The sequence below is a fragment of the Chlamydotis macqueenii genome, chromosome 4 (assembly GCF_036417535.1).
Source record: "Chlamydotis macqueenii isolate bChlMac1 chromosome 4, bChlMac1.mat, whole genome shotgun sequence".
In the NCBI taxonomy this organism is placed as follows: domain Eukaryota; kingdom Metazoa; phylum Chordata; class Aves; order Otidiformes; family Otididae; genus Chlamydotis; species Chlamydotis macqueenii.
In genome coordinates this window covers 68,010,938-68,119,482 of record NC_141559.1, presented here as the reverse complement: position 1 = coordinate 68,119,482, position 108,545 = coordinate 68,010,938, and the positions used below count along the sequence as shown (strand labels likewise).

Genomic DNA, 108,545 nt, shown 5'->3' with positions numbered 1-108,545 from the left:
GGATTTTGTGTGTGAAGAATGTTGATAAAAACATTCTGATGATACGAGTTGTTGTGAATGAGACCAAGGACACTGTCTGGCTTTCCAAGTCTCGTTAACGTGCAGATGCAGGAAGCTGGGCAAAAGACAGACAGAATAATTGATCCAAACTGGCCAAAGAGAGTATTCCATGCCATAAACGTCATGCTCAGTATATAAGTGGGGGTTGCCCATGGGAGGGGGCATCATTTTCAGTTATTCCTTTTCTTGTCGGGTATCCGTTTGGGCACCCTTGGCATTCTTTTCTTCTCTCTTGCTTGCTGGCATCGTTCCCTCTACCTTGCTAGCTTGCTCTCCCCCTTTTGCTTGCTGCTCGGTGTTGTTCCTGTGATCGCTGCTCAGGACGGGCTGCGTCGGTCATTCGGACATCGGGTGGTGAGAAATTGTACATTGTTCATTTTGTATATTTTGTATATATTAATATCCTTATATCCTGTTAGCTTTGTAGTTTTTAGTATTTTTAGTAAACTGTTTTTATCTCAACCCACGAGTTTTCCTTTCTTCCCAATTCCTCTCCCCTGTCCCACTAGGTAGGGGCAGGGTGAATAAGAAACTGTGTGGTGATCCGGGCTAAACCACCACAGAGAGCATCAAGAAAACTTGTCCTCCAGGGACCGCACCATCTTTTATCTGCGGTCCTTTGTGCCTTAGGGTGAGTGGGCTAAAACTAATCAAGATGCCTTCGAGCTTTATTCTTTGTGGCCAAAACTTTTACGTGATGTCAGTCCTCAGAGCTGCGGTCAGGTTCCTGAGACAGCTAAACCCTTAATTTCTCACATAGATGAGGAAGCAGTCCTTCAAACCGCAGCGCAGTAGGTGCTAAGGTTTTGAAAACCTGCTTTATAAGCATCCAAGGCAGGAACAGCTGGATGAAAAAACCTGGCCCGTACCCTGTGGTGAGCATTTGAAAATCCGTCTGCGTATCTATCATCTCTGTTATCTCAGAGGAAAATCCTCAGATAACAGGAAGATACATGAGATTTAGAGCTTAACTATAAAGGTTGTATCATGTAATTGATTTTTAAGTAGAGCTCGTGATTAAAGGTCTATTAGATAAAAAGCCTTTTTCATTAGTTGGAGTTAAGCTGGGCATACTGTTGCCTGAAGAGATTTGGAATCATAACTTCAACCTTTTCACGTCCCAAAAAGAAAAAGGTTGAGGTAGAAAACCTCTTATATTGCATTTAGTCTTCCTCTGGTTGTACCCTGAGCGTGTGTTCAGAGAGAGAAGGGTGCATGGAAGCGTGGGAGAGGAGCAGTGTGCCTTCCCTGCACCAGGGCTATGGAGAAAAGTGAAAAAAAAGTGAGAAAATGTACACCCTTTGCCAAGAACGCACTGGAGTGAATTCTGCCAACACCCCCAAATCCTCACCACCTCTCCCTCTTGTCAGCTCTACCCTTTAGCCTGACACCTGCCTGCTTTGCCCGCCTTTCTGTGGGTTCTGACATCCAAATCCTTCCCTGCTCTTCTCCACCACGCACTCTGCCTAGCTCTGCCCTCCCTCCTGCCGCCCGATGCCACCCTTCCTTTCGGGTCTGGCTTAGTTCTTTGGATTCTGCCAGCCTTCCCAATTAGCTAATGCTGCCCAGCAGCACGCACCAGCTACCCACGTACCCCACACCCTCCTTCTGCTCAGCTCCCCATCAGCACTGTTCCTCCCCGTTCTGACATCCACAGCTGCATCCCTCCTCATCCTTAATTCTCCTGTGGGATGTGAGGCTTAAGGGATTATGGGCTGTGTGAGTTCACAGCCTGAACCCTGAGCTATGAACTCTTCCAGGCTGGAGCCAGGCTAGTCCAGGCTCTGGGAGAGCAGGGAACTGGGGTTGTAGCTGGCAACCCCCTGAGGAATGTGTTGCTGTATTAGACACGAAACATAAAATTTGAAAGAATGTTTAGGATCCATAAAAATGGTGGGAAGCAGCACAATTGCTGTGTGCTGTAGTCTGCCATGTATTTGCTTAATTTCTTATTCCTGAGGGAAAATAAAAAAATGAAATGGACAATCTTACTCACATTCATTCTCAAACTTGGAAAACAACATGACATTTCACAGTAGACCTTTGATTCATGCCAGTTTAGGATATGATTTCAGTGAGGATTGCCTTCATTTGAATGGAAGATTTATCATGCAGTATATCACTTTAGGATGCCTTCAGAGAGCTGATGTTTTGTCAGCTACACATGTCTTGCGATTACATTCTGCTGGGCCCCCTTCTCGCGACTGTGATAGATCTGTGTGACAACTCATCAAGGAACTTAAAAATTATACTCATCACTTTTCATCTGAGGAAACCACTGGTAGTTGCAACAGATTTAACAGCTAAACAAAGATACAGAATGACAGGGATTACATGATGAATGTACTTGGAGCTTGTAGCTTCTTTTATGAGCTCCCCCCTACTCTGTTTTTCCATCATCTCTGTGTTTTATTTCTGCTCGCAAGCTTTGACGCTTGACATCCTGATAAATTGCCATGTCAGGAATGCTTGAAATTATAATGGGAAAGGCACATGTCTTTTTGACACTGGAACAAAAGGAGCATGACTTGGTTCTGATGCTGTTTGATAACAGATTGGGGAGCAATGGCCAACTACCCCCCCAGGTTTTGGTTCCACCTCCAGCACCTTACACTTCTCTGGTGACATAAAGGTCCTGAACAGCAGCTCCCAGGTTCTCTCAGTGGGAACTGCATGTAATGAGCTGTCTGATAGAGGACGTGACCATGTCAGCATGAGCATTTCAGTTTGTTAGAAAACAACTTATGACCTTAAATGAGTCCTGAAAACCTCTTGCACAAGTGTAGTTTCACCTTACAGAAAAAAAAATAAATAAGGATGCCCGTGTTTACCAAACTTGCACAAGCAGTTTGGTGTCTTTCCCCTCAGAAATGAGGGTGTGGCCATGGAGCATGTCCGTTCTCAACTGCTGGTAATTCCTTGCTTGTGAGGAATTTAATTGCTGACTACCACTACGGCTGTTTCTTGTGGTATACCAGTATCTTGTGGAGGCACATACGGGCTTCAACCAGGCTAGGTCCCACAGGCACAAAGTTGAGTCCTGGCTGACAGTCACCTGTGCACACAGTGCAAGTAGCCAGCAGCGGTATGTGGTGCAGCACCGAGCCTAGCCGGCTGCCTCACCTCGGGATGCAGTCATGGACACCTGGAGATTAGGACTGATAGATTCTTCATTCTCTCTTGTGGCTTATTTGTTTGATTTGATTTTGTTGTAGCCAATGCATTTATTCATCTCTTCTGAAAGCTAGGACCTGAGCTGGACTGCTTGGACAGAGGCAAGAGAGGCTGTAATATATAGTTTAAACAAGCTATTCATCCAATAAAGAGTACCTGTATGTCAGTAAGAACAAAACATTACAGAAATAATCAGCCAAGCCAAGTACACTCATGAAAGCTGGCACAGAAGCAAAAAGTCACTGATCTTGATAGTCAGTTGTTGTGGAAAAAAAAAAGATCAGTTTTCATCTCAGTTTGTGACCCCTCAGAAGTCCCCTCAGTGCAGGATAACTCTCCCATGCTTCCCACAAAGTGTAATCCTACCTTAGGAGCTTAGCTGCTGCAGTGACCTTCTTTTGTCTGCTTGCTCTGGAGTAAATTCTGTCTAACACGAGTAAAGAAGATTGGAAGAAGGTTATTTTTAATATCAGTATGAAATACTCTGTAGCACAACAAAATACAAGAAAGCAAGGCACCCGTTCATTATGTTTGCAGGGAGAATGACACCACCACCTACAACATCTTGCAGGAGGCACATAAACAACACACATCACAGGATTAACCTGACAGGGCTCCTTTGCTCCAGTTTCTATTATTAACTTTACACCTAGTGCAAGTCTCCTCAAATGAACTATATGCATATAACAATTTATTTTACACAGACTATACCTCAGCTGAAAATTCATTACCAGGATAGTAAGAGGCCAGGGTTTTATACGCCCTTCACAGAGATGTGCTGAGTATCTGATCCCTAGGTTTCTTACAGAGTGGGTAGAGAACAACTTTTATTGTAACCTTGTCCAGGCTTCTGGTCTAGGTGGTGAACTGTTCCTTCCCTCTCCTCGTGTTAAAATCCACACTTAAAAAAAAAAAGCAAACCACATTTCTGTCTCTCACCATCTCAAGCCCTCACTTTCTGCACAATGGTTGGGATGCCAGCCTGCTATCCACAAGCAAAACAGAAGTGCAGCTTCTCCCCTTTGCCACCTCACAGCTCCAGCTCCCTCCTCGGTCTTCTCAGGTTTGGCACAAAAGTGTTCATAACAAATGAGCAAAAAGACTGCAGCCCTGATGATAACATCCTCCAATCAAAATGCCCTTTTAACCTTTGCAATATAATGGATTTTTTTTTTTCCAGGGAGTATGTTTGCAGAGTTTTATGGAGGAGACTGGCTTTTTTCCCCTTCATGTTCTCATTAATTTATTGTTTCCTGTATTCTACCTCTCTGCTGATTAAAGTACGAGAGACAAAGAAAGGGAAAAGTATTTTGCTGTTGAAGCATACAAGACATAAAAGGAGAAGCTGACCTTTAACTCTGCTCCTTTGCCTTTTTGCACATCGAATGTCAAATTATTTTCTGTATTGAAAGTATTTTATGGCAAGACTAAGCATTTGAGAACAAGGAAACATTTATACTCTTGGAGGACACCTGAAGTTTGTTGCTTTAAAGTTAAACCATAGTCTTAAAATCTACCCTGAGTAAGAGGCAGGCAGCAGAGCAAGAATCAGCCTGGTGCTCCAAGAGCCGTTGTGTGCCTCTCGTTCTGCCCTGCTGCAGGCTACAGCTTCCCTCCCTTTATGCCCGAGTTCACAGTTGGGCTGATGAGTACAGCAGGGGCACATCCACATTGTCATACTGGTTTGCTCTTTGCTCATGTTTCCTGTCTCTGTCTGCATGTGTGTTAATTCAGATGTAGTCTCCAGATTGACACAGTTCAAGGGACAGTGAAGCTCAGGGTGCAGGTCGTTCACCTGAGCACGTCCCGCAGTCTGCACCCTTTGGATGGAGGCCCACACAGGCACAGAAAACAGAGACATTGCACACGTTATCTGTGTGAAACAAAGCCCAGCTTTCATCATCATACTTACTTATCGCCTGCTTTCATAGAAGGGACTGCAGCCTTTCTACGAAAGTCACGCACTCTTTGGTCTGCACTGCCTCTGGTGAGGAAGTGAATGATAAAGTGTTGTTTCATAAGCTCCTTGATTCACAGGGGGGTTTTAAGTCAGAGAAGACTGTTCTGATTATGTTGCATGTGGTGCACAACATACACGAAGCCATGAAGAGTCACATGCTAATTTCAACATCACGCTCGTCAGTTATGGCAGACTTCTGGAGAGAGGTGCCTACGTTTCAGATGACAGTAGATGTTTGGTTGGATTGTGAACTCTCTGAGTGGCTGTCTTCTCTCATTATTAAAGATTGAAATTTTAGCCTTCACCTGAGTTGTCTAGTTTCAGTTTCCAATTTCTTTTCTGCTCTTTTGAACAGGCTCTTGCCAGTGATGAACAATGTAGTGGCTCCGCAGTGCCAAGCAATACCGAAGAGTTAGGTGTGGTACCACTCGGTGGTGATACCAGTCTTCCAGTCTCACCTCTACATCTTGGCACAACACTGTTTGGTACCATTTGACCTTCATGAGATTCTTCTAGTCTTTTCCTTTGACAAACTAAAGCTGTTAAAATAGTGTAGCACCATTCTTAAAAAGAATCTTGCTAAGTAGAACTTTGATGCTTTTCTCCCCTTTTCTGAACTAAATATTAGAAAGAACCATGTTAAATAATGCATTTTAACACCCACCAGCACTGGTATTGCCTAGTCACTTGGTAAAAATAGTGCCTGTGGTTGAATGTTGTTGGCTTTCCCTGCCAACAAGCAGGGATAGTACAAGCTATACAGTGTAGAAAAAGAGAGTCCGTGCTTGGGGGAGGCAGTGGTCCAAAGCAGGCATGACAGATAAAAGATGGGGATTTCAGTGCCAATTCCAACTTGAAGGCAGTAGTATTCTCTACAGCATATAAAGCCTGCAAATCCTACACAGCTGCTAAGGTAGAAAAGGTCTTTTGGCAAATCTAGAAGCCATTGTTTGTTACTATAATGTTTTATCTATGAATCGGAACCTGACTCATATTGTGGCAGTCTTTCTGCTCTTTAATTCCCCAAACGTTGAGTTATAGACATTGGAAGAGCTGGAGGTCTAATAGACTGAGCTTAGTTTGCAAACTCCTGTTACCCTTCCTCTCACTAAATGGGCGCTTCCTTGAACTCCTCTGCATTTCATCCTGCCTATCTGAAGAGCCAGGCACTAAAAGACCTTACAGGACAATCAAGGGCAACTACCTGCCAGACAGATTGTTCCCATGAACTTAGGGACTTTTTTTTCTTTTTTTGTTATATTTAACTTTACAAGTCCAAATTATAATCTTTTTCACCATATTTTGGTAAAGCTTTCTCAGGGTTACCAGATCTCAGTTTCTGTTGCGCCTTGCTCATCCTAGCATTTTCTTCTATACAAGCTTAAATAGTTGCTTTTGCAGATCTGTAGTATTTGCCCTCTGCTATTTGTAGTAAGGAAAATAAATAAATTGCCAAATCATACTTCAGTTGTAGAAACAGTCATGATATAAAAAGCAATCCACAATATACTGCAGTAAAATATATTAGTTTCTGTATTCTGTATGAGCTGAGAGCTGATACAGTACAAGCATGGAATTAAAAATTGCACATTAGATATATTTTAAGCTTTCTTTCGCAGCTGTTTTATATTACCAAACATGAGCATTGCAGTGATTTTGTAGCTTGCAGAATATCTCAATACACAGAGCAAAACCCAGCAAAACATTCTAAAAAAGTGTGCGTAGCAATTCCACCCAAAAGCTGCCAAAGCAAGAGCAGAGAGATTACATGAAAAATATTTCCTGCCTGTGTGAAATCTGTAAAAATTCCCAGAAAGACTAGAAAACAAAGTCTGCCCTGGGATGGGAATACAGTTTACATTGAACCCAACAAGAGCAGATAGATATAGTGCGTGTAGCTGTCAGCCAAGTCTGAATTCTGGTATACATCAAACGTTATTAGTTTGTCCTTAGTGACACAGCATTCCACACTGAAAAGTCCTCCCAGTTGAATTTCCAGCCTAAGTTTGTGTATATTATAACCATTCCGATATTTATTTTCTGCAGTCACTTCGCAACATCTGAAAGACAGTAAAATAAATATCTTGACTTTTGATTTTGACAAAGATGTCAAATTGCTTTTTTAATATTGAAGTTTTTTTTCTGTGATAGAGGAGGGGAAATAGTATTTCTATAATTACATGATTAAAGATTTTAAGTATACATTTTCTCACTGATTTTAGAAAGGGGAAAAAAAATCTTCTAAGACATTTTTGCTGCTGAAGCAGGATTTGCAATACTACCAGGGACTGCTGTTCTATTTGTGAGCTAAGATTACTCTCAGTGAAATGGCTCAGCTCCCCGAGGTTCTGAAAATTCCCGTTATGCCTTTGCCAGATTCACAATAGTCTCGCATTTGTTATTTCACTAAAAAGAAAAAAAAAAAGCAAAAGCATGTGCATGGCTGAAATAAAAGCAAAAGCATGTGCATGGCTAAAATTCTTCAAAAGCACCTCTGTAGTGCACCGCTGTGCTGAAGAGCACTGAGGATCATTTACTGCTTAATCAGAAGCTGTGTGTCCCAACGCTTGGAACAAAAGACTGGGGGATGGACATTGTGAAGCTAAAACTTCCATGTGAACCTGGCTGTCCCCTTCTCTCTCACCTTAAGAAAAACACTGTGCTTGCTGCAGTTAGCTTTACCAGCTGGCAAAATGGTTGTAATAAAACTCGCCTTTTTTCAGAGCTTTCTGTCAGCATGTATTTTGGAAGTGCCTCTGGAGCTCTGTTTGAAGAATGACAGAATCATAGAATGGTTTGGGTTGGAAAGGACCTTTAAAGGTCATTTAGTCCAACCCCCCTGCAAGGAGCAGGGACATCTCCAACCAGATCAGGTTGCTCAGAGCCCCATCTAACTTGGCCTTGAATGTTTCCAGGGATGGGGCATCCACCACCTCTCTGGGCAACCTGTGCCAATGTTTTACTACCCTCATTGTAAATTTTTTTCCTCTTATTCACTCTGAATCTACCTCCCTCTATTTTAAAACCATTACCCTTGTCCTATTTAGCCCTGCTAAAGAGGCTCTCCCCTGTCTTTCCTGTAGGCCCCCTTGAGGTACTGGAAGACTGCTATAAGGTCTCCTCGGAGCCTCCTCTTCTCCAGGCTGAACAGCCCCAACTCTCTCAGCCTGTCCTCATAGGAGAGGTGCTCCAGCCCTCTGATCATCTTTGTGGCCCTCCTCTGGACCCTCTCCAAATGGTCCACATCCTTCTTTTGTTGGGGACTCCAGAACTGGACGCAGTACTCCAGGTGGGGTCTCACCAGAGTGGAGCAGAGGGGCTGAATCACCTCCCTCGACCTGCTGGCCATGCTTCTTGTGATCCGGCCCAGCATGCAGTTGGCTTTCTGGGCTGCAAGCACACATTCACAGCTCGTGTTGAGCTTGTTGTTTGCCAAGAGCATGGTATGGTACAGTACAGCGTCTTGGGAAATCAGACAGATGTATGCCATGTTTAGAAATGATTTGTCTGTTAAATGAGATCATAATTGGTTAAATTGCTGGGTAATTAAGGAATTTTTCCTCTTCTTAGATAAACAGACTTTTTATTGCAAGCAGTTCTCATCTTTCTAAACCAGTTCCAGGAAACCCTATAATGTCAGTCACTATTAGCATTTGGAATAGCATTAAGAGCTTTATACAAGCTCATATTAATCTGTCTGGGTTAACCTTTGTATCCAGGCTGCCTCAGTTGCTGTGTTTCAAATCTGCAGAATGTCAGTTCTTCTTGGTGGGCAGGAAGAGGTTTAGCACAGATTTAGCAATGCTTTGATCATAGTATGAAGTAATTTTAAACTTATTTGTGACCAAAAGCTTTTCTCTGGAGCATTTCAGTCTTATCAACTGAGTTGTTTGATCAGTTGGAGCAAACTTTTAGCCTCTCTCTTTTGCTCCAGAAGATGCATCAAAGACCAGATGAATGTTAAGACAGCTAGTAGTGTCAGGAATATTGTGTTTCATTTAGGCACTGGATCACAGAACTTCAGAAATACCATGTTGGCATAGAAACAGAGTAGGAAGGGGCCCAAGTTCCCTCTCCCAGGTGTGAAGACTGCCCAGAGCATCCTGAGGCACTTGCCCAGCTTGCACTCCAGCACCTCCCATGAAGGCAGATTCACTGTGTCCCTCAGGCAGTCTGGTCCAATGCTTAATTATGCTCATAATTAGAAATTTTTCTTAATATCTAACCTAAATATTCTTTGCTGCAAATTAGGTTCGTTTCTGCTCTTCCTTCCCTCAGTGGACATGGAGAGTAATTGATTGTCGTTGTTTTTATAACAGTGTTTGAAATACTGGAACATGTTACCATGTCCTTCCCCCAGTCTTCTGTTTTCTGGATCAAAGCCCAGTTCTTCAAAGCTGTCCTAAGAGGCACATTTTTGTTTCTGTCTTGTGACCTCTCTCCAGTTTGCATATGTCCATTAAAACATATAGTTCCCCTGCGTAAACGTGTGACCCCAGTTGAGGGTTCCCTTCCTCAGGAAAGCAACCTAATGACATCCCATACCATACACAGCCTCCTGTTCGTGCGCTGCTGAATCTGCCTTCTTGGTAAGAGCATCCCACCCCTGGTGCATACTCAGTGTGTGTGTCAGTCCTTGCAACATCCAGAATTTCCTATGCAGTACTGCTGCCCAGGCAAGTATTTCCTGGGGGTTTTGCATGCTTGATTTTTTCTCTCCTTTTCATTTTGCTTTATTTAATTTCATGTATTTCATTTAGGACTTTCCCAGTTTATAAAGATTATTTTGAATAATCCTGTCTCCAAAATGCTTGCTGCGTCTCTCAAATTGGCATCAGTAGCATATTTTGTAAGGACACTCTCCACTCCCTTATCTGTGTCATTGACAAAAGTATTGGAAGGTACAGAACTGGGTCCCAAAAGACCCCTCTTGAAATGCCTTCAGAGGTTGTCACTGGATCATTGATATCTAATCACCTTGTTGCATACAATGAAAAGATTGACACACCATCAGCTTTCTCGGTTGCATGCGGAGCAAGGTTAAGCATGGTTTTGTGGTAATAGCACAAAACTAGGAATCAGAGAGTTGGGGGGGGTCTCTGTTCATTTTCCCCCTAATTTTTAGTACATGTAGTAGAAAATTATTATAAACTCTCTTTTCATTGATTTTCTTGTCTGTAAAAGGGAAACGAAGATTCTTGTGAAGTGCATGGCTCCTCAGGGGGGAAGATGCTATTGAAGTGCAGGATGTAAGTGGTTGTGTGTCTGGCTTTGTCATCCATCACTCATGCTAGCTGAGACAAACGTTGCTGAACCAGTGAATCTGTAACAGTACAGAATCCAGGTTTGTACCGTGCTCTGGTCTTGTCAGGACCCCTTGCTTTGATTTCCTTTTCTAGATTCCGGCAGCAGGATGTGTGTTTGTGCTTGGCTGGCACCAGCGTTGTGTGAAATGTGGCTGGAAACAAATTCTGGTTACAATTCTCCATCTGCACCTGGCACAAACTTCTGCACTATTAGAATGTGCCATAGTCACCAGTGGAAATGGGGTGTGGGACAGGTCTGTGTTAACGGTTGCTGCTATGTGTTTGTAATTCATATTAAAACAGTGGACTTATTTGCTTTCTGTCTTTAAGCTTCTTGGCAATGATGCAAACCAGTTTTTTAAAACTTATTTGCAGCAAAAGGTTGTAGTAATACAACAGGCTGAAGCTGCAGCAAGATTTGGAATCGCAGAGGTAAACAAAAGTTGTGCCAAATAAAAATGCGCCAGAATGCCCGCTTAGTGCTGGGAACGGCACCGGGTAAGCGGCTGAGGCGGCCGAGCCGAGGGCTGACCCTGCAGCCTGGGGGACACACTGCTGTTCCAGGGATTTGCATTTTGGCCCCAAAGGGGATCCCAGACTCCATCCCAGGCTCCTGGACCGCTCCCACACAGCCTGCCAGACCCTGCCCGACTGCTTCCCCATGGCACCGGGGTGACCGTGATGCTGAGCCTTTTGGGGAGAAAAGAAGAAATGTAGATGATCCTGGAGGAATGGTAAAAAAAATGTTGGTGTTTAGGACTGGCTGCCTGCTTGCTATTTAAACATGCAGGGAGACATCTGATAAATATTTAAGTAGCACCAATTTATTTAGTCCTGTACATGTTTAACAAGATGAATGCTAAAGAGGCTAAATAGATTAAGATTTCTGAAATGATTGTGCCACATGTGTCTTTTTACTTCAGGCCTCTGTGTAGCAAGGATGTTTCCGCCAGTGGAACTGTCTCTTAAAATATTGATGAATCTTGTGCTTTGAAACCCCAACGAACATATTCTGCACCAAGGTAGCCGCCCTGAAGGTAGCAGTATTTTGTGCCAGTGCAATGCACCCATGATCTGTCTGTACCAACAAAACATCTTCAGGTCAGACCAGGCTGGGGATTTTGCACCTCTGCCCTGGCTGTCACCTTGAATATCTTTATCCTCACCTTGAAAGGCTTTGCTTTTGCATGAAGATGGTTTTAATGTTTACTATTGCCTTTGCACACATGTACACTGGTGTCACCCAACTCACAAGTAAATACATGTGTACATACATGAAATATGTGACCTTCGTGTAGTTCTGTCTTGGTCACATGTAGTGCGAATAAGTTTGAGTGTGAAGATTAGCTTGAGTACTTTATGTGACATACAAAGCCTCACTGAGTCTCACTTGATTAGTTCTCCTGTCCTGACCCTAATACAGAGGTAAAAATATTTAATGGCCTGTACTAAATTAAGTAACACCAGACTGTGACTCAAGTATGCATGACTAAATCTAGTTTAGTGATTCTTATGCTTGAAGTGTGTCGCCAGAAGAGAATGGCTTAGGTAAACACACCATGGGATCAGCTTGCAAAGGAAGAATCACTTTTGAATACTTGTTTATATCAGTCATAACCATGCAAGAGCCCTCTGGCAGTGCTGAGCCTTTTTTTCGGGTAGTAGAATACCCATTAGAAACAAAATCACAATGTTGGCATCATTGAGGCCTTCTTCGTATTTTGACTGAAAGAAAGCCTGCCTTCAGTGTGACACCATGCAGCTATCATGGCCATTGATATCAGGGCAGAAGACTCCAAATATATATTAGCCACCATTTCATGCTTTTATTTGCTTCTGCTGCAACAGCGGAGAAGCTCAGCTGAGATCAGAGTGTCGTGGTTGCAAACACAGTCTCGCGTTCTGCAGAGGTTCAACTTCACATGGGTCAGGATGGGACAAGGCCAGTGCAAGTCTTCTTAACACAGCAGACAAGGCTGAACTTCTGTTTCTCAGCTATGAACATCTCTCCAATACAGTTTCCCCTGGAGAATGGGGGCAGGGCTGCCTCTGCCCCATCACCAAAGCAGCCGCTGCCCCACGCAGCCAAAACCCTCACCGACCGCAGCAATTACCCTTCTTGTAGGCAAAGGAGGCAGTGGCTGCCTCTTGTAGAGTTTTTGCTGTCTCTGTCAGGCTTCTGCCTTCAGCAACTGCCTGTTTGCCCGTGTAGTAAGCCATGTAAAGGAGGGGAGAGTTTCCACGTGGTCTAGTGGATTCTCCTTTGAGCAGAACTGGAGCTATAAAAACCTTTAAAATGCTTTAGAAATTACCTTGTCATTTATGAGAAATACAGCTTATGCGTCCATATATATATATAACAAAATTTCATATTAAATGCATTTATCCTCATTCTGTCACCCACGCAAAGTTATTTTCACCATTAAAGTTATGCATGACAACTTGTTTATCCATTCTGAATGCACTGGACGGGAGCTAGTTTTCCATATCCAGAGCAGAACATACATCATCTCCAAATGTGCATATCATGTCTATTTGAGATGCTTGCTGGAGGATTTAATTCCTTTATCAATTCTGTTAGACAGCATTTCGGACAGGGACGGAGCTCTGGGTTCTGTACTGCGGTAAGATCTTCCATTGGTCTTACTAACACACAGTAAGGGCAACGCTGTTGAAGTGCTCTCAGCAACCAGCAAGGAAGGGACACTCTGCCAGTGAGACAATAAAAACGGGAGGCTACCAAAGCCACAGCATGATATTATTTGGGAGAGGTTTGCCAGGACAGCAGGAGTCCTGGTGCCTTGAAGGCTGGAGGCTGAAATGAAGACCAGAACACGCTATCGACTGGAGGAAGACCCAGGCCTTCAACTAAGTCCCTCCAGTTAATCTGTGGAGATCAAAGACAAGGCAAATGGGGTTTTCTTGTCCTCTGTAATTGGAAAAATATGCAGAGGAGTTATTTTATCTGGATTTCACAAAAGTTGGTTACTTTTACTTGCCAGAACATTACAGGAAGGTCTGAAGAAAGACTCCCTAGCGTGTGGCCCTGCTTTGAGAAGACACAGTTCTTCATGCTCCCGCCAGGTAAGGCTACTTGGGGCTTGCTCCACCACCAAACCACTGCAATTACTGGAGCCAAAAGGCAGTAGATAATATACTGGGACAGAAAAAAAACCTAGTTGCCTGTTGCCTTCTGTATTCATGATCGTTTTGCCCGAAATACAAACACTGTGATCTATTGCAAAGAGCCATTCGTAGGTGTGGAAGCAAAGGAAGAAGTCAGGATAAATTTGTGCTGCTGCTTTTGAGTGAATGTTTCAGTAGCATACAAATACTCACAATGCTTGGTCTCTTGCTGTGAATATCTTTTTTTCTTCCCTAGTCCTGGGGTGAATTGCAGTATGAGATACAGCCTTTAGAAAAACACTAATTAGTATTTCCAATCCACAGCATCTAGCTTGAGCCAGCTGTTCTTTTAGATTCATCTTCAGCACATGTCCATCTCTGAGATTTTATAAAAAAATTAGGCTGTGTGCCTACTTGTTTTCAGTAGCACACAAAGAGGACACATATTTTATGTGAATTTACCCTCCAGCAACTGAAGAGTTCAATATTTAAGCAAGTTATGCACTGGAAGCCCCCATCCATATAGTCACAGAACACGCTTCATAATGAGTGAGGGCAGGAGAGGAGAAGAAATCATCAAAACACAATTCCCAAATTGTCAATCTGCCTTTGTAACAGCTGCTGGGAGCTGTACGTATTCATCTGGGCTAGAGAGTTATTTTGAGCATTATTGTCAGGCTTTTCCTGGTACATTCTCCTCTGTTTCAGAAGTAACGGGTCATATTTACTAAGTTTATGTAAGTTATTTACACATCAGTTCTGCACATTTCTGTCATCCACCTACAGAAAATACCCAAATTCAAGAGCACGCTTGCCTATTCATTATGCGTAACTTCCCAAGTCTCAGATACACACTTCAGGCCATGCTTTCCTACATAAAATGATTTTCTTTTTTTTCCTCTTTACTAATTTACTCCTCCTTTTCCCTACAAATATATATAATTCATTCTGAATATTTTATGCAAAATGCAATACTAATGGGATTTGAGTCTTGCTGATAAGGATTCAGGTTCCGTAACTGGTATTCATACAAAACTTAGTCTCTAGGTTTCAAAATAGATGCAATTCAGAGTGCAAAGCCGCTTAAAGGCACAGAAATAACAATGTTTAAAAGGAAAAAAAAAAAGAGGGAATTAGTATAACTTATGCAATTCCCCAGGAATTCTTCCTGAGCAGGAAGAATTTCTTCTTCCCCAAGAAAATGACAATGCTGAAACCTCTCCCATTACCTGTTTGGAAGAAAAAAGAAAATGTCCATTCTCAAGCTGGCAGCTGGGTCACGCTGCGTTAGAGTCTTGTTTTCAGTGTTCCTGGTGTTCACAGCCCAGTCTGTAGCCAGCTTAAAGGGGGAAGATGACATACTTACTCCTTTGGTCTGGAGCAACATACACCCTGAAGGCATATATTAAAAAAAAAACAACCTTATTTTAATTTCTAGTTGCACAGAAACAGAGATTTTATTTTTTATCCTAGATCATTCTCTCAATATTTTCTGAGTGTACCTAGTTATACTATGCCATGAGGGAAAAAAAAAAAAGATTTTAACTATCTGGCATCTCATCCTCTATGGCCGTTTCTTTCTCTCTACCTGCAATTCGGTTGACTGGAGAAAGTCGAGTTTTATTTGCACTCACGTGATACTTCCACTCAGTGTGACAATCCCTATCATATTGTGCCCTCATCACTCAACATCGCTCTATTGTTTATGAAGGGTGAATATTGCCTTCCTTATGGCATTCATTGGTCAGGGAGAGCTCCTTTGTGCTTCCAAAATCAAGGGCACCCTTTCTTTTTGTGTTCCACACAACATCTTTTCGTACAAGGGGACCAGACCCTCCAAGCCTATTCATGGTAATAGCCAAAGCAAAAGTAAGGACATCTCGAAGAAAAGATCATTCAGTGAGGCAGTGTCAACACCACTGCCATGCTGGGCTACCCTTTGCTCACCAGCGCCTGTTGTAAAGAAGATCCACATGAAGGAATGTCTCGTATCCAAAAACCATCAGCCCAGTGCTCCATCTTTACCTTTCCCAAGCATTGCATCTAAGAGCCAGAGATTGTACAGCCTTTGGCAGTGCAGGACTACGGCTCCTGTTACTCGAAGGAACCCAAGAGTCAACTATGACTGCAGAGTGACACTGAAATCACCCATAGGGCAACGGTAGCTTGCAAACAGAAAAGTTACCTGGCAGAAAATTGTACATCTAGATGCAAAGAGTCTGAATTTTTCAGAACAGAATTTGTACAAAAACGCTGGGAATTGACTGAACTTCTTGTCAAAAAGATATGCTTGTTTTCTGAATAACTTGCCTTGTAGTTTGTTTGTTTCTTTTTTTTTTTTAATAGAAACCTCAGAGGGAATAGTGATCCTGCTAGAAACTCTCAGATATTGATCAAAAGAATTTCTGGTGACAATAGTGTTTGGTATTTCTGAGTTGGATATGAAACAACAACTGGACAGAGCAGCACACAAACTGGGGAAATTTCTCCCTGGAATCCTTCACAGATATCAGATTGCAGTCTCTCCCTTGTTGAAAATCTGTGGGAATTTGATGAACTACCTCTTGCTTGTGTGTGCGCAGGCACCTTCCTTGACCATTAGAGCTATCAGGGATATTACAGGGTTTGGGAATGTCCTGGTTTTGGCAGGGATGGAGTTAATTTTTCCTCTCAGTAGCTGGTATGTTTTGGATTTTGTGTGTGAAGAATGTTCATAAACACCCTGATGATACCAGTTGTTGTGAATGAGACCAAGGACACCGTCCTGCTTTCCAAGTCTCGCTAATTTGCAGATGCAGGAAGCTGGGAGAAAGACAGACAGCATAATTGATCCAAACTGGCCAAAGAGAGTATTCCATGCCATAAACGTCATGCTCAGTATATAAGTGGGGGCAGGCGAGGGTGGGTATCTGCCTTCCTGGCATCCATCCTTCCTGCTTGTTTTTGCTGGCATCGTTCCCCCTACCTTGCTGGCTCCCTTTTGCTCCTTTGCTTGCTGCTCGGTTTTGTTTCCGTGATCGCTGCTCAGGACAGGCTGTATCGGTCATTGGGACATCGGGTGGTGAGAAAACACATATTGTTCACTTTGTATATTTTTGATATCCTTATATTCTGTTATTATTGTAGTTTTCCCTTTTATTTTAGTAAATTGTCTTCATCTCAACCCACGAGTTCTCCTTCCTTCCCAATTCTCTCCCCCATCCCCCTGGGGAGGGGGAGAGTGAGCGAGAAACTGTGTGGTGATTTGGGCTAAACCATCACAGGGAACCAGACGGAGGCAAATCCAGCAGGACAGGTCCAAAGCAACCTCCCCTGGCAGAGCCCCAGCAGCTCCGGCCAAACACTGTGACAGCTTGTGCAGCGCTGGCTGTGTCTCCCTCCGCGCAGAGTTCAGGTTTCCAACATACGGTGGCCGTAAAAGGGCACAAACAACTTGCACTAATTGTGTGCAAGAGAAATAAGCAGTAAAAAAAAATGGGAAGATCAAAGGGGGAAAGATTATTAGTATCAACACCAGATGCTCTGGAAAAAGCGGCTGGAAATGAGAAATTCCCAACAATCCTGTGCACTAATTCACACTTGCATTTATCTCCATCTCTTCCCTGTTGCCAGTGAAACAGGGTCTTCTTCAGCAAGGCAGCTACTGTGTGGTGTGCTCGGGCACTGCCCTTTTCTCTGATGATCGTTGCACCCTGATGTGGCTGGTTCTCCAGTAAATGCACATGGGAGCCACTGGGTTAAATAAGACACCATTAGGTTAAATGAGATTATTCAGGTGTTAGAAGGGCCTGGTAACAGGAAACAAACACTGAGATGAGGGGTTGGATGTTAAAAGGAGGGTTATGATTTAGAAAGGAAATTGTGTGCTGAGAGACTGTGTGTGAAGTCCCACAGCAAGCCTTGGCAGTTTAATTCAAACTCATTCCTTGCCATCGGTTGCCAGGATTTACCCCATTGGAACCAAACCCAACAAGGGAAGAGGACTGCTGTAGTCAAGTGGACGTATTTTCAGAAGTGGTACCTGTTTAAAGAGGGAACCCTCTATGAATCTTATTAAGGGCAAGGCTAAGCCACAGAGCTCACTCGGGTACTGCTGGGGTAGGCGTAGGGATGAGCACAAGGGAAGGAAGAAGAACTCGGAGGAAGCCAGCGGGGACTGCCATGGGTACAGCTGCAAAAGCATGTGTAGCAGGACCCTAAAATAAAGTCTAGAAGACAGGGTTCTGGGCCAGGGTGCTGGCTGTGAGGCTGATGAGCTGTTAGAAAGGAAATGCCGTCCTGTTTGATCTTTCTCAGGCTCAGCTAAACAACGCCAGAATCTCTGTCAAAAAGTGGCATAGCATTAAAGATGCATCCACGTTCAGTTTCCTCCCGCAGTTAAAACAGTTTGAAAGACCTTTCTGATCTTTCACTGTCTAGATTCAGTTGTGCAGCAATCCAGAGTGAAACCTGTGAAGACGTTAAGTAATTCCCATATGAAATTTGCACAATGGCCTTTGCTGCTCTAGGGCTTTGCTGCTCATTGCGTTATTGTGAACAGGAAAATGAAGATGAGTATTATGTTGCTTTCAGACTCCCTTAAAAAAGCCTCCTGATAAAGCCCTCTGAAATTAGTGGAACGTTTAACGTGTTTGCATTGAGAAATATTTGAGAAACAGCATTTGTTTCAAAGAGTGTTACTAAATCTTTGATCAGTTCTATACTCTAGAACCATACAGGCATATTACGTTTGGAGTTTGAAACAAAAGTGGTTTTATTTACATTTTGTGACTTTTCTTGAAAACAAGTAAATTTGAACTGCATCTTACTCATTGAAGAGAGTAAGTTCATTGGAGAGAATTGGCCTATCCAAACTCCAACCTAAAGCTGATAGTTTTAACTTGGCTTTCGACAGGGTAATGGACAGATGAAAATTGCCTGGTTTAGCACAAAAGACATTTCTATGTTTCTATTTTCATGCTCCCATTCAACTTCTGCAGGCGGATACTGCTAGAAACAAGGAGTACTCACTCAAGTCAAGTTTCCAGATCATCAGTTACTATCCTCAACTGTCTAGAACGTGATGGTCACTCCCAACACGTTTGTAGCTCCCCTAACACAATGTGACCTGAGCTGTAGCACCGTGGTGGGCCTTGACCCAGTATGGTTGTAGTTATCGAATAACAAATGCTCCTGCTAGTGAGCGAGATGCATTCAGAGCACATCCTCCATCCAGATGACCAATGCTGAATTTCATTACATTTTTAAGACAAATTTCTAGGCCAAGACTGGGCAACAGACATACAGATTGACATGTTTTGGAGGATGTTCCTTGACTGGAATGAAAATAGAGAAAAGGTGCTTTTTCAGTGCCTGCTCAATCTGAATTCTGTTAGCTTTCTACTACAGCCAACGACAGGTCTGCCAGATGAACAGAGGAGCTCCAGTAGAGCATTGCTACCACAGTCAGAACTTAACTGGTAGATATGATCAATGTATACTTCACCTCACCGAAGCGGTACAATCTTTTTTAGACTACCATACTAAATTTGGTTCAATGGTGCTTCAGATCTGGAGCAGACCTGCCTTCTCACCTCTAATTGTACCATTCAAGGACGCTGAGAAATCAGGAGGTCAGGCAAGAGGAAGACAGATTCTTGAATGAAAAATACTTAGATTTAAGAATTCTCAGATATACATTAAAGAAGAAAAGAGAGTAAGTGTTCACTGCACTATCCAATTATTATTAGCTCCAGAGAGCTGTGTGTGACTGTAAACTCAAAAACTTCTGACAACTTTTCAGTCAAAGCAAATTGTTCTGCAAGGCAAATATCAGCTAACCTTGTTCATAAAAGGGTCTCTTCTACTTGCTGCCTTGAAATGAAGCTGTGTGTGCAGCCAAGGCAAGACGCACTAGCGTGCTCATGACAGAGACGGGAATTAGGAGCTGTTCAGCTCTTACTATGATTGCTCTTAATAAGCCTGTATAATTATATGGTAATACAAGGCGAAACCACTTCTGTGGTTTCTCTGCAGTAGAGGAGCATTTTACCCTGGGAGAAAATGTTTAGTTAAGGTGGCCAGCCTCATTTTTGCACTGCAGGCTTGCCGGTCTCACAATACTCGCGCTTGTCATGTTTCCTAGGGCTGGGACTCCTGGGGTTTTCTGATTGTATGATAATTTGCAATTTATGTCTTTATTTTAGAGGAAAAAGCCTCCAGCTCTTAGGGTGACAGATAAAAGCTTCAATAATAATAATAATAATAATGATAACGATAATAACAGTAAATGTCCTGGAGGTCCAAGAAAAGAAAGTGGTATCCAAACCTTTTTGTTTTTTGAATCTCATGGTGTGTATCAATCATATTGCTTCAGAGAGGGGTGAACCTGCTCAGAATTTTATCTGTGGAGAGTGGACAATCCTGAATACATTCCCTCAATGAAGGTGAACACAGCAACAGTAAAACGAATTGATTCCTTCAGTTCAGGGAAGTGCTGGTCTTTAGGATGGACCTGCGCTACAGGTCCTTCTGGCCTCGTTCCTTGCTATGAGACAGGTTTTGAATCGATGATCTAGATTCCCTGTACTTCATTTCATGAATTTCTTAAGCAGAAATAGTCTTTTATGTCCCACTGTGGGAGGAAGTGCTGCTGTGAAGCTTAATTGAGATTTATTGTTTTTGAGATTATTGGCTGAGATGTGAAAGCGTGGTATTATATTTGCACGGGGATTTATTGCACATTTCAGAAAGCAGAAAGGATTGTGGCTGAACTGAAAGCTATTATAGAATTGGGGGTACAGGTTTTAATATGTATATCACTTTCAAGCAGACACAAGCTTTTTAAGTAGTGCAGTTGTTTGCTAGGGGAGTTGCCTAGGGGAACTATGCTATATTTCCTAATTAATTACTTCAGATTAAAGGTATCTTTAAATGTTACTGCATTGAAGGGCAAGCTGTATCGGTGCTTTCAACTTACAGCCTAAGAATTACTAATTGAATTTGTTTTAATTAGGAAAAGTCAGCTAGAACTGAGGAGCTGCCCCACATAATTTTTAAGATTTTCATAAATTGCAATGCCCTGGAAATTGCTATAATTTGCCTTAAAAATACATTAGGGGGAGGTGGGTTTTGTGGGGTTTTGTGAGGTTTTGGTTTTGTTTGGGGTTTTTGTTTGGTTTTTTTTTTGTTTTGTTTTGTTTTTTTAAAGCAAGTATGTAACTTCAGGTTTTTTCATTAGATGTTATAGACAGAGCGGGGTGTTTACACTAAATTAGCACTGTATAAAATACATTAATTGCACAGGAAACCTGTCAGGGTGAAGTATTCTGATTCTTTGTGGTCTGCTGGTATTGCACTGAGAGTACAGACTCAGGGACTTAACTTCTTGCCTGAAGTATTTTATTTCAGTTCTCTTCCAAAAATATAACATCCAAATCTTTGACACCTCACTGGAAGGGCAAATGTAAAGATTATTGAAGTGCAAAGGAAATAAGGCAAAACTTGCACCTTTCATCTCTCCTTCAGAGCTCTACCTCTAGGATTTTATGTCAAGATAGTGACAGTCTAAATGGAGCCAATATAAAATCTTAATTGCCTGATTCAGGTCTCTAAAAAAGTTACTTTTGTTTATGTGTAATCAAGGCATCAGGGTCCCAAAGCAAAACTATTAATCCATATTTATGGCTATTATATCTTAAGAAAGAAAAGTAACAATCTCAACAGAATAGCAAGATCAGTTTTCTAAAAGTATTCAGGTGCCTAAATAAAATTCATTAGCCTCTAAATCCTTTTAAAGTCTAGCACAGACTTGGTGCAGTTGGCTTTACCACTACGTGGGCAATGTCCAAAGTTCATACTGACAGACAAAACTTAATTAAAGATTTGCTTTATCAACTATAAGATGCATTAATAGGAGCATAACATGGAAAGGAAATAATTATTCTGTTGGTTTTGTTCCCAGTGAAGCCTTGGCAGGAGGACGGCCTCCATTCTTGGAGAGGACACGTCAAAGATGCAGACACATTATGGAGAGTCTAGAGGAAAGACCATTAGGCTACTTTAGTCTAGAAAAAAGAAATGATCAAGAAGAGGTACGATAACAGTCTTCCACTAAAAATATTATTATGAAGAAAGTGATTCATTGCTACCCTATCATCTAGGGTAAGGAGAAAGGAAATTAACATATCAGAGGCCTCCTCTGCTTCTGCTCTTAACAGGTAGCCATCAGATTAAGTGTCGTTTAAATTGCTGCTCCAATATCCTGCCAGCAAATAAGGATTTGCTCCTTGTTGCAGAAATGCCTTGCAGAAATACCATTTCACAGTTATCACTGCAAGGAAAAAGCAGCAGGGACTACTGACTTTCAGCTGGGTGTGATAGAAGGGCTCCTGCCCACGAGATGGGGTCTTTGTCGGCACCCAAGCCCCAAAGGCTCTGGTGAGGCACAAAGACAACCAAGGGTCACATCAAGATACTTTCAAGAAAGGCTTGACCAGGAGAGAAAGTAGTGGTGACACTGCTTTAGACTGGTGAATCCTAATCCTTCTGCTCAAGGATCAGGTGGAGCCAAACGCTTCCTTGGGATGAGTGCACCAGTAATGTTTCCAGGGTGGCTTTGTCACCCTCAGCCACAAGGTGACATTGCATGAGCTGTTGAGGAAGATGGGAATCTGCTTGACAGGGAAAGCTTCTTTGCCTGCCAGCTGTGCAGGATGGGGAGGCTTTAAGTAAGATTTGGGAGGAAAAGAGTGACAGGACACCATCGGTAAGAAGTAACAGCTCAATCTGCACTGAAGTATAAGGACCAGAATAAATCAAGTCGTTACTGTAAATCCAAGGGAAGGACAGGAAAGAGTATGGGGGAGTCCCTCCACTGGATGTTTTAGATGCCTGAATACTGCCCGAGCTGCACGCTGCTCCCTCTCATGCGAGCCGGCAAGGGACATGGGGCACAGAGACAGAGGCAGAGCAGCAGCCCTTCCTTACTCTGTCTCTGAGGGACATGGTGGGACACTGCCTTGCCTGGCTGGCTTTGACAGGACTTTGCTTTCTTGTTTCTTATCACTGTACATTAGGACATCACAAGACTTCAGAGGTTTATCTCATTTCTTCCCTGTTTCTACTTAAGGTCCTTCGATAAGCATTGATTCTGCTGATAAGTTAGCACTTTCCTCTTTTTACCCCTATTGGTACTTGAAGGCACATTAAGGTTTTGCACACTTCTTTGCACAGCTTCTTACTAGATTCATATCCATCTTCTTTGTGGGAACACAACAGGAAGACAAAACACAGCAGCACAAACCCACCATTCTCCCTACCAAATACACCACTAGCAGTCTCAGGGTGACTCATCGGGATCCTGCCACATCACTGCTGAGGTATGTGACATTTTTCCACTCATCTTAGGTCTTATACTGGGCGCCAAAACAAAGAACTCCAAAAAGTGACTAACAGAGTTGTTAGCGATTTTGTTGTGATTTAAAAGAGCAATCTTTAGAGCAGGGAAAAGGAAACGATAGATCAAACCAACTGCAGTCTTCCAGAATTTTTCTGGGCAAGTAATCAGATTTGGGGTTTGTTCTTTTTAGTGCTTGAAGAGTAGCATGATGGTGAATGAAAGCCAACATACATTTGTCAGATCATTTCAAATCAGTGCATTTCTCTTCAACAGCGTAATACACCATAAGGTGAGAAGCAGCAAATATCACATATGTTGATTTTCACAAGGCTTTGGATACACTCTCACATGATATTTTCAAACTAAGGAAACATAGTACACACTGAAATTGCTTGGAGCAGCTGACAAAGCTTGTTGGGAACCCCTGCTTGGGGAGTATTTATCGCTAGGTCATTATCACAGAGCAGTAAGATTCTGCAGAGGTTTCTTCATGCTCCGTTGCCGTTCAGTGTTTTCAATCAGTAACATTGTGCTGGTACCAGAGAAGTGTAAAGGAAGGGCTGTGAATACACTGCACGACAGGAGTTCAAAACTAACTTAAGTGACCACTGAAACAGATGGCAAAAAAATTAAACTGAAACCACTCTAATACAGGATTTTACATTTTGGCAGCACTACCCTACAGCACCAGTGCAAGCTAGGGAACAGTTCAGCAGTTTCATGGACAGGATATGAACCTCACAGTGCCTTCAAACTCTCCTGGGTCAGAAGCGGCATCCTGTTTCTGAGAGGTCAATTCCATAGCAGGATATGACAACTCAAAGCTGACGGATGTAATCCTCAGGCTCAGCTCAGCTGGGCAGGAAGGCATCAGCTGGAGTTCTGTGCCTAGGACGAGCACAGGGCAAGCCATGCAGGCAAAGAGAAGCTGAACTCGTTGGGGTGGTTCAGCAAATGAGCCTGAAGGGAAACATGAAGCAGCCTCAGCTGCCAAAGATGTAGGAGAAAAAGAGAGAGAGAGGGAGGAAGATGTGACATTTATTCTCCATGCCCAGGATAGACTAAAGGCAGGGGGGGCGGTGTTAAATTTCAATAAGGAAGTCTTAAAACAGACAGTAGGAAGCTTTCTACAGGTAATAACAGCATTTGTAGTGTACATATTTACTGTGCAAGAAGGTTGTGCAATCTTTGTCATTTAAGATTGAGGAAGATGTTAAGCAAATATCTCTCAGGAGGTACATGAATTGGACGCTGCCTTGGACAGGACCTGAGCTAAAACAAGGAGCTCTGTCCAGGAGCTCAAGACCAGATTGGACAGGGCTCTGAGCAACCTGATCTGGTTGGAGATGTCCCTGCTCCTTGCAGGGGGGTTGGATTAGATGACCCTTGAGGGTCCCTTCCAACCCTAACCATTCTATTACTCTGTCATTCTATCCAGCTTCTAATACTGTAAAATAGGCTTGCTTAACAAGGTTAAAAAAAAAAAAGTAGACAAGCAGTGAGTACTGGAATAGAGCAGGCAGAAACCTGCTGAACAGCTCAGAGGACAAACCTCAGCCCTGGCGCCAAGCTGCTCGCCACTGCTCTTGAGGCAGGGAGCCCAGCCACCAGTACTGGACTACATGGTGAGCACCAACACCAAGGAACAGGGAGGAAACAACAGCAGAATAAAACAAAAAAGACTTCAGTTAGGACATTGGCCACCCAAAATACTCCAGCTGCTCTAGCCTAGTGTATGGGACTGTCTTCCTTGATTCTTTAAAACCTGTGACTGTTGTGCATATGCATGGCCTAGTAAGGCAAGTAGCTTGAAAAGGTCCAGCAGCAGATGTGCTGCAGCTGCTGTACTTACAGGATAAATGCCTCCTTTGCCTTCCACGAGGCACTGGCTGGAGCTCAGATGTTCTTACCTCCATCTCCCACAGTGTATGCCAGGCTGCTACATGCCCACACACAAATCCATCTCATTTTACATGGGGCAAGAGGAACAAAGCCCATTTGCCACCTTCCTTTGACAGTCAAATCACATCATCATCACCATCACCACCACAGCACCATCCCTCACCCCTCCCCTGGACACTCAGCTATCAGCTTGGAGATGCAAGAGAAGTCTCTCTAAATGGTTCTCTGGATGCAAGCGTACCATTTGCTTATTACGGCATAAGGTCAAGTAGGAAACTTCTGTACCGCGATACCAAGGTGCATTGTTTATGGTTACAAAGGGGGCTTTGACAAAGGCCTCTATTTTCTGCTCTGTTCTCTGCGTGCAATCTACATCCAGGAAAACCTATCAGAGCTCACATCAGGCCATAGCCTCACCTTGGCAGAGAGGAAACCATACCTGGCCAAATTCCTGAGCAGTGTAACAAAGGAGAGGAAATGTCTGCTCTTACAAAGTGCCCAAAGCCAATTCCCCCTTTACCCACCAGCTCAGGGAGTCAAGGATTGCACCGATCCATGAAGAAGGTGGTCTGTTCTCATCTACATACTCAGATCTTGCTCTAAGAGGGCTTCTCACCTGGTATCTCAGAAAGCCGTGCTCAAAGGAAGACTTTCCCCAAGTCCTGAGCATGGACCTTTGCAGAGGCAACTACATGCTTTGAAGACCAGTGTCCAGCTAGGGGTACCAAAGCACCCATGAAGTAGTGTGACAGCCCAATTTTGTTCAGGGATTGCTCAGTTGATTTGAAGGGGCTAGGCTGACAGTCACAGTGACAACAAGGCACAGTGACTTCACCCTACACTTTGTCCCTACCCTGTGAACATACACAAATGCATCTCTGGCAAGGTGCACCCAAATCCTACTGTTACACTTCATGTATGAAATTCTGCATTTGCAGAGGCTATTTTCAAACATTTCATTTTTTTCCACTGGTCCAAGTTATTTATCAGCCCTCTCCCTCTCTTTTTTCTTAATATATAAAATCATATACGTATTCTTTGCAGATCATTAGCACCCATATAAACGACAGAGGCTTTAGAAGCCTCAGGCTGCTGAGCATTACCCCACAGTGGGCAGGAGAAAAATCACTGATTATTTTTTTTCTGTGAAAAATATTATCCTGAACAATTTATCTTCAGGACACTAGGAACGACTTTGAAATACTGCATAATATGCTAAAACAGAATTAAGAGGTTTCATGTGGCTTTTAGCTTCTTGTTAATTAGGGAGCTCTGGTTCATAGCCATTGAAGAACTGCATGTGAAGGTCACCAGGTGTCCTCGTACTCGTATTATCCAGTAGTGAAATCACTGCATTGATAATTTGATACCCATCTCACTGTTAACCACAGGCTGCTGACAGATGCTTGGAATATTATGGCACACCCAAAGTCAGCAATTGTCTTTAAAGGAAGAAAAGGTAATTACTATGAAAATAAGGCAATCAAGATTTTTTAATAGTCCAAGAGCCCTTCCTTTCTCAAACTAAATTCCAGTGAGAATATTTTCCTCTATAGACAAAGATTTATTCAGTCTTTTTTTTCTTGAAAAAATAGCTGCAGATTGTGGCCTGGATGAACATGAGAATAACCAATTTGACATATCCAAAATGATAGCAAGGAGATGAGATTCAAGACCTAGCTCATTTCCTTGGTGTTTAAACTGTAAGAAGAATTTACAGGTAAACTGTAAGACCTGCAAACTGAGTATCCTGTGCATTGTCCCCTACTCAGTGCTCCTCCTGCTCTCACAGACTGCTCACATCAGAGATAAATCAGAGATTATCTTGCTCCCTACAGTAGTTATGTGATTCAATGGTGCTTGTATTTTTGCTTCTTCGTTTGTATTTTTGCTTCTTGGTTTTGCAGCTTGGTTAGAATATCAAGAGTTCAGCATACCTACTGCCCTCGGGCCCCCTGGGACAAAAATCCACATTACTGAAAACTAGACTACTGGAATTTTAATGTTTTGGAAACTAAACTTGTCAAATCAATTAAAAAAATAGCAATAAAGGAATGACACATGTATCCAGACCACAACTTACCTCATGCAATTTGCCATTTCAAACATAAGATATACAAAGCAGGTAAACCAATTCCACAAAATTGCTCCATGCTATTAGCAGAACATCTACTGTAAAGAATCACTTATTAAATGTACACTGGGGCTTTGGTCCTTGCTTTTAAGAAATGAAGGTCTAGCACAAAAAACTAGCTAGAGAACTTACTCCTGCCTGCATGGAGGCAAAATAGCTTGTGGTCCCTAAATGGCACAATGTTCCGGTTTTGTTAGTGAGGGGGGGCCTAAGGTGGTAGCTTCTGTAGGAAACAGCTAGAAGTCGCTCCCCTTTGTTCAGTGGACTCGGCCGGGCCTAGGGCAGACCCGCTGCTGGCCACAATAAGCACCATGAACAATTACCTCAGATGGAGCACAATTTGCTCTCCCTCTCCAATGTCCAGTCATTTTAAAGACACCTCAAATTTTCAGATCAGCCTAATAGACGTGTTCTCTGCTACTGTGCTAAGGACATTGTCTCAGAGCAGCAGCTGGTGCCAAGCCTCAATGCAAGATTCATTTTCGCTACAGCTACACCTTGCAGGAGTCCGAAGGGCACAAAGCGTTAACTGACCTGAAAACAAGGTCCTGTATCTTCGAGGTTAGATACACATACACATGATTCTTCAAGAACTGTTTCCAGAAGAGACTAGTTCAGTACAGCTCCTGCTGCCTCGGCTATAGAAGGAAGTTGGCTGATGGCTATATTGCAGCCTTTAACAAGAATGTCAAGTTCAAATCAAATCAGCAGGAAAATTTTGGACTGACAGTCTCCTGTCACCAGGATTGTACTTGCTAGCATCAACTCAAATACCTTCCCATTTTCATGCAGCGTACCAAGCCTAACAACATGCTGTCCAATGCTGGATTTTAAGTTTCATTGCCACACTTCCCAGTAAATTAGAGGCATCTAATTCGGCTTCACAATTCCACTCCTCTAAATTACCTGTTTTAAACTGCCAGCATCAAACAAGTGATTCCTAAGCTACCTTGATACTTAATTTATTTTCAACAGAAACAGCAGACACAAGCATCTGTCAGGACTGGGCATCACAGGAACATACTCTTTCTGATATTGAAAGTAGTAAATGTACATAGAAACTCATTGCTGCTTTTGTCCAACAAACCGAGCACGGATGGGAAGAAGCAACACCAAGATAAAACCTCAGCCCTCCTTGAACATCACAAATTGCTCTATTGAAAATACACTCACCTTGCAACATCACTCTCATACCACCAATCTTAGTAAGTAATTTCTAGTATAAAATCTCTGATATAAAAATGTCAAAGTAGTAAATGCAATATGATATATAATACATGCAATGTGCTTGCCTATTCAATACAGGATTTATTTAGTACAGTTTGCAAAATAACTGCACCAAAGTCACCCCTAGAAAAATTAGAACTCAAGGGGGTGCTGCTGCAAGTCACATCTTTGTACTCAGAGTTGACTCCTCTCTCTCCCAGATGCTCAACACTTTCTGCAGTTTGGCTGTAAGACAGAACTGCCTCCAATTAAAAGAGAAACTTCAGCTCTGCTTGACAGCATTACTCTCCTACAAAGGAGTAATGAATGGAAGAAATGACAGCCTACTCAGCCTAAAACAGTAGCTGCGAGGTACAGGTGGGCAGAATATTTACTATAAGGGTACATTTTAAAATATGAGTTTATTTCATAGCAAACATAACTCTGTTTTGGTCAAAAAAAGAGAAATATTTTAAAAACCTGTTATCGTTTTTTATTTTTCTGTTACTAGAGGTGTGAGTTTACTAGAGTGTTCTTTGGTGTTATATATTCATGATTCCTCTTACAATTCCTCTGTTGGCAGCATTTTTTCTAAATCACAGTGTAACAGATACTGAAGTCCTGTAAGTCTAGCTAGGCTCTGGCTTAGTTGGCATGGCCGATGAAAGACACTATCGTGCTGAAGACAAAAAAAAGACATGCAGAAATGATACATTCGGTGTTTTTCACAGCCTTCATAGTCTAAGCATCTCATACCACTATATACAGAAAGAATTCCTTGAGATAAAGATGGTCTCATTGCACAGCTTTCCGTGTTTGTTACAGCGCCCTTTGCTAGCTGCCTAGCACTCACAGGAAACTATTCGCTTCCTTGGGGCCAGCAGAATTAACATATCCCAAATTTCTAAGAAAGAGCAATTACTCTGAAGAAGTTCTAAGAGCAAACTTTGTTTAGTAATTGCAAAGAGCATTTCTGAAGCCACAACTACCCAAGGCTGACACAGTTTGTACAACTCCTAGTTTACTCACAGAGGAGTAGCCCAGTTTGTAAGATCAGAAGTTGCCATGTTTCAGGAGTTTCACAGTTTGATTACATACACGCTATCATTAATTTGCATCCGTCCTTGCTTACCACCACCAAACAGATTCAGAATTGCAGCCCAGCAGCTGAGCTGGCGCAGCAGCCACAGCCAGGCAGATACCAGCTTTAACAACAGTGACCACAAGAACTATGCTGACTTACAAAAACTGACTTCTGAATGAATATTTAGGATACAATTTTGCACTACAAAACCAAACAAGACAACATTGAAAAGTTTTAACAAACTCGCTCTAAATTAAGAGGCAAGTAAATTAACAGTGCACTTGTGATTGTAAAACTACTTTGCTTAAGGGGAAATTCTGCTTGGCTGATGAACATCTGAAAGGCTTCAAAAGATTAATGAAATAATCTTATGGAAAACATGGTTGTTCCTTAATGCTCCCATAATGAATAACAATAATTATGAATACACACTGTACTCAGTGTGTGCTTTTGGAATTAATTTGGCATCTGTGACTAGCTGAAATATCACTGCTTGCATCAAAACTGTCTAGGTTTCGGTTTTGGAGGGATTTATTAATTGAAGAACTCAATTTATCCACTGCTTAACCTCTGATGCTTTTATTTATTTCACTGTTAAGATAACAGCTTTTCAATAAAACCTAAAGAAATAAAGAACTGCATCATTAGATGACAAATTTGGTCTTGCTGAAGGGTTTTTTTGTTGTTGTTGTTGGTTTTCTTTTTGGTGGTTTGTTCCCATGCCCACTGCAGCCACCTCTGGAGTTCTGAGGACCACCCAAGGTCAGAGATGAAGCTGTGCACTTTCATTAAAGGTGCGCTGCTAGATAGTCAAGGAATCCCCATTAACCACAAACAAGAACATGAGAACAACTAGAGAACTTGGAGCAAGAGAAAACATGAAATTTCATGCCCAGTTGGGCCCCTGACAGACTCCCAGTGTTTAACAGGAAGTGTTGCATTCACGGTGCCTCAAGTTTGAATTATTTTGATTCAAAAGTCAACAAAGTTCTGCCTACACAACAAAGAGATGTAACAGCCACATCCCAAAGCCACAATTAAAATGTAAAAACAAAGCAACAAAGGCTCCCAGTCTCAAGATGAAGATCTGGGCCAGGACATGGACTTAAGAGCAGTTAGCCATCACCCTTCCGCTGCTACTGTCACCTGCTCCATAAAGGCTTTGCCTCAGCTTACACTGCTGTCACATTTGGCTTTGCTGTCTAGGTGTAAGTAGTCCAATTGCAGGAACTGACTACATAATCACAACTTCCTTAAGACATAATAGTTTTTCATTTACATGGGTTTTGCCTTTAAAAACAAATTAATAGTAGGTTGGCATCAATACCTTCTTCCTACAAGTGGTAGTAACCAACTGCTACAGAAATAAATTGGAAGTAAAGCCACTGATAACCCAGTTCTAATGTACATTTGTGTTCCACATTTGCAAGAATCTTACTTTACGGAAATCAGAATTTAATGCAGGAAATACATTGCAAGTTCGCCGACTCCGAATATAAGAAAGAAATCTCGACACTGTACTTTTCCTTTTTTAAACAAATATTACAAAATTGAATTTTTATTGAGTTTCACACAAGATGCACTTATAAAATTGATACAGAATGTCATTCAACAGAAAAAAAAATGAAAGCAATTCCAAGCTTCCTTTAGCAACTGCTAAATAATTCAAAAATAAGATATAGCAAATTGACAGATAAACTGAATTTCAATGTGTGAACATCTCCAATTAGTATAAAATACATCAAAAATTAAAGAATTTCAGATTTTTCCCGAGCACAAGTCCTCCTCTTTTTACTCTCATCCCTGAACTGTAACCACAGATTTTGGCCATTACTCCAGCTACTCTTGATGGGAGAGGAGAGGCTGAAAGACTGCAGCAAGAAGTTCCCACCAGAGCAGACCACACTAACGGATATGGCAAAGCAATCTCATTACCAAGTCTGCTCAGATACGCAACAACTCTGTCCAACTGATCCATTTGCTGTATTACTGTAGCCCTGCAAGTTTCAGGGATTAGCATATACATTAAACTTTCACATGTTCATAAACCAAATAAACTTTGGCTTTCCCACTCTGATAAATTATGAAATTAGCAAAAAGCAAATTTTGTCTTAATTTGTTCAGCACTGAAGTACTTTTACGATACCATCACTTGGAAAGTGAAACTGGTGCTTACTTAAATGAAAGGCATTTGAAGTTTATGCTCTCTTTTAACAACAATATACAAAGAACTCATCATTAACTATTGGGTCTCTTCTGATACAAGTCTCCAGCCTAAGTTTTAAGCTCAAATTTATTCCATTCATTGTCTGAGGATTCCAAATCATCTTTCATCAATTCTCTCACAACTGCATCTCACACCAGAAATTAAGATGCACTGTAATGCTGAAATCCTCTTTACAGATCTAGTCCATCTATTTAAGGTTGGCTAAAACCAATCAATTAAAATGGATAATTCTGATTTGATTGTCAGTATGAGCTTTTATATGCATGTTCTCAGGCAAGTTAATACACACATGTCACTCTTATCAGAGTTAAAGTGCAGTGTAAGATTCTTTTCTGCTGCAGTAATGTCGTACATACAGTTCCAACAAAATTGTTTCTTGCTGCAATTAACACTGCCTTTCCTCAACATACAGAAGTGCCCCTTTATTATTTTTTTCCTACAGCAACAAAAAATCCTCAGCTTTTAAAAACAATTTTATAAATAATTTGCCTTGCAGGACACACAACACACAAAATGATTATGCTTCATATTTGCCCAGTTAAGCAGAACCTTCATGACTGTGATCTTTCCTTGGTGTTTAGTATTTAGATAAAATAGTATGCAGTAAGTCATTCATTTAAAGGCAAAATTTTATTCTGATTACAAGATTTTCAAGATACAACTTGAAAAGATTTTTGTTGACAGGAATAACTACCTTGACTTACTGTTTTATGTACCAATGCTTTATGCATTTGTTGATACAAGCACAAGTTTGGATTCTTGCAGATGTTTAACAGAACAAGGTAACTGGAAAGGCAAGCTTCCGGTCAAGTTGTCATAGATTTCCAGGAATATCCTTACACTGGAGGAACCTTCATGAAAAGTAGTCTGTTCTGGAAGCATGGTTTCATAATGCAGAACAGGATTATGCTTTTTTCCCAGTCTGTTTTCCAGAAAAGTGATACTGCAGCTCTGCCACCAGGCTAGAGACTCATGATCCATCACATTTTCCAAGAGGCAAATTAAAGATCACTTACTTGACCTGACCACAACCAAGCCAAGTTACTTCTAGAAAGAAATTAATATTTTTTTGCCATTAATAATTTAAGTTTTTAAATAAATATTTATGTGCCTTTTTTGGCAACAGTCCACTCTGGTAGCATCTGCTGTCCCAACAGCTCAGTATCCTTAGCACATTGATTAAAAAACAAAACAAAACAAAAAAACTTAGTCAATTCTGTTTCCACAAATAGTAAACCTGTCTATCTCCAACAAGTCTTTCTTTGAAGACCTATGTTTTAATTCAGAACTGTCTTGGCTTATATCTTTTTCTTCTCCATCAGGAGTTGTCAGAAATTGATCAGAATTGCTTGTTACAAGTAAAGATGGCATATTCTCCTTCTGATGCACAGGTTGATTGGTAACTGACGTAGATCCATTTTCATCTGTGGAAATTCCTGTTGGAACAGAAGACAAATACAAAGATAATAATGAATTTAACACAGACATACTGATGCATCTATAACATCCAGATTCATCCAAGGCTGTCCTGAAAGACTGTGCTGCGTTAAATGAGCTGAAGCAATAGAATGCTCTGTGGAAGCCACTATCTCTTCTTAGTTTTACCATAAGAAATTTCCTTTTCTAATTTGATAGAATAATAGAAAATTAATTCTACAGAAGTTCAGATAGGGAGCAAGAGCATAGGCAGCATATGTTAGGACATACACTGCATTCTTCTGGTTTACATACTCATATTTGTTGGCTTAGGCAAGAAGATTTTTGACAGTCATTGTGTGAATCACAAAAATATTTTCTACTGAAATTAAGAAAAGGAATATCTGAAGCGGGAACTAGATGTGCAATAAATCTGGCTTCTCTAGGGATAGCTAATAAATAACTCATGCACTGCTACACACATAAATAGCACTGGCTTCTCAAGTAGTGCTATTCTAAAGCATCTTCTATCAAAGACATCTATATTTATTCCTGCCTCTAACTTCAGTGGAGTTGAACCAAAGATACTTCAAAGTTATATCCACGTATTGTTTCCACATTTTGTAAAAACTTTCAAATAATTAAAATGTACAAACAAATGACATGGAAATATTTTTTAATTTACTATCTTTTCGTAAAGACTGAGTTATTGTTTCTAAGGGAATATGAAAAAAATCTGACTAACGGGCAGAGTACTGCAGACCAGCCCAAGGGAACACTATTTGTCAGAATGGCAGCACTATCCAAATTACTACAACTTTTTTTCTGTATAGCATCTCTTCACAATATACCATCTACTACTTGAAGGTACATGGATTACTCTCTACACTCTCACGCAAGTCAAAGGTACTAAACTTGCATCAAGAAAAGAGACAGGTAATACTAATTGCAGAACTTTGTTACAAGGGTAAGTATTTTCTAACCCAGCAGCTTCCAGAAAAGCTGGTCAGCCTGTAAATGATTAGCAGCAATGAGAACTTCCATCCTTCAAGAGCAAGTATGAAACTTTATCCGTAAAAATTTTAAACTGTTTCCGGACGAGGTGGAAACTCTTAGGAAAATAAACTGACTTACATTATAAGTTGATAGAAAGTAGACCAGATTAATTCCCTCGCCCTCATTCCAGCAAGAGTTGGGTCGAGAGACTGTATTGAAAAAACCTGAGAAGTGGTGCACAGGGCTTAACCAACATCACAGAGCCCAGCAGTAATAATGCAGACACACAGAAGCTGGGGAAGGTAAAATCATTCATTCACTGAAGCCTCTAGTAAATAAAGAGCTGTTAAAACGTATAAAAACTCCTAAAAAACTGTTAAAAATTGAGCTTTTTCATCACCAATCGAAGCTAAAAATATTCTAAATAAAATCAGCAAAAGCTTACTGATTGTTACTTTTCAATCAAAATCTTTCCATTTGAGGAAATAAGCATCTTTGCTGACTGACCTGGTAAAATTGCTGCTGCTTCAGCTAAAAATAGTCTTCAGGATTTATTTATTGTGAGTAAGTTTAAGGGTCAATCTAAGTAAGTATGACTTACTAAGTCTTGTATCCAAGTGTAGTATTAGAACGTTTAATTAAAACGTTATCATTATGACAGTCGCCTAACAAAATGCAGAAGACATTCAGACCAATTCATACTACATTCTTTCACGATGAAACTAAAGCAACTCTATGAATTTAAGCTATTTAAAAATAAATGTCGGCACCAAGTTTCTGCCAGATGTGATTTGACACAGGTGAGATATAGAGATTTATGATTGAAACACTGACAGATTCCTAACTCTACTACTGCTGGCGAGACACTACGACGACTAATAAGCGCTTTATGCTTCAAGCTGTTCAAGTCTTTGGCAAGCGATAGAGTGAACACTATAAAAGCCTCACTGTTAAGTTCTCTAGGGCTCTCATTGAGCTCTTCACAGAGGAAGATATACAATCCAATTCAGTTGGTTTGAACAATGAAGGCTTCTGTTTCCTTTTATAATGTGCCACAGGAATATAAAAATGCCTCACTCCAATTATACACTAACTGCTAATGCTGAGGATCTCTACAGGAAAACCACACTGCACAGACTTAAAATGAAGCAAGTAGAGATCAGCTGAAATTCCTATTCAGATTTCATAAAACTTTTCATTAATGCGTTAATGACAACTACAAGTAATTATACCTATTGTGTGCCATGTTTTACATTAATTTCCACAAGAAATGCACAGATTGCTTCCTTATTAAACTTCAGCACTGCCAGAGATGACGTGCAAATATTTACTTATTTGTGTAAAGCAGAGAGGGTTGGACTAGATGATCCTTAAAGGTCCCCTCCAACTCAAACCATTCTATAATTATGATTTTCAAACAAAAGTGTGCCACTGTTCTGATGTTTCTATCATCTCCACACACCAGGGTGGGATCTTATCAGAGAGATGAGTATTTATAAGCAAAAGAAGATGCATGAACTAAAAGCAATGAATCCTGTTACATTTGCAGACTTGTATTCACAGCTGTGATACGCTACAATTAAGGTTCAGCAACAGGGTTACTGTGCAGCGAACAACGTCATACATCTGGTTTAATATTAAATTCAGTCTGAAAGCAATTTTCCTTACAGTTGAAAACAAAACGAGGTAGTTAGCCTTACCTTGGCTAGATTTAAACAGGCTTTGCTGTTTGCCAGTCGGCTTCCCTGGGGTGGCAGTCGGGACAGGATTGAATAATTTCTCTTCCATTTTTGCCTCCTTTACATATTGACATGATTTCCCCAGCAATACAATACTGTTAAGGACTTTTAGAGATATTAATCTGAAAAAACAAAAGCATTCGTTTAGATATTTGCATCAGGATATTAAAATAATTGCATATTATTCATATTGCAATTATTCATATTAAAATAATTGCATATGGTTACTGCTGTCTTGGAAGGATTAGATAACAAATTTAATCCCTTCAATAGCAAGATCAAAAGGTAATTTCCTTTTCCTAACAATTTGTTTCAGATTCAACGCTTAATTTTTTTTTTTTTTCCCAGAAGGCATCTAGAGAAAAACAAAGTTTTATCATAGTTTAACAAAAAGACTACAAGGACAGTTAAGGAGCCATTTAATAAATCAAATATTTAAACATAAAACTAAAAAGGGTCCTCAACAGTGCAAGTCCAAATTAAATGCACTACTGTTAAAATTGTAATCTTACGTGTGGCCAGATAGCAGACCCACCAGGATCACTAGTGGACTTTGAACCACAAGAAAGCAAGTATCTAGCTTTCACAAATTACAAGCTAATCATAAAAAGTCCTTTTTCATGTTACAAAAGACGGTCCATAAAAACACAATAAATCCAAAGAGGCAGCACTGCATTACCATCACAGCACAGTCCAGTTGATGGCAGATTCCTTTTCTATTATCACTAACTTGCAGCACAAACTTCAGCAAATCATTGAATTATACCTGTCTTCTAATCTGAGGAACAGGAAGGTCTCATCTACCATCAAGTGCTTTTAGATTTACAACTCAAATAAGCTTTGTAAAATCTAAGTTCCGTTACTAGTATTGCACGACACACAGACCAGTGTCCACTCCAGAGGTGAAAGCAGAGGTGAAGCAAGCGAAGGCTCAATACAGAACAACAAGGAAATAATGATAAATTCTCTGTGGGATGAATATAAACATTCTCCATGCAAATCAACCTAGGTAAGAAAAATGAACTAAATGAAGACTCTAAATTGATTCTCCACTCTCTGAAAATCTGTTTATTATGCACGTCACTAACAAACTAAAAAGAAGTCCTGAAGTGAACATTCACACATTAAAATCCATGGAGCGGGTCTAACTGCTTAATCGTGAAGTGACCCAAGCACACTTCAGCAGCAGGTTGACCATCTCACAGCATTACTGTCATCAGAATTTGTCAAACAGAAGAACAAAGTACACTACAGTTTTAGGGGAATTTCATGCAATACATTTACTTGTAGAAGAAATTTACAGAAATAGAAGAACGAGCAGAGCAGACCACTTTTAGTACTCAGAAGAAACTGACATTTTAGTATCCAAGCAACCACAAAGAAGGTATTGTTTTATGAAAGTTGAAAGCCATGATTCTCTACAATTTTATTAGGTTATCGGGACAAATTTTGTTTCTCAGAGTTGAGAAGCTCTCCTCCATTCTTAATAAGTTTTAGAGTTTTTTTTTTTTTTCCTCCACTTTTTATGTAACATGCTTTTGTTCTGAGAATACGTGTTTACAGCATGATTTGACTCTGATTTAATGAAATAAGTTGAAAAGGCCATAAATCAACACTTTACTGTATCAGTTGCAGCTGCTCATGGAAAATTATGCAAGAGTTTCTAGCGATTCTCCTTTATTCTTTTCTGCCAGTCCACCCCAGGCTCAAATTTCTAACAACAATGTAAGTTTGCAGTTGTTCAAAATCCTGGAAGAAGAAAACTCACGTTTCACATGCTGGGCAAGACTCTCCAATAGTATAACTTACAGTAGCACATTTGTTAAATATCAATACAAAACAATGTCCTCCACATTACAGTCTCACTCCTTTGCCCAGTTAACTGTTTCAGATTTTATCACATTGTTTCTCACATGTCTATACAATACCAATCTGATGAAAAGCTGAATTTTATAATCAGAACACAAATTACTTGAAAGACGCAAGAGGTGAGCTAGCTCCAAAAATGCGATTGTGGCAGAAGTAAAAAACTGTTCTCACTTTTTAATAAGGACAAAATAAATGAAAATTTATTTCCTCTTTTGACCTATGCCTTCAAAGAACAGCCTTTAATCATTCATGTTAATCACATTACTTCTTTGTGCCCTCCATCCTCCAAGCCACAGAGACGGGGCAAAATCCAGGACTGGACTGCAGCACTGGAATGGTAGACACGGGGAAATATTACATATATTGGGAAAATGGAAAAAAACACTGAGGTGAATGAAGGTGCTGAGCTTGGTATACCACAGCTTGAATGTGATGATCAGGGGCTAGTGCTTTTAATTATAAGGACCTGGCTTTAGGGAGAACATTGGCACAGCACGTGGTACGCTGGTGAAGAAATCAGAGTATGGTGCAGAGGAATACAGGTAACATTTTAACATTTGGCCTATATGCAGTATCTGAAAGCCCTGGTTATCTGACACTAAAGAGATGTGTTGCTACACTGATGCAGACCAGACACATCAGATCAAGGCCGCATAGGTAAGAGTCTATCTGGTCACTAAAACTATACAGTAATCCCATTCTTTTCATAAGGTATTGTAAACCAGCAGCATCCTCTCTTCCAGTGTACCTGCTGAACCACTGCCCCAGAAGTCTTTTACTTCCCAGGTCCTGCTGCTTTCAGTTACAAACACAACTTGGTAGGGCACTGGAAGAGATACCCCCACAATACTCTAGGCAGGTTCTCTGTGCTGCAGCAATTTCAATCACTTAATTCTTTATGATCAATGTTAGGAGCACTCCAACATCCATCAGTACTGAGAGACAACAAACACTGACACAGTTCATTATGCAGCTTTCCTTGAAACTGGTCATTCCCATATAGTCTACAGCAAGTGCCTCAAGACAGGCAAACTAGATTGGATTTAAACTACAACTAAATGCATCTCAGATGTACGCATCAACTGGTGAGAAGTTAAAAATTAACACAAGTATAAACCGACAATGCAGTGAACGGATACTGGCAAATCATCAGTTTTGGAAGATTAGGATATTATATTCCTTAACTAAGATTACTTACTGACTCCACCCTTCGCAGAAAGGCAAGCCTTGTATTTACTTTTCTTTTTTTTTCATATAGCAGCTTCCTAACATGAAGAAACCTCACATTTAACTACCAGAGAGAAGAATTCATGATCTCCTCAGACCACTTAAACTGCTTATTTTTGTTGGCATACTGAATCTTTAGTTCTTTCCACAGAAAGTTTCATTCCTTAGAATTCAATTTCCGCTCTTATGCAGAGGTATGGTGCTTGTCTGTCATAAATTCTTTCAGTTTTCCGTTTATTTTCATTACTGAAGTTACTTATTGAGGGCAATAATACCCCAATGGAGCTACAGTACACTTAGGGACCAATCTGCATTCTCAATTTCAGTCTATGATAAGTGTTTTACAGTTATGTTGCACCGAACATAAACTGTATTTACACTTAACCTAGAAGTATCAACAGAAACTTTTTTTTCACATATCTGATCAAATAATGGTAAAGACTTTTCAATTATGTGCATTTACTTACCCACAGTAGAACAGCACAACACAAACATAAGCTAAGACTCCTTGTACTTTTATCGAGCTTGTTACGACTCTGATGAGCTGTTTTAAGGATAAAAGTTAAACAGTTAAAACATACAGCACACAACTATGAATATACTATTTTAACAGACATTTCTTATTGGGTAAATTCAAGACAAAAGTAGAAACATTTACATTAATAGTAATTTATTCTAATACTCCCCTTGGTAGTGCTAACTATTCACAATTTTGGTTTGAATAAATATTATACTAGCACCTACTTGCACCTTTGCCAAAACTATAGTCTGATAATGTTTCCTTCACCACTGACTACTGAGGAAAATAACAGGTGAAAAAAAACACTCCGCAAAAGTCAAGGGCTGGAAGCTGAGTTAACAATTTTTGAAGAAAATGTCAAGAGATGCTGATGCAGTAAAACAGAATCAGTGCTTCGCACTACGCTAACAGTTTGAATACAAAATTGCTCTGTGGACTAGGCATACGAATCCCAAGTTTCAGTAACAAATGATCCTGAAATCTCTGTTTTACATCAGTATTTCACAGTTAGGGTTCCAAGTCAGCAAAGCACTTCAGCTTGTTTTAAACTTACTAGTATGCAGGATATCATACCAGAACACAATTAACTTGAAAAAAGCACTTGAATAGAACTCCCACTGGACGTACTTTACTTAGTTATAAAAGAAATCATTATTATGATCACAGTTGTTTTCGGTTTGGCAGCTTTTTCATTTGGTTGATTGGTTGAAGTTTTTTTTGTTTGGTTTGGATTTGTGGTGGGGTTTTTTTTTTTTGTTTTTCCCCAGTCCTGGATCAAAACTAGGCAAAACCTGTCAATAGTATTTTTCCCCATTTCTATGGGAATATTGCATTTAAAAGTTAATTCATACTGATAATCTTCCAGAAAAATTATGAATTAGCATCTTTGCCGGCAAAGTAAGGACACATTCCCAGTATTAGGGTAACTATTGCTTTTGTGTCTACATGTGTGTATGGGGAAAGTCAGAGCAGCTATTTATAGAAAACATTCTGCAATAGTTAATTCAGAACAGACAGCACGGGGACACAATTCCAGTTATGAAGTGATTAATTTTATAGCAGCACTGTCCATGCAACAGGGTCAACTATTTCAGAATCATGTATTCTGCAACAACTCAGAAGCTCAGTGCCTCTTATAAAAGAAAACAGTCATTAAGCATACCATGACAGGGACAACCACAAGGACTCCTATAAACAACCAAAAATAACTAGTACACTACTGCTAACCTTCTGGCAACCAGCTGCTTTGACTATTCTGAATGAATGAACAGGATAAATTGCCAAAAGGAATGAACAGGATAATTGCCAAAAGGAATAAATGTTTAATAAGCTCAGATGTAGTTTGATTCCACTGCTATAATTCAAGTGCTTATAAATTCTATAAAATTAATATATTTTCAAATTTCTATGAAAGGCTGATAAAAAGTAGCATTAGTGAAATCACAATTAGCATGTGATATAGTTTATACTGAATGTTAAATAAACCTTGAAGCATCATTTCAGTTACGTAAGGTGATCGTTTCATCCTCAAAATATCAAAATGAGCTAGCTATCTCACAGGCATATATTCTCAAAGTGAGATCTTATTGACAGAAAACTGACAGGAAGGACACAACTTACTAAAACAGCTAGTGGAAGAGGAATGAAACCCATTCTTCTGGAAACCGAATCACTATAATCTGTATATGCCTAGAAAAAAAAAAAAATAAAAAAGAGGAAAAATAATAGGAGTGAGCTTATTTTAGCTTGGCACACCCTCTAGATAAGAATAAATCTCTGCTGACAAACACTATACTGGTATAAAGTGTACCTATTCACACTACGAAACTGAAATTAAAACATTAAAAATACTACCTGTCAATACTACTACTAATACTACCACGACCAATAAGATTAGTTTCAGTGCTCTAAATAAAGAGTAACTAGAGTACAATGCAAATCTCTAAATCAAGAGCATTTAGGACACTGAATCCAGATGCGCTATGATATCTCACCCATATGTTAACACTAGCTTAGAGACCTTTTTGTATTAATTTGACTTTGATCCTCAAATACCACAAAGAAAAACCCGTAACAGTGATAAAAACAATTATCCATCACACTAGTAGTTTGAAATCATTCTACAAACACCAATAATTAGTCTCAGGATAATAGTGTTAAAATAATTTTGAAAATATGTTTACATTTGAACTCTCAAAACACAACTACTTTGCATGCCAGCTTTCATGCAGTATTCGATGTCATGTCAAAGTTAAGTAGCATCATATGGGCACTGATTTTCCACAGAGGATACTTAGGAAAAGCAATGGAGTTTTCAGAACTAATAAACTGGGTTTTTTTTAAATAATGTGTAATTGAAGGTGTCTAACTTCTTTATGAGGTATAACTATTGCATTCCTAGCAATAGCTATTAAACATGCCCAAGAAAACTCCATAAATTATTATAATAAAGTTAAATTAATAGTTAGAGCACTCATCCAGAGCACTCACTAATAGTTGAGAGATTTATCCAGGAAACGTGTCCAGTAAACTGTCTTCCAAAACCAGTACTAATGAAAAACACAAGCAGTCTCTGTGTTCTGTAAATACCCATGCAACAATACTAAAATGCACAGTACAAACACCCCTATACATCTGTGCATGCTATCTGTGAAAAATAATGTGGATTCCTAATGAATACTGGATTTTTAACGAACATAGTTAAACTAAAGTGGGCAAGAACAGTAATTTTAAATTATCTCAACAACATCTTGTTAAGCTTACTTACTTCCCACATATCTCAAAAATATCAAAGTTGTAACAACCTCCCCTGACTACAAGTGTATTTGGAAGAGACTTCTCAACAATTTATTAGCTGAAGTCTGAACTCACATGAACAACTGGATAAAAATAAGAATATAAATCACAAGGAAACGTTCCTGTTACCTCTTATTATAAAAAACAAGTAGAATTTCAGTGCTGTGTGAGTGTAACAGTTCTGTATGTATTTCTTTAAGCATCTGTTCCAATATCCCCCCTCCATAACAATTATGTTAGTTAGAAAGAAAAATGCCTTTATTTTCTGGCTTACATTTTTCTGCCGACTGCTAACAAGGTCAAATGCAAGACTGGCTCTGTATTCACTGTAGACCTGGAAAAAATCCAGCACATTGGATGAGTGATTAATTTGTTATCACACTTTATAGAAGCAACAGAGACACTAATAAAATACTCCTGTAGAAATATTATAAACACTTATGCATTGGGTGAAGGAGTCAAAGCCAGTTTTTCTGACATTTAATTGCATCCTTCAACAGATGAGCCTATATTTCTGTGATAAAGTAACTTGTGTATATATACAGCTAAGTTTTAGGAATTGAATAAGACTATAAAGCATTTACTCAATTTGAAGATCATCAGAAACACAAAGTAAGAGAAATATGTTCTCTTTTTTCCTACAGTTCACAATTTGTTTTAAGCTACATGACAGGTAGCACTGGGATCAGCACTGAGAGCACTCACTTACATACTAAGTAACCGATCCCATGAAAAAAAACAAATTGTATCAGTAGATGAAACAAGCTATTCTTTCTCTTTAGAACAGTTCTGCATATTAAGACAGAAAAGCACCTATTTTAAGGACATGGCAGAGGAACTCGCACTGCAGGTGTTCAAAACTTCTGAAAAAGTCTGACCTAGCAACTGTAAATCTTTAGAACATCATACAAAAATTACAAAGTTTGTTAAATAAACCTTAAAAAACTGTCACTCACTACCCCCATCCTTCAGCTGTTTCAGCACACTGAAGCACGCTACATTTTTGGCTATCATGACTTCATTATTGGTCTTTTCCACACTCTCTATATGAAAGTAGGGCATGCATAGAAGCCGCTGGCATAGGGAAGCTTATTAAGTACATCTATCAAACTTGTTTCTACCCCACACAATGTTGTTACTTTAAGAGATACTGAAAAAGATAGTACTTCCAAGTTCCGATCTCATTTCCTGAAAAGTGATTTTAATAGTGGAAAAATGCTAACTCATCTCTTCACAAATTTATCAAGTGCATTTGAATTCACACAACACAAGACAAACGGCCAACGTATCATGCAGCACCACGCAAAAAGTAACCTCATCTACTACTTTAAAAGAAGGGTTACATAAAATATATGGTCTAAGAAATTTCAGGAGTGGAAAACTAACATAACCTACTCCATATTAGTGCTCTAGGGACAGTGGAAAAATGTATCTCCGATTTTGGATTCCACCTTTAACATATATGCAAGAATACACATTCAGCAGTCTCACAATATCTGTTCTTCCTAAAGTCTGAATTTTAACCTCCAACCCATTCTGTTAGGAAGAGGTACAAGCTCTGTCTAGACTGTAGAACAAGTAACCTCCTGTCAATTTAACTAGTGATCACTTCACAAAATGATCTGCCAGTTATGTGAATTGTGGTTATCACATGAACTGTTATACACCACTTTCAATAATTTATGGATCTGCAACTGATTTAGAAGCAGAATTGTTCCACCTAGGAAGTATATCATATCAGGAAATTAACAAACGATATCCTGTCTATGAAAAAAACCCAATTTTTAAATTTTCTGCACTAGAATAAAATTCAATATTTCAAAAAATATTTGCAAAATAAACCACAACTTAAAATAACACTTAGCATTTCAAACAGGATACCTACATCTGCTGTGATGTCATTGAATTTTGTTATAAAGGCATGTTTCACAATATCCACCGCAATTTCTGAAGCGACCACCATGCAAACATCTGGGAATAACACCCAAAGATGATCTGAAGATTGGGAATAAAGAAATTAGGCCATTTGATGCCAGTATACGAAACAAAAATTATGACACTTTTGCTCAACAGTGAAAAAATCCTCAAGAGTCTGAAGAGTCTGTACCTTTACAAAACCACTCAGCATGTAGTGTGCAAGTTCTCGCTTATTCCATTGCTGTTCTAAAAAGCTATCAGTAAAAGCTATCGTGTATTAGGATCCAGATTCTAAAGTCTTTACTTCAGAAAGCTTTATCTCTACTAGGAAGGCAGTTTTTGCACACATTATATAGTAGATGTTCAGTATCTATGAGGAACACAGAGAGCACCTGCGGTTTTAGGTACTCAGGGTAAAGTTTAGATAGACTACTAACATTCAATTAAAATACAACACACAAATCGGGGGTCAAAATTATCAAACCAAAGTTTTAATAAAATAAAATCAAAATTTTAATCAATATTTATTTAATATGGTACTAAAATCCTAAGTATAATCAATATTAAACTATGAATGGGAATTTTTACATCATCATTTATCAAATCTCAATCTCACTAGCCTCACAAAATAAAATTCTCTTGGGGATCCTTCATCCTCAAGGTACTCCAAGGAAAGGGAAGGGCTGTGAAGAAATAATTCAAGGCACTACTTGAAACATAACTATGCATGTTTGTAGCATAACAGTATATACTTCTAACAGAAAGGAGTCACTCTTACAAGAAAGCCAGAAATAGGACAATGAGAATCTAAGGCATTTGACAAATTAAGATTCTTCCATTAAATGTCCTGGTTACCCATACCTTTCAGATTATGCAGATGAACAAGAGATACAGTTGTTGATAACAAAGGAATTTGTCATTCTATATTTAATTTTTCTACCAGGTACTCACCTGGATTCCATGAGAACTGTTCCATATTTCTTAGACATACAATTAGTAGCAGCACATAATTGGTGAACCTCTCCTTTATATCTAGTTAAAAAAAATAAGCTGTCAACTCCAAAGAAATATTTATCTGGATACACATCCTCTTCATTCTGAAGTTCTATCATTTAATAAGTCTTGGATTGGACAATCTTTTTCACGAATTATTTGATCAGGTTTGAGAGTAGGGGATGCTGGGAACCTCGCCACGGACAAGATGTCAGCAGCACGCTGTGGTCTGACTGCAGGTCTGTCCAATGTTGCATCAACTCAGGGTTCCCAGCATCAGAAGGGAATTAAGTTGTCACTTGCTATCATATTTTCTAATACATTAATGAAATAGTCATCTTGCTTGATAAAGTTTATACATTTCTTATGGGATTCAAAAATAACCAGCACCTCCTGGTACAAAAATGGATTGTCTGTCACTTCAAGTTATTAGCAGGGCAATTTTCATCTTTTACAGATCATGGATGTACAAATTGGTATATACTGGGTCCAGGAGTAGCGGGAATAAAAAAATACGTCACACCTTATTTAGAAAGTTCCTACTAGTCTTTCACTTTGTCACCTTAAAAGGGAACAGCAGGATACATCTCCTAGTTATCAAAACAGTAAGAACTGTAACACAAAAGCAGTCCAACCTGAGATGGAGTCCTATGACTTGCCCTCTCAGACTAGGCAGGGTCTTTTTTTTCCACTTTGGTACCCTATCTCCATAAAGAGCCAAACAGCTTGCTCCCAGAAACATCACATTTTTTTAACATATTAAAAAATGTCTCTGAAATTGTACTGTTGAAAAATGGAGTAAAACTAAAACGTAATGTCACCACAAATTAGCAAGTCCAAAGAAGTCTTTTTAGAATACAGAACTATTATGAAAATCTGTGAAGATACTGTTATCATTTGTAACACCCATTAATAACCTTAATAGTAATTTCTTTGTGAGCAAGTCATCTCCAAATACAAAGGGTTCATCTCCTGAAGCACCTTGAACATTCCATGAAGTTCTAACTACTGATTTTAGTCAAAGTTGAAAGAAAATAAGGACATAAGAAATAAAAATGTTCAGAAGAATACACAAGGATCGAGCTGGCCAAAAACATATTGGACTTCAACTTTGTGTCAGCAGCTTCCATCATCTCTGACTACAGACCAACAACAATGTTAATGGCTGCAGTTAGCAGTTACTATATTCTACTATAACATCATCAATAATTTAAAAAAATGTAATTTCAAAATACTGGCAAGCCTGAAGGAAGGGAGCAAAACGAAAAGAACAACTCCTCCAGGAGAGGAGAACAAAAAACACACAGAACTCAAGAATGAGACTGCATGCACACATGTAAAAAGATGCATTTTGGAATACATAAACTCATCTCAGTATGGGCTGGGGAAGGGTCAGAGAAAGCACAAGTTTCCTAACTAGAATAAGTATAAGGGAAGAAACAAGTAGTGGTAACTAACAAGAAAGGCAGTGAGATCCCAGGAACAGAGATCCAGAAGTAGCACTTCTACTCATCTGGGTAGAAAATAGTCTTTAGAACACCTAGTTATTTCCTGCAAGATTCCCTGACACATCATGCAGAAATCCTTAATCAGGAAGGAGAAAATACTTTTAATCATGTTATTCTCACTGTTTGTATGTTTAGATTAAACACTGGTTGTAAATCATAGTGTGTAAGAAGTAAAACAAAATCTTTTGGTTTACCCCTTAGCAAATCCTAAGTAGCTCTAGTGACAACCACCTCTTAACAAGTGACCAGAGCACAAGAAAGGATGAAAGACCAAACAACGAATCATCAGGGAGGCACCAATCTATCTTAAATGTACTCCTGCCCCCAAAATCCATCATCCTTAAAAGGAACAACTGGATTAGAGTAATGGTATTAAAAAAAAACTGAAGTCACATGAGAAAGTTTGAATTCCAGAGACCAAAGGTAAAAATAAAAGTTGTTCAGTATTTTGATCAAAGCCAAAGAGACTGATAAAACAGGAACAAAGCAGAAAGAACAGAATTAGGAAAAAAAAAAAAAAGAGTAAGAAATTATAAAGAAAAAAAACTTAAGTTTATAAAGCATCAGAATAAATATGTTAAATTTTTGAGAAGAGAGAGTTAAAAAACAAGGAATAATCTGGCCAAACAGCCAACTGAAGCAAATAACATAATGCACTGCACCTAATGTACTACTTCATATGATGTACAGTTGTGTTTTGTGAAAAAATTAGCTTAGAGCACAGCTTGAAACTAAAATAAGACATTTCAAAGCATAAAGGAAGGCAGCATTCTGGGCTTTCAAAAATGATGAAAGAGCTCCTCTTTATAACTTTGGTCTCCTCCTTCAGTAATCCCAAACCCTACAAAATTAGCTTACAGATCTCTATTTCAAACAGAGGATATACTACTTCAAATTTAAAGAAAAAATTTCTTCCTGCTACAACAAACATAAGATTTTGTCTTCTGTATAGAAGTCTTCTCAAACAGCTACAGTGTTTAGATTACCTGGGTGCACATAAATTTCTTAGTAAAAGTCAGGGTGACAATGGGAAAGCAGTTTTGCTGCAGCTGACAAATCAAAGCTGCAGGAGCTGGCATGGCTGAATTGACAGATTCTGTAGCTGCCATCTCAAGCAGCTATACAACCCCAAGATCTTTGCTGACCTCCTGCACCTAAAAGATAACAGGTTTGGTTTTATCAGATAATTGTGTAACCAATGTATATCTTATGATCTGTTCAATTGTTTGTCTGTTTGTTTTTTTTTCAGATTACTCAGTTCTTTTAGTCCTGAAGTTTTAATGAATTATCTTATTACAGGAAATTTTAAATGGCCAAACGAAGGTGAGAAGGATCACTGACTGCATTGACACTAAGTCCAGAACTAGAAATACTGGGAAAAGAGTACAGCCACACATCAGCTTGCTATTCACAAGCCAGTGCTGAACACAATGCCAAGTTAAAAAGATTTCACCATTTCCAGATCTAAACTGGTAGCTTGGTGGCACTTCATATCCTGGTGTCTTACTACATGGCATCTTCAACATCTCTGCAAGGTATTTCAATGCACGATATATGACATGTCTTAGAAAGTACAACTGAAACAGCTCCTTTCTATTTTCATACTTCTAATCACAAGATTACTTGCTTTTGAATTCTATTTGTAGCAACTTCTCTTGACCACAATGTCTATTCTTGAGGTCACTGATATCCTACTTTGCTGCTAGTTCATATTTTTCTTTTGATTAACACGTTAAGTAAGAAGAGAGTTTCACCTATTCATGACAAGTTCCTCAGATGCCTCCAAGATTTACTTTTTTTTTGCACCAAGAATTCGTACGTTTAGCTTCTGTGTACTAATCAGTACCTTTTCACTGAATTTAAACCATGCGTTTGAGACAACAGTAATACTTTGAACAGAGTCCAAGAAAAGATGAGAGAAGGGGGCATCCATTCAGTCTGCCTAATCTTACAGCTACTGTTTCCACTGTTACCCTACAGCAGAGACTGTTGACCTGAGAAAACAGCTAGAAGAAACTGTAAGGTGGGGAATATATGGGGGAATCTACATTTAGTGCTTTATTTGAGCAGTTTAGTTCAGTCCAGGCATGCAGTTTAAGCATATCTTGTTCTAGGATGAAGGCACTCCAAAGGCTAACGGGAAGCTCAGTCCACAGGACCAGACTAGCCTCAGCTCCAGCGGCAGGATCTAGCACTGGCATAGCATGCCAACACAAGATGCACGACTATTTCAGCTGCAGAAAATAAAACATTTCCATGATAACAAAGTTAACAGAATATATGAATGGAAGCAATACTGATCCATCCTTACTGAAGCTGTGATGCAGTAAATCTGTTCAACAGAGGTGAAAATCTCTTATAGACAAATAACAGATAGATTTTTACAAGACGAAAAACACTGCTATTTATAACCACACTGGTAAGTGGTTCCAGGAAAAGTTACCTGCTTGAAGGGAATAAATTTGATTGTTTTGTGCACTCTTCTATGTATGTACTCGCTTGCTTCCATCTCCATATGCTATAACGAATGGCATCACTTTTTTCACCAAGTGATAAATGGAGACCTGATATAGCTATTATGGGTCTTCAATAGTAACATCTAGCAATAAAATAATGATATACATTTCCATCAACATTACTGCAGGTGCTTTTTATGGAGGAAATTACTAGTAATTTCTAACAGCATTTCCTCATTTGTTTCAACATTTAAATCAAGAAAGAGGCTTTGCCTTTCAGTAGCAGAGCTAGATGCATACTTGTAACTCTTCTGTCAGTATTGTGATGAGGGGGAGAAAATTTAAGAAAACTCATCTATGTTTTCTGTCAGTATTTTAGTAAAGATATGTTCTCACTATAAAGTAAAACATAGTTAATTTAAAAAAAAAAAAAGTATTTAAATCTTGGAACCAAACTACATAGTATTAACACTGTATAAACATCTCATCAACCTGGCTGGGAAGATTTTAAGGGGGGGTGAGATTTAAGAACTTATATGAGGTAGATTAAAATTTAGTGCTAATTTTTCTGTTACATGACATATATAAGATTTTATGTAAATAGTCTTTCATCCAAAGCATCACAAAGCAATTGCCATTTAACATTTGCATGTAATACAACTGCAGTTTGGAGCTGAATTAGACAAAACTCAGAATTCAAAACCTGAAGCAAGCCTGCTGAAAGTTTAACTCTTGGATTAAAAACATCCAAATAATCTGTTTTAAAATAACCAGTGTTGTTACTCTTAAAATACCGAACATTTGAGTTCTCTGGTTTAAAAAAATAGGAGTTTGAATGAAAAAGTATATTCTGTTTTGTTTATCTGTATAAATAGCTTTGACCAAAAAAGTCATACGCACAAAATAACAGAAACAATGTGTTCAAAGATCAGAAAATACTACAAGTAAAGAAGCTCTCTCTGCTATTAGTTTTGAAACCAAAAATGGAATAAATATTTCAGATGGCTGACACTCATATTAGAAAAAATCTCCATCAAAGGATACCTGTAACAGCCTTTCCTCATGAGACATACTAAATAAGAGTTCCCAAATGTCATACTAAGCAGCAATACAGTTAAGAAGTGCCAGAAGCATAACACATTTCCTAGGTACCCTCTACTATAATCTTGCTAGCATGTGAAAAGTTATGGTAATCTCTGGTATTTCCTTCATAAACCAGCTACTTAATCATTACATTCTTTGTGGGTTGGAGGGAGAGGAAGTATTTCAAGACCCATCCTCACAACTGCCAAACAACATTCCTTCTGAAATCACTGTCAACACAGCACAGTACAAAGTTGACTTTTCAAAGACACAGAGAACTTCAGAGACTTCGAAGCATGGAGATATTTTGAATACCATAACCGAAATCTGGAATTTGTATTTAATAACTTTAGCACACAGTCAACAGGTTGTTTTAGCACCTCAAATGAAAATCAGCCACTTAAGGAAGAACAGTGTTCCTGGAAGTAGAATCCCAGTTTTGTCCTACTAAACCAAAGAGTAATAGGGGAGGTGAGGAATTCAAGTCAGAATGCTCAAATTCACCAAGGTAAAGTTGTTTTAACAATAATACTAAATAAATGAAAAAAAACTAGAATATCAGCCTCTCACTTCACATTTTCTCATGATTAGCACAGCTATACATACCGCTATTTGACATTTGAAAAAGATTGTTCTTCTCAAACTTCTTGAAAACACTTCCTTTTATTTCAACGAACTGCAATTTGTAAGAACAGCTAGTTAGTTTTTATTGATAAAAACTCATACAAACAAATTGGAAAAATGCAAATAGACATATGATGCTTAAAGATGAAGGATGCTGAAAAAACAGAGTAGCTATATAATAAAGCCACATACTTACATTATTGGACATCATGATGGTAAGCAGTGATTTATTGTGAGAGTTGAAGGCCACATTAAGGGTTGTTGCTTGAACCATTATAAGAATAGCATGCAGGACTAGACAGTGGAGTTAAGGAAGCATATTTGGGAATAATTTTTCTGCACAACACTACTGAACAGCACCAAACCTCAAATTTCCTATTTTGTTTCCAAAGTTTAACAGAAAAGTTGTATTTCCCTGTTAATTATATTTACAGCAAGACAGTACTTAAACTTATGTAGTGTACCCACAGTGCTTTATAGCATGTTAACAATTAAGTTAATTTTTCTTCCTCTAAAAGACCCCAATGACATTTTTCAGGAGAAACAGCAATACAACCCGATGGGGGAAAAAAAAAAAAAAAAGAACAACTGAGATAAAGACTCTGAATTAGTCTAAAGATTTCAGAGAAAACAGAGGAAAATACAAAACTTCTAGATTCACCATCACATCTATTGGACTATGTATCTCTTTACAGATCACTTTCATCAATTCACTGGAAGGTTACTGCATATTAAAATCACTTGCGTCCTGAATATACATGAGTTTATCCTTTCCGTTTCACGAAAATGTTTTCAAGCTAGCTGTTTGTAACATTCTACTAAATAACAAAACCCTGTGACTCAAAATACTCAAATACAGATCAGAAATCAATGTTTCCATGAACTCTCCAATTATTGTTTTCCATTTTACTACACATCAGGTATTAAAAAAGCTGTCTACTCCTGCAGTGGTATATCATTATGAAGGGGTTTTTTTAAAGTAGGTTACAAGGTTTTTTTCATTCATTTTAAAAACCTGTAGGACTGGCAATCTTGCTTTGAAAGTAAAGAAACACTGATTTAGGAATACGATAAATTTTTCAAATATATTAAGATAAATTAATGCAGAGCAATTACTGTGTAATTTAATTTAGAAAAGTTTGCAATTTATTTAATAAAAAGGATACAGACATACAGCACTGCCATAAAGAAGTGAGGAATCACACCTATGTGAGCTCTTTTTCTTTCCTTAGGTTCTGTAGCTGTCCAATAAAGAGCATCCAAAATATCTTGTCCAAATGAAGAAAACAGACGATCAGCCACCTAAACAAGAAGAACTTTTTACTACTTAAAGCAATATTTTTCTCTCCAACACTTGAATATGGCACATTAAGTACAGCTCAACCTAAAAAAAAAAAAAAAAAAAGGATTTCAGATATTTATCACTTTCCATGTCTTGCTCATTCCATTTGCACACTGGATTTCACAGTGCCACTGTTCATTTTGTATACTCAGTAGCTTACTTTCCCTCTCAAATTTCCTATCCTCTTTTCAACAGTATTTACAATATATAACCATGTAGTGTTATCTTAGATGCTTCCTTGGAAGACATCCAAGTACAGTTCAAACTTCAGCCTTTGATAAAGCATCATGTATATGTGTCAAGCTATCCTAAATGTCTTTTCCCATCCTTTTGGGTTGAATAGTGGAAAAAAGAAAAAAAAGTGAATTTCAAATGTGTGTCAGGGAACAACATCATCTTACGGGTACAAAAAGGACTGTAAATAGATTTGGCTGTACCGCTTCCTTACATCTTAGAATAAAGTATATGCTCAATACAAATCTCTCCATAAAGCAGAATTCAAAATTAAAAGTATTAAAAGTACTATAACACAACAGGAAGTGATCAAAAGGGACTAGAAATTTTTGGGGAAAAAAAAAAAAATTTGAAAAAACCTACAAACATCTGAAGTGTAACCCAAAGAATATATGCACAAGTAGGAAAAAAATAGCAGTAATTCTAAAGATAAGAAAAACACGGAAAGTAATCTGAGCTTCTAATTCAACACCACAGCAAGAAAGTTCACATAGAGTTCCACCAGTTCTGAACATTTAATGACCAGTAAGCATGTAAAACTGAAGATCATTATAAGGAAAGACTTTTTTTCCCTGTCTATACACTACAGTTCAGTAATTTTAAAACTAAGCTGCAGAGGACAACAAGGCACACGTCTGGCTGAAATAAAGAGGTAACTTTCATTGCTTACTAACTCATCCAAACTGAAACAGTTAAATATGAAAAAAACTATTATCTCTTCTTAATAAAGACAACTGATATTTCATCTTAATGTCAGTCTGTAAGACAATTATTTTGGTCATGCTAAAACAACATGTAGCAATATAGAACTAGGTGCCCAATGTACCTGCAAATATTGAACCATACCCATTAACTAGAAAATAAGTTCTTGGGACAATATGAGTAAATCGAAGGTTTGGGATTATTTCCTGACTTGGTCAATTAAGAATTCTAAAGGTAAAGATACTGAAGGGAGAGAAGCCATATACTTTAACCTATTCAAGCCAACATTCACTGAAGTTTCCTAAAATATAAAGGTTGAATTAAAACAAATTTTACTGGATGCCTCCAGTAAACTGTCCTATACGCTACTCTTTAAGCATCATCTGGGAAATAAAATTAACAAAACTGTGAGCTGATGAATTATCAGAAAATTGATGTTCAAAAATCCAACATTTTGAGAGACATTTACAGTGGTATTGTTTTCGGCTTTTAAATTTTGTAAATTAGGGTGGTCCGCATTATTTAGTTCCTGCTCATTGTGATGACCCACTGAGTAATTACAACTGGTGTAGTAACACCAACTACAGAACGCTCAGTTTGCTAAGATTTTGTTCACAATATTGTGAGGGTTTTAATAGATAAAATGGTGGCTTTACTCTCCTTTTTATTCAAGCAGTCTTTGTTTCTTAGCTGACAGGATAGAAAAATATTAAAACCCACCACACAATATTGCTGGTTGCTTTTCCAAATATGACTTACCTAACCCCTACATGCCGGCTCCAGGCTCCAGCAGAATTCCATGGTGAGTGCTGTCACCAGCGTAACGCACACTGGGGCTTCACAAGGAGCAGGAGCCGGTGGGTCTGAATCTAAAAAAGAAAAGTGCCATTTAAGCCAAGTGTGCTGAATGCTCCCCTTGGGCTGTCTATCTGGAGCATTCAGCACATAATTTGAAGATTTTGCATTCCTTGTATCTGTCCAGGACAGTATTCCCTGGACTTGCCAAGAGCCGAAAACATTAGGACATTGTAAACATCTCTGTTGCTCAGCAATTTAACTAAATTAAAGAGATCTTATTTCGAAAGCTTATGAAAGCGTAAAGTTCATTACTTCAAAAAAAAAACAAAACAAAACAAAACCAAAACTGTATTTAACATTCCTTAAAAAGCATTGCTTGCATTAGTAGCAAAGACTTACAACAAAATTCACCAAAGTAGTCTAGGCAAGCCAACAGTCAAACTGTTGAAAGCAGACTTAACCACCAAGTCTTTCAGTGGGCTCCCATGACATTTTCTGACAATACTGTGGCTGCAACCGACCACGGTAAAAAAGATCCTTAAAAAAAAAACTCTGCTTGGCATGTTTGGTTTCATGAGACACCATGGAAATTAAATACAGTTTCAAACTTCAAAGTCAAATTTGCAATACTTCTAATAACTGTAAGTGGTCAGACTTCCTCCTTTCCTAGGAAAAAAAAAAAAAAAAAAAAAAACCAACAAAATCAAAACAACTCCAGCAGCATATCTTAGTTGAGACACACACTTCTGGTTCTGACAAACTTGGAAAGAAACTCAACTCTTCTCTTCATTCAAAATGTAATGGCACATGGTTTCCAATTCAGAGCAAATACTGCAGCCTCTCTTCAAATTACGTACTTTCTCAGCTTTAAGGGAAATGACTTGAAGTAGTCTTGAAATAAAGAGACATTACTATTTTGAGCATATGGATATATTTAGTAAGTTATAATCTCTCATAGATTATGGAACTATATATGGATGAAAATTTCCCAACACTAAAACCCACATAGTAACTCAGTGCCAATTTAATATTTGTATATAGTTTTCAGCAAATCTAAAATCAAAGGAGACAAACCCCTATGAATAAACAACTGAGGTGGCTCGTATGATATTTATTTCACTTAGGGTAATGAACTGTGCCACATTTTCATGTTTTATGAGAATAGACAAATGTCTTTAGACAAAATATACAGATTTTGTACAAAGTGTAGCCCCATTTTAGCAGTCTTCAAAGGTAGAACAGATGTTCAAACAAGTATTAGTATTATTCAGAGACCTCAGAATCCTAAGAGTAACTCTTGTGTTCAAAGCTCTGATTGAATCCTTTTAAGAGGTTGTATTCCTAAAATGTCCTATATTTGCAGGATGGAGATAAGATTGTAGCTAAGAAAACATTATTTACTTTGTAAATCACTGATCATAGAAGTGCAATTAAAAACCTCATGCCTTACATTAATAACAAAACAGAAACATTTTTTTTCCCCAGAATTTTTCTTTATCTTACCTTCCAAACCAGAATTTCCTTTTCTTGTTCCACTATTTTCATTCAACTTATTGTTTATGTACTCGGGCTTTTTGTCTGCCAGCCAGGACTGAGACAGGTTAAGCAGTAACATATATCCTTGCACAAAATGAAAGCTCTACTTCTATAATGAAGAATTAAAACCCAAATTCCATGGTCTTCTACCATCTTCCATCTCTGCTCTCTCTCAGGATCTTATTATTTCAAATCAATAGTTTTTACTTTTCTCAGTGAGTTTAAACCTCATTCATTCCACCCCTTGCATTTAAAACATTATTTCTTCCATTTCCAGTTCTCAATCTTCATTCAACTAAACTGATTAATAAGCTCCAGGAACTATGCAATACAAAACAGTACCTAAAAAAAAATTATTTTTCTTGAACTTGTCTGTTTCACCGCATTTAAGCTTATTATCACGGGTGCGTGCACATTTGTGAGAACAGGGGATGTGCTGTATTCTAAGTACAAATACTGTAATACAACAATATTTTAGATAGTCTGAAAAAACCGTTGTGGTGGTTTAGCCCGGATCACCACACAGTTTCTTATTCACCCTGCCCCTACCTAGTGGGACAGGGGAGAGAAATTGGGAAGAAAGGAAAACTCGTGGGTTGAGATAAAAACAGTTTACTGAAAATACTAAAAACTACAAAGCTAACAGGGTATAAGGATATTAATATATACAAAATATACAAAATGAACAATGTACAATTTCTCACCACCCGATGTCCGAATGACCGACGCAGCCCGTCCTGAGCAGCGATCACAGGAACAACACCGAGCAGCAAGCAAAGGGGGAGAGCAAGCTAGCAAGGTAGAGGGAACGATGCCAGCAAGCAAGAGAGTAGAAAAGGATGCCAAGGGTGCCCAAACGGATACCCGACAAGGAAAGGAATAACTGAAAATGATGCCCCCTCCCAAGGGCAACCCCCACTTATATACTGAGCATGACGTTTATGGCATGGAATACTCTCTTTGGCCAGTTTGGATCAATTATTCTGTCTGTCTTTTGCCCAGCTTCCCGCATCTGCACGTTAACGAGACTTGGAAAGCCAGACAGTGTCCTTGGTCTCATTAACAACAACTCGTATCATCAGAATGTTTTTATCAACATTCTTCACACACAAAATCCAAAACACACCAGCTACTGAGAAGAAAATTAACTCCATCCCTGCTGAAACCAGGACAGTATCCACCCCTTATTCCATACCATTTACGTCATGCTTATAGATATACACACAGATATCACTATCTCAATCTATGAGCTATCCCTCCAGAGTCTGTTGAGTTAATTTAGTCCATGACTTTGGGCCCCATCTGTGATAGCAGTCTCTCAGGGCAGGAGAGATGGTATGTAGTGTGAAGTTGTTACATACTGCATCTGGAACTCGTAGCTGGTACCTCTGGCGCGGCTGGTGTATCACGTCCATGGTCTGCGAGTTGAAGATGTTGATCTCGAGGAAGTTGTTGGTCACCAGTTCTGACTCCATCACTGCTGCACATCGCTCGGTTTCATCAAAGCTTGTTCTTCACTGTTGAGTGTGATTCTTGCTGCACTACCTCTGATAGAACATAAAAGAACTACAGACATGATTATATACAGTTCAAATTATTGGCTGTTTTCACCTAGAATCAAATCTCCTTGAGGTACACATCGGACTTCCCCATCCTCCCGCATCACCCACCAAGTACATCCAGGTCCTTGAGCGAAAGCAATCCCACGAATGGGTTTGCCTTTGCCCAGAGGAGGAATAACCCAGACTGTTTTCCCCAACATATTCCTTACATGCACCACAGGAACTTTATCACCATCTACAGTATGTAAAAGTTCAGATTGGGCAGGGCCAGCTCGATTGATGGATCCCCGAGTGTTGACTAACCAAGTGGCTTTTGCTAAATGTTTGTCCCAGTTTTTGAAGCTTCCACCACCCATTGCTTTCAGTGTAGTTTTCAGCAGTCCATTGTACCGTTCAATCTTTCCAGAGGCTGGTGCGTGATAGGGGATGTGATATACCCACTCAATGCCATGCTCTTTGGCCCAGGTATCTATGAGGTTGTTTCGGAAATGAGTCCCATTGTCTGACTCTATTCTGTCTGGAGTGCCATGTCGCCAGAGAACTTGCTTCTCAAGGCCCAAGATGGTGTTTCGGGCGGTGGCATGGGGTACAGAATATGTCTCTAGCCACCCAGTGGTTGCTTCCACCATTGTAAGTACATAGCGCTTGCCTTGGCGAGTTTGTGGGAGTGTGATGTAATCAATCTGCCAGGCCTCTCCATATTTGTATTTCAGCCATCGTCCTCCATACCAAAGAGGCTTTAGCCGCTTGGCTTGCTTAATTGCAGCGCATGTCTCACAGTCGTGGATAACCTGTGCAATAGTGTCCATGGTTAAATCCACCCCTCGATCACGAGCCCATTTGTATGTTGCGTCTCTTCCTTGATGGCCTGAGGTGTCATGGGCCCACCGAGCTAAAAATAGTTCACCTCTGTGTTGCCAGTCTAAGTCCACTTGGGAAACTTTAATCTTAGCAGCCTGATCCACTTGCTGGTTGTTTTGATGTTCTTCAGTGGCTCGACTCTTGGGTATGTGAGCATCTACGTGACGTACTTTTACAACAAGCTTCTCTAACCGGGCAGCAATATCTTGCCACAGTGCGGCAGCCCAGATGGGTTTGCCTCTGCGCTGCCAGTTGCTCTGCTTCCATTGTTTTAACCACCCCCACAGGGCATTTGCCACCATCCATGAGTCAGTGTAGAGATAGAGCTTTGGCCATTTTTCCCGTTCAGCAATGTCTAAAGCCAGCTGGATGGCTTTCACCTCTGCAAACTGACTTGATTCACCTTGGCCTTCAGTGGCTTCTGCCACTCGTCGTGTAGGACTCCACACAGCAGCTTTCCACTTTCGATGTTTTCCTACAATACGACAGGATCCATCAGTGAACAAAGCATATCGCCTCTCATTTTCTGGGAGGTTGTTGTATGGTGGGGCTTCTTCAGCACGTGTCACCTCTTCCTCTGGCGGCATTCCAAAATCTTTGCCTTCTGGCCAATCTGTGATTACTTCTAAGATTCCTGGGCGATTGGGGTTTCCTATTCGGGCTCGCTGTGTGATCAGTGCAACCCATTTACTCCACGTGGCATCAGTTGCATGATGTGTAGAGGGGACCTTCCCTTTGAACATCCAGCCCAGCACTGGCAATCGTGGTGCCAGAAGGAGCTGTGCTTCAGTACCAATCACTTCTGAAGCAGCTCGAACTCCTTCGTATGCTGCCAGTATCTCTTTTTCAGTTGGAGTATAGCGAGCCTCAGATCCTCTATATCCCCGGCTCCAAAAGCCTAGGGGTCGACCTCGAGTCTCTCCTGATGTTCTCTGCCAAAGACTCCAGGTAGGGCCATTCTCCCCGGCTGCGGTGTAGAGGATGTTTTTCACATCTTGTCCTGTCCGGACTGGCCCAAGGGCTACTGCATGAACAATCTCCTGTTTAATTTGTTCAAAGGCTTGTCGTTGTTCAGGGCCCCATTTAAAATCATTCTTCTTTCGAGTCACTTCATAGAGAGGGCTTACAATCATACTGTAATTTGGAATATGCATTCTCCAGAAACCCACAACACCTAAAAAGGCTTGTGTTTCCTTTTTGTTAGCTGGTGGAGCCATAGCTGTTATTTTGTTGACCACATCCATTGGAATGTGACGACGTCCATCTTGCCATTTTACTCCTAAAAACTGGATCTCTTGTGCAGGCCCCTTGACTTTGCTTTGTTTTATTGCAAAACCGGCTTTCAGAAGGATTTGGATTATTTTCTCCCCTTTCTCAAAAACTTCTTCTGCTGTGTTGCCCCATACAATGATGTCATCAATGTACTGCAGGTGTTCTGGAGCTCCACCCTTTTCTAATACAGTCTGGATCAGTCCATGGCAAATGGTGGGGCTGTGTTTCCACCCCTGGGGCAGTCGATTCCAGGTGTACTGGACACCCCTCCAAGTGAAAGCAAACTGTGGCCTGCATTCTGGTGCCAGAGGAATGGAGAAGAACGCATTGGCAATATCGATGGTGGCATACCACTTGGCTGCTTTTGACTCCAGTTCATACTGAAGTTCTAGCATGTCTGGCACGGCAGCACTCATTGGTGGTGTAACCTCATTTAGGCCACGATAGTCCATTGTTAGTCTCCATTCTCCATTAGATTTTCGCACTGGCCATATGGGACTGTTAAAGGGTGAGCGGGACTTGCTGATCACTCCCTGGCTCTCCAGTCGACGAATCAGCTTGAGGATGGGGATTATGGAGTCTCGGTTGGTGCGATATTGCCGCCGGTGCACCGTGGTAGTAGCAATTGGTACCTTTTGTTCTTCAACCTTCAGCTTTCCCACAACGGAAGGGTCCTTTGAAAGTCTGGGCAAGATGGACAGCTGTTTATTTGCCTCCACGGTGGCTATACCAAAAGCCCACCGGTGCCCTTTTGGGTCTTTGAAATACCCACTCCTGAGGTAATCTATACCAAGAATGCATGGAGCATCTGGGCCAGTCACTATGGGGTGCTTTTGCCACTCATTCCCTGTCAAACTTACTTCAGCCTCCAATACAGTCAGTTCTTGGGATCCTCCTGTCACTCCAGAAATACAAATGGGTTGTGCCCCTTTATTGCTTGATGGTATTAGAGTACACTGTGCACCAGTGTCTACTAGAGCTTTATACCTTTGTGGGTCTGATGTGCCAGGCCATTTAATCCATACAGTCCAATAAACTCTGTTGTCCCTCTCCTCCGCCTGGCTGGAGGCAGGGCCCCTCTAGTCCTGTTTGTAATATTTTCTGTTCACTTTCTGTGAATATGAATCAGAAGTTCCTTCCGTAGGATCAGAGGTGAGATCAGCCCTTCTACGCTGTCTGGGGAACTGCCCACTGGAGACTGGAGCAGCAAATTGCCTGGAAGAACCTCCCTTTGTGATTGTTTTACCTCGCAACTCACGTACACGTGCTTCTAGGGCCGAGGTAGGCTTTCCATCCCACTTCCTCATATCCTCTCCTTGGTCACGCAAGGTAAACCATAGGTCATCTCGTCGGGTGTACCGTCTCCCTTGAGCAGGAGGAGGATGAGGTCTTCTTCTAATAGCTGAGATATTAGTCCGTGCAGGTGGGGAGCAAGAATCTTCGAGTTTCTCACACACCTCAGATAGTTTTTCTAACAGTTTTTCAAACTGGCTTTCAGATTTCTCAGTCAGTCTTTCTATAGCTGAGACACAGGCCCGCATCGGGGAAGAGAGATTGTCTTCATATTGTCGGAGCTGGTTAGCCACTGCACGTACTGGTGGCATCTCATCATCTTTCCAACTCATTGCTGCCAATGAGTTGGCATACGATGATGGTGCACTCTGTACAAATTTCCGCCACATGGGTCGGGTACATTCAATTTCATCTGGATCTACGGATGTCCGTGGGTCATCCAGGTTATGATAAATCAGCTCCTGAACAGCTAATTCCCTCAGAAACTGGATACCTCTCTCCATGGTGGTCCACTTGCTTGGGTGGCATACAATATCTTCCTTAAAGAAATACCTGTCCCTCACACCTGACAGGAGTCGCCTCCAGAGGCTGCAGGCTGCTGACTCTCTTCCAATTGCCCTGTCAATGGCTGCTTCCCTAGACAGAGATCCCAGCTGCCTGGCTTCCCTGCCTTCTAATTCCAGGCTACTGGCCCCTCTGTCCCAGCATCGGAGCAACCAGGTGACAAGTTGCTCACCTTGATTACGGCTGAAATCTTTTCGCATATCTCGCAGCTCACTCAGGGATAGGGATCGGGTGACTACCTCCCCTTCTGTGTCTCCCTGATCATGTGATGGGCCTGGTTCATCATCATCTTTCACTATGCGAACTGATTTTTTGGTGTATTTCTTATGTACAGGGGCAACTGATACTGGTGTAGATGATTGGTTTTTCGGTTTCTCTTTGGTACTGCTTGCTGAGGTTTGAGTAGCCACAGTGTCTGGCGTGGGGGCTGAAGCAATCGCAGTGCCTGTAGCAGGGGCTGGGGTAGCTGCAGCACCTGCCGTAGCGGCTGAAGTAGCTGCAGTATTTGTAGCAGCAGTTTGAGTAGCCACAGTGTCTGTTGCAGGGATTGGAGGAGCCATAATACTTTTAAAAAACTGTTTAAACTTCATCAATATCAAGATCTGAGATAGCTGCAAGAGACTTGTCACCATGAACATGGTGGTAGGGGTATAAAAAGGGTATTCAAAATTCTCAAAAGCTGTTGAAATTAGCTTGGTGAGGTGGGGAAAGCTGTAAACAGATGTTCCCCCCGCGGCCTGGCTTCCCGGAACAAAACAACAGGTATAGTTCCAAACAACACCCACAAGATGGCTCCCGAAATACCCGGGTGGAGCTGCCTCTGCCTCCTCGCTCTGCACACTGCCCGCCGCCATTGAGTACAAATATGAAAATGGTCCCGTTACCAGCAATCTCACTAAACAAATCAGTGCCGCATAGCACAGCAGAACGATACCTTTGATCCAACACACATCATTGATAAAGCGTGCACAAACACCGACAAACAGAAAATACGGCAAGTAGGGTGCTATCCAGTACAGCTCTAAAAACAACTGCGAGAACAAATAAAATAACATTGTGCCCAGCGATGACCAAACCGGCTTAATGAACACTTGTAACAAATCTGTTTTCAACACACTGTGTTCAAACCTGTCCTTATCTCAACCCTTCGGGACTGACCGGGGCTTGAACCTTGGATCCTCAGACTAAGGTCCGATGATCTCACGACTGATCTAGTGAGGCCCCTTCGAGCCCCACGTTGGGCGCCAAAAAGACTGTGGTGGTTTAGCCCGGATCACCACACAGTTTCTTATTCACCCTGCCCCTACCTAGTGGGACAGGGGAGAGAAATTGGGAAGAAAGGAAAACTCGTGGGTTGAGATAAAAACAGTTTACTGAAAATACTAAAAACTACAAAGCTAACAGGGTATAAGGATATTAATATATACAAAATATACAAAATGAACAATGTACAATTTCTCACCACCCGATGTCCGAATGACCGACGCAGCCCGTCCTGAGCAGCGATCACAGGAACAACACCGAGCAGCAAGCAAAGGGGGAGAGCAAGCTAGCAAGGTAGAGGGAACGATGCCAGCAAGCAAGAGAGTAGAAAAGGATGCCAAGGGTGCCCAAACGGATACCCGACAAGGAAAGGAATAACTGAAAATGATGCCCCCTCCCAAGGGCAACCCCCACTTATATACTGAGCATGACGTTTATGGCATGGAATACTCTCTTTGGCCAGTTTGGATCAATTATTCTGTCTGTCTTTTGCCCAGCTTCCCGCATCTGCACGTTAACGAGACTTGGAAAGCCAGACAGTGTCCTTGGTCTCATTAACAACAACTCGTATCATCAGAATGTTTTTATCAACATTCTTCACACACAAAATCCAAAACACACCAGCTACTGAGAAGAAAATTAACTCCATCCCTGCTGAAACCAGGACAACCGTGCTTGATATTCTGATGCCAACATTCTTACCTCAAGCATGTTATAGATGATGTAGAGCTTTATGACAGACTGTCCTCTTATCAGATGATACATCATAGAGTAGTCAACATAGTGCATCATGAAGTAGCAGATGACCAATATAACTCCTTTGAGAATGTCACATACCTGAGCAGGCTGTAGCAAACGTCTATCACTGAAATACAAAGGGCAAAAAGTTCCACTAAATGTCACATCCCCACAAAATACAAATGTTACCAAGTCAATAGGAATTTACAAAAGCTGTTAATAAAGAATATATTTTAATACAGTTTATTCCTGTCCCTTCCCCTGCCCCTCACTCCAACACATAAGGAACACCTCACTGTGACACACACTCCTGAACAGAATCACATTCTCTTATCTGCCACATCCATTTAGTTAGAATACTGCATTTGTTGGGTAAGAGTTCCCACTCTAAGAACGTTCCGCACGTATGTTTGGTTTTTAATTTACCTTCCCTCTTCTAGCCAATTCTACTTATCATTTTGACTTCCTCAGTTACAGAAGTTGCATCTGCTATAACCAAAAGAAAAAGAAATGAAGCAGTCATCTTCAGTCTCAGTATAATGAACCAGATGCTGAGGAACAGGTTCTAAACACAACTCCCTGCATTCTTTTAGCTCTCAGCTCTGCAGCAGTAAATGCAAACAATTTGACATCAGAGCCTGAGGTTGATCTTGAACCAATGCAGAAGTTTCCTTTTTCTACAGGCCCACAAGTCCCAGAAGACTAAACGAATCATTATACTATAAACTAAAAGTACAGGGAGAAAATGGCTTTATCTCAATTGCCACAATAGCAGCCATAAGCATAACAAAACTGCAAGGCAGTATTTGTCTATTTAGTTTATAATTAATAGGATGCAAAGCATTTTAAAAGCCTTTAAATTAAATCGAAAAGTTATTTGAGATTATAAAAAAATACAGAAATAATTTCTAATTACATGTATTTATTTTTAATATACACTGAAAGGCTTTTGCAGAACTTGTCACTACAGTCAGAACCAATTAGTATAATGCAAGTTATGAATTTTCATTTTCTGTATTCTTAACTCACTAGGTTATCCAGAGATTAAACAACGCTTCCATAAACTGATAAACAAGTTTAGAAAAAAAATTAGAGGAAGTTGATAAAAATTCCTGCTGTTTTTAAAAAACACCCTAACAGTTACTTATGACTTCTGGGAGTCAAGACATTCTACAGACCCTTCAGACAAATAAAAAAATCCCAGGTACCTGCCTCATTCTATTTAAATACAACACCAGCGCTACAGTGCTATATTTCAGGTTTCTTTGTTGTCTTCCATTCAAAAGAAAAAAAGCCCTGAAGACAGCATTCATGCATTATAACACTCACGGAACCACACAGTGTCATTCTACAACGGGCAAACAGATCACACTCACTCTAGGAGTGAGCAAGAAAGCTTCCAGAACTCTCAGATTTACAGTATTACACTTTGAACAGAGAGTAACTCCTCTTTTTATTAAATAATTTTTACTGCATAATCTGCATTAAAATTAATTATATTCGGGATAGTAGAATTCAGCCTGATCCAGCACACCAGAACTGCTTAGAGTGGCTTTCTCACGCTAAGAGACATTTTCTTACTCTCAGAAGTAATCTAGTAACAGTAACCATGCCACATTTCATTTCAGAGTAAGCCCTTGACAAAAAGCCTCAGTGAATTTTCTTCCTTCCTCCCCCCTACAAATTGAGTTTTAAGTGAAAACACTAATTTTAAAACTTAAAGAAAACTGAAAGTGTCCATTTTCCAGCACATCTAGTATTTATCTGCTGCTTAAAGAACCTACGACTCTGCCTTCGCGTGACACACACACACAAATGCATCCTCTCCAACCCACAAAACTACATTTTGTGTCCAGCTCTAGAGCCCCCAACATAAGAAGGACGTGGACCTGTTGGAGCAAGTCCAGAGGAGGACCACAAAGATGACGAGAGGGCTGAAGACAGACATAGAGTTGAGGCTCCTCAGACTGGAAAAGAGAAGGCTCCGGGGAGACCTTACTGCAGCCTTCCAGTACCTAAAGGAGGCCTACAAGAAAGCTGGAGAGAGACTTCTGACAAGGGCATGTAGTGATAGGACAAGGGGTAATGGCTTTAAACTGAGAGCAAGTAGATTTAGATTAGCTATAAGGAAGACATTCTTCACTGTGAGGGTGGTGAGACCCTGGAAGAGGTTGCCCAGAGAAGTGGTAGATGCCCCATCCCTGCAAGTGTCCAAGGCCAAGTTGGATGGGGCTCCGAGTAAACCAACCTAGTTGAAGATGTGCCTGTGTCTTGAGGGGGGGGGGGGGTTGGACTAGATGACCTTTAAAGGTCCCTTCCAACCCTAACCATTCTATAATTCTATTTAATGACATCTCACTTAAACGATTATACTGGTTTAAATACATTAGCACATATTGAAACGTTTATAGGATTTAAGGAAGCCCATGATTATGATTACCACTCATATACAGCATGATCCTTTTTCTCCAACCTACTTCAACTTTGGAAGTATACTCGAAGTCATTTCAGTATGAGTCCCCCAGCCAATACTCATACTCTGCAATACAGATTGGGATAAAGTGGTAAAGGGATTATTACTCCACAACAGTAATGACAGGTGTTAGCATTTGAAAAAGAGAATCAGACTTTGTTACTCAGAAAATCAGCACCTTCATTCTTCTGGCAAACACCTATCTTACCATTAGAGAAGTACTGAGTACCTGGTAAAGGAAAACCTGACTAGCAGAAGCGACTTCCACTTCAAAAGTTTATGTTTTAAAAGTTTGGCAAGGTATCAGTTTTTACGATGGGATGGTCTCTTGTTGAAATGTACTAGTAAGCAGGACCTGTTCATGAAGTTGCTGAAGCAGTCCAGAAAGATTCTCACAGGAAAACGCTTTGATGTCCACAAATCAATACAGACAGAAAATTATAAGGTTAAAGGTTTTCTGGCTTGCAAATAACATCAAAAGATGCTCAATCATCAGCACTGTCACAAGACAGCTATTTTGTACTGCTAACCCTGTCACTCTACTGTTTGTGTTGATTTTAATCGGTATGACTACACTCACTTGAGTAAAACCAACTTAGGAGAAGCCGATGTAAAAGCAGATAGCAGCCAGAGGGGAATACAGACTCTGAGAACACACTACACAAGAGCACAATGGCTCTTCTAAAGGCGGTCTCATCTCTAAAAACTAACTGAGGGGAACAATGCCATATAAAGGTGCATCCAAATCTGCACACAGCATCCTATACACTGGAAAGATGAAGATATTTTGAGAATGTAGTGGGTACAGAACAAACCGAGTATCACCACGATTCAATTGAAGGGCTGCCCAAAAGGGTCAGATCAACTACATTTGATTCCTGTGCCTTACAGGAATTAAGCTTTTGTAGAACAGAGTACATTCAAACAACGTTTTTAGAGAATTTTACCTCTCAAGTGACTTAGATGTCATTTCTCAGTAACCTGTATATCTAGAAAAACTGCAGTAAATACTCAATTTTTTTCCTATATTTTAACTAAAAATAGACTACATTAATGTTCTATTCAAAGTTATGCAATAACTTCTTGCGCTTCTCATCCACATGAGAAGCAGAACCAACAGTAATGCTGTGACAACTTCTTCAAATCAAATCTTTAAAAGAAGTCGCAAAAATCTTCACAGTTTCAGTTTACTCTTTGATAGAAGAACTGTCAGCATCTCTAACACCTAGTCAGTACAATGGACTATTGCAAAGGCTGAGTACACAAAACTGCTTTCTAGAAAGCAAAAAAAGTAAGACGATCCTGGCATTTAAAATATATTCTAGTGTTCTTTCAGTGTACACTAAGAAAAACTTCTTCATATTGAACAGGCAAGTAATTATGGTCTACAACTAACACGTTTCCGACTGAGAGAGATTAACCATGACTACTACATAAATCCACAAAAGCACTTTTACTGCAGCAGAATCACTTTCTGCTTTGGCTAATAAAATTTACAAAAGGACTTTGAGGTATAGCACTGAATATAATATGAGACACGGATAATTATTTCCAACAAAGACAAGGAAATCAAGTAAATGGATTAAGATTAATGATTTGTCACCTTTTGGCAAATACACAGAGCTAACTGCAAAGCCTGCAGTTATGAAATGATGTTGTCTGTGTTCAGAGAACTGAACATTGCAGTTTTAGCATATGATCAGGCTCACATTGGTTCAATCTATTTGCCACAAATCATTCCTATCCTTCGCATTAAACAGTTCAATACATATAAACAGAGTAGGCTGATGTGATTTTACGCCTGTCATTAAAAGTCTAAAAGACTGCCCATCCACTACACACATCACATTTTCTGCAGTCATTTTTCTTAATATATGTTTCTACTTATTGTCTCCAGTAATTACTCAGTGCCAACACTGGAAAGTACTTTCAGAACAATCTTGAGCACTACATAATCAGACTTCAAATTTAATATCACATATAAATTAATAATGCTGTGTTCATCCACACCGTGAGTACTACAGAATCTCAAAAAAAAAAAAAAACAAAAAACCCCAAAAAGCACCAAGAAAACAAACTAACAAAAAAACCCAAACCAGTATCAGTCAAGCTATGAAAACTACACAAAGGTCAGTAAACAATAAGAAATACATAGCATAGTGCTGATAATACTTTCACTATCTCACTTGAATCTAGGGAGCCAAGAGGTAAGAATTAGGCAATATTGAACTACTGTACAACTCTAGAAACCATTAAACAGAGATACAGTAAGTTAAAACAGCTTAGCTCATTTCAAAAGATTTCTTATTTTTACAGTTGTACATTAAGTGTGACAGAATACAGAGGGAAAGGTTTCATGTGAAAATTTTTTAAAGGTGTTTTTTTCTCATGAGTGAGAAAAGGAGAACAATAAATAACAAGTATAACAATCTTATTTTATATTTAATAATTCTGGTTACAAAACAGCAAGCAGTAGAATCTTTCTACAGAAACCAGTTGGGTTTTTTCCTTCAAAGATATCCCAGGCACAGTGATGCTGCAGAAGTGAATGAAATATTATCACTTCCTCTGCTTTAGTCTTAAAAGATAGTATCATGAGAGTCTTTGTCCAAGATGCACTTCTTCTAATATCCTACTGGATTCCAGAAATAATGTTATGTGAATTGTTTCCCAATTTGGCTGATTGCACAGCTGAATATAACTTAAATTACAACTTTCACATCTCATAACTGTCCTTCAAATGCACCTTATTAAGATACACGATTTCTGTCTTTTCACCTAATTATTTTCTGACATTATTACTTCTAACATTTTTGCTGTAAGTCATGCTCTCCAAGATGCTCTTTACGGAATTTTACAACTGGTTTCACTATGCTAAGCCTCAACTTCCCACATTTAGCTGTACAGACTAGACTACTGAGGAATCACATTTTAAAAATAAACTACTTCAACGTACCTTAATAGTAACCATTTTTTTTATTATTCGCTACGTAAAATCTTGTATTGCTTTATTATTACTACTGCTGAAGACACTAAGCTTTTTAAACATGAGATGATCCTTCAATCTGCATGAATTCAGAGTGAAAATCCAAGCATTCCTCTACAGATACACTCTCTTATCCTGTAATACTAACTAGCAAATTAAGACACGAAAGAACAAAACACACGCAGGGACTTCAATATTCTACAGCACATACTTAACAAGATGTTCAAACTCCCCAGCCTTTGGGTACATTTACCATTACGTCTACTAATTGACAGAAAATCTCCACTGAAACAAGCCCTTATGTTTCCAAACAATATAATTACACAAGTGCAGTCTTAAGGGGATATACAAGTTTATTATTCATTTCAATTTAAGAAAGTGATGTGCAAGCCTTACTACTATATATCCTTATTCCACCACACCATGCTTCTGTTTCAGCCCAGTCAATTAACAAAAGCAGAAGCATGCCAAGCTCAATGCTTATCATGCAGTGCTGGAGGCAGCTGAAACCAAAACTACGGCAAAACTTCAACAGTGCACTTAGGGACATCAAGCAAGAGCTAGGAATTCAGAAAACTGGTCTATTACAGAAAAAAAAAAACTACTTTCTTCAACACAATCCATAAGCTCAAGGTTTATCAGTCATTCTTCAAACTTTCCAGTTTTGTCCACCTTGAGACACATTTAGGAAGTGTGAATCCAAGTCTTTCCTTTGTTTAGAAAACCACTGGAACTGCATATGCCCTCCCCCTTTAGAAAACTAAAAACAAGCAACTTCCCGTATAAACAGGAAGATTACTTTGCTATTCTGTAAAATTAAATTAAAATACTACCAAATTAGAATACTGCAAAATATTCTGGCTACCCATAAATTTGTTCTCTATATTTTAGGAACAACAATAGAAAAAAAAAATCTAATTTTTTTCATGTTCATTTGTGACTTTTTAAGAAAATACACTCCACAAGTGTTGCGAAATTAACAGACAAACTTACTTCAAGGCATACATAGAACACAGTGAAAAAAAATTTGGTGTGAAAAATAGTGTTCGTCACAACCAATCTCCTTAGAGAAGTGGAAGTTTCAGGAACCAGTTACCTCACTGCCACTTTCAAGGTATGTCTATTTGATACCATACTTGAAAGGCCATGATCCACAATTCATATAGTAATAAGAGTTCTATCTCCATCTACTGGTTAAAAAAAGTGGTTAAACCATTTGGAACACAAAATGCACCCCAGGACAAATAAGAATTTATTCTTACTGTATTAAAAAAAAAAAAATTGAAAAAATCTCACTACAGTCATTTATGGTATGCTTTTCAGCAACTGTCACTGCAAAATGAACAATGTTTTCACTATATTGTAAACAAAGTAATCTGCAGACACGTATACTTTTTTGAGTACTTAATTACTTTAGCATAAATGCATAAGCACGCTGCATGTATAAACTCAACTCTGCACAGACTGTCACGTGCTATCATATGACTTTTTCACTTTTGTCTTTCAGGCTTTCTGAAAAGCCTGATTAGATATGGTTTTCCAGTCACTTTGTAAAGTTGTTTGGTTTTCTGGTTGTTGGTTTTGTTTTGTTTTTAAACCAACAGGAATCCAATACATTTTTCTTGTTCAGTTTCACAGTTTAAAGATGTCCAACGGGATGACTGCATTTTTCAGTGGCTCCTTTAGTACAGTCTCATCCAAATAATTCAGATTACTCTAAACAACTACTCCTTCACAGTTATCACAGACAAAATTTCCAATACTGAAGCCACAGATACAGTAATTTAAAGATATTAATACACTGTCATTGCAATAATGCCTTAGATGGATATTTAAATCTTAATAAAATAATGAACTTAAACACTCGCATACATATACATTCATAAACTCTTCAGATAACAGAATTACTTCTATAAATGTTTTTGTACTTTACACTATTAAAAATATTTTAATTTATATAGGTTTATCGTTTGGCTAATAATGCACTGAAGAAGTGTTTTAGCACTCAGATTACAAGTTCGAGCAAGTATTTTACAGCAACCCTTTTCTAACTGTATTATTTATTCAACAGTAAGACTTTGAAAAAGTTAGACAACCATTGAGGTATTAATTAATAATGTATTTCAGTTGAAATGGTGGTCTAGTTAAAGTTTTGTTTAGATATCTTTTCTTTCACCATTTCTATATTACAGATACTTGTATGAAAACTGAACTGTGGGATTTTGTTTCACATGTAGCTATTTAGTCTTGATCAAAGTCTTTATCCTTCAATGTACCCTTCATTAGTGGAGTATGGTATCATAAATTTCTAATCTTATATGAAGCATTAACAAGAATGATCAGATTAACACATAAGGAGATATTTTCCCATTAGCATACTAAACAAAGATGTCAGAAAAAACAAAACCCAAGCAAGTTTGTCTGAAGGGCATACTTGTTCATACAGCTACACGCTAAACATTTTCAAAATGCGCAATGTGGTCTATTGGAAATGTTTTCCTACAACTATGCTCAAGCTCAAAATTAAGTCTGGCTTCAGGAAGAAAAGCTATTTTCATCAAATCTAATATCCAGTTTGAGACTTTAAAAAGAGATACAGCTTAAAGGATGCAGGACTTCACTGTTGCAAAATTGTGAGATATACAGACTAAGTGCTGATAAAAATACATCCCAAATTAAGACTTCTAAGATATTGAGAGTTAAGTTTGCCAAGATTAGATGGCATTTCGTTTCTCAAACAATAAAAAAAATCTCTACATGCACACAACACAGCACGAGACCATGCTAAGAATGAAACAAAACCAACCTTGCTGTTAGGCCCCCATGAGAGCTGCCTCAAAATAAATAAAAAAAAAAATGCAGTTTCAAATAAGTGACAACTAGAATTATCTTTCATTAAGCTTTTAATTTTTTTTATAACAGAGTCAACTACAACTGAGTCAGTAAATGAACATATGCTTAAGTGTTGTATTTTATTATGCATAGAATCAACTTCAAGTCTAATACTAAGATGTCTGGCAATAAACTTTCAGAACTCCCCAGAATTTATGTTAAACGTTACAGAAACCTGCTTGAAGTACACACAAAAAAATACCTATGAACCTGACTGAAGTGTCACTTAGAATAAATGCAAAGCTTAAGGCACTATAAATCAAGTACAGCAGGGGCTAGAGTTCTTCCAAGATATCCTATTTTAAATGGGCCGAACTGGTCCACAGGCACTCTATGTAAAAATTCTTTTAAATCTATAAAGGTCACAACCTATGTCCACAATAATGCAAAGATACATACGAAAATATACCTACCATAAAGAGCACTGAATCAATTTCATGTGTTGGCTATTAAAACTAAGTGTTGGTCTCTCATTTGAACTATGTTGGTTAATTTAGCTATACTAGTCATTTGTAATCAGTCTTTTTACTGATTACATGTAGATGTGCGAATTTGGCTGACAGCATAGAAGGAAAAAGAAAATCAGGATTTACTCACCAAGGAGGAATCCCTGTGACACCACATTCCATCCTATAAAGGAAGTGAAAGTGCTCTTCCCTTCGGTCTGATTTACAAGAAAGAAAGAAAGAGAAGGTTGTAATGTTGCTACGCTATGCACTGCTATGGAAAGGAGAAAGGAGTACTTGATCTGAGAGTTTGCTACAGAAAATACTGAATGCACCTGCCTTTTTTTTGGTTGGTAGAAAGCCACACATTTTGGTGGACAGGTGCACTACTTTCTCAGTCAACTGAAGCAGACAATGGGTAGTGTATGTACTTAACAGCTATAGCCCTTAGCAAAAACAACAACAAAAAAAATTAGCTTGTGAATAAGGGTGCAACAGAGGTCAAATTTATTTAATAACCTGATAACATGAACAAAATAATGTCCATAACGAGAACGTCAGTATACTTGTTTGGTTTTGTTTGTTTGGGGTTTTTTTTTTTTCCCTGACATGCTTGCTTTCTACAGTTTCTCTCTTGAAGTACCACTGTTCTATTTATTTTCTACTGAAAAGCGCAAATCTGTGATTTCACAGGAGGGAAATGGGAATTTAAAGAGGTATATATAATACAACTGAAGCTAATTATGGTATTGCTGACAGGACTTAAATTCACATACTCTGCTCTCTTTTCCCCAAAACAAAAGAAAAACATATCTAATCTATATGTATTTCCATACGGAAGAAATGTAAAGATCTTGTCAATCAATCTTCACACATAAGAAAATTCATAATCTACCTCCATATTTTCTTGAGAAAGCTAGAATTTAGAGGTTACAAAACAAAGTCTCACTTTCCCTATTAAGTCCTTACTTGCTTTGTGGACAAGATGTAAAACGCTTTTAAGCGTAATTAAAGTGCGTAATTACAACGGAAGAGCTTTTCTACACTCCTACAAGAGCTTTTATTGGTGTGCAATATATTTTCAAGAAAAACAAGAAGTTAGCTCGATAAAAGTGTTTCAAAACAAGCACAGATATTAATCTGCTCAGAATCTCTGGTTATGAGTTAATAAAAAAATTAGTCTGAATTGTAAAAGGAAAGTGTACCTTTCAATCACAGGTAGAGTTCATTTTAGGAACCTATCATCAAGGACTGTAATTCTGAGGAGAACTCCACCAGGTCCACTTCTCTGTCTACCTTAGATTTGCTGTTCAAGCAAAGTACATGCTTTTATGTTGTCAAAGAATATTTTAGCAAAATGGAGTAGTTTAAAACATTCAAAGAGAATAATTGAGGATACTTCCTTCTATAACTTGGAAGAAAATATAGTAGAGCTGATTTTTTTTTTTGTAATCTCAGAAGATGTAATTTAATTTTGGTTTTTTTTGTTGTTTTTTTTTTTTTTAATTTTTTAAGAGCACTCAACTATTTACAGAGCACAGCACTAATGAAGTTGCACCTGCTGAAACCATCACAATCTGATGATTCAGCCTCTGCCAGTTTGACCACAGCAATTTAAACAGCAGTTTAGTTTACTTAATGACAGAATCTTGGATTCTTCTGACTAAAGTTTTCAGAGTCCTAGAGTCTCTCTAAAACAGCTACGTTAACACAGATGTAGCTCCAACAAATAGACAGCACTAAATTTGCTCAAAATGCAAGATCACATGAGGAGGAATGACTTTGCAGTCAAACTGAAGTACTTACACTGTCTAGGCAGAAAAAGGAAACATTTTTTTTTAAGATACATTACTCTTTGTTCCCTTTCAGAGCCATGTAAAACAGAATATTAAAACATCTGAAGAGGTTATAATGCACTCCCCTTACATTTAAGCACTGCACACAATACCATAGACAGGAATCAGCCCATCTTACATAGGATTTAGTTTTATAGTTTAAAAAAAATAATGGGTAATATAATCCCTTTCTAAGGTGAAAAGAGCAGAAAGAGTTATGAAGAAATAAATGAAGACTAAACTGTGAGGGAGACAGAATGCTCACTGCTCAATCACTTCACTGAGATGCAGCGAAGAAAGTCAAGATGAAGGGAGGAGCACTTTTATTTACTACACAGAATGGAATATGATGTGGCAGGTTCAGATAACAACTAGTTATGTCTCTCAATACTTACTTGACATTTGTGAGGAAGAGCAAGCTAAAAGATAAAGAGCCACCTGCTTTGAAAGTACCTTTTGTAATTACAGATGTGTTTTACCTACTGAATTCTATTTTGTTACAAACACATAAAAATATATATATCCTGAGCTAGAAGAAAATCCCAAATCTTTTTTTTGCCATAGAAATTAAATCAGCATAACTAGAAAAAAAAACCAAGAAATCACAAAGAGTAAAGTGCAGGCTCTCAATATTTGGAAGTAAGAATCATTACATCTGAAAAAGTTCCACTACATATGACAAAACCAATTGTGAACTGTTCAATAAAAAGCCATCAACTTTAAAATATTAATGAATCAGACACAGCCTCAAGTAATGAACAAGTAAAGAGATTCTAGGAAAATTAATTCCATGAACATTTGAGGAAGTCGTGACAAAAGAAATTTCTCCAGGAGTTACTACAGAAACAAAGCCTTCTCCACTCAAGACGATCTCAGTTTCACTGCATCTTACCTGATAACACTTCAAAGTTAACATAGTCAAATTCAATAGATCAATAACAGTTTCGACATTGCAGATGTATGTACATATATATACACACATGTAAGTGTACACTGTATTTTCAGTGTTGCTTTCTTCAGTATATTGAACAATTGAAGAACATTTTTTAAAAAGAAAAAGTAGTAAGATCCAAATGACAGGTTAAAATCTATTTCATTTACCTAAATTTTAGTATTTTAGCAATAGCATTCGTTCAGATACTTTCAAATAAGCACAGAATTTGACTTGTCATTAGGTTAAAACTAAAATAGCTATTTATTTTTTACACAGCTAGGAAAACTCTCTTAGCATAATGAAAATCTACAATTCAGCTCAAAATTAACAGCACAATAACATATTAAAGACTGCCACCTACTGCCTATGTTAAGCATAACCCAAGTACAAACATTTCAGCTTAAGACTATACTCTAAATTATTTCTTATGCATCTAGACTAGCATTTGCTCTAATCAGAACATACATTCTAAATTATGCATCTAAAAGCACCTCACTGAATAAAAGACAATTAACAATGCAAATGTAAGCAACTAAATTACAAAAAAAAAAAAAAAAAGAAAAAAAAAAATCAGCTACCATAAAGTTTGAGGAAATCCAGAATGAAAAACCTGAAGTCCTTATTTATTCAAGGAAAAATTACAACTTCAATACAAATACTCCTTTTCTTTTAGTCTACACTTAAGGCTTGCAAAATCAGCTTTACCATGAAGTAGCAACTTTTGTCAAGGAAATTAATTCTATCTAATTTTTGATGCCTACGCCAGAAAGGTAAGCCAAAACTCCTACGCATTAGCAACTTCTTAGCATTGATCTGAACAAAAAAGCAAAGGGTTAAGATCTAAAATTTCTTAATATTATTCTGATTAGCTACTCCTATCCAATTACTCTCCAAGATTCTTTGAAGGAAAGAAAATAATATATTTTCTACAGGGATCCTTTGGGTAAAGTTTACTGGGGAAATAAGGAAAACTTCTGTTGTAAAAAAAAAAAAAAAAAAAAATCAAACTTGTTTCAATATCAAAGAGTCTATCAAAAGACATGAGCCAAGTCATCAATGCAAGTCTAAAATCTTAAAACACTAATCAAGTAGATGTTAGTTAAAAGAACAAAACTACAGGGTAAGGTTACATCTCTGTCCTTTACTAACCTGAATATGCCTAAGTGGTGCTCTTATCAAACTGCTGTGTCTGAAGGAAACAACGATGACAATTAGTGACTGGTGGCAAAGCTTAAAGGTCCCACACACACCTTTGTTTTGTCTAGTTTAGACTAAAATTGTATTTTACAGTGGAAGAAGTCATTAGTAGTTCAAATGGCTGAGAAAGACCTTAAAATTAAGCATACACATAAACAGAGAAACATTATTTAGGGGTATCAAACACCTTTCTCTGGAATCAACTTACCGTAAGCCATAGCAAGGTAAAGTGATGAACCGGAACATTGCCAGAAAAACTCTCAAAGGAAGCAGGGTGAATACATACAGAAAAGCATCCAGGCACAAAAAGATTCCAAAAAACATCAACTAAATTACAAAAATAAAACAGAAGTATGTTAGTAGCTTATAAAGACTTATAGAAGGTGTATAAAGTATTATTTTATGAAAAATGCATTTACTTAAGACTAATTTACCAAATAAGCACAACAATACTCTCATTTATTCAATCAGCTGAACTGTAAGAAAAATAACATGCTATGCACTTGGAAGACTATTCAGCAAAAATTCTGCACCACAAGGTCCAAGCAGCAAGGCTTTTGCAGATTTCCATGACTCAACCAAACTCAGTCTTTACTGAATAGATAAACTATACTTGGATATAACTGTAGCTCATTTTCCACCGGTGACTTTCCTTTAAGGTTACAAAAGTTAATGTTTTTAAACTTAGGAAAAACCATAGAGCTGTGTGTACATGTGCAGAGCCATTTTCTGCCTGCATCCCTTTTAATACGCTTCTTTCCCCCAAAAAAAAATTGTTTTACTGTGTTAGTTTACTATTGCACATCTAATTATAGCTGTGGTAGTTCTCCTTCAGAGAAAATCCACCTTTTTCATATGAAGAAGAATATAAAATATGAAGAGGTAAACTTCCAGTTGCCCTCAGTTTAAATGCTTTATCCTTGATTTACAGAAACAGTTAAAGTCATTTCATTATAGCCACAAGCCAAACAACTCTATGATAATTAAACTACATCTGAACTCTGCAATTAGAAAGTTCTTACATACCAGGCTCTCTCCACATGACATTCCTTCTTTATCTGCTCTTTGAATGAAATCTAAGATTTACCTGAATGAGACTCCAGGTTTATGCTTTTACACCCCTGTCAGACCAGAAGCTAGTGCTTTTTCTTGCACAGAAAAATCACATAAAAAGGCAAATTCTTAATTGTGTAGCCAATAAAACAACAACATCTAAACAGGCCTAGATATCCATGACAGACATGCATTAACATGTGAAAGGTGTATATATTGTTGATGGGAAAGGAAGACACTGGTTGGGGAAAGGGGTGGGGGGGAGAAGTAAACCAAAACACAAGTAAATTACTTCTCTCTCCCACAGTCTCTCTGCCTTTCAAAACAACTTCTTCAACAGCTTGCGAAACAGTCAGCTCAATGTCCAAAGAGCTAATATCACTGATATATACCTTTCTGTCACATCCTCATGCATCCTTGTAACTTTGAAAGCAATCCCACAGAGCACACTCCAGTACATCTATCTGCAAGCCACATAAGATAACTGACTGAGGCGTAAGAGCACTGCTGTCATCTCCGAGCTGTTGCTTTACATTATAACACTGTATCTACCAATTCTGTTGTACTTCAACACCATCGCAACATTAAGGTCTCCTCCCTGATATTCACTCATTCACCTCTAGTACAATTTTCTAAAATTTCAGCAGAGGGTTATCATGCAAAATTATCAGAAGCAGTTGTTACAAACAATGGATGAATTTATGCATTGCATTTTAATATGACAACAAGTTACCTATTTCTTTGTTACCTATTTCTTTGCTAACTTATAAACCAGGTACTGAATATCCAAGCACTGAGGATGACTGGAGCTGAACATGCATCTTCCTTTTTTATTTTTTTAAACTCCTTAACACAAGTGAAATAGAAAGATAGCCTATCATTTTGCTCCTGTATCCTCTGAGGGCATCTTTATAATCTGGTAAACGATTATACATTTTCTTTTTGATTCAGACAGACTTTTTCTCTGCCTGAGTGTAATCATAGTTTTTCCCATTCTGTAAGCTCATGTTAAAATTTGCAGTTTATTTAATGTCCTTATTTGCCTATTTTTTACAACATTGCACTTGCACGCTTACATGCACTTGTTGAAAAATAATCAGCACTGAACCTTCCACTAATTTCTGTAAACCATATTTTTGCCGCTATGTTCCAGATACCGAGGAGCTAACAGAAAAGCTTACAGAGCTTTTCTATCATCATAACTACATTTTAGCAAAAGAGCACAAAGTTTAATTTTGAGATGAATTGACAAGTATTCCGGTAAGATGGCAGGAATGGAGACCACCTTTTTATTTAGTATAAATAATCTATTACAATGAAGAGTTTCCACTGAAACTGCACAAAAAAGCTTGAGTGGAAGTAGCTTTTATATTACAAATTATCTAGCTTCTCTAAATAAAAAAGCAATATTCAGAACAACAACAAAAATACTACCCTTTTATCATCACAACCCACTCAAAAATCATGTAGATGTAATAAAGGCATGTTAAATAATATCTCCTGAGATAAGGCTTTGAAAAATTTATTCCAGTCACTTCTCACTCTAACTGATCATGATTTTCATTCCTAGTCTGTAATTATACTATTAGGTAGTAAACAATACAAGCTATTAAGAAAATTCTTATTTTTCTCTCCTAATGTCTCACACACTTTATTTCAATCACACAGACTTCTGAATCACACAGTCAAGTGATTTCTGCAATAGGTGATGATCTGTACAGTAGTTTGCTTCCTAGGTGCTCATTATCATACTTTTTCCATTTTTTCAGCAAGTATGATTTAATTTGCTGTAGCTAGTACGTACACTAACCTGAACTACCCCATGCAAAAAAGTAACAAATTTATTTCATAAATCTCTGTAAAAAGTGAACTATCACTTCTAAATCTTTCTGCTTATTACTCAGTTTCACACTCTTCCATATTCAAAGTACAGACTAAAGTTCGATTTACCATGCAAAAACAATCAATTTCACCACTTACTGCATCAATCTTATAAATAAAGAGATTGTTGGCCTTCACTTCTTCTTACATACTGATAGTTTTACTGGGAACCTATGGATCTGATGATCCTTCAGAATAATTTCTGTGGCTTGTAGATGGCCCATAATAGTCTACATAATTACAACGGCGATGATGTAGAACTGCTATATTGTTCAGCTGAGACTCCACCATAACTGGAATATTCTACCATAAACTAGAATGGGTAGGTAGTGAGGAGACACTCTAGAAGACACTGTCTCTAGAGATGTTCAAAGCCCAACTGGATCTGGTCCTGAGCAACCTGTTGTAGGTGACCTTGCTTTAAGCAAGGGCTTGGAATACATCATTTCTAGAGGTCCATCCCAATCTCATCTATATAATGATTTTCTGCAGTAACCGACTGGGAATTTAGTTTTGTAGAACTAAGTCTCATCACAGACCAAGGACAAATTTAATGATACTGAAGGGGGAACCCAAGTGCTCCCTCCCTCCTCCACTGCTTTTTCTACCCCTACTCCAAGCTATACAGCTCCCCTTCTGCCCTCGTGTAGGCTCTGGATTTTCAAGAATATTGTCTCAGCAATTCAGCTCACTATCCTAGCAAAGAACAAACAGAATAATAAAAATGAAGCACTCACTGCCAAATTATGAGCCAATTTAACTCTGAGAATGGTCCAACAAGCACCACAGTTCATGCAAAACAGGCAGCGCGCATAAGGCAGGCGACTGAAATGGGAGAACAGCAAAACAAGACTCTGCCTTCAACATAAGTTAGAGATAAATTGATTTAGCCCTACCATGTAACTGCATCCCTAGAGGTTTTGAGAATTTTCGCAATATTAATGTTATCATACACCTCAGGCTAGCCAAACCTTATTACTAATGCTGCCTACTTCTCATCCTTGAGCACATTCCTGCCACCTCCCAAATCTGATACCCTCTCCTACAGGGTTTCAAAGTGGTTAAGCCAGAATAAAACTCATCTACGTTACAGCACTGAAATTGGCTCACTGCAGGGCCAGAATTATATCTAAGCTGACATAAAGCAGGTGGCAGGAATGCCTCAGGAAGGGCCACAGCACCGAGATAGAGATGGAAGACGCAGTAAACAGCAGCAAGAAGCAAAACAGAAGGCTACAAAAATTAAGTAAAAAACCTTAGACAAACTCATCCATCATCGTATTTTTCAAGGAACAAAATCTTCCCACCCGCAAGAAATTTCAGACTGGAAAGATCTTTAAAATAATTTTTTTTTTCTTTAATGTAAAAATTACATTTTGCAGTAAAAAGTTTTCTTTTGCTTGACTATTGCTTTAAGGATCAGTGCCATCTTTATATTTGTATTAATTTGCCATAACCTGGACTTGAAAGTTAGTCATGTTTATCTCAGCTAATAATATCAACAAGTTGCCATGAGCTGCCAGCAGCAACAAGCAAATACAGAGAAAAAAAAAAAAAAAAAAAAAAAAAAAAAAAAAGAGGAAACACAAATGTTTAAGTCACTGGCACTGAAAAACTAATCACTATAAATGTTTAAATCTCTTTTAGTAGCGAAAGTGTTTGAAAAATACATATTTCTTTAAAAAATATAATGCAACAGATTTCATCTCTAAATAAAAACAAATCTTAAAGAATATTTCACCTTTTCCAGTTCTTTTGGTATCCGCATGCATGTGTATACTCTCTCTCTTCGCTCTGTGTATTTTGCTTCATTGTGTTCAAGGAAGTAACCTCTTGTTAGCTCAGCACTGATGAATCTCAGCAGCGAAAGATCTACATTCAGGAACACACATAAGCAGAAGATATGTCAGGCATGACCTCCAAAGACTGAGAAGACTGCTATGTTTTTGTTACTTGCTACATGCTTCAGTTACATCACATCTAATCCAGAAGATTTCTGCTGATAGTAACCAGAACATCAAATAACTTGGTATGGAAGAAGCTATATGAGAAGCAAGTCCTCTACTCTCCCATTCCCCTACTGCCTCCCAACAAACAAAAAAGCTACTTTTCCCAGACAATAATTTTCATCAAACACCCTACTTCTCCAAAATATTACTCAAAGCAGCCACACTGAATGCAATACGCTGAGTGGCTCTAATCCTTAACATATGGACAGTCCTCCTTAATTTACTAAACTCTACTTCAGACTTTTTAAAAACTATATTCTATCTCAGCGACACTAGCAATTTGTTCTTTTAAAAAATAACTTTCTGTAAGATCAAAACATTCACAGATACATGATCCCAAGTGATTCAGTACACAAACAGCACAAGCATGTTGATCATTTGATGATCAGATTGAAGTCTTCCAAGATCAAAAAGTCATCAAAAACATATAGGTGTTCCTCACTGCAATAGCTGCAGGCAAATAAGCCAAAAGCTTACGCACTTATGCTTAGTCAACTCATATGGCTTCTAAAATAAGACTTTGCGCAGAATAGTCTGGCAAATGGAAAAAAAAATAAATTATGAAATTATAATTATGAAAATTCAGGCTGTCAATACAAGGAGGTTGTGGTTAAGCTTCGACACTCACTGACAGGGTCTGACATTACTACCTTCTAGTAACACTTCAGAAGCAACAAGACACTAGAATGAAGTTCAACATTTCTGTTTATTATTGGCATTTAAAAATAGAAACTGTTCACACAACATCCAAAAGACAGAAATCACTTATCTAAACAGACAGGTGAAAAACTACAGTGCATTTACCATGACACAAGAACATGCTCACAAATAGTAAATTCAGATTTTAGCCAAAGTCTCAGTGACTTCTTGGGGGCATGGTGGAGCGACACAGGACGACCTTGCATGGCACAATGCTTCACATTTTTGGGAGGAGGAAGAGGCTGCATAACAAACACACCAGTAGGAAAACAGCCTTGGTAACAGCTAGTAAGAAAGGAATGCTAGTACAGATACTACGCGTGAAGAGTTCACCCAAAACTGTCTGAGTGGCTTCTCAAATATTCATCACATTGATGATGACAACGACCATTACATGGAAGAGTACCCAGAAAATTACAAAGTTTTAAAGCAAAAAAGGAATCAGCTCAAACGGAAGTATAAAAAAAGTAGAAGAGGCAAGGTGTGCTTATAACCTTCACTGCGTTTGGTGGGGGGCATGTGTACTGAGTGTGATTAGAACTTGTGGGGATTACACACAGGCATTTTGAAGTCTGCGGTAGTGCATTACCATTCTGTATGCCTAGAACTGTGATTTATCATGATGCTGATCACTGCTATATAATTCACTGACTGCTGGTTAATTATGTATTCTTAATAAATCATTTAAATCTTTAAACTACTTGAACTGATTTGCTTTAAATTATGTGAACTGAACAGTTTCTCTCAGTATGAGCTTGTTTGGATAGTGATTTTGATGATTTATATATTACTGATCCACTTCTAGTAAGTAGGTCAAACTACTGTAAGCCTTAAAGGTATTTATTTTAAAACAAATAGAAACAACATGTAGTTTAATGAGTAGTAAAAAAACTAATATTGACAAGTAAAGTTTCAACTAAAGTTCATTCCAGTGAAATAAGGCAGAGGTTCATACCACTAAATCACTCTTCGGATCTCTTGCAAACTTGTATTCTGGAGTCTTCCTTTGTAACACTATCACTTAACTTTTTTTAACAAGAAAGAACTGGGAAAAACAAAGTTAAAAGAGATAACCTTGGGTATAAACACACAAATGACCTACTTTGTTAACTGCCTAGGTGTATTTTCTTCCACCTCAGATAACTGACTCTCTCTAATGTAAAGATAATGCATCTCAAACAACCAAAGTTTCCTGCCAAGTAAATAGAGGCATATGGGCAACCATCATGGAGTCACTTTAAGATCCTTAGGGCAGCAAGGAGAGTGCACAGCAAGCTGTCTACCCTGGACTTCAGGAGAACTGACGTAGACCTCTTCAGGTGTCTGCTTGGTAGAGTACCATGAGATACAGCCCTGGATGGAAGAGGAGCCCAAGAAACCTGGTTAATGTTCAAGGACCACCTCATCCAAGCTCAGGAGCGATGCATAACAACAAAGAGGAAGTCAGGCAAAAACACCAGGATGCCTGCATGGATGAACAAGGAGCTCCTGGACAAACTGGACACAAAAAAGAAGCCTACAGAGAGTGGAAGCAAGGACAGGCAAGACTGGGAGGAATACAGAGAAATTGTCCAGGTAGCCAGGTTAGGAAAGCCCTGATAGAATTAAATCTGTCCAGGGACATCAAGGACAACAAGAAAAGCCTTTATAGGCAGGTCAGGAATAAAAGGAAGACTAGGGAAAACGTAGGCCCTCTCCTGAAGGAAATGAGAGACAGTTACATGGAGAAGGCTGAGGTACTCAATACTTTTTCACCTCAGCCTTCACCAGCAAGTGCTCTAGCCACACCACCCAAGTTGCAGAAGACAAAGGCAGGGACTGGGAGAATGAAGAACCGCCCACTGTAGGAGAAAGTCAGGTTCAAGACCACCTAAAGAACTTCAAGGTGCACAAGTCCACGGGATCTGATGAGATGCATCTGCAGGTCCCAAGGCAACTGGTGGATGAAGTTGCCGAATCACTGTTCATCGTATTTCAGAAGTTGTGGCAGCTCAGAGAAGTTCCCACCGATCGGAAAAAGGGAAACAACCCACATTTTTAAAAAGGGAAACAAGGAAGACCCAGGGAACTACAGGCCAGTCAGTCTCACTTCTGTGCCTGGCAAGATCATGGAGCAGATCCCCCTGGAAACTATGCTAAGGTACATGGAAAATAAGGAGGTGATTAGCAACAGCCAACACAGCTTCACAAAGGGTAAATAGTGTCTGATCAATTTGGTTGAATTTTACTACAAAGTTACAGTGTTGGTAGATAAGGAAAGAGCAACTGACATCATCTACCTGGACTTGTGCAAAGCATTTGACTCTGCCCCGCATAACATCCTCATCTCTAAACTTTGACAGATGGACTGCTCTGTGCATAAGGAAACGGCTGGACAGTCGCACCCTAGGAGTTGTGGTCAATGTCTCAATGTCCAAGTGGAGATCAGTGACAAGCAGTGTTCCTCATGGGTCAGTATCGCGACTGGCCCAATTTAACATCTTTGTTGGTGACACTGATGGTGGGATAGAGTGCACCCTCACCAAGTTTGCCGATGACACAAAGCTATGTGGTGCCATTAACACACTGGAAGGAAGGGATGTGAGAGGCGGGCCTGTGCAAACCTCAAAGTTCAACAAGGCCAAGTGCAAGGTCTGCACATAGGTCGGGGAAATCCCAGGCACAAATACAGGCTGAGCAGCGAATGGATTGCAAGCAGCCCTGAGGAGAAAGACTTGGGGGGTGCTAGTTGATGAGAAGATCAACACGAGCCAGCAATGTGCGCTTGCAGCCCAGAAAGCCAACCACATCCTGGGTGGCACCAAAAGAAGCGTGATGAGCAGGTTGAGGGAGGTGATTCTGCCCCTCTACTCTGCTCTCATGAGACCCCACCTGGAGCACCGCATCCAGCTCTGGAGCTCCCAACATAAGAAGGATGTGGACTTGTTGGAACAAGTCCAGAGGAGGGCCACAAAGATGATCAGAAGGCTGGAGCACCTCTCTTATGAAGAAAGGCTGAGAGAACTGGGGCTGCTCAGCCTGGAGAAGAAAAGGCTCCAGAGAGACCTTATTGCAGCCTTCCAGTACCTTAAGGGGGCCTACAAGAAAGATGGAGAGAGACTTTTGACAAGGGCATGTAGTGATAGGACATGGCATAATGGCTTTAAACTAAAAGAGGGTAGATTTAGATTAGATATAAGGAAGCAATTCTTCATTGTGAGGGTGGTGAGACCCTGAGCAGGTTGCTCAGAGAGATGGTAGATGCCTCATCCCTGGAAACATTCCAGGCCAGGTTGCATGGGCTTTGAGAGAGTCGGTCTAGTGGAAGGTGTCCCTGCTCATGGCAGGGGAGTTGGAACTAGATGATCTTTAAGGCCCCTTCCATTTGAAACCATTTTATGATTCTATGAACTTATGGTTCCCCTCCAACTTGAGACATTCTATGATTCTAACTAATAAGCTATTTGTTCCCACTCCTCCTTACCTCACACAAACCAGTTCATGGGCCTATTGTTGAAAAATAAATGATTTTACATTTCCTCCACCTGGCTAGACTTTCATGCCCTAGATGTTAAGAGATGATCCTCCTCACGGACTGACGTTGATCAATACACAAGCTCCAGACTGTGACTGCAAAACAGTGACAGGGGATGCACTGAAGCACACAGTCGCTCAGCCAGCTCATTTCTGAGCACTTATTGCCACCCAGCATCAGCCCTAGTTCTGTGCCAGCTGTGAAACAGATCATTGGCTGACCCTGCAAGAAAAACACAGTAAGCAAAAGAACAGGATGAGACATCAAGGAAGGACAGAGTAATAAATCATCTGAAAACCAGCTCAATTCTATCAAATCATCATTTTCTTTTAAAAATAACTAAAGACTCTAATTCATACTTCAAATTCCTTCTCAACCTCAAATTTCCCTCCTTTGCAGTCAGAAAGTTTTAGACTGTAGCCTAAGTTTAAACTGTTCAGAGAGCATACTCTTAATGCTTAACGTATCCTCATTTATCTCCCCACCTGAGAGCAGAAAAGCACAAGCATCTTCAAAACATAAAAGTCCACTAATTCCTGTAAGGTAAAAAGATAATGATTTACCTAAGTTTTACTTCAATGCATAGCTACAAAAAGGATAACCATTAACCAGAAATGGAGAGAAAAATTTGTGCAAATGTGAAATGCACTGTGCCTCAATAATTTTCTCTTGTTACATAATCATAACTTTAATCCTAAATGCAACAACCCCAGGCACTCACTTCACTCCCATCAATCGTAAGACACAGTTCGTCCATAAACACTCAGGCAAATCAACCAAGATTGAACCAGCACAATCTTTTTTTTAAAAAACAAGTATTTCTTTCTCCTCCAAATGACTTCTTTGTACAGTATTAGTCTTGCTTTATCATCTCGAAAAAATTCTACTTCTACGTACAATTTAACATATTGCTGCCATTAGATGAGTTTGAATTTTTAGTTGCTCTACCAAGAAGTCTGGTTTTGTAATATTTTCTTGTCCTGACAAGTCAGAGAGTGACAGTGATTTTAAACTATTTTTAAATTTAAAATCAATTGCTGGATAGTTAGGAAATTATCCCCCTCCCCCTAAAAAATTTCCTGACTTTCCTTGAAGTTGTTTGTTCAGCTCTCTTTCAGGCACATCAGTATGTATCTTGACTATTCTTTTTTTCACTACAAAGCAATTCATAATACTACAATCAAACCAGTTGCTTACAGTTTAATCAATAACACCGAAAAGCAGTCAATCATGCTGCATGTCCTGTGACATAACATGTCAGAAATGGACATAGCACCCCCCAAGCTTAGAAAGAAAGCAACGAATTGTTGACAGATTATTTAAATTAAATCCTAATTCCTATTTTCTCCTTCTGTTTGGCAAGACCTGTCACATTCAAGCCAAGGGGCAGAAAGCCTGGAAATTTGAACACCACTTTGAGCACTTTCCAGATTTTCAGCAAGCCACTCAATTAAGAATATGGTGCTAATAAAGGTATTTATAACCTTATCAAGAATAAGTCAACTCTGCCACTAAGTGACAATTTGTTTAAAAAAGGTAGGGCTAAGTTAAAAAATTACTTTGCAGATACCTGAAATAACCAGTTCAAGTGTAAATGTAAATACAGCTGCAGATTGATAGCAAAGGCTATCATTTTCCCTTGTTTTTCCCTATAAAATCCTCTTCTAGTAATCCGCATACAACTTCAAGGTTATAACAGCACCGTTACTTTCAGGAGCAGAGGTAAAAACTATCGGACTCATGGCTATGTGTATGTAACAAGAAATGTTAAGACAACAAAGCGCTTCTCGTACTTCAGCAAGAAAGTTAAGCGAGCCCGCAGCCTTCCCGGCCCGTGGGGCTCAGAGAAGCCATGACCCAGGTCTGGACCACTCTGCTCCCGTCAGAAACCCCTGTGCAGTTGCTCACTGCAGTCACTCCTTGGCAGGTATCAAGCCGAACAACTTTTCGATTTCAACTTCAGCGTGTAACGCTTAGCTGGACGGTGCCCCTGTTGTTAAACAACCTCCTGACCGTGACCAGCTAACGTGCTGCGTGACAGGGCACAGGGACTTCACTGCCCCCATCCCTTCCTGAACACGCTCGTGTGGAAAGCGGGGACACCACCAGGCACGCTGAGGGCTCTGTGTCACTGACACGGGCGGGCTCGCTGATTAAAACTTAAGGGCAGAGGGAGAAGCGGCAGCGCAGCCGGTGGGGAAGCTCCCCGCCCGCCGGAGCGGCTGAACGAGGCCGCTCCTCAGGCCCGCCAGGTCCCGGCGCACTTTTCGAAGTCTCTCGCCAAAGTTCGGACAGGCGGGCGGCCCCGGCGCCCTCCGCCCCGCCTCAGGCACCGGCCCCGGCCCCTCGGGCGCGCCGGGCTGGGCAGCGCTGCGAGAAGCCAGCGCTGGCGGCGCGCCCCGGAGGCGCCGCCCGCCCCTGGGAACACCGCCACGGCCACCCCGGTCATCCGTGGAGACCAACCCAGCCCGCGGACCCCGTGGCCCTTCACCCGCCCCGGCCTGCGGGACGAGGCCTCTCTCCCCGCCGCCGCCCCTCACCCGAGAGGCTCCGCTTCTTCTTCCTGCCCCGGTCGCTCTCGTAGAAGCCCAGCGTCTCGGTTCGCTGCTGCGGAGACGGCTGCCCCGAGCCGGCGGAAGGCGGCCGCGGCTCGCTGCTCCCCCAGAGAGTTTGCGGCTCCCCCCGGCCGCTATCCTGCTGCTCCAGGGCGCCTCCGCGCCGCCCGTCCCCGCCGCTGCCCGGCGCGGCGGCGGAGGCGGCGGCGTCGGCAACGCCGGCCATGTTCGCCGCCAGCAGCGCCGCCCGCTCCGCGCCCGCTGCCCCCGAGCCGCGCGCCGCGCCGCGCCCCTGCCGGTGACTCATCACCGCGCGACAGCGGCACGGCCCGACCGCCGCGCGCGAGTGCCCAGCGCGGGGGGCGGGGGCGAAGCCGGCGCGGCGCCATCTTGGTGTCGCTGTTAACCCCTTGGGTGCCGGCAGCCCCGCTAGCGACCTCGCCTCGTCTCAGCAGCTTCCTCTGCCCGGCCTGGAAGCTTGCTCTGGCTTTATCAGTACTGCTGGGCGCAAATACAGATATTTGTGTTAGGGGAGAGATCTAGCAGGCCCTCTGCCGTTATCATAAGAACTGTATGTAATGATCAGGGTTTCACCTGCCACACAGGCTGCAGGACGGTAGTTCAAAACAGTTGCAAATAAGGTGATTAATCTACCCTGCGCCATGCAAATAAAGACCTTGTTCAAAAGGGGAAAGTGAGAGGTGAATTATTAACTCTAAAGCCAACAGGATTTCAATGTGTGTAGCATGTGTGGGACTACGCCGGGCATTTGAGGACACAGGCTTGCGCTCCCCGGATTTGGTTTGTGTAGCTGTTCCTGCAAGAGGCCTCTGGAAGGAGTCACGGCTGCCAAGCCCACCTGCGAAGGACGGGTCCTGTTGCAGCCACGTGGCTCGCCCAGAGCTCGGAAGGCCCCACTGGGCACCGGAGGGCACACGCCAGTGCTGGCGGAGACTGCATAGGCCAGCAAGCCTCGCCAGTCCGAGATCCAGGGTCTGAAATCCTGTGGTTCGTGAAGTGCTGAGGCTGGAAATGCTGTTAGTTACTGGCAGCATGATACTTGTCAGAGGCCGTACTAATGAAAAATGTTCCTATCTCAAAGTGCTTATAATTTAGATGAGATTAAACAAAGCTATAAGAAGCAGGGAGCTCAAGGTAATAGCAAAGCACTTGTTTGCAGGGAGAATTCACATGGGCATGAGGACAAAATACCTGGCCTGAATTTCAAGGACAAGATCTCCTTGACATTCAGTTCTCATGTTCTTATCATGCATTCAAAGGCCAGATTCAGTCAGCTTAATATTTAGCCGCTTCTCCTGGGAAAACAAAGAGTGCTTTATTCTTTCTTTGGAAGGCCACAGTAGTCTTCCTCTATAACTCTTAACTTAGTTGTACAGTTGTTTCAAAGAGCATTTCAGGCTTTGGATAGACTAGAAGTGCCCACTTCCATTGCCATTAGTGATTCTAAATGCCAAAAATCCAGTAGGGTTAATCCAAGTCTTGGTATTTTCAGGCAAAAGAGCACTTGTTTCAGGCACTCATATAATAACTCATATAATAAGAGTATCATGCAGGGAGCTAACAGTGATAGCTACTACGCATTGTCAGTCTGGGCTTCCTTCTCCCATCTTTCCTCCGCAGATGTAAAAAGCAGTTGGAAAAACAGGATGCAGAACAAACAGTTCCAAAAAGAGCTGAAGAATTCCCTCAGCTGGAGTGCTGTTGCCATCCTTGCAAAGTTACATGACGCCTTGAGAGAAATTCTTCTCTGCTTCCGACTGTGTATAAAAGCTATATCCATTCATAAGATGCATTGCATGATATTTAAGGACAACAAATTGTCACAACCTTGTTATCAGTCTTACCCAAATGAAGGTGTTTGCAGCAGCAGGCATCATCTAACAACCAGGTATGTTCTTCCTTCAGGGCCACTGAGAAGCTATCTAATGAGTTGCCAGCACAACTGTTGCTGTTGTGACAGCACATCCATCTTCTATTCAGGGGTTGACCCAAGATTACCTTGCTTAGTTTACAAGATCTTCGCATTTTCCACTTGAAGTAGTTCAGCTGAAGGCGCAATAGTAGTATGACTGCAATATGATTCAGCTAAGAATTTGCTCTTATTTTTGATACTTCAAAAGCACATTGAGCAGCTCCCCTCGGGTTTCTACCCACAGTCTTTCGGTATGGTTTTTCTGTACTGTACATCCAGTTTGTAACCTGTCATTGACCAGAATTTTAATCCATTCTTTTTCACATGCAGATGTGTGTATTTCAACTATTACATGTAATATTTTAGCACAGTGGCCACTTCCAGAAGGTCAACCCAACTGCAGCAAAATCCGGTCTTTAGATATTTGAGTCCTTGAACTAGCCAAGTCGGAGGGGAAAAGTTGTTTAGTGAATGATGTTAGCAGTGTTGATATAGGAAGCAGTGGTTCATTACGATATCGGCTTTTGGGAGTTATCTGGGACCATCTGCTGTTTGGACACAAGAAGCTGTATTTTGTTGCTTTCCAAAGCTTATCTGCTATGAGACACGCTACGGAGTGACTCCGCAGCATGTTGGAATCCACTTTGCAGTTTCACAACCATTCACCATTTTTTTTTTCCTGCAGCGATTTTCTTAGAGCAAGACGCAGCCCTGTCTGTGTTGCTACAGCTGGAGTTTCACTTTTTTCCCTAAGAGATAATTAGCAGATGTTGGGGAAAGGGAGGATTGTTTCAAAATAATGACTTTCTCCAAGGAGGAAAAGCAGTGTCATTCATACAACAGGGTGGCTGTGCAGTGAATACAGACTGGGAATTAAGAGCTACTTTAATTTTATTAGAAATGTCAGCACTGCTGATCTTTGGGGCTTTGCGCATGTTACTTCATTTTTTGCCTTAAATTTTCTATACGTATACTACAGTAATGTTTATCTACCTGTAATGTATCTTATACATAATCATCACAGAGGGATTTTTGCTAATTTGGTATCAAAAAAGTTTATTCTGGCACTGTCAAATATTAAACCTTCTATAGTGTGTCCAGCTCAGTTGTGCTTTAATCCCTGAGTACTCATTGCTGCAACTACTCTATCTCCTGGTGAGGATGGTCTTTTTCTAAAGAACATTTTTACACGGTCTAAAATTCCTCTTTTTTCATAATGTAATTTTTTTTTCTCTGTAAGACCCAACAAAAGATCATTAAGAAGAGGACTCAGAAAATGGATCATCATTTTTTATAGTGCTTTTTGCTGGCAGAACTTTGTTGTGTTTTCAGACTTTGCCATCTATGTCATTTACGTCCACCAGCTCAGATATCCCCTCTTAACGTAGATGGTCTACCAGTGAAGTGTCCTAAAAAGAGGTCAATTAAGATCTTCTATTTAGAGAGCAATATAAACCTGGAAAAATCTATCAACAAAATTATATCTCATATGAAATGTAAATTTTGGACATAGGAAATACGAAAGAAGCCTTGAGAGAAGTGTTAGAAACTCAGTGTACTGTACCAAGCAGAGGTAAGTGAAACTGGAGAATATATTAACTAGCAATAAAGAAGAGGCAGGTGTTAAAATGTTGATAATAACAATGCAATGCTCACAGCTGTACGAAACAGTTATGAGTAACTCATAACTATATGGAAACATCTAAACATCTGGTAGCTGTCTTCCGTTGTAAGCTTTTGGTCAGTGAGGCTTAAACTTCTTTATACTTTGCAGTATCATTCAAAAAAGACTAGATACTAAAAACGTATGGTTTAATGGTTTAGTTTCTTGCGTCTTCTGCAAGAATTTTGTTGATTTATAGTCTTTGATGTGGTTTACAATCATTCTTCATTTTTAAAAATGTCATTACTGAGTACACCTTCTGAGAGAAGGCAAGTCAACAAAACTCACTATGAATTCAAAGTGCAATAATGCTTAATTTTTTCCACAATAAAACATTTTTGGGCCATTTTATAATGTAAAGAAGTTGTTTTGTATTGGGTTTGTGACTTTTAATTAATCAATCCACTTAGTATGTGGGTGCATATTCATTCTACTACTAAAGGCAATGCATCTCTTAGCAACAACTGATATTAACAAACTTAGTTCTAAATCTTTCAGAGCCACAGCTGTCATATATTTGCAAGGTACAAAAGTATTGGTTGGAAGTATAATCTAATTCTGTCTCAGTCAGTTCTGTTTGGTAGCTGAAGTTAAAAATATCTGTTTACGCCCACAGGAGACAAATCATATAAAGATTCTTTCCTCCATTTTATGTTCAACATCTAAGCAGCACATGGATTTTTGCATAGGATAATCTTCACATATGAAAAATAATCAGTATAAGAAATTGTTTTATAGACACTAGCACCCTACATATTTAACTTTTTTTTTTTCTTACCTCAGTATAAAATCTACGATGCTGGAGTTTACCATATTTTTTCCTGAGCTGTAGGGTCACTAAAAATTAGGTTGACTCCTAGGTGAGCTAAGGGCATTACTCAACATCAGCATGTCCTTGAATAGTGTAAGTACAAGTCGTGTTATGCAATACCACAGTACTTGAAAGTCGGGTTTGACTTCTCACTGGTACATTTCCATTATTTGTTTGCTTTGGATACTGTATTATATAGCTCAGGAGCTGCTGCACAGTTAAAATCAATGGTACTTTCCAGTGACAGCATGATTTTCCACACCTACCATTTTTGAAATTTTTTTAAGAAATAATTCTTTTCAGATACCTTTATGTGGCATCTTATCCTGGGACTATAGTTCAAGGAGGAGTGAGGGCATTCAGTATTACAGGTTTTTAAAAACATGCTCACATTATCTTAAAAATAAATTTCATAGTATTCTTTGATTTTTGTTAAGACTTCTAGGAGTTCCCTAGCATAATATTTTTGTAGCTCTTTTCCTATGAGACATCTCGAATGTCATTATCAAGGCAATACTTTTCCTATGATTGTCAGTGACAGTTTTTTCCTGTCTGTGTTCTGATCTCCATTTCTTAGTCTCAAGGTTTCTTCAGGACTTATATCTTGAGCAAAATACCACAACTAATACTTAAACTGTTGCTTCTATTGGAGCGCAGATACCTGAACCTCTGACACCTATTATGTAAGAAAAGCAGCAAATGATCTTTTCAACATCAACATAACTGAACTCAGTGATATATAGGACATTTCCCCACATTTGAAAGTAAAGTAGCAGGGAGATTCCTAAATTTCTTAAATTCCAAGTTGCTTTGTTACAATCTTTATCCTAAAGTGCTGAAAGAAAGCTTTTGAAATCTCTTTCCTCTTTTTTTTCCTTGTGAGTTTTCAGTCATACCAAACCCAAGTGGAGATTAAAATCTCTGTTATAAGAATCATTAGCAATCAGAGTTGCTGTAAACAGTCCTGCTGATTTTAATAAGTTGAAAACCTCAGCTCAGCAAGAGCATTTCTATTATGATAAAGTATGCAAATATATACATACATACAAGCTTTGTGCCTAAAATTAGATTGTGAGATCTCTAGATAGGATCTTAAGTCTCTCACTTCTGGAAAGCATCTCTGCTCAGGAAAGAACTCAAATGTGTTAGATTTAAACATAAGGGTAAGTGCTTTCCTGATTTTAGGCAGTAAAAATGTGTTCTTCAGAAATGTTGAGCCTCCTGTAGGACTAAGTGAATCAGTTAAGGGGTTAGTTTAGCCTCCTCATTCTGAAAATCATGGCTCATTTTGTAATTATAGTTGCACATGAAAAACATGAACCATAGCAGGCATAGAAAAGGAAATGTGTTGCTTATAAATGTATAGCTAATGGCTCTGAGACCAAACCTTCAGTCATTGTAAGTCACAATAAAGCCATGACCTTCAGTAGATCAATGCAGTTTTCCTGAGGTTGGGATTGGTTTTGAATTACTCAAAGTCTGAAAGAAGAATATTTTATTGTTTAATTTGATTGTTATTTCCTATTTAAACAATGCTGTAATAGGTACAGATCACCTAACCCACTGTGCACAGTGTAATAAAGGTGAAAAACCTTGTGTAGAACTGCTCTTCATGAACACAGATGTTGTTTTTATATATATAAAAACACACAAATGTTTATTTACGTGTACATGACAACAGAATAATGAAATCAAGATGAGCTTTGGGGGCTAAGTGTTGTTTTAACATTAGAAATGTTCTCAAATAATCCAGTCTCTTTCAGGCAAGGGTTCAGTGCTACACATTTTAGTAATTGTCATCCCTTGAGGTTGGTTTTTGCTTTAGTTATGAGTTTTGTTTTTAACTCTTACAATCCAATTGTCAAGTGTGACAACAGCATTTGGATCAAATTCAGCTTTGATTTAATTCCAGTAACGCCAACGTAGTCTGCATGATCTTTTATGTGGTAGTGTGCAGACGTAGTTTTTGATGTATTCACAGTCTGCGTCTATCAATATATCAAGTTGTGTCTGTCAATAGCACAGTTACAACATCAAGGGAGTGATTTCTTATGTCATGCACCAAAGGTCTTCTATAGTAGCAAGATGAGATAAGAATATATTGTCAACTGGAACTCAAAATTTCCCATCCTTTTTTTTGCTCGTTTTATATACTGAAGCAGGCAATTTTAATTTGGCACGCTCCTTAAAAATCCAATTACCATTTGGAACTCCAGGAGGATTGCTGTACCTTGATGAGTTCCAAGATGCACTGGAATATGTTTGGGATTGCTCTTTCAGACTTGGCAGATCATAAAGAAAGGTACTTACACTGGAAATACCTGATATTCCTGCAAAGTAACCCTACCTGCCCTACATTTGCATTAACTAGCAGAGCATTAAGTAAACATGTTTTTCCTTTCCATTTTCAAATTATAATTGTTGTAAGATCCTGTACTTTACAACAAGTTATATGCACCAAAGCCCTACTATGAGTTGACAGAAGTCATGGAGGGACATCAAGAGTAAAAGCTGAGATTCTGTCTGTCAGCCAGAGTTCACATTTGGAATATCAGAAGATAGGTGTTGGGGAAGCTATCAACTGGTTAAAGAATCTGGCAATTTAATTGAAACAATATGAAATAGATTCCTTTTTGGAAAATGTTATGAAAGCACATTTTCAAACACAGTCAGCTGACTAAGAAAAAGTCCTGTAAATGACGTCTCTTAACGCCGTTACGTTTAAAGTACTGTCACCATTTCTGCTACTGACATTTACTGTGGAGTACTAGATTAACTTCTAACTCAGCCTTAAGAATATATGCTTCTTTACAATCTAATAGCTTGATTTGGCCTACAAAACTTGCACAGGTGTGCAGTGATGTTCATGTGTTTGTTTAGAGTAGCTGCACACAGAAATGCTTGTTCACATAACCAAGTACCCATACATTCTACAGAGAAGTTTATAAGCAAGAAGAACCCTAGACAAGCAGTTACCCAGCCCGATTGCACAAAGATGACTCCCATGCATATGGATATTTTTGTGGGCATTAGTCAGCTGCTTAGTTGTGATAACTTGATCCAAAGTCTGACTCTGAAGTTATTTTAGTGACCAGGATGCACTATTTTAGTTCTGTGTTATAAATCCCTATAATATAATTGCTGACAGAACCTTTAGCACAGCATTGCTAGCAGATCATTTATGATCATTATGATCTGCTAGCAGATCATTTGTTCATTCAACCCAGGAATAAATGCTTGATACGTAAATTTTCGTAACTGCAGTCCTTCCCAGTTAGGACGACCCCTTTCCAAATGACTGGAAGTTAGATGACTCATTCCCTCCTTTGTATATTCCCAGCTGGCACATTCAGTTCCCTCCCAGTACTCCTGTATTTCACAATCTGTAACAATCATTCTTGCCTTTCCTTAAGTGAGATTGTTTTAAACGAAATCAGAATTATCAATTAAAATAAGAACAGTTGAATGTCTGAGCGTTGCCCCTTGCATGAATGCAGAGCTATCATCTTAACCTCAAGCAGCATACTTTATGGTAATGTATAAAGCACACCTTTAATAGAAATATTTCATATTTCTGGTAAGATTGTTAAATTATATGTCTGATATGTCTGCAGAACAGAAGCATACGTTTAAATTAGAGTCCATGATATGGGCAAGCAAGACTAATAAAGCAATACCTGAGAATTAACAGGAAAAAAAAAAGGTTCAGAGAACAACTGTGTCTTTTGATTTACTCTTTCCTACTCATAGCATGTTCCTGGCTTCTAATGCTGTGAGTTAAGATTGCTCGTGGTGCCAATTCACTCTTTTTTTCTACAGTGTATCTCCATGGCAGATCTCATTCTCACCTCCTTAGCCGTGTTTGTCTCATGTCCTCAGTAGCCAAATTTTTAAAACTTTGCCTGAACTTTATTGTTGGCCTTTTAGACCCGTAGCCCAAGTGGAGTGAGCAGGTGTAATGCCTGGCTGAATCAGCCGCACGGTCAGCATCATAATGTCCTGAAGGCACAGCCAGGAGCTCAGTGTTTCACTCTGGAAAATAACTGATGTTCTAGTAGAGAGGAGCACCCTCCCATTTGTTTGCAATGACAGCTCAAATGCTGTGATGCTAGAAGATACCTGTTTTAGGAAGTTAAGGAACAGACTGAGATTGATCCTGAGCCAGCTCTTTTTTTTTTGTGCGGGAAAGCCTGATTTCTGTAGGCTTTCAAAGAAGTAGTTGAGCAGGTAATTCGGCACTGAGAAGGTGAGAGCACTGATGAGTCTTAATGGGCAGTTGGAGGTGACAAGCAGTTTTGCAAGGGAGCCACTTGTATTTAGAATTTTAGATCTGGGTTGAGGAGTCTCATTTTAGACACACAGGATTAAAAATTGTAGTTTAAATTCAGGAGTGGGTTAACAACTGAATTTCTCTTGTGGGAAATAGATTTTCAGGTTGGGAACAGCTCTAACACTTAGGCAGTTTTCCCATTTACTAAGTATAGCTATTCATTTTAATTTGCATAAAGAACATGGATATGTAACTCCCCAATTACTTTAAAAGCAATATTTCAACTGATACAGCAAAGTAATTAGTTCAATGAGGAAATGATGTTATATAGTGGAAAGAGTGATTTGCCAAGGATCAAATTGTTGACATTTGAATACAACTAGAAATGAAATGCACAGAACAAAAAGTAGGCTTAGTAAAAAGCCATCTCATCAATTTGGAACAAATGAAAAGCATGCCTGCTTCTCAGCCAGAGGGTCTAAGGAAAGGATTTATTTGCAGTAGAAAACTTAAAAATGACCATTTATAACATGAGGAGAATGAACAGTTTATGATTAAAGCATGGGAAATCTATGTGCTTCTTTTGTTATTCCAGAAGTAGAATCATTATTTCTATAGCACTTTTTTTTTTTTGCTATATATAAAATGAGGATACTATTACATATGCCACCTTTTCACAGAACTGTGATACTTGATTCAGCAACATCTGTTAATCTCTGAAATCCTCTAACAGGAAATAGAACAGGAAGGCAAATACCGTAACTTTGATTTACATCTGGATTTCCTTTGCTTGATTGTTGCAGTTGTTTATCTGCTGTCATGTAAATTCATAGCTTCTCCCCTACAAATAAAGCACAACAAGATTTTGCTTCAAGAATTTTCCTGTCTAAACTGAAAATTTTAATAATAACAAATCAAGTGATAACAGTGAAAAATGAGTGAGCTACAAGGGAATAAAGAATGTAGGTGTGAGATGTAACAAAACGGTTACTACTTTATACTTATTTTATTAGTTCATCTGAGTAACAAAGGGAAAAGACAACGTGCTTCTTACAAGAAAGGTTTTCTTTCTCAGTACAAGATGAATGTAAATGTTGCTGATGTAACAGGTAAATGTAGTATTATTCAAATTGTCCAAAGCACATTGACTTTCAGTTATTCTTGAAAATTATAGTGGTTTTAAATCTTTTTATCAACACAAGCTTGGATTTAAAATACATAGGCCCCACATGAAAATTTTATTTTTGTGTTTTTCCTAGAATCATATAAATAGCTACAATAAATTGACAAGAATCATTAATTCCTGTTCTAATTAAAGGAAATGGTGGTATCTAAGATAATTCATATAAGTGTTGGATAAACAGTTAGAATTAAGCTAGTAAGGGTTCATTTTGTCCCCTAGAGATTGTGTAATCATGCATGCCAGAAATAACTATATAAAAATAAAAGAACTGCTGAAAAGCATAGGGACTGTCTCCACAACGGAAGTTCAATCAATACAGGGTACTTTTAGCAGTATATACCTATGCTACACAATGATTTCCAATAGAAAATGAAGAGATAATATTCAGAATTGCATTGGTGAAGATTCAGTTCTATGGAAAGGATTAACCTTCATTCTTTCGGACATGAACCAAATTTTAAGTGATACAAGTTAGAAAAATCTGGCTATAGGAACCCTTTTTATTCCAGCCTGGTATGCTTCAAGATTTCTTGCTCTTTCCTCCTAAGAAATCCCATTTTTAAAAAGGGTAACAAGGAAGAGCTGGGCAACTACAGGCCAGTCAGCCTCACCTCTGTGCCTGGCAAGGTCATGGAGCAGATTCTCCTGGAAACCATGCTAAGGCACATGGAGAGCAAGGAGGTGGTTGGTGACAGCCAACATGGCTTCACCAAGGGCAGATCATGCCTGACCAATTTGGTGGCCTTCTATGACGGGGTGACAGCATCGATGGACAAGGGACAAGCAACGGATATCATCTACCTGGATGTTCTGGTTTTGTTTAATGGGGGGGGGGGCCTAAGGTGCTAGCTTCTGTAGGAAACTGCTAGAAGTCGCTCCCCTTTGTTCAGTGGACTTGGCCGGGCCTAGGGCAGACCTGCTGCTGGCCAAGGCTGAGCCAATTGGTAGCAGAATGTTCCGTGATAATGCCTCTGTGATAACATATTTAAGACAGGGAAAACAGAAAAAAAAAGAGAAGATGTGAAGAAGCTGAGTGGGGGCAGAGGCAGAGAGGGGGAGGCGCAGGCCTCATGGGCCTTGCAGGCCTCACCCTCTGGCCTCTCGCCAGGCAGCTGACTGGGCCTGACTTGGCCCAGCCTGGCTGCAAGAAGTGGAGAGGAGATGAGATGGATGATGTAAAGAGATTCTGAGAGGCATATGCCAGCCTGTTGTGAAGAACTTTTCTTGTGAGAGGAATGGCTGCAGATGCCAAGGTCAGTGAAGAAGGAGGGGGAGGAGTAATGCGGGTCCTGGCCAAGATTCCCCTGCAGCCTGTGGTGACGGCCATGGTGGAGCAGGTTGTCCCCCTGCATCCCATGGAGGTCCACGGAGGAGCAGAGATCCACTTGGACCCCATGAAGGACCCCACACCGGGGGAGGTGGATGCCTGAAGGACGCTGTGGCCTGTGGAGAGCCTGCTGGGGCAGCCATTATGGAGAGACTGCACGCTGTGGAAGAGATGACCCACGCCGGAGAGGTTTCAGGAAGGACTGTGGCGTATGGGTGGGACCCCACAACAGAGCAGGGGAGGAATGTGAGGAATTCTTCCCTCGATCATGAAGCAGCGATGTAAAACAACGTGTGATGAACTGACTGCAACCACCATTCCCTCTTCCCCCCTGTGCCGCTCGGGGGGGGGAAGGTAGTAGAGATAATGTTAAGCTCAGGAAGAGGGAGGGGTGGGGGGAGGTTTTCTTTTTCTCTGTCTTATTATCCTGCTAGTTTTAGTAATAAATGAATAGTTTTCCCCAAGTCGAGTCTGTTTTTCCCATAACAGTAACTTTAAGGATTTTCTCCCTGTCCTTATCTCAAACCTCGAGCCGCTTTTCTTATATGATCTCCCCCTATTCTCTCGGAGGGTGGGGGGAGTGAGAGAGAGACTGAACTACAGGCTGAACTACGACACTGGCCTTGTGCAAAGCTTTTGACACTGTCCCGCACGACATCCTTCTCTCTAAACTAGAGAGGCATGAGTTTGATGGCCGGACCACTCAGTGGATAAGGAGTTGGCTGAATGGCCACACTCAGAGTGGTGTTCAACGGCTCGATGTCCAGGTGGAGACCGGTCATGAGTGGCGTCCTTCAGGGGTCTGTGTTGGCCCCGACCCTGTTCAATATCTTTGTTGGCGACATGGACAGTGTAATAGAGTGCACCCTCAGCAAGTTCGCCGATGACACCAAGCTGTGTGGTGTTGTCGACACACTGGAAGGGAGGGATGCCATCCAGAGGGACCTTGACAGGCTGGAGAGGTGGGCCCGTGCCAACCTCATGAAGTTCAACAAGGCCAAGTGCAAGGTCCTGCACCTGGGTCATGGCAATCCCAGGCACAAATACAGGCTGGGCGGAGAATGGATTGAGAGCAGCCCTGAGGAGAAGGACTTGGGAGTGCTGGTGGACGAGAAGCTCAACATGAGCCAGCAATGCGCCCTTGCAGCCCAGAAGGCCAGCTGCATCCTGGGCTGCATCAAGACGAGCGTGACCAGCAGGTCGAAGGAGGTGATTCTGCCCTTCTTCTCTGCTCTGGTGAGACCCCACCTGGAGTCCTGTGTCCAGTTCTGGAGCCCCCAACATAAGAAGAACGTGGACCAGTTGGAGAAGGTCCAGAGGAGGGCCACAAATATTATCAGAGGGCTGGAGCACCTCTCTTATGAGGACAGGCTGAGAGAGTTGGGGCTGTTCAGCCTGGAGAAGAGGAAGGTCTGGGGAGACCTGATAACGGTCTTCCAGTACCTCAAGGGGGCCTACAGGAAAGATGGGGAGAGACTGTTCAGTAGGGCCTGTTGTGATAGGACGAAGGGTAATGGTTTTAAAATAGAGGGAGGTAGATTTAGATTGGATATTAGGAAAAAATTTTTTACAATGCAAGTTGTAGAACAGTGGCACAGGTTGCCCAGGGAGGTGGTGGATGCCCCATCCCTGGAAACATTCAAAGCCAGGCTGGATGAGGCTCTGAGTAACCTGATCTGGTTGGAGATGTCCCTGCTTATTTCAGGGGAGTTGGACTAGATGACCTTTGAAGGTCCCTTCCAACCCTAACCATTCCATAATTCTATAAATCAGCTGAGGTTGACGGTAGGGTGCTGGAGACAGGGTACTGCCTCATCGTAAGCAGAGGTGTCATCAGCTGTGGCAATTCTTACCTATATATCCAAAACATGGAGAGATGTTACGAATGCCAGTATGATGGGTCTTTTAAGGACCACACAATGAGCAGTTACCAGTAATTGATGAGACAGGAGAAGAATTCTCCACTTAAACACAAAAAGTGACTATGTGCTCCCTTTCCACGTTTGCACTCCTGTGAATGAGCTGGGCCAAGTAGGGGACTGGCTCTGGCACACCTCAGCCCTCTGCTGTCTTCTGATTTTGCCACTTTTGCAGCTTAAACAAAATTAGCACAGAAGGATGTCAAGCTAACAGAGATTATTCATGTCTTGCTCACTGGTGGACACCGATCTCTACCTCAAGCTGCCGTCGTAATCCGGACCAAAATGGAGGCAATACCAAGGCATCTTGAGTTCATCTGGGCTTCTGCTTCCGTGTGGTCTCGGTGGCTTTCTTTGCATCAGCAGTCAGAAAGGGAAGGTTGCTTCTGGGTCTCTCACCCAGCCACTCACCTTTTCCTAATTTGTAAGTTCTGAATTTATGCTGTTTTGAAGGAAAAAAGAGTGCAGAGATGGATCACTTTGATGAAGAAATTCCATTAAGTTTGGGTATACTTTCTCTGTATGGGTATTTTGGAAATATTAGTGATGTAGACTACTGAATCTGTGTGCTTGTGATAATGACAACAAGCCAGCAATCTATATTCACATTAAGTGATTAACATCTTTAGTAATAATAGAAAGCATTGTGAATTGTGGAAACAATGAACAAATATATTTTTTATTCTAGAGGCTTGCCACAGCTAGGTTTACAAAGAACAACTGCAAGGCAAAACCAAAAGGCCTCTCAAAATACCTGGGTTCAGCTGGTGGTATCGACAGACCGAGTCTGCCCACTGCTTGCAGAGGTTGCTGCGAGATGTGTCAAAGCATTCTTGGGTGAGTATTTGGAGTAGGAGAGAAATACACTCTGGGTAGTCTATCGTCCTGCATATGTCTCGGCTCCTGCAAATTCTAGGGGGACAATGAGGGACAAGTTATGGGAGACATTTGGACTAGGCCAGTGTACTCCAGGGGCTGCACACACTTGTGCCAGCATAGATCCTTTTAGCTCTCTGTTGACCTTGGAGACGTTCAGATCAGAACTCCGTTCACTGCTCTGTATTACTGATGCATCCAGTCTTGTATTTGTGAGTAATTCTTTCATTTTTAAAAATGCATCTTTCACTGCACTGTAATTTTTATTTTTAATGTGGACTTCTATCAGATCTATATAGTTGCTGTTGAAGAGTTCTTGCCAGCAGCTGAATTATCACACTCTGTGCTGTAATTCTGACCTGGATGTAAATTGATTGCGGTTGTCTGCTTGTAAGTACAATTACTTTTTGAAAGACTAACTATGAAGAAAATCCAAAGGTAACTAGATTCTTAAAGAAAGGCCTGGAATTATGTAGGAAAATGTGAAATTAAAAGGTGATTATGCTTCTTGAAAATACGTAATAAATTTAGCACCAGAGGTAAGTGTTTTTGGCACTGGTAAACTCAAAATTTTATAGTATAGAATCAAACTGAAATTCAACTGATACACATAAGCAACAAATACAATGTATGAGTAATCTTTTATTCTATGCTGCCATCTTGTGACTATAAATGTGACCTGCTGGCATATGATAGCTAGAATATCAAGCCTTTAACTACGATCTGTACAGTTCAGTAAAAACATTTTATTGAAATACTCTTCTTGTTCTTACATCGTCAATACATACTGAACCAATAGCAGGGAAAGAACAGCAATATTTCTGCTAATGCAGTCATCAGTGAGGAGTCCTAAGCTCGGCCATTGTGGACAGGAAGGTTACACAGTAAAGTCATTGCCCAGGAATGTTTCTGAGAAGGAAACTTCTCTTCTGTAAGCTTCTATTAAATCAATTCTTGCCTGTGAGTAAACAGATCTACCAGCCCTTCTTCACACTCAGTAGAACCCCCAACATAAGAAAGACATGGACCAGTTGGAGCAGGTCCAGAGGAGAGCCACAAAGATGATCAGAGGGCTGGAGCACCTCTCCTGTGAGGACAGGCTGAGAGAGCTGGGGTTGTTCAGCCTGGAGAAGAGAAGGCTCTGGGACAACCTTACAGCAGCCTTGCAGTACCTCAAGGGGGCTACAGGAAAGATGGGGAGAAACTCTTTTGCAGGGCCTGTTGTGATAAGACAAGGGGTAATAGTTTTAAAATACAGGGAGGTAGATTCAGACTGCATGTAAGGAAGAAATTTTTACAATGAAGGTAGTGGAACACTGGAATGGGTTGCCCAGGGAGGTGGTGGAAGCCCCATCCCTGGAAACATTCAAGGCCAGGTTGGATGAGGCTCTGAGCAACCTGATCTAGTCGGGGATGTCCCTGCTCCTTGCAGGGGGGTTGGACTAGATGACCTTTGAAGGTCCTTTCCAACCCTAACCACTCTATGATTCTATGAAAATACCAACTTAGCTTTTCTATCCCTATGGGAAAGCAACATGAAACAACAGTCAGCCTGTGAGTTCCCTCTCCTCTCTATAACATAAAGGAAAAGACATTTAGCTTGGGATATGTCGTAGTTCAGCCCCGATCGGACCAGACTACGCAGTCTCTCTCTCACTCCCCCCACCTTCTGAGAGAACAGGGAGAGAAAATATAAGGAAAAACGGCTCGAGGTTTGAGATAAGGACAGGGAGAAATCCTTAAAGTTACCGTCACGGGCAAAACAGACTCGACTTGGGGAAAACTATTCATTTATTACTACAAACAGCAGGATAATGAGACAGAGAACAAGATAACCTCCATCCACCCCTCCCTCTTCCCAAGCTTAACATTATCTCTACTACCTCCCCCTCCCGAGCGGCACGGGGGGGGGAAAGGGAATGGGGGTCGTGGTCAGTTCATCACGCGTTGTTTTACGCCGCTGCTTCATGGTTGGGGGAAGAACTCCTCACATTCCTCCCCTGCTCTGTTGTGGGGTCCCTCCCACGGGCCACAGTCCTTCGTGGAACTGCTCCGGCGTGGGTCATCTCTTCCACGGGTGCAGTCTCTCCAGAACAGCTGTCCCAGAGGGCCCTCCACGGGCCACAGCTGCCTTCAGGCATCCACCTCCCCCGGTACGGGGTCCTTCACGGGCTCCAAGTGGATCTCTGCCCCTCCGTGGACCTCCATGGGCTGCAGGGGGACAACCTGCTCCACCATGGTCGTCACCACAGGCTGCAGGGGAATCTTGGCCAGGACCCGCATTACTCCTCCCCCTCCTTCTGAACTGACCTTGGCGTCTGCAGCCGTTCCTCACAACAGGCTGGTCCTGGTAGATGTCTCTCAGGATCTTTTTTACATCTTATTCACTTCTCATCTCCTCTCCACTTCTTGCAGCCGGGCTGGACCAAGTCGGGCCCAGTCGGCTGCCTGGCGAGAGGCCAGAGGGTGAGGCCTGCAAGGCCCATGAGGCCTGCGCCTCCCCCTCTGCACCTCTGCCCCTGCTCAGCTTCTTCACATCTTCTCTCCTCTCTTTTTTTTTCTGTTTTCCCATTCTTAAATACGTTATCGCAGAGGCGTTATCACGAGACATTCTGCTACCAATAGGCTCGGCCTTGGCCAGCAGTGGGTCCGCCCTAGGCCTGGCCGAGTCCACTGAACAAAGGGGAGCGACTTCTAGCAGTTTCCTACAGAAGCTACCACCTTAGGCCCCCCCCCACTAAACAAAACCACGACAGGATAAAATTCAAGATTGAATAAGAAGATGTTAGAGCTTTATATCCTGCTGTTCCCATAGCTTGGCTTTGAGGAGCCTATTGAAGATGAGTGAAGGAGAGCCAGTAGAGAAGGTGGCTCTTAGCTGCCAAACAGACAGTAAGGTAGGCAATAACATGCACTGTATCACTAGCACAAAGCAGAGCCAGTCTGGAAAGCCTCAGGTTTTGGTGATGCTAGTCAGGATGAAGTTTTGCACATGAAGGCACACTAGCTTACATTAATGGGTAGATGTTCATGTCTGACACTTACAATGCACCATAGTGCAGAAACCAACTTTCAAAGCTGGAGGACATATTGAATAGCAGTAACTAAAAAAATCTTAGAGTGGAATTTGTTATGCAAATATAATCCAATCTGTTACAGAGCATAAATGGTCCAGGAATGAATTTAGCCTAAAATCAGTGAGATTCTGAAATGGCCATGTAGGAGAGCAAAGGAAACTTGGCTAGTAATAGGATGAATCCTGTTAAAGTTGTTGAAAATGTTTTTAAGACCAGTTGCTGGCCAGAATTCAGGGGATTGCTTCTAGTCCAGTCCAGTGTTTGCTGCAGTTAATGAGACACCAATTTTTGAAAGCTGTCGTAGTTCAGCCCCGATCGGGACCAGACTACGCAGTCTCTCTCTCACTCCCCCCACCCTCCGAGAGAATAGGGAGAGATAATATAAGGAAAAACGGCTCGAGGTTTGAGATAAGGACAGGGAGAAACCCTTAAAGTTACCATTACAGGCAAAACAGACTCGACTTGGGGAAAACTATTCATCTGTTACTACAAACAGCAGGATAATGAGACAGAGAACAAGATAACCTCCCTCCACCCCTCCCTCTTCCCAAGCTTAACATTATCTCTACTACCTTCTTCCCGCCCCGAGCGGCACAGGGGGGAAGAGGGAATGGGGGTTGCGGTCAGTTCATCATACGTTGTTTTACGCTGCTGCTTCATGGTCGGGGGAAGAACTCCTCACATTCCTCCCCTGCTCTGTTGTGGGGTCCCACCCCTATGCCACAGTCCTTCCTGAAACTGCTCCGGTGTGGGTCATCTCTTCCACGGAGTGCAGTCTCTCCAGAATGGCTGCCCCAGTGGGCCCTCCACGGGCCACAGCGTCCTTCAGGCATCCACCTCCCCCGGTGTGGGGTCCTTCATGGGGTCCAAGTGGGTCTCTGCTCCTCCGTGGACCTCCATGGGCTGCAGGGGGACAGCCTGCTCCACCATGGTTGTCACCACGGGCTGCAGGGGAATCTTGGCCAGGACCTGCATTACTTCTCCCCCTCCTTCTGAACTGACCTTGGCGTCTGCAGCCATTCCTCACAACAGGCTGGCAGACGCCTCTCAGGATCTTTTTTACATCTTATTCACTTCTCATCTCCTCTTCACTTCTTGCAGCCGGGCCGGACCAATTTGGGCCCAGTCTGCTGCCTGACGAGAGACCAGAGGGTGAGGCCTGCAGGGCCCATGAGGCCTGCGCCTCCCCCTCTGCGCCTCTGCCCCTGCTCAGCTTCTTCACATCTTCTCTTCTCTCTTTTTTTTTCTGTTTTCCCCTTCTTAAATACGTTATCGCAGAGGCGTTATCACGGGACATTCTGCTACCAATCGGTTCCGCCTTGGCCAGCAGCAGGTCCGCCCTAGGCCGGGCCGAGTCCACTGAACAAAGGGGAGCGACTTCTAGCAGTTTCCTACAGAAGCTAGCACCTTAGCCCCCCCCCCAAACAAAACCACAACAAAAGCTCAGGTAAGAATTTTATTTACATGAAGAAATGGAAAGTGCTGTGTCTTAACAAAATAACCTAAAAAAAAAATCCCACCAAAGAGAGCTTGAAGGACATAAGGTTTCATGCACAGAGACGAAACCACTTGCTATCAGGAAAGTAAATGGAAGAGAGATGGAAGACCTGAATAGACAACCGAGACCTATGTTTTACCCAGGCTGACTTGAAACTGGCAGATTCAATGGGTCGTTCAAGACCATTGAGCCTAAGTGTGCCTAAATTTATCTCTAATTATCACTGATGAAGCCTGGCAGATTCACTCTTTCCCAGGGAATTGCACCTGTAGTGAGGAGGAGGAACAGATGGTCAAAAGAATTTGCAGTGTGCAGCTCCAGTTTGGAAGTTTGCATAGGGAAGGGTGAGAAGTCCAGCTCAGACTACTCCATGTTATTGAAATGGTTTAAGTATTTTCTATTTTAATTTGTTCATCTTCAGTTTTGTTCAAAGAGTACATGATCACTGTGAATTAAGAAATAACATTATTTAGAAACTAGGTGGAGCTGTTTGTTTAGCGCATGCAGTGGGTTTGATATGTTGCACTCTGTGTGCAGAATAAACTGCATGGTTTATGTACATAGATGATGAATGTATCTCCCCTATTTCATGATGCATACATTTGATAAAATTCAATGGATGCAATGATACAGTTTGTGATGGATCTGAGAGCTGACATAGAGTGACAGTTCTTTTTGTGTTAAAAGGTGTTTTCAGACAACTTGAAGAGGGCAGTGGCAATCAGTTAAGTGATTAACAGAGACAGAGACTGCATTGGAGATTGACTGGTGAGGAAAGTCTTAAAAGGAGGCAGATGCTGCAATAACAGGTATTTTGAAATTATTGCGTTGTAGCACAGGAATATTTAAGGTTACTGTAGGAGAAGTGTGGCATTTAGCAGATCGTTTGAATATTCTGCTGGATGTAAATAAATACACTGCCATTCACAGATGCTCAGAAAGAAAACAGCATGGTGGAGATTGAAGAGGAGTGGCAAAGACAGAAAATTAATCTCTTGAACCTATATATGCCATGATGCTCCTGCTTTCTTGAGGTTTGCTTTGACAAATGCTGCCAGCATAATCTGCTTTATTTGAACAGCAGTAAGCTGGTGGTGAAACACACAGCCCAGACACCATCTACGTCCTAAATCTCTTTTCTAAACCTACTTTATAGTTAGGAGGTAAAACTATGTGGCAAGAAAGCTGAGTTGAGTACCTTTTAATATGGCCTCGTGGCCCTGACACTTCTCCTTCACCCTGTACTGTTCCCCAGGGAGCTCTGCATGCCTCCTTAATTCTGCACCTTATAGATATCTCAAGAGTCCAGTCACACAGAAGGGTGACATGTAAGTTGCAGCTGTCTCCAAAATCCTGACTTCTCTACATCTGCTTCTGGAGTTCTCTGCATCTTTGGCAAAGCAAGGCTCTGCTGCTGGATGTGCTACACCTTGGAAGAACTGGGAAGCTTTTGCCTCTGGTGCTTCCATAACAGCTTGAGCTCATGGGCCTGTATTTGACTTACTCAGTGCAACTACTGGTTTTACAAAAATAAATAAAATCATATGGGGCTTATATTTGGCGGTGGGACTTTGTGACTAATTCAGTCACCAAAACAGGGCAACCTTGGCAAAGTAATATGCCAAAGTAATATTTATCAGCCATGATGTTGCAAATAAATTGAGGATTTTCTAATGTATTACAGTCTGTTGTTTAGTGTGGAGAGGTTAAGCTTATTCCAGTTTTTAAAGACCACAAACGTTGATGATATTGCTTAATAGCTGGTTGAATACTCATAGTTAAGGCTGACAGCATTCTGGTAAAAGACCTGAGAATTCAATTAGAATTATTTGATTGGATCATACAGTCTTTTTGTCCCACTGTTTTCTTTCTCTTGACTTTATGAAATAAGTGTAATTTGTTAAAATTATATTTTCTCTCAACTTTGCTGAAAGTTTGCAATGCTTGCAATACTGACCAGTGACTCATTTAACAGAGGAGGCTGCTCTGCTTTTTATACCTCTCTCAAGTTAAAAACTTGGAAAGAGCTTTCATTTCTGCTTGTGTTTGCCTTTCTGTAAAGCTTACTTCCATAACCTAAAGTTTGCCTAAAGTCTTCTCTTACTTGTTACTGCAGCTCCCTTCTCCATAACTCAGAGCTTTTGTCCACTTTTTGTAAGTATAGTCAGTCTATATACTTCTTTCCCTTTCTAAAGTAATCTTTTAAAGTCAGTTATCACTTTCCTTTCTCCTTTGCTGACTTAATGCTGCTTCATTTATGTTCTCTTTACCATATCAGTTTGCAAGAGGCAAATAATTTTTTTTTTTTTTACTCCATACAATCCATCACACACTATCTCCTTTGCCCAGATTCAGGGAGGTCAGCAAATAAATACTTTTTGTGAGATTCCCATCTTCTGCTCAACTTTCATTAAAACTAAAGAGGTAATGCCCTCAACATTAGGGTTAAGAGGAAGAGCATGTGAATAGGAATGAAGTCCAAAGACTTTTCTCTGATGAGAAAATGGCCAGCTAAGTATGCTCATATAGTAAGCATGTCAATACAGTAATATATGAATGTGTTTTCATCCACCCAGAATTAGGATTGTTCTTCCCTAGGTTAGAATATGTTGCCTGAATACAACACAAGTCAATCAGAGGTAATGCA

At 40.1% G+C, this 108,545-nt stretch overlaps 1 protein-coding gene and 1 long non-coding RNA gene across 4 annotated transcripts; one reads left to right on the top strand and one right to left on the bottom strand.

Annotated features, from left to right (window-relative positions):
- Positions 1-30,852: 30,852 nt before the first annotated feature.
- Positions 30,853-87,663, bottom strand: TAPT1 (transmembrane anterior posterior transformation 1). 2 transcript variants are annotated; one of them, XM_086747054.1, is made up of 15 exons: positions 87,327-87,467; positions 80,306-80,436; positions 79,302-79,389; positions 75,839-75,957; positions 62,832-62,994; positions 51,869-52,004; positions 50,899-50,996; positions 50,685-50,754; positions 44,990-45,070; positions 44,007-44,116; positions 42,396-42,455; positions 40,946-41,014; positions 39,273-39,349; positions 35,671-35,831; positions 30,853-32,994 (listed from the first exon to the last, which is right to left on the bottom strand). In XM_086747054.1, the coding sequence occupies exons 2-15, from the start codon at positions 80,374-80,376 to the stop codon at positions 32,765-32,767; spliced, it is 1,533 nt and encodes a 510-aa protein (XP_086603180.1). In that variant the 5' UTR covers positions 80,377-80,436; positions 87,327-87,467; the 3' UTR covers positions 30,853-32,764. The 2 variants fall into 2 exon arrangements, with proteins under 2 accessions (XP_086603180.1, XP_086603179.1); XM_086747053.1 differs by lacking the exon at positions 79,302-79,389 and having other exon boundaries at positions 87,327-87,663.
- Positions 87,664-90,297: 2,634 nt separating this feature from the next.
- On the top strand, positions 90,298-107,576 carry LOC147601011 (uncharacterized). Of its 2 annotated transcripts, XR_015258469.1 has the most exons (6): positions 90,298-90,847; positions 93,908-94,050; positions 101,136-101,284; positions 101,613-102,283; positions 104,612-104,700; positions 106,829-107,576. It is a non-coding gene; the product is annotated as an uncharacterized LOC147601011 (long non-coding RNA). The 2 variants fall into 2 exon arrangements; XR_015258470.1 differs by lacking the exon at positions 101,613-102,283.
- The last annotated feature ends 969 nt before the right edge of the window (positions 107,577-108,545 follow it).

Bases quoted from the DNA above. Each gene is read 5' to 3' on its own strand.
- TAPT1 (XM_086747053.1), bottom strand. From the start codon at position 87,648: ATGAGTCACCGGCAGGGGCGCGGCGCGGCGCGCGGCTCGGGGGCAGCG. The intron at 80,437-87,326 runs GTGAGGGGCGGC...TCCTGAATGTAG, and splicing joins GAAGAAGCGGAGCCTCTCGG to ATCTTTCGCTGCTGAGATTC. The intron at 41,015-42,395 runs GTAAGCCAGAAA...TTTTTTTTCTAG, and splicing joins TTAGCAGTCGGCAGAAAAAT to GCATATACAGATTATAGTGA.